The sequence below is a fragment of the Saccoglossus kowalevskii genome, chromosome 10 (genome assembly GCF_978046115.1).
Source record: "Saccoglossus kowalevskii chromosome 10, keSacKowa6.1, whole genome shotgun sequence".
Lineage (NCBI taxonomy): Eukaryota > Metazoa > Hemichordata > Enteropneusta > Harrimaniidae > Saccoglossus > Saccoglossus kowalevskii.
Genome location: NC_140650.1, coordinates 32,036,584 through 32,180,762, shown reverse-complemented (window position 1 = coordinate 32,180,762; position 144,179 = coordinate 32,036,584). Strand labels below are relative to the sequence as shown.

The 144,179-nt window shown below is 33.4% G+C and overlaps 5 protein-coding genes across 6 annotated transcripts; 3 read left to right on the top strand and 2 right to left on the bottom strand.

Annotated features, from left to right (window-relative positions):
- The first annotated feature begins 26,271 nt into the window (after positions 1-26,271).
- LOC102810127 (metabotropic glutamate receptor 3-like) lies at positions 26,272-37,548 on the top strand. Its single transcript, XM_006825671.3, has 2 exons — positions 26,272-28,329; positions 36,962-37,548. The coding sequence occupies exons 1-2, from the start codon at positions 26,272-26,274 to the stop codon at positions 37,442-37,444; spliced, it is 2,541 nt and encodes an 846-aa protein (XP_006825734.1). The 3' UTR covers positions 37,445-37,548.
- Positions 37,549-43,859: 6,311 nt separating this feature from the next.
- Positions 43,860-73,908, bottom strand: LOC102810242 (coiled-coil domain-containing protein 125-like). 2 transcript variants are annotated; one of them, XM_006825672.3, is made up of 11 exons: positions 73,254-73,908; positions 68,322-68,404; positions 66,211-66,297; positions 60,841-60,912; positions 60,053-60,138; positions 59,854-59,936; positions 59,349-59,464; positions 56,715-56,825; positions 55,534-55,729; positions 49,312-49,469; positions 43,860-48,050 (listed from the first exon to the last, which is right to left on the bottom strand). In XM_006825672.3, exons 1-11 carry the CDS (start codon positions 73,735-73,737, stop codon positions 47,943-47,945), a joined length of 1,584 nt encoding a protein of 527 aa, XP_006825735.1. In that variant the 5' UTR covers positions 73,738-73,908; the 3' UTR covers positions 43,860-47,942. The 2 variants fall into 2 exon arrangements, with proteins under 2 accessions (XP_006825735.1, XP_085360643.1); XM_085504517.1 differs by having other exon boundaries at positions 56,715-56,822.
- Positions 73,909-74,338: 430 nt separating this feature from the next.
- On the top strand, positions 74,339-76,689 carry LOC100371653 (large ribosomal subunit protein mL43-like). The gene is made up of 3 exons (XM_002742107.4): positions 74,339-74,563; positions 75,604-75,713; positions 76,215-76,689. The coding sequence occupies exons 1-3, from the start codon at positions 74,433-74,435 to the stop codon at positions 76,499-76,501; spliced, it is 528 nt and encodes a 175-aa protein (XP_002742153.2). The 5' UTR covers positions 74,339-74,432; the 3' UTR covers positions 76,502-76,689.
- A 3,129-nt stretch (positions 76,690-79,818) lies between these two features.
- On the bottom strand, positions 79,819-98,182 carry LOC100373452 (nucleolar complex protein 3 homolog). Its single transcript, XM_006825667.3, has 18 exons — positions 98,134-98,182; positions 97,966-98,013; positions 95,811-96,109; positions 95,219-95,445; positions 94,651-94,784; positions 94,007-94,168; positions 93,024-93,117; positions 92,165-92,355; positions 91,128-91,256; positions 88,552-88,680; positions 88,142-88,222; positions 87,273-87,446; positions 85,869-86,004; positions 83,403-83,584; positions 83,092-83,220; positions 82,775-82,872; positions 80,763-80,853; positions 79,819-80,110 (listed from the first exon to the last, which is right to left on the bottom strand). Exons 2-18 carry the CDS (start codon positions 97,969-97,971, stop codon positions 79,865-79,867), a joined length of 2,508 nt encoding a protein of 835 aa, XP_006825730.2. The 5' UTR covers positions 97,972-98,013; positions 98,134-98,182; the 3' UTR covers positions 79,819-79,864.
- A 78-nt stretch (positions 98,183-98,260) lies between these two features.
- Positions 98,261-140,197, top strand: LOC144344197 (uncharacterized). Its single transcript, XM_078006270.2, has 8 exons — positions 98,261-98,533; positions 112,953-113,012; positions 118,742-118,984; positions 121,582-121,722; positions 127,685-127,784; positions 130,316-130,462; positions 136,348-136,409; positions 138,901-140,197. Exons 1-8 carry the CDS (start codon positions 98,315-98,317, stop codon positions 139,429-139,431), a joined length of 1,503 nt encoding a protein of 500 aa, XP_077862396.1. The 5' UTR covers positions 98,261-98,314; the 3' UTR covers positions 139,432-140,197.
- The last annotated feature ends 3,982 nt before the right edge of the window (positions 140,198-144,179 follow it).

Sequence of the window (144,179 nt, the reverse complement as noted above, 5' to 3'; positions counted from 1 at the left end):
CAACACGTACAATGATTTAGGTTAGTGGCAGAAATTGTCACACAGCGGTTATTATAAAACAAGTTCTAAAGAACGAATCATATTTTGCAATTACTGCAACCCGATTTGAAGTGCGCCCACGGTCGAATGGACGTTGGACAGATGGATGGTACCTAAGCCATTTCCGATGTTTTAAAATCATATTATTTCAGTACGTTCGCCGTAGCCAACAACAAGGCTCCGACCAATAATATGATACTGATCTGTTTGTGTTTTTGGAAGAAATCACTACAGCTAAATTGGCGTATAAGTAAGGCACAGCATGAACAACTATGTATGTATATTACCACGAAGGCATAGGTAAACGCCACGGGTAAATAACTTGGTTCACATTCAACGAAGACAATGTATCTTCAAGTCATTAGGCCTCGCTTTTGCATGGATACTTGAGCAAACACGGGTTAATTCAAATTTCATATTTCTAAAACTCTAACATCACCATAAAGGCACGAATCAAATAAAGCGATTCAATCTCCATGTATATCAGAAAAGGGAATTGTATTTATTCATTCACACGATTTGGTATAATTCAACTCAAGCGATTATGAAACAACAAGAACTACAACAAAACATATATATATGTTAGTCACGATTGCTTGTTTTGTTTCAACTTATAACACCAAGCAAAAAAACAATATATGGCAATAAATATTTACAATAGCAAACATTAATAAAACAATATTCGAAAACCTTAAGAAAAGTGTACGTCGATATCAGAGTATTCAGACTATTCAGACCAGTGTTCGTGGTCAACGACAAGCTCAGTATAACAAGGAAGAGATTAAATAGAATATAGAGATCAATTCTAAAGGATCGAGATGCCAGTGTTACTAGATTGAATGCAAGCCTGTAATTAGAATTGTTTGCCTGTTGGCCTAGCTTAATAAAATTGAAATTAAAATTAAAATTAAAATTTTGTGATTGTTAATTCACATTTTCCCTTGTTTGCGACCTTGTCACACGTTTCCATTACGTGTTTTTATTTCACTTCCGAACCCAAAAGGCTTATCGTAATACGGCGTTAATACGAATGTATTGCTATTGTAAATTACAATAAAACGAATATTTCTTCACAGTGAAATTTAGGTTTTGGAATAAATGCCAAAGAGTATATCTGTTTTTATGGAAGCTGAATTTATAGTGACAAATTCTAAACTAATAATAAGTTGAACTGGTGATAATTTGAGCTCTTGATGCAAACGAATACCGCTGGTAGTGCGGTGTACTGGCGACAAAACAAGGGTCTGCCTGACCTCGATTATAATATGTATACAATGTTATCTAATCGTATACTAGTAGTTAACCATGGTTGTTTTCATTTGAAGAAGGGTACATTTGCTATTGTTATATTTAGTGATTGTTGTACTACCTATCACCAAATGTAATTGTTACCAGACGCCGCCACCCCTTGGTTATTAGCATTTTGGAATAGCAGACGCCCGGTGTTTGAAACATTGAGGGCGCTGTCATACATATACACCAATAGTTTATTATTTGTTTTCATATCCTGTTTAACCGTGCAAATATGCAATACAACAAAGACACCATAGGGGTCTCCAGTTTATCGAATGGTTGTAAAATTAAAACACCTGGCATAGGAATCAGCGAAATATTTATTTGAAATATTTTAAATAAATAAATTTAATTATTAATAAATTAATGTCAAAGATTTGTAAATCAATAACAATTCATTAATCAATAAATCTCTATAGTACAAACAAAGGTGTGAGTATTTGATTTGGTACGACAGGTTTTCGCTTGAACGGAATTGGTGATTATAGGTAATAACAGACTACTTTCTCTCTTCTGTTCCACTGACCAAATTAACGAAGCTGGGCCACATGTGTCACAAAATGTAATGAATGACACAACATTAAGTGAGCACAAGCGTTAATAACACGTATATAATAAGAGTTGGTAGCGTGTTCAAACGCCTATATGTAATGTCATATATAGAGAAGGTTGTTTACATTCAATAGCTAATAAAACAAAGTAACCATATTAAGGATTAAGTTACTTTGGTGAGAATGTATTTTGTAATCACTGCTTCTCAATTAAGATGTAAATTTGAGTCCAAAGGTGTTATGTATTTCCAGTTTTTATAAAGATTTCCCTTTATTAGAAATACATCAATCGTACTCAACTTATGTTTTATTTTGTATTTGACCTGTACGCCTTTTCAAAATTGAAATTAATATTATATATTGATAATTGCGAATTTCTGTTTCGGGAGAATTTATAAGCAAAGACAGTCTTGATTTTGCTGCTTGTCCATCATTCACATATAATTTGTTGTGCCTAATAAGCTGACCTAGTGAATATGTCGGTTTTACCTTCTTGGAGACACTAAATGCCGTTAATGACATCCGCCTGTTGTGTTTACGCGTTCAAATTCATAAGTTTAAGTAAGTGTGTTTGCAATGTAGTACAGGCGAATTTCCATTTAGATAAAGAGGTAAATCCTTTTATTAGTAATGAAGCATGGCATTCAATTGCCGTGACGACTTTGCTACAATTCGCCCAATTTTCAATTATTAAGTCATTTTGAATTGGAAAATTTATTCTCATAAAAATAACACCCATGTTCGTACGTCATTTTTGATCAAAATTTTCTTGTGTTGTTTTCCCGAATCTACATTCAGTCTGCTTAATTGTATACAATTTTGGATATTCTATTCCCTATGAAACACAAGAAAAAAATGGGCTCAAAAAACTCGAGAATGAGAAGAGTGTATTGTTTTGATGATAAAATGTATGAATTTGCTTACATTTGCATAATTAATGACATTGCTACATACATACACAAACACAAACTTTGTGAAATTACCCCACACCAATCTTGACATTTAACGTTCATAGAATATTGATCTACTGATTCTTATGCATTTTATTGCCATACAGTGAAGGGAAAATCCGTAGTGTTGACGATAATGCGAAGGCAGTCACCAAAAACAAACAGTTAAGTAATTAAATCAGCAACAACGTTTATTTAGTGCGGACAACAACACTTTTGATAAACGTAGATTTTACATGCATTTATATATGACCTTTAGATAGTGGCGGGAATATTACCACAATTATGAATGGTTAATTAAAGTAATTGTTGATTGGTCAAAATTAACGACCTCTGACAAATTCCAAATTGACAAGAAGCTCGGGAAGTTTAGTTGAGCATTTTCCTACACTAAGTGAGAAAATTCAAGATAATATAATTCACTATTGCTTTAACCGATTTCTCTGAAGTTTTCGCACATGTTTCCTATACATATTGACTGATGTAGGTGTCTAATATAATGGACAACATTTTTTTTAAATATAGCAAATCGCGCTTTCAATGACACAATATTTGAATGATTATTACTAAAAACGAAGACAACATTTTTTTCCAGAATTCCAGAATTGTAATTAATGTTTCTTAATTTGAAGCTTTAATTTTTTAGTGAAAATTTCAAAATATAAATGTTTTTGGAAAATGAATATTCGTAAATATTAAAATTTAGTCTTCAATGAAAAACATGGGTTTTGAACCAAGAGCATGACAACGAACTTTTCAATGGACTCAGCGCCCTCTAGACAAACAAGCAGCGAGTAGTTTGACAAAGGCTCCACTGCAGTCTCAAACCAAAGATATCAGCAAGATATTAATATGAGGGAACACTGCATTATATCTATACACAGTGAATATGGAAGCAAAGTGGCTCGTGGCTATGATAAGGTTGGGACAATGTCAGTTTTACCCAAAATTGAATTAAAAATATCAAAACTGCAAATAAACAAGCAACCAAACAAAATGTGTGTGAAAACAGCCAGGGGTTACCACATGGTATATAGCGCGTGGCACTGGTTACAATTTATAAAATACCAAGGTTCAGAAAAGATCGCGGCAAAGCTAATTACATTGCAAAATATATTTTTGATTAACATCTATCCTTCGGTTCCTTAATAGACTGTATTTTCAAAATTTCTTAGTTTATCACATTGATGATTGCCACGTACGTATTTGTATCAGTGTATTACTACGCTGTAAGCACTCTCCATCCCAGAGTTCTAAGCGCAGGCGGGCTAACACCTCTCCCACACATGACTTTTCACGCTATGATTTGCCACATATCGATACGCAGGTGTTGTTCGGTTATTCACGGTGGCCCATACCCAGTTGGCAAGGAAACTATTAAATCCTTCTCTTCCCATACACTTTTCATAACATCTGCTTTGGTTTCAATTCCACGTCAGAATTGTATTTATTCAGAATACGTTTCCGCGAACTCCGCCATATTTAAATATAGTTCGGGTTTGACCCTACCAATGACCCTTGATTTGCATAAATGCATAATCAAGCTGTGGCAGAGGTGATTTGAAGAAGCGCCGTAAGACCACTTACTATGTGGCACCAATAAGAGGGGACACTAGAATTGATTTACTAGAAAGATATTGCCACACTGTTTACCATGTTCTTCAAACCAAATAAGCAAACAATCGCACATTAAAGCGCGATGGTCGTCACGCAGCGCGTGGTCGAATTACATGTAAATAAACAATGTATTTTACACGCGTTGTATACGTCGCTATGAGTCCCATATCGAACAGGACGCGGCACGACGACCACCGCCCTTCAAATAATTTACTTGTCCAATATGTAACTGACGCTTCATTTTTCCAGACTAACTACAATTTAGAGAACACGTGATAGGTGACGAATGTCGTTCCGAGTAAGGACATACATGACACTAGACAAAGCAAATACGAATCATTAACAAAACATTTCCAGGAACACTACGATAAAGACATTCCGTTTTCGACATTGTGAAATTCTTTCGTTTTTTGGGAGAAAAAACTGACAAGATAATTAAGAAATATAATAAGAATAATTTATAACGAAATATATGCAACTGATATGCAAATGAGATAAAATAGTCTCTTCTAAAGTTGAGTTTTCTGCCTAGATATATTTTGACCAATAATAATTGGTGATTTGAATAATAATAAAACGTCCAAAGTTACATTCTTGAACAATCAAGATAATCGAGAGTCATCAAATAATCATGAAAAAATAGGCACGTGTCAATTTAATGATTCCCGGTATTTTTCCGGAAAATTCAAAACAAGACCCCCAATGGTTTAATCATTTTTTTTGGTTACATTTGCTACTTATTACTGTGGGTAATATGGTATTATGTTCGATATGTCCGACATACATGGTAAACCTCCCGGGCGTGACATACATATATCGTTTAATTAAAATGTATACTAAAAGTACAAATGTTTTTACGTATTATTAAATATTGGTTGCATATACTAAAAATGAATGAAAGTGTTATCAATTTCAGTATTGTAAATCTCAAAGTAATCAACAATGTTGGGCATTATCAGTTAAAATAATATTATTTTCATGTGGTATGGGGAAGCTTGGCTATCACAGGGGGTGAGAAATGAATTGACATTTTTAAATATATTTAAGCCACGTTGCAGAGATATAGACTCGCAACAGTGGTCAGCTGCAGTAAATGACAGCCCAAAACTTGTAACTTATAACATTTTTGGCTGCGAGAGTTATTTACTTAATTTTGATAGAGCACATTTGTTAAATGTGCTTTGTAAGTTTAGAATATCAGCTTGTACTTTAGACATTGAGACAAGCAGGAGACAAAACGTTTCTAGAAATGAACGCTACTGTAATTTTTGTCGTGATATCGTTGAAGACGAGTTTCATTTCCTGTTATGGTGTCCACTTTATTCTGACATAAGGAAAACATACTTACCAGCATTATTATACTTACCCAGATCCAATTAAATTTAATAACTTAATGAAAACAAATAACAAACATTTACAGAGAAACATAACATGTTATTTAATACAAGCATATACTACACGAGATGTGTTTTCTTTTCTTCTGTAACCTTTACTAGCACTTCTTGTATTTATTATTTTTGTAACATTTTTTGTAAATAAGACCGGAGGCCAAAGTACTGAATAAATTATCATTGTTATTATTATTATACTAACTATAAGCGTATCACAAATGAATGTGTTGTTGTTATGGCTACCATATCATAGCTAACACTTGTATTTACGTTGCTAAAATTACGCGAACAACATTAATAATATTGGATCGTTATACCATCGGTAAATAAGAATGACCTTCGTCGATAGTTGTTGCCATCGAGCATTCAGCCTGAATTGTTAATAATACCATAGAAAACGAATGTTATAAACCTAGGAAAATCAGTGTAAATTCTGCAACCGGAAACGCGTGTTAAGCCATTATTTTGTATTTGCTACTATATTGGTACCTCATTGTTTTGTTGTTGATATTGTTATTTCTTAAACGTGACACGAACTTCTCTCAGTACCATTCTGTGCGTTTCCTCGTCGGATCGTTATTACACTATCGGTGGTCCCGAATGGCTTACCATGCATCGATTCCACTTGTCCGGTGTACATGGTGTTGCATGTGTTCATTTAAACAAACATACGTCATTTCTTACCAATATAACCACATATTTTTGTGTTCTTGTTGTTTGTTTAGTAATTGTGAACTGTTTCTAATTCGTTTTTTGTTGTATTATGTTATTTGTAATATTACTATGTAAAACGTTTACACAAATCGAAACGCACAACTCACTAGAAGAGATGAGATGAATTATTCCCGGTTCACAGTTTTCTATTTTAGATGTAAATTTGAAAAGACAGCACGACTCAAAATTTCTCTAAGCTCTGAATATATCTCATATAAATAAATACTCCTGAAATTGACATTCAGATAGTATTGCAGTGTCATATAACTACCGTTACCCTTGACGTCAAAACAGATAATATTTTCTTCTTATTCTAACGTTTCTGTTTACCCATAGCTATACGCGTAGGTAATCCCATCAAATGATAGTATGAGTTGCAAATATAGTTTGTTCCATCACAGACGTGACGTGAAATAGTTATTTATCATAAAAATAACTGGGTAAATGTCGCTCACAATATTATTCTATATACATCTTAACCATTACAAGTACTTCCGTATATCGAAGACACACTGTGCACTACTAGCATAGCTGCGTAAATGTTGTCTTTGCTTGTTTGCCAAATCTATGAAGTACGATATTTTTATTCATCAAAACAAAAAATATTCGATGTCGTGTCGGCCTAATTTATAATATATGTGTTTGTATATAAGCAGTTGAATATCTTTAATAAACGTTGGAAATGTTACCTTGTTTCCTATGCAAAAATAAAGATACCAGTGTCACCCTTGTTCCTTTGTTATGTACAAAACAACTCATTGTCATACGTATGAAAAGTGATGATTGATCTGTTAGTGCAGATTGAAATATAACGGTGATTAGATGAGAGGCAATATTGTTATCAGAGCCAAATCGATGGATATTAAGTTGACAAGATTGTATTATGTGGGTCATATGGATCATGTGATATGTTAAGTGTGTCTTATTTTAGTATTGTCATAGTTATTCAACTTGGGTTTGATATCCTCTATATCATATGTCCCATTCAGCTGATGTTATTGAATTTACTGAATTATTAATTAGTGTCATATATTAGCTTACGACGAATAGAATATTTGAGAATAATACAATTGCAATTACAACTTACGCAAGATTTACAACGGTGTACTATATACTATTTATATTAATAAAGCCGCAGAAATGTACAGTCTTCATAATGATACCGTTTACGGAAATAAACATACGGTCTTACATGACATTTTGTTTATTTAATAAACTATTATTCTTTCTGTTATTAATATTATGTTCCATTCGTGAGGCAAACAGTCATTGCAGTGAAGTGTAAATATCCGGAATATGGCAAACTATATTGTTATTTGTAATTTGTACGTGGGTGCAAACATTTTTTCGAGTTAATACTGTATATAAAATACTAATGTGCAGTACTAATTTCATTAGCAATACCAAATAATATTCTTACCTGTGTGTTGTATTGCAACGTCTTCACTTCTCTCCTAGCACTATCAATTTGTCTTCCGTCAAGCACTTGCATATAGTGTATATCATATATATACAGAATTAATTATTAATAAAGTCTTGTTTACATATCGGCGACATGTTTTAAGTAACTGAATTTGGTTAATTGTATTAATAAATGATTGTCCTCTTGTTTATCCTATGAATAGTGTCTTTTGTCATATCCATGATGAATTTGTGCTCATAATTATTACATACACAATATAATAGAAGGGTCTAGTGCGCCGTTTTATATGAATATATTCTAGATGCCTTTTCACATCCATATGATGATATGAAGGTGTTAATTTACTACATTCGGCAAAACCAGACCACAAAGTGTGTTATTTGGTCATCATTATTCTCGTTTTTACCGCCTTTACTCTCAATTAATATTGCTATGAACAACTGAATTATAGATCACTGGACTTATTTCAGAATCGGGAATCATGTAGCCACTGTAAACAAATCACATCATATTTTTTTATAAGTGACAGCATGTAACATACATGCTGATTATTTTTTCCGGAGTCTATGTATCGAGTATCAAGTATGTGCAATAATTAAATAATTGTCTCAACATTTACGCTATAACTTCATGGCAGAATCCGCTTTGTAATTGGCCCATCGACCTTAATGGCGGTGTTGGTGGCTGTCAGCAGTTGTCAATTTTGTCAGCAGCGACACTTTTTCTATTTATGCGTTGTATAACTTGAACACCATTTCATTCGAATTATTACTAAGAGTCCGTTCGACATAACACGAGGACAACTCACGTACATGTCCACTTGCTCAATCTTTGTTCCCGTTATACAAGACTGAGACTAGTGGCATCCAATAAAGATGACGTAACGCTAGGAGATGCAATCCTTAACAGTTAAATACCTAGCAGATGAGAAATGGTTTCCTCATATGACAGTTGACATGGATCAAAGACGAAAACGTTATTCTAATAAAGTTTAAGAGAACCATGTATTATGTTTGAAAACAAGCACATACCCTGCGGGGAGAATTCATTAAGGCAAATATATTTGCTACCTATACACAGTGAATCATTATAATGAATGTTTACTCTTAATTATAACGAATATCCCGCAGTGTCCATGTATATGCACTGACCTAGAATCATGGCAAATATCGCATCTCAAGTGTGAGTAGTACCGGCAAAGCCTTCAAAAAATGCATCAAACGGTTCTTCAAGCTAAGCCGTCTGTGACCCAACTTCGGCTTTTGACTTCAGTATTTTTGTTCGCTACACTTTACAAAACGAACAGATGGGGAATGTTAATTAGTTATATGGGCGTATGAGAGGTTTTGTGAGACGGATAATGTCGTGGTATTCGCTGTTCAGGGTATACAGTAGTGGGTGCCACAGAATATTGATATTTCAATATTATCATTGACGCCTTGTCCAACACAGAGAAGGGTAGTTTGGCTAGTAGAGAAAAACGATTTTGAGAAGGTACGTGCAATGATTATGTTAATTCCGAAATGGCAAGTCATGTCTACTATATCCCACGAAATGCATAATGAGAACAGAGACCATGTCCCTATTTTTAAATGGAACATGCTATAAAAGTACATTCGACCTCATGATATTCACAAGATGCTGATGGCTACCCGTGAATTTACCTGTACATTTTAGTTGAGCCTTCCAATAATTAGTTGATGAATTGATTGATATATTTGTTGTGCTTTGTAATACATCTTTCCTATAACTCCCGCCCTCAAGTGACAAAGTATTTCAATGACGTTAAAGGGTGTGATATCGTTTTTATCTGTTAGTAAAAGTCCGTCAATGAAGACTAAGTTTTTCGTAGATTTTACTATATACAAACGACTACACAACACAGTGGCCGGTTTGACCGACATTGCCTTCACTCACTCGGGGCGGAGCTACGTCACAGACGTTCCACGTTGCTAAGACGTGCACCACTGTGCCATGCATTTGTATGGGCTCTGTGCGCGCTGCTGTGGACCGCCGGTCGAGCCAGTGAAAATTCGAGAAAACAACACAAACTCAACTTTGAAGTAATCCTAAACAACCGAATTTATATATCTTACACACGTAGGGATAATCTCGTTACACTGTTCATGGGAGCCTCAACAACCATCCCAAAGTACCGTTTTCTGCGAGTTTTTGACCATTGTTTTCCCCGCGATAGTTGCCAGGCGGTGAAAATGCCCGGATGTCCGCCCCCGAGGATACGTCACTTTGACGTCACTCAGCGCTCGTCAATAGAGAGCGCTATTTATAGGAAAGTGTATAGCATTTCCATTATTAAATTTGATAATTTAGTCGTACTTTATAATTGCTTTCCCACAATTAGTTAATAAATTAATTGTGCCTTCTAATTTCACTCCCATGAATCGTTGCATAATTAATGTTGCTTTGTTGCATATTGCACATTGTATAAGCATCACAGTCGTGCAGTACGTGTTAAAATTACACCAATGTATTTTACTTGCGGTATACGTCGTATGGGATTCACATCAAACACGACACTATATGATTAAAATCATGGTTTTCACCAAAACAAAATATCACCCTCCAAGTGCCATGTGTCGCTATGTAACATGATACTGTGGTCTGTACAAAACAGGTCTGTGTTTGATACGACTCATGCGCACATCAACAAATTTAAATTTTAAAATGTCAAATATGTACCATATCAATCACATGGCTACATGTATGAATATGTGGCTGCAATGGCAGCATATGTTAATACCACTGACTTAGATAAAACTAATTTCATTTTTCATTATTAAATGGTGGGAGCATGATTGCAATGTATGGAATTACTGTTTAAACTTGGATGTCCTTTATTCAAACTGTTTTATTATTCATAAGCATAAATTGCTGTCGCATGCGACTTATTTACCACTTCCGTGTCACTGAGAATGTTCTAGAACCGTACTGTGTCTGGGTGGAATATTCTATATTTTTTTAAAAAATGGTTGAATAGGTAATAGAACACTGTAGGAGGCAATAGAAGGTAATGGAACATTCTAGAAATTTGTAGTAAGTGCCAGACTCATTATGTATGCTGATGTAATGGTCTATTTATAGACAGTGTGGGTATATATAGGGGAGTTGTTCAGCACTGAGTTCAGATCGGAGATCTCGTTGAATTGTGTTGGAGTTTAAGTATCTAGTTATTGGAGGTTTGGAGTTTTACCGCGTTATTGTACTTGATGTTTGCAGAGTATAATAATACCAGTACCAGTTGAAATCTCATCTGTTGGCTCTGTGTTCGTATGTTATCATCGCCGCCAGGGAAGTCTTTATGTTACTGTTGCCATTTTGGTATTTGAACCATCACACCTGTACTATACCAATTACGGTAATATTACGTTGCGTGTGACAATTGCACATGCATATATGCATTTAAATTACATAATACAGGGGGATATTTTATTGAAATTCTAATATTAGACGACGCTTAAGCGCGTAATCATTTCATATTTGGAATTCACATTTCCTTATATGGTAGGATGAAAATACCGCAAAATTACGGCACGCTGTATAATATGGCGTTACGGGGACAGGTGTATAACAATATAAATTATTGCGAGACATACTGTACACATCAGGGCACATCGTTAAACATACTACAATATAAGTCATCGCAACCTAGGGTTACGAGTACTGTTGTCATCGTCTTATAACGCTTCATTCCATGCAAATTGTATTTAATCGAGTGTATGGTATGTTTTCACTTCATTGCGAATAAAGTGCAGTGTAATTGGTTGGATTTACTTGCCGTGACATGCATATCCGCAATATACGAGTCAGCTGCCGCGTAATATTAAATTAATCCGCACATTAAGCGTTGTTGTTCGTTGAGTGTAACTGCAGCTGTAACCATCCAACTAGGTATCGCTGTAGATTAGAGATTACTATTTTTTTAATTGATCACTCGAAATTACTTACTATAAAAAGTGAATATACATGTCAATAACTCGGTGATATTTGCTATAATTTCATGACATATGGGAGTTTACTGTTTCAATTTCCGATTAGTTCAATAATTGCTCCTCTATTACAATTAACAATTAATTTGCAGTCACATTGGTAATGTTATTAGGTGCCGGCTAATTATTTGTTATTCAGACAGTTGCCATGGTTATTACGTGGTATCGCACGTTTTATTTGGCATGTATGGTTAGAAACAAGGAAATTAGAGAAAGTTACATACACATATGTGTATGAGTTTTCTTGAGTAGCAAGCGTGTTTAGAATTCTTGGAACAAAAATTAAAAAACGTAAATATATGTCATGCAACAAATTATATGTCTCAGCTTCGTTTGATTGTTTTAGCGTCTGCCATAAACAGAAACTCTTATGGTTATTCTGGTCATTTTATGACATCATTGCCGGACTAAGTGCCGCTTTAAACGAATCTAGCCACCACTAACACCGATAGAAGCAGTATATTAGCTCACAGGCACGAAATGAACCAGACAGCGCCTGAGGACATGCAAACATGTGACAGGTGTCTTCCTATCAGTACTCAGCTATAATTTAGGAATTATGGTTGTAGGTATGACCGCAAACACGTTTGGTGACCCAGTGACTTCGACTTTAAAAACTAGCCATGTCGTGTGGATCACCTGGGTATATTGTTGTATATTGATTTTGAACCCGCTAGCGACTTCTCCTTGCATACTGGGATCTTTTAGCCTTTTAGAATCAAGTATGCGAGTCGCGTGAGAAGCAGGTTTGAAGGCGCTACGTATTTCCGGTTTTTTTCGCGAACATAAATGAACACATAGCCTAAAATGTATACAAGTCACATGGGTAACTACAAAAATGGAATGAGAGTTCAGCATTCATTTTCATCATACAATAGAAGCACGAAGAACACTTTAATTGTTATTTAATTGTTGTTTCTTTAATATTTCACAATTCACGGAATAAACCCGATATTGCACAAACTTGTTAACGTTTCTCCGTAAACTGTCGGGCAAAATACCGTAACAAGAGATGGTTTATTGCTTAAACCGAAACTAAGTGTGGCGTAGGCCCAGCTGGCAATGTTTTATGACTACCGAATATATTAGAAGAGACCTAAGATTTCATGCGGAAAAATGAGCCAGTGTCCGGATTCTCGTGTTGAGTACTGCTAATCAGGTACGCATGGACGATGTTGTCAGAAACATTGTCGACCGCGAATACAAACCGATCATATTGATATATATTTATATACTTGTGTCTATACAATTCTGTAAGCGAAGCATATTCTATAAATATAATTGGTTCTCGAATATTTGGCGCGTAATAGGAACCAAGTTGTTTTATACAAATGTTAACATTTAATTTAATAAATTTTGCGACAATATGAGAAAAATATTTCTACCTAGAATTGAATTTGGTTGGTAGCGGATTAGAGACGTAATGAGTACGATAAAAGTCATTTCATGCTCTTTAAGTATATATTTGAACTTTAGGTGAGTTTGTACTATACCCTACTTTCGTATACAATATATTTCAAGCTACTAGTACAGATTTTACTGTTACCACCGCCAATGGCACCATGGAAACAAGCAATTTTCACTATAAATCTGCATTACGTTCTAAGAAAATGTCATTTAAAGGTCACATTTAAATATCGTCAATTGTTATTGAGATGTTGACGCCCACTTGTATACCAGGCAATTTAATGCAATAAGTGATTTGTTCTTTTCTGAGGAAATAAACGTTGCACTATTTTTTGCAATGTGCGTAGATGATTGCCCTTGGGTATAATGAGGAAAATACTGTTTAGGTCTCTACTGCAAAAAATAATAATCATTTTATTTAAATGTGATGATTTCAGACAATCATTTTTGCAAAGCATTAACTTAGATGGTTTTTCTGTAAATTCTGGAAATTACAACATTTTCATTCATTATATTTGATTCATGTGTGAGACCGTTTCAATCTTGATAATTATTCTCCGCCCACTTGTCACTAACTCGTTATCTATACCCCAGATACGTTGGCGGCGCTGTTCATGTATCTTATCGGATCAGCAGGTTTTCAGCACCCGTACACAACTCTGGGCTCCCTCGATAAACTGTACCGGGGCTTATTATTATTCTTACAATTGTCCAGCTGCTACAAGTATATTACTCGCGATCGCTCCGTAATGTGTTACAACTGAGACTGGCTTTCATTTTATGATTTAAGTTGGCATGTATTACACATTGTGGCACTTTAACTGGTATGACCTATAATTGTCTCCGTACTGAACGCATCTATTAACGGGTGTCGATTAACTTTCATCGTCAGATACGGCGTAATCACATACTGCATAGGACCCCAATCATATTGGACTGTATCGTTTTATATTCGCCGAAATGTGGTAGTTCAAAAAAAAAACACGTTGATATCTTCAATGGTTTTACTTTAATCACATGGACCACAATCTTGAAGGTAAGACAACAACTGATGTCTGGTGTCATTACAGTCATTTGTGTGCCGCACCAGAAATGAAACTCATGATTTAATGTTTCTAAAAATGCCTTTCTTTCCCAGACACATATTATCAATGATGGGCCACATAGGAACTTTAATTCTTACGTCAATATTTATATATTCAGCTACGTCACATGTTTACATTGGGGATAGCAACATGTATCCAAATAACACTTTCAAGGGATTTAGTGAGATTTAAATTTACAAACAAAGGACTTAGGTGAACTATTTGGGCTGACACTTCTACGATTATCGTACGGAGCCTGGCAATATTGCTTTTTGGTAAAATCTGATAATATTTCGCCCAATGGCTTATTTAATGTTTAATGGCATTGCATTGAATTGCCGTTTGGCGACACGTCCTGCTGTGTGGCTAGATGGTAATACGAATATTCGGTCTCTGATTGTTGTTTCCCCGTTAATAGGAACGTGTATCATTGCATAACTGTATGGGTTTTGTACATGAGTTTTTTGTGGCATGCACGACGTCGGTTCAACGACCCCAATACCACTAACGCAGAACATGTAAGATTTTAGACAGCCGTATATACGACAGATCTCACAGGATATTGCCTTGATTTATGGCATGATTGGTAAAACATTTCAAAGTTTGATAAGTTGTTTGTTCACCGGACAAAAACTGTGTAAGGTTTTCAATATATTGAAAATTGGTCTGCTGTAATATAAACTGGAATGGCATTATGTTTATGTTTACCCATCTGGACAAGGTAAATACGGCTGTCGCTTCTACACTGAATATCAACACATGTGCTTAAAATAATCTCTGGGCATTAATGATGCATACCAAAAGTAAACATTGTTTTCCCGAAAGTAGTATATCAGCGAGTTGTCTTCATTTCCGTGTGACAAATTCGGATGTATTGTGATTAGCTCGAAAGCACCGTGTGCTGTGGGAAACATGAGAGCAGAAAATAACTAATACATTCCGCGATAAACCGTCCAGATGTGTTGCAGTCACTGGGACCATGCCTGTAGAAATATGCCCGCAAGATACACGTGCTAGAGACAAACATCACATGTGTCTGTCTCTGTGTCAAATTACTACTAAAACGTTAAGCAACCATTTCTAGCGGTACAATAGGTAATCTGATCACCTCATCTGAAGTATCTTCGTGACCCCTTCCCATCCTCTTCATCTTCCAACGACTATCGTTAATCGCAATCGTTAATATATGATCTGATTACAGATTTGCATCGAATGTAAATGTCACGATGATTTGTTTTATGTAATATTGTCAAATGCTGATCTAAATACGAACTAAAATGATTGATACATTCTTTGGAAGTTTATTTCTAGTTACTTTAAAGAAGGCTGTTAATTATATTGCGTACTCATACTCAATTGTATTTGTATTAAACTTATAACATATTTATCCTCCTAAATATACCGTTGTTTAAATTTGTTTTCTCTTTTCTATCATTAAGTCATGGTGGCGTATTTTTAGTTTGCAAATGTACGTGCAACAGATTAGATTAAATCAGGATTAGCGTTCCGTTTATTACATCATCTTCTTTTACATCTTATAATGTTAACTAATGGCTAACCCTGACAGGGAAAATATAATTATCCCATCACCGCGTCTGATTTTATCGAATAGCTGCAATAATCGCTAAGTTATGTTTAATGTAAATATGGATCAATTATATTATCCGAACAGTTAGATGTGATAATGATAAAACTATTTGAGTGTGTCAATTAGTGTATATCCAGCGGGCAACAACTTACCAAGTATTGGTCAGACAGATACAACCACGTAACTTAGACACAATGGAGTCAAGGTATATATAGGTCTCAATTTAAAAATATATTTCGAATATGGATCGATTTAAATGTAGAAATAACTTGTTCAATGATCTTTATTAAAAAAACTATAGTTGTGGTAGAATTAAATCGTGTGTAGATCTCTTTATGGCCATATTCATGTAAACCAGCGTTGGGCGCACAGTTGGTGTGGATAATTACTTTGCTTGCACATCGCTTGAAAATAAAAAGGTGTGAGATATTAGCTGTTAATTGAAGACCTTAGTTGACATACAACTAGGGGGCCACCGACAAGTTCAACGATCTTGTATACTAATCCGTGCAATCATATAATAATAATAATAATAATAATAATAATAATAATAATAATAATAATAATAATAATAATAATAATAATAATAATAATAATAATAATAATAATAATAATAATAATAATAATAATAATAATAATAATAATAATAATAATAATAAATATAGATTGTTTGTGGAATTTTTTTCTTTCAATATTATGTTTGTGACAATCAATATGAAGTGTTCCTCATCTTCAATCAAATTTGTAATGCATTTAGGTTTAGTATGTCTAATTAAAGATTCATATTCTAAATGTGTATGCAATTTTCTTTTTGTTTTGTCTATATTTCAAAATAAAACTGTATTCATGAATAGACTTGATTAGAAAGTGCTATTTGGTTATTGAAACTCCCATTTGATTCAATAACACTTCCTAGATTGTTTTTTTGGTGAGGTTCTTTCTAGAATTGAAATGATATTGATTTTTTGATAAACTAAAAATGACAACCTATGTTTTTTTACAATATTAATTCAGTGTATTTGATATTTTTATTCTGACTGTTCACATGCTAGTTGACACTAATACTGCTCTGTATTATTGTTAGGGTCACATGTATCTACTTTCTTATAAATATAAGCTGTAGCACGACAATTCAAAATATATGTGACGCCTGAACTACATAAAACTAAATTAAACAATCTAACGAGGAGATAAATAAATCATTTTAACTATTTGTTATAGTTCTAAACAAGTACCATGTTAACATGGCGTTACACTTTGAACTTATTGATTCATCAGTTTATCTACAATGACTATTTGCTGATCAACAGCGAAGTATTTTAAAATTCTACTCTCAATCTCTTTGAATATTTCTGACTGACGTAATCTATCTATCAATCAATCAATTGATTTGATGCCATATATTCATCTTTTGACGGAATATGAACAAAGTTTTCGTTTTTAAGTTTAGGTTAAACAAAACAAAGGATTAACCCGAGAAGATATTTTAATTTATACTGGTTGTCGTAGTAGTGCTACGTGCTTCCATTTCCACATTGCTACTTGATAGCTATAAACAAAACATTCCTGCTTACATTTAGAGTAAACAGAATCGATGAGTTACAACGACAATGGTGATAAAAAAATTATTTCGTTCTCCTCAGTTTTCTCAAGTACTGATGTTTCAGTTGTCAAAAATTCCAGTAAATATTTGCCGACCGACTTGCTTGTGTGGATTGGCTGATTACCGACACGGTGTTTTGACATTTTAGTGAATATATATAACAAACTTTGAATTGCATATGCATCCACCATTCCTGTTGCATATACATAGAAATCAATAACTTAACAGATGATATTATTTGTCACTTGATGTGTACGAGGCGGGAGGTATTATTAAGTTTACTGTTCATATTTTCAGCTCATGTCATTGTGGAATTCACCTAAGTGAACCTTATAGGCTATCACATTGCAGTGGTTATTCTCCTAAGTGGTAATTACGCTCTCGTTAGTGATGTACTGTTTATTTGTGTTAACCTAAGGCGTCACTGATGGATATGTACCATAGCTTGCGCCACAACCTTGCATATTCAATGACATCAGTCATTTTTTTTTTGCATAATGGTTCTAGTGGTTGTAAATTTAAAAAATCTATATTCCCACATTAACAGTCGGTGTACTGAGCAGGTGAAAACTTATCCAGACGTCACAACATGGGCACTCAATAATCCGTCGGCTTCGTTGAATATGCTGCACTACAAACGACTTTCTTTGTGCGTTTTTTTCTCATAATTTGTGTGTTTAATGACTAAATTGAAATGTTACGAAAGGTATGCAACGTACATCTATATATATAGCATTTTTGTGTTAAATCATTCTTATACTTCGGAACTGTCCATTTTAATTAAGTAGACGGCATTTGAATTTCATTATCCTGCGTGTTCTTTGGTTTGAATACGGGTTTTAGACTACTGTCTAGGTAAGCACAGTGTATTTACTCGGTATTTACTGATATTATTGTAATCTAGAGAATGCTATGTTACAAGCACCATATATCAAATTCGCTTGCTATACTATTAATCTAGTCCATGTGTACACTGTACAATGACAACGAGATTGTGCAAGTAGTATAGTAATATCAGCTATTACACTCACAATCGTGGATTATAATGTCCACTAATTGGCGATTTTTTGCGTCGATGTAGTCGTAATGACATTCATCGTCATGGATACAGGTTTCCGTGAGCTTCAATGTGTTATACGCGTCGATGAGAAACTAATATTGCTATAGGTTAAGCTGGTAATTATTTTTGAATCGTGTTTCAATACCAAAATTGCAGTCAATTCTTCCATCAATGACGTTTTCAGTACTTGCACCTACGCCCTTTTTGTTGACTGTGGTTATTGTGTCTCAGTCACTATATTCTGTTTACTACTGTCATATCTGTAACGTCACTACAATTTCCTCGTGATGTCAGAATGACGTCATTGTGTGGCCACAAAATTGTATAAGACGCCTAAATATTAACGTCATTGAATATTGTGTTTTACAGTTGAGTGCTTACTTTTGAAATAAATAAAAATAACAACGACTTAGTTAGTAAACCCCATCAGACAGAGAGGTTGTGTGAGGGCATAGTCAGAAACAACTCCTCTATGTCCAGTTGTGTTAGCTGCTTTAATTTAATGTACTAAACGATGTAAATATAATTTCTCAATCAACAAATCATTCTCGGATTCCCACCATATATTTTAACACTGACCACTCAGAAGCCAGAACCACAACTGTTTTACGACGTCACTGCTTGTTTTGGTAACGTGCTGTAAGCTTATCTTTAACCATGACCATAAATACTATGACACGGGCAACAATTAACAGTAAATGAAAGTGTACCTCGGGGGTAATTAGTAGTACTAATAATAATACATGTCAATATCTACAATTTTAGTAATGTTTTCGTATGAGACAATAGTTGCAATTATCATATTTCAAACATCGATATCGGCGTATTGGGGGTGTTCAATACATCTCCAACCACATGAATAACATTCTTATATGTGAACATTTATCAGCATTGACTGGTTTTCAATGCATTAACAACAAAATATTTTTATCTTCTCGTAGTCAGATTCATGTGTGTTCTTATTTTTACATATTGACAAAAGAGTCAGTTGCTGTAATGCGGGGGGCAACGTGACCATAATTTATATAATAAATATCATATCCGATGATTTGTGAATTCGTTTGTGTGTACAAATACTAAATGCACTACTTGTACACGGCATTATAACCCGACTCACAGAATGTAGCTAGATTTCACTCAAACTATTAAATCGACTGCTTGGTGGCAAACTAGTTGATAAACAAACAAGCTGTTGACAATATGAAAAATAGTTTATTATCATAATTCAAGAGATATATGACAAAGGGGGTGGCACCAGAGATAGTTAGTTGGATTTAATATGACAAATAATTTTTGCATTAATCATTGAATTTTTTGAATTATTCTTGCGCGATTCTTTCGAATTCAAAAGACCAAAATGTTGAAGAGAAATCCCAATGCGATGAACAGCGCTTTTTTCTTGATATCGTTTCACATCGGTGATAGTTAATAGTAGCACCAAGACATTTGAGAATAGCTATTTGAGCATCGCTGATTCTGCCTAAATGACTTTAAGTTTAGCGATACGTAAATACCGGACTCTCTGATTGTTGCAAGTTAAAAATGTTTTGCCCACGTGTTTAAAAATACACCAAACATGCATACGTATATCTTTAGTGTGTTCCATTATTGTGTAACACTTACCGTGGGAAAGGTGTCAAAGGTGTGTCAAAATGTCACCCCAGTTTCGTTGGGTCTTTTTTTGTTTTCAAACAAAATGTCGTCTTCTTTGCAGTAATAGTTGAGCTGTGAACAGATTTATTTTGAAAGAAAGGTTAATGAACCTTTTGTTAAAACATTGATCATTAATTCCTTCCAAAATGCCAGCAATAATATGAAAACAACATAATGTGAATTACAACAAGAACACACATATTATAATGTGTATTCAATTATTCAGTATTTCAATCTATTACATCTACCACTTCCTTTCATGAAGATTTCACAGTACGAAATCCCATTACGCTTTCTGATTACACCTGTCGGCCATGCGAAGAGTTGTCTTCTGTTTGATTCACAAACGTGAGATAGTAGAATTACCATCAAATCGAAGGTACACTTGTCTGCACTGAAATAAAGATCGCGTTAAAGATAACAACGTATAGATTATGATCACTCTAAAAACGATACATAAAGAATTTCAGTACGCCTTTCGTGTTACGGCTCTGTGCCAAACAAACGTGACTTCGAAAGGACCATCTACTTATGAATTACAATATTACTGAAACCAACTGTTCTTGAGTCTGTATTTGTGTAGGCTATGTGCATGAAATTATTGAGTTTGTGTATCGGTTACTCATTGGGCGCCTGTACCAATATGTGTAAATATCAACGGGCATGTACACAACATGCATCATCGTATGTAAGCAACTACACGCTGCTGCGTATTAATCTGTGCCACACGTGAGGCATACATATGTAATATTTATATAAAAACCTTTTATAAATTCTTCTAGTATTATTCACGTTAGCATATGCTGCCATATGCTGAAAGCTTCGAGTCTATTTTCTAAGATGATGTCGTTTTGTTTTAGTCAAACTCCGCCATGCTTGACTTGTGCTGGCCTTTAGCTGCAAGCGTCGTACATTTGTGAGCAACAGTGATTAATGGTGTTGTCCTATACGATATATTTATAACACCAACTGGTGTTTAAGCAACACGTCTAGTTTTTGGAATTCACTGTCGCTCTTGCGTATTAGCAGTTCCGGAATGTTGTAAATGTTGCGGATGGTATTATTAAGTGCTGTCTCTTTTATATCGTATAGACATATAGTTAATGCAACATATATGTTTCTCAAATCTATACGACTAATAATTCTAACAACCAGCGATTGGCGTATTAAGACACAGATAGGGGGCATCTGGCATACGTAATACGAGAGACTGCATATTAAAGTTGATTGGGGATGGCCATGTTAATTGGTTAGTACAAATCTCGGCTCAAAATAATCTGTGGATGTTGTTTCCAATTTCCGTGGTCCACTTCGGATGTATTATTGATTCAGAGCTGAATGCTGGCGTGTTTCTTTCATCATCATTATTCTTTGTTCTGTGGTGAGATATATTATACTTTTTCCGGCGCTTTTTAAAGGTGTTTCTCTAAACATAATTATTAAAAGATATAAATTTGGGTTGCATCTTCCCATCGTACACCTTGTGGCTTAAACACTACGCATGTATAATATGAACGAAAAAACACACCTTCCAAACTGTTACATTTGAACTATTGTATTTGTGTTTTTGTTTAATCAAACGGTATAATTTCAACTTTTGTGGTGGTATCTCGTACAGTATTATGGATTTGCTAATGTGTTGTTTAACGTCGTAATTTACGTTGATTGTTTGAGTAGATTATATTGGGTTTAGGTTAATACTGGTCACATCAGGTTCAGTTATAATAGGTTGGGGTCATAATTATTTAATTATCATTTGATTAGGTCGAATGTTGTTGGGAATACCAAGTGATGTTAAATTAAAATCATAGCACAAACACTAGTAAACTAGTTTGGATTTTGCTTCAGTATGAATAAGGTGTATATCATACTGTATATTATCATGCAACTTCCAGGTATCAGTAGTGTGATTTAATGTTGTTATTTTTTGATAATTAACTTAATTAGTTTATTAGTGTTCTGTGAATACGTTTTGAGATGATAATATTGTATGTCGCGTGTACGATACGTCAACAGTGTTGTGATAATATTGTACGGAAGACGTTCTAGGTCCTCGTAAACCTCAAAATGGTTGTAGTTAGTGGGTTAACTAAATCCAGGGCTGCGCACACTGTTCTTTCATGCACACATATTATTTGGGCGTGAGTCTATTAGTGTTTATACCTTTGTTTGTACATGTATATTTAATAAATTACCGTCTTAGTTTCTGCCTATATTATCGAGAAGTGTTTTTCCATCTACACATGTCCGTTTCTTTTACAGAAAAGCTGCTCTTCAAATTTGTATAAAAGCCTCATAAATTGATGTTAAGATCTCTGTGCATTTGGTATCGTGTCTTATTCCTCATTTGTTTCAGCATTGCTCCCTAGATACTTGCTTATTAATTCTTGCCTTGGTATTTGTAATTTTGGAGTAGACGATCACACGTGGAGATTAGACTTTGATTGTGCGTGTACCATTCCAGATGCCATCTGAACATTTCCATTTAGATACCGCTCGACAGATATAGTACATTACCTATTGAAGCATTGATAATACCGATAATTGGTTTAAGGTGGTTGTCTGACACTAAAATAGGTCACTGGATTCCCTTGAATTTTACGGTGTGCTTTTATTTAATGCGACTGACAAATCCCAGATGACAGGGTAGGTATGGTCACCGAACTACTTTTCGTAATTTTGAGCAATTTACCGTTACTTTGATAGAAATACGTCATATTTATATATACGTAGATAGTGGCCTCCACGAATAACTTGATATTCTGATTTGTATTGTTTATATAAAATAATGATTTAACAAAGATTTCTATAGAAATTGTTCTAAAATTGTCTTGTCTCGAGCAGTTTTCCGGGCGAGTTGTGTTCAAATTAATTCCTCGGCAATGTTGCATCAGGTGCACTTTAACTGATGTAACTCACAATATTTGCCGGCAGAAATGCTTACTAAATATACATATGTCTCCTATACAATCTATGATGTGCTTAAGGATGGTAAACTTGTGTATTCAATTTTGAACTTTGACCTGCATGGGCAAACAAATTGCAAATAATGCATAAAGTGCACCAAATTATTTATAATAGTGAAATAATATAATATGATGTACAATCAAGGGTTTATGTTCGTTGGCATTTTCCTTTCAACTATGAACCTGACAAGCCTAACCAAGCCTGATATGTGGGAAGAGAGTATTCTATTTCCCTGTTTAACGGTTGAACGCGCAAACTTCTGAATCTGGGCGGACAAGTTAACCAGTTTGCCACCATCACCTTAACTTCATAAAAACGTCTTCTATGGTAAACACTCTCGGACTAGCAGTCTGCCTGAAAATAATAAATAATCATAATGAAGAATCACATTTTTATTTCAAGATAATTAATTAATAATACATAATGTAATACCTATCATACATATCTTTCAATTTGAAATATTTGTTAATATGTCCACCTAGTCAATGACTACACGCTATTTCAAGCTTGTTAGTGTGTTCCCATTGCCAATATTATGTCAGGAAATTACCCTAGAATGTATGAAGTTATATAACCTATCCATTGAAGTGAGTTTGCGGGTAAGCCAGATATAAAAAAATACGATAACATGTAAACCAGCTGCAAAATTATCGTATATACACAATAACACACGTGCAGTACTACACTGAACACACTCTTCTCGTTATACTGGTTGTACATATCTAATTCACATGGTAATTTCACTGCATGTTCAATCCGAAAGGAAGAAGATGAATATAACCAATAGTATGTTCGGTCATATATTTAAATGTTATCGCTCAGGTTGTCAATATTATTAAGAGTGTCAATGTTATTGGTCAAAAGTACTCACATGATATTGACATTGGCCTCTGCACATTTCCTGGATTGTTGCAGACGATTACAAAATGGGTGACAACTTAAAATGCGCGTCTTCACGGGAGCTTAATTTTAGTTTTAACTGCTAAAGTATTCGTTTTACTGTACATGAATTTCACCGCACACTTACTGTCTCGTCGCTGTCTTTGTCGAGTTGATAAAACAGATAGTTTATCGATTGTCGATTGTATTTTTTGAAATTATGTCTATTGGGACGATTTTACTTATACAAATGCTACTGCTAACAAGGCACTACTCGAATAAGCCTCGCAATGCCAAAATACGGAAGCGAATTTGCGCCACCGCTCGGTGTATCTCTAAATAATGTATGGTATGGTAGTTCCATTCATTCAACCGAAGTTATTATATATCGTGAGACTGGTCAAATCTCGTGATATACTCGCCTCTTGGGGTGATTATTCCTTAATTTTACGTGTGGTAATTTAAATGTATGTAGTCGCATCATTGTACAATAGTACCAAGACAACGGTAATGTACAAGAAGATAGTTATCCTTATGTGCGAACTTGTCAGTTTCTCGCATCGTGAAATATCGTTGTGGTTTCAAATCAGCTTCCCATACTAGAATAAATTGAGAGATGACAATTCTTGATATCGGCCCCAGGCGAGGCCAATAACTAGTGACTTTTTTTGGAAACCATCCAGGGCTCAATCCCACTTTAATAGGTCGAGCTATGTCATTACAATTACATATTTTCGTACCTCACTACAGGGCAACAGTAAACACATACACATAAGGTGATTTGAGATTTGTGATAGTAATTATATAGTAATAATATATTTGTATAAGCTATGACAAATGAGAGAAGTTTCTCTTTAAACAATTCTTTTTATTCTCAACTACAGTAACTGAAGTATATATTAAAAATGTTAATATTATCTTACACTCAGCAATCAGTAATGATTCCGCTGCTATCTCTTTTATTGAGGTCTCACTCCTAATCATCGGAGCCCATTGTAATTGGCCTGAGGTATATTCATTTCATAATATATAAATGTGCGTTTCTATGAAACGAGTGTGCCGAAAGGTGCGTCTTAAGGCAATGTATAATTAGTACTCACGGGATAAACAGGGATATTGTATTGACCGCTATTGTTACGTTCTGAGTTTATTCACAGGTTATTTTATTTTTCACTGACCTTGAATCTAACGCGGTTTAAAAGGAAATCCAGATCACATTCCCCTCTATCCCTCTATATAGGGACTGTGTCTAGATCAATATATTTACACAATACTGATTTTTGGAGGTACAGCAGTATAGTTACCAAAAATTACAAAATAATTGAATAACAATGAAAGACAAAAGTGTACACAAGTTACATTTACAAATTACACGATTTACTGGCACATAAGAAAGTACTCCGAAGACTCATTATAGAGAAAGATTTGGTGTTATTGAAATTAGTTGTACGTGTAATATTCAAATCGAATTTATATCCTTCTATTACTTAAGACACGCGCGCGTTAGCTTTTAAACCGGTGTGTTGGGTTTAGTAATCCGACGAGATTCAATTTTTAAATTGTGATTTTCTAATCTAACTTACTCAGCTGTTCACGCAGTTCAATATCGTCAATGTTTTTGTGTATCAGAGCTGTTGCTTGTACGCTGATTAGAGACCTTGTGTTCGCCTTGATTCTAGGACTATTATATAGTCAGTATGGAGGTTTAATGCTGGTGACAGTGATATTTATTGACTATTCAAACTTTTCTTTCTGATCAATTTCAGAGGGTTGTAACTGGCGAAGATAACGTACCATGAACTGGATTATCACCTTGACCCGCTCGAAGGGATTTTTGGAATAATGAGAAAGTAATTATGTGCGATATTTTAGGTTGTCGACAATGCAACACGTGTACGCCCCGAGGTCTTTGTTAAATTGCGCGACATTTAGCTGACGTTTTCTTAGATAGTGTATTTTTCAATAATACGTCATTGATTTGCATATAAAATCGGTTGGGTTAGCTAGTACAACCGCTATCAGTCATTCGTAGGAAAAGTCAATGATGGCAAGCTTTATCAGAGAGTCAATGCACGTAAGCCTCGTGCATCTCTCGATATTGCTTTGTGGCGTCTTCATTGTGGTCCCAGTTCTTGGACATCACGTCCCTGTGTTAACTGACATACGCTATGAGAAAGATGGTGATATCATCATCGGTGGGTTGCTGAATTTACATATTTTTGACTCGAACAGAGAGTGTGTAAAGTTAGATTCTATTGCTGCCATACATCGTGTTGAGGCTATGGTGTATACTATTGAAGAGCTGAATGCACGAGATGATATATTGCCGCAAATTAATATCGGCTACCAAATTTATGACAGTTGCGTTTCTGAGGATGTCACCTTAGCGGCTACGTTGGAACTGCTCCGCAACATCAGTGGTTGCAACGGTGAGATTGGTCAACAGAAACTGAAGGGTATCTTGGGACCACGACGTAGTTCAGTCAGCGCTGCAGTGAGTCGAGTGTTCGGTTTGCACCATATGCCACAGATCACATATATGGCCACGAGTGATGAACTTTCGGACAAAAATGCCTTTCCATACTATTTCCGAGCCGTGCCTCCCGATCGCTTACAAGTGAGTACGATGATAGATTTGATTCGACATTTTGGTTGGACGTATATGTCCTTGATTAACACGGACGAGTCATATGGACGAAACGGAGCTAAGGAAATCAAACGACAAGCATCTATCTATGATATATGCATCGCTTCATCACAAGAAGTGTCACGTTTTTCTACTGATCAACAATTGGATCAGATAGTGGGGACCTTGATAAAGGTTTCTAAAGCCAAAGTGGTTATCATGTTTTCCGTCACATACATGGCTAACCGCGTCTTGGATGCTGTTAAACGCTCAAATGCAACACGGAAGTTTATCTGGATTGCTAGCGACGGGTGGGGGTACAATCTTGCCGCGCATGACAATGAGCACATAGCGCTTGGTGGCTTCTTTGTGGAGTTGTACAACACTAATTCATCCAATTACGAAAATTATTTTAAGACAATTTCGCCAAAGACTTCGAAAAATCCGTGGTTGTATGAGTACTGGCAAGAATATTTGAACTGTAGCGCTACTGAACAAGAACAGTGTGATGAACAGTACGTTGAGGGTTTCAGTTCCAAGATGGGAATTTCTGCTGTAATCGACGCCGTTTATACATACGGTTATGCTTTGGAAAACATGAGACAACAAGTTTGTGGATTATATGGTGGTGCGTGTGAACAGTTCTACCTGTCTGATGGACTGGATCTCCTACCGTTTCTTCAAAATACAAGTTTTAACGGAACGAGGGGGTTAGTACAATTTGATCAAAACAATGACCTGATGGGAAAGTATGTAGTTAAAAATTTACAATTCAACAATGGAAAGTATGAAAAGGTGCCGGTAGCAATTTGGGATGCATTGGCTGAAAACAAACTGACCATGCTGCAAGAGCAGGTTCATTGGTCTGTTCCAATGGAAGGCGAGAAATGGCCAAGGTCTGTCTGTAGTGAACCATGTGCACCAGGGCATATTTTCATACCACATGGTGATGCCTGCTGTTGGGATTGCTTTCAGTGTAGGAACAACGAAATCACAATACTAAACAACACAGTGTGCCATCCATGCGACAGCCTTCGTTGGCCGAACGATAATTTCACCAAATGCGATGCGATTCCTCCGACTTATATTAAATGGGAAAACGCGACTGCTGTAACTTTGCTCGTTGTAGCTACCGTAGGCCTAGCCGCCTCCTTCATCACCTTACTTGGTTACGTTCGACACCGAAACAAACCACTGATAAAAGCCTCAAGTCGGGAGCTTAGTTTCATTATGTTGGTTGGTGTAACATTCTCCTACGTCATGGTGTTCGTGTTCATTGCGAAACCAACATTGCCATCGTGTGTGGCCATGCGACTCGGACTCATGATGTGTTTTACGCTGACTTACGCTCCGATGTTAACGAAAGTTATCCGAATATACAGAATTTTCACGGCCGGTAAGAAGTCTACCAAGAGACCGGGTATGATTGGTCCAACTTCCCAGGTTGTTATAACAACCATTATAGCTGTAATTCAGGTGAGTACTTGAACTATAATATGATAATTTTAGAAACATTTGTATCATTCAGATTCTATATATGATAGTTGTCTGACAAATGATGCTTTAGATGTGTTAATTGTTTCTTGTCATGTACCAAAGCGATAGTGACCGCATGATGTGTTAATTGTTTCTTGTCATGTACCAAAGCGATAGTGACCGCATATTGTCTTTGATGTGTTCACTCTGAAGTGTTTTCCCATTATATTTAATCTTCAAAATAATATATATCATTATGTTTCCTGTGAGTAATTCCGTCACATCAACTGATAGTTTTATTAGTACGTATTTATTTAATTATACAGAACTTAGTACCATAGATCAATCCATGAATCAAGTATTATCACATTGTCCAATTATATCCCATGCTATGCTCGTATAACGGATGCTTAGAAGCTACTCTTCTTGGCTGTCATAATACTTTATGTTATATCAAGCATTAATTCGTTGATATAAAGCGTTTATTTGATATGTAAAAACTCAAATGTACCAGGTGACCAACACATTGTTCATTGTTGTAATTTGAATGTACGTCTAAAATGAATTGAGTTTAAGATGAAAGTGTAAATACAAGCTGGGAGCTGGGGGTTAAATTAAGTGTACGAACAATTACAAAATAGGGCGTTGTGAGGGCGTAGCCCAAAACGACTTCCCGATATTTCGTGGTGTACTTTTACACTTTACACGCTTTATTTTAAAGGGCGGTGGTCGTCGCGCTGCGCATGTGTGACATTTGTATTAATAAACATTGTTCTTCCTACAATACAATGAGCTCTAATGGAAATCACAAGTATGAGGTTTGACCTGGGCGCGACTTGCACTAATTACCGCCGGTGACTCCTTCGATACTTTCCAATCATCTAAAAAATACCTAATTAAAGCTTGGTAACGTCTCATTTTGTACTCGTTGATCGTCAATGTCGCCATCTTTGTTCATATGAGACCCATATATCTCTCGCGCATGCGTGGCGCGACGACTACCGCCCTTTAAGTCAAAGTACTAGGCAAGGTCAACATACCCCCTCCCCCATAAACAAAACATTGTCTAAGTTCCACCGTGTGTTGACACTGATCACTCTGAATTCTGAATTCGAGGAATTATGGAGAGTAACATCGTGTATTTTTATACTGTTAATGCAGGATATCACCTGCTAAAATGATATCGCTGATTGGCAACTCGCACTGTCAGGCACTAGGCCGATGTCAAAAGATGAATATCTTTCAATCTAAGAGTACGCATTCACTCATGTGCCTTTTGGCATTATAGTTGCAATTGCGAGTGTTTTAATGTAACAGAAAGACGGTCAGGGTTTTCTTGTCAATAAATGTAACTCGATAACATATTCACACTTATCTTCAAGAAAATGCTTTGTTTCGTTCATTCTTTAAAACACTATTTATTACTCTGGACATTAATCCGATAGAGCATGTTCAAAGCATTCCATGCTGTCTGTAAATAATAAAAGCCTAAATTGATAAATCAGAAAAGGTAAATTAATAAATTAGATATAGGACATTTCACATATTTTACAAAGAACTGGATTGCAGTGTCACTAGATTGATTTTGTTGCTGTACAAATATCTAACACATTTACAACAGGAATCACCGAGTTTGTGACGAGACTTAAAATTATGTTCAAAAATCAATAGATGTATTTTAGATAGCAATTGTCATGTAGCATTTTTAGCTGAATGTTAGATACATTCTTCACAAGAAAGTACATATGAATCATCGTGTTTTTTTAAACGGTCAATTGAAAAATTCTTCTCTGTGTACTAACATGACCCGATTGCACCTTGTTGGAAATAATTGCAAGAATAAGTCAAATAAAAAAAAAATTATACATACATCTACCTCATTTCTGTTACTGTTATTTTCCCGACGCGAAGGCACTAACGCCCATATTCGGGCTGTAATAGTTTTATTACATGCCTTTAATAACATAAAGAATACAGGGTTTATATCTTAATGTTTAAAGGTAATTCTTATTGGTAAAAAGCTACAATTTTCATAAGCAGTAACAAAGTTTTGCATGCAATCGCTTTAATCGGTAAGATTGGAGCTGCGGATGGATATGTTTACGCATCATGTTAAACGGCTCCCTTGACAATACGATAATGGCTGCAGCAGCAGTGGTTGCGGTCGATAGGATAGAGCCAACTTGATGAAATTCTTGGACCAGCAATAGAAAATGAATTACCAGACGAAGTGGACGGTTTTATAAAATCACACCAGAAGCAAAGTACCGTTAAAACCACCGAACTTGATTTCCGTCGCTGTACCGAGTGGCTAACTCAGAATACCGGAGAATTGCGGCGTCTCGTTGCTATTGGCGACTGTCCGTACGTGGCTCACTGGACCGCAAAAATCCCCGGATGTTACTATTCTAAAGTGTGTGTTTGATTGGCGGGCGGATGAAGGCATGTAATAATATATACTAAAAAATATTGAAACAATATTGGTGTAATATATCTACATAATAATGGTAAAATAATGTTAACATAAAAAATAATCACCCAATAATGATAAATTATATTAACACTAAAAAATATTGAAACAATAACAGTGAAAAAATTACACAATAATGGTAAAATTATATTAACACAATAAAATAATGAAACAATAATGGTAAAATAATTACACAATAATGGTAAAATTATATTAACACAATGAAATAATTACACAATAATGATAACATATTAACACAATAAAATAATTACAAAATAATGATAACATTATATTAACACAATAAAATAATTACAAAATAATGATAACATTATATTAACACAATAAAATAATTACAAAATAATGATAACATTATATTAACACAATAAAATAATTACACAATAATGGTAAAATTATATTAACACAATAAAATAATTGCACAATAATGATAACATTATATTAACACTATAAAATATTGAAACAATAATGATAGCATTATATTAACACAATGAAATAATTACAAAATAATGATAACATTATATTAACACAATAAAATAATGAAACAATAATGATAACATTATATTAACACTATACAATAATTACAAAATAATGATAACATTATATTAACACAATAAAATAATGAAACAATAATGGTAAAATAATTACACAATAATGGTAAAATTATATTAACACAATAAAATAATTGCATAATAATGATAACATTATATTAACACAATAAAATATTGAAACAATAATGATAACATTATATTAACACAATAAAATAATTGCATAATAATGATAACATTATATTAACACAATAGAATATTGAAACAATAATGATAACATTATATTAACACAATAAAATAATTGCATAATAATGATAACATTATATTAACACAATAAAATATTGAAACAATAATGATAACACTATATTAACACAATAAAATATTGAAACAATAGTAATATAATAACTATAAAAATAACTATAACATGAATAATTTTGGCATTAATCTCATCCCATATTTAATAAGATAGTTATAGCTACAGTCATTCTGCCTGCTAAACGCGAAAATTTCAATAATTAAGGCATGTCTTTTAGTAAAGCATCAATGTTGTAAGTATAAATGTTGTAAATATCTGGATTTATTATAATTTGTAATCAGCTATAAACGGATTCATTTAATTCGTTGATGAATATAATCCTATTTGAAATGTTTGTTTAGGTATAACGTTTTAATTAGATAAGGATCATATAATGCTAAGCCAACATCAATAATAATGTTATATACTGATTAGCGCTACTGTTGCCATAATAACGAGTTATTATAAATGGCATATTTTGACACCAATTAACAATTCATTATTTAATGACGTAACCTGTGTGACGTGTTTAACTGACGCCACGGTAACTCGACACGACTACGTGTATATAGTTTATAAATAAATAAACGCTGCTCGGACTGATAAATATGATATATAGAAGATAATATTTGGTAATCGTAGTCCTAAATAATTATTAAAAATAGCTAGACGTTTCGAGCAATGGCTCTTTATCGATAGCATAGAAGAAAGTGTTATAACGTACAGGTAGAACATAGGAACGTAAGAACGCGCATGAACTATAAGTTAGAATCACAAAAAATTCCACAATAGAACAAATAACGCGTCTTAGGTAGTGGGCTCAACAAATGAGTTGAACTGTTTGTTAATACCATGGGGTTCTTTAGTTCCAAGGCGGAATATAGTTTCCTCCTCGACACGCCTGAGCTGATTTTCGTTGCCATTGACAACACATACACCAGAAATAGACATATCTGTAATATTATGTCCACTAGAATTAAAATGAAGTGAAACCGGATAATAACGATTTTTCTGTCTAGTTTTCCGTAGATGCTCAGCAAACCGATCACCCAGTCGACGAACTGTAGAACCAATGTAAAGTTTCCCGCATTTAATACATGAAATGCAATATACAACATTCATAGTGATACAACTGGACGGATATTTGACCTCAACATCTCCCTTGGGACCAAATATACGATTAGAGTCTGTAATAAAAGGACAAGTATTACACCTAGGACGATTACACGGGACAGAACCATATTTCTCAGGGTCTCCCCTTTCACCCGTATGCACCAATAACCTCCTTAATAAATTAGTGTCACGGCGCCAGGCAGTAGTAGGCATTAGTGGAAACGTAGAACTTGTCTCCTCGCTGGTCTGTAAAATGTGAAAATGTTTGTACATAATGTTTTTAATCCTGACATTTAAAGGATGGTACGTAAGTGCCAAAATTACACGATCCTGATTGTCACGGGAAACCGTAGATCCAATACAATCCGTTCTTGACATTGACACAACCTTGGCCAATGCTTTCCCAGTGACATTACGAGGATAACCCCGTTTTCTGAAATAATTACATAAATTCCTCGCCTGGTTACGGAAATCAGTATCATCGCTGCAAATACGACGTACCCGGAGTAACTGTGAATAAGGTATGGAGTCCTTCATTCTAGTAGGATGTGATGATTCATACTGTAAATAACAATGTGAATCAGTAGGTTTTGTGTAGATAGATGTAGAAATGCGATCACCATCTACCTTAGTAGAAATATCGAGAAATGGTAGTGTTATTTCTGATATCTCATGTGTGTATTGTATGGCGGGATTAAAGTTGTTAACAAAGTCAATGAACTGTAATAACTCATCCCGACTGCTAGACATGGCACCAAAGCCATCATCAATGTACCTGACATAAAATTCAGGTTTAGTGCCTTGAAAGGACGAAAAAATTAACTCCTCTTGATATGACATGAATAAACATGCATAGCTCGGACCAAAACAACTGCCCATAGCCACACCTCGTTTCTGTATATAATGTTTACCATTAAAAGAAAAACAATTCCCGTTCAAAACTAATTCCGCTAAGCGCACCAACACAAACGTAGGAGGATCCTTAACTGCCCTTTTATTCAGAAAATGCTGTAAAGCCAACAGTCCATCAGTGTGCGGGATAGATGTATAAAGTGATTTTACATCCATAGAAAACAAAAATCTGGGTTTATCCGGTGTGAAACGAAATAACTCTAGTTTCCTAAGTGCATCATTAGTATCCTGAACATACGTAGGCTGTGACGCAACAATTGGTCTCAACATTGAATCCAAATATCGAGCTATGTGCTCAGTCGGACAATTACATGCTGAGACAATGGGTTTACCAGGATTATTTACCTTGGGAATCTTAGGTAATAGATAAAAGGATTACTCGGTTAGCTATTAAAACTTTGTACAAATTTAAAGATGTATGGTTTGGTTGATTCTTATATAGAGAAATTCAAACACAGATATTGTGTTGTTGTATGTCGGCAGTAGTTGTCTGTTTTCACTTATTATCAATTAGTATTGCTTGACCACATGCCCTCTGTGCAAACTCATTAAGTAATGAATAACATGGCTTCCTGATTAATTGACAGTGCTCGTTATACTTTTCTGTTAATGTGGAGCGGTCGTCATCTACACACACGCGCGAGAATTGAGTTCGAAACAACGCATGCAATAAACGCAAAGGCTCATCGGTAGACGCTTGTTTTAAACAGTTATGACCATATAAGGGTTTTTATTTCTCTAACGCATTCCTCAAAGCAAAGTCATTTCATAACAATATGAATACTAATATGTATGCTCCATTTCTTAAACAATATCAATATTTAGACCCTATTACGATCAGTTTCGTCATTGTAAAAGAGCGGTTGTTGCGAGTGTTATCACTTGCAAACAGCCATTGATAATAATTTGGCATGACGTCAATATTCAGCAACGAGAACAGTCAGCATATCATTGAAAGCGGGAGTTTACAACTGCAAATGTGTGGCGTTCAGATTTGTATGTATTTTGAAAGTAGTTTGTTTACGTGACAAGTTTACAGGTTTTCTATTTCATTACTAGGGTTCAGTTGATCAATTCCTGTCGACTATATAATGAATATGACAGAATCCATCGGCAATTATGAAAGAGTACAATGAATGAAAATAGCATAGTCGATTTACAGAGTAAGAATAGCGGGAAAAATAGAAAAAAATATGCCACAGAGTGAAGTAATAAACGCGGAAGATGGATGTGTATGTACTCAATCATGGGGCAACACATCTATTTTTTAGTGTGCAATGATATTTATGTTGTAAGATTTGAAATTAAACATTTTACAAAATTAACTATTTAGAGCCTGAATATTTGAAAACAATGTATATTATCATGTCTCAATAACAAGTGAAAGAGTCGTATGTAGTTTTGACAATTGCTGAAGATTTTATTATTACATTCCTGTTGTTAATAACCAGATAACGTCATTCAATAAATTTGTAGTTGTTTAAAAAAACTATAGTCTAATTGCAATTGATGTTTTTTAACAGTTCTTTGTTTTGTCCGGCTTTGATTTCCCATTCTATGATAACGGTTTTCCCAATCAAGTTAGATACACGAGTAGTACCTCTACTACCATTTACTTCTAAACTTTTTTTTGGAAAGCGAATGCTTTGCGTCGACAATTAAAAAGTTATGACGCTGATATCATCAGATTAAGGTTACAACTAAAAATGTCATCGCCAATGTTTCCATCGGCAAATTTTAATTGACAAGACCACCTTATATTTTATTCATTTTTTCAATAATTGGGATTTGTTACTTTTACCTATCATCTCATTTGGAGAATTATTATGCATATTTTAGAATCAATAAAGAAATTAACTCATTAAAAGTGAATTATTAAATATAGTTAGTCCCGCGTTCCTTCTCATCAACCATATACTGTCAATAATTAATTAGATCATTTCCTATGCAATCGTATTAAAATGCTTGCGATTTAACTAGTTATATATATATAAACGTGGATAATTGTTGTTTTTTGTACGCGATACGATCTTATTATTTTATTTGATACAAGCTGATGTATTTGTTTCTTACCATAAAAAGTTTATAATAACAATAATAAATTTAAAAAGATCAAAATACATAATGCCATACATGAATAGAAGCTTCCAACTTCCAATTTCCAACTTCTATTCACTTCGAATCTTTAAATGCAATGTATACATCGCCAATCAATCCAGTAATGCCGGAATATCGTCTAGATAGAGAAGCTAGAAAAACTGTGTGTACTAAGTTAAACAAAAAGCGAATAAATGACCAGCACAGTTAATTTAAAGAGTAACTCGGTCTAATATTGTACAATATGTTTGGTTTCTAAACACTAAGCAGTTTTCTGTTATTTATTGAGTAAATAAAGGAAACCAAAATTCAAAAATGCAAGTCTGAGAAAGAATGATTGTGTTGATAAATTATAACAATTATAATACGTCGCGAATATGATGGCTTTATGTGTGTAGAAATATATTCCACATGTGGTTTTTACGTCAGAGATACAACTTGCGTGTATCCATCTAATCACTCTAGGCCGTATTTTTGGAGGTGGTTACTGCAATGTAGTGAGGTATTTGTTTGCTCACAAGTGCTAAGGCTCTTTGCCGTCGTCGTGAGTTTAATTCCCATATTTCGTGTAGTTAACACTGGTAGAGTGTATTAACAAAATATCTGTTTTCAAGATTGTTATTATACAACATCCTCTGACGGCTTTTGTTCTATCCCATATTAATAATAATATAACGTTATCTGGATTAGTTTGTTAGTTCTCATGCTGTCTACTCTGTACATTCGTGATTGCTCTAAGGCATCCAGAGGATATGTAGAAACTTACTCTACTCATACAATGACCCGGCCTATTTTGTGAGTTCATTTCGATATATCAAAAGAATTTCTTTCCTGTAATTAGGTTTCACATTTCACATACGGATGCTTTTTAGTAAAACAGTTAGATATATTATTACACACACTATACATAAACTAATTCAATATTCAGTAAGATGTGCACGCTCTTATATCAAACTAATGGTCATGTGACTTTGGTAAGTACGGAATATATCCAATCTAGACAGTGTTCTTTCCTTAATTAGCGCAAGAGTTGAACTTAATAATATACCTGATTTAATGCAACACAACAATAACTATCTTGTCTTGAAAAAATATCTTTGTATGATCCCATATTGGAAATACCATATTCCTAAACATGAGAGACATGGTCAATAATTTCACTCTACTTTCTTGCATTTTTAGCTAATCATCAGCGGAGTGTGGGCGATCGTTTCACCGCCGAGTGCCATCCTCGAAGCTCCGGTCGACAAAGAGAAACGGGTAGACCTCAGTTGCAACATTGGAGCTTCAGAAGTCATCACTTCCGTCACCTACAATCTTCTTCTCATCATTCTTTGCTGTTGGTTTGCTTTCAAGACACGTAAAGTACCTGATAACTACAACGAGTCGCGTTTCATTACGCTTAGTGTGTACACTACACTGGTGATATGGCTAGCGTTCATCCCAACTTACATAACCATCAACAATTCATCGTTTAAAGTAGCCATCCTTTCATTTGCCACCCTCCTCAACGCTTCGGTAACTTTGATATGTTTATACGTACCTAAACTATATGCTGTACATTTTGTTAAAGAGATCGACACCACAACCATGAATGCTTATGTAGCGGGTAATCGCATAATGCCCATGGAACATCTGTCCACGGTGAATCTCTCTCGTTCGTAGCGATTTGTTTGTGTAATTGTATTCATGTTGTAAGACGAGTCTCAAAAAACCTTGTATAACTTGTAAATTTAATTAATTGATATGTTATTAATATGCGTTATTGACATCCATGTGTACTTGTATAGTTCCCTGTATATATTTACTGTAAATAGTCTCGCAAATGACTACCACTATTTCTTTAATTTAGATATTTGGCAAAGTCAGACAAGGTAGGTATTACCACTGCCAGTCAGTTGACCCCCAAAATTGGAAAATATAACAGCACCTATGGAGATTGTATGTAATATTTGTATTATTTTCAGTTTCCAACTTTTCCGGCAGAAGACCCGGGCCTGAAGATATTAGCCAGTTTAGTTTACCACGCGCGGATTCAGGGTAGGCGCGCGCAAAAAATGTTTAAATCAATTGACAAACCCAACCCACGTCAATAGGAACCCCCCCCCCCAATCTTACCGAATTTATGGATCCGTCAGTGTTAACAGTTATTGGAGTACCATTAATTTAGTTGTTATGGGACTATGTACCTGCCTGTATTCACCGTTTCATCAACCCATTCAGCAAAAAAATGATAAGAAGTTTTTATTTGTTTACGTTATCAGTTGTCAAGATCGCTGACACTCACCAGTTTTAGTGTGAAAAAACCTTATGTTGAAGTGGTGAAGCCTTAGATTACAACATTGCTTCACTTTCAGCTTCCATGGTTGTAGCTTTATTTCCGGTCAACGTCTCTGACCCGGAAGTTGATTATTTTACACCATTTTTCTTCTTCGTTGCCTGGACTGGGCATTACAGTTTACCATAATATATCTGACCTTTTTCTCATTGGTCGAATGTCTTAATATGGACTGTTCATTTGATGGAAAATGCGGCTTCAACTCAACATGTTTCAGAAGGTGGCATTTAGGTTATGCATGTGTATTACATTTGAAAATGGATGATCCACATCTATTCGTCATTTATGCCCCAGCTCCTTTAAGATAACACCACCAGTTTACACCAATGTACTGGTGGTACTGCCATTCATGGTGTTTACAACATCAGATACATTCTTTCTATCTCTCTATGCCCCCAACTGGTATGCTTTCATTACCATGCTGCAAACACAAATAAGAAGGCCCTATCCACGGTGGAAAACGTCCAAGTCAGCAAACAGCATCATGTTGACTATTAGTTTGAATAGGAACATTGCCGAAGAAGACACATTTAAAACACTGCTCTAGGGGCTGTCTCACACGCATGCTGTGGCGCCGCCGAAGGTTAGTCACACCATTGACCAACAGTAGTAAGACTACTTTGTTTAACTTTAACAAATATCTAACTTAAACAAATAATGTAAGCAATTGGAGTGACTATAATAAAGAAGGATGCTTGTTGCAGCAGTCCCTCCATAGGATATATAGTCTACTATTCCCCGAATGTTTCCAGAATTTAGCGTTTGTGTACTGTGCCATTCTAATGTTGTACATACTTGCATTCCTAAAGTAAACAATTGTACGATAATATGACATTCTTTCAGTTTTGAGTCGCCCACGCATTGTTGAATTATTATTATTAATATACAAGTTATAAGTTTGTTATTGTAGTGGAAAAGTTATAATACGTTTCTGTGGGCAATTGATTGACAATTTTCTATGTTCATAAACCAGCCAATGTGGAATTGTGATCTGTGTACAGTATGAATTGTGTAATATACGTGTTATTATGGAACATACAATCCCAAGTGTGAAAATAATTTTATTGGCATTATTGACAATGACAACGTGGCTTTGTTCATGTTTAATTCGTTGTCTTTTCTCCGTTTTTCTTATCATGTAATGTGTGAACTTTTCAACTTTCGACAGTATTTTATTGACATGAAAGGTAAAATTATACACTATTTACTTATTGTTAACACTTTGTTTTGCCCTTCATTGTATAATAAATAGGACACACTAATGTCAATCAGCAATTACAGTTTGTAATATGTTATGGTTAAGATCTATATCACGTGTTTAATATCAGGTGATCTTCACAGATGTGTCCCCGAGGAAGTCAGTAACTAGTCATTTGTGTGCAGAATTCTGCACGTTGATTTTGAATTAGATATTTATTAGAATTGGGCATTTTCACCTAGTCATTGAAAGAAAGTATTCACTACACGCTATTTGAAGCAGTTTGGGGACAGTGAAATGTCTGGGGTTATAGAAAATCCAAAGATTTGTGCTTTTTGGTAATGATTTCCCCCTATACAAATACAAAGTCACATACCTTGATTTCATTTCGTATTGTAAGTATTGTAAGATGTTATAGCATCAATGCCAGCTGACAAAACTGTCCATACCTTCACAATTAATTTAAAGATCATTATCAAAAGATTTGTTGTTGTTCTCATTAACAAAATACATTTGAGATTGTCTAAGGGATTAATTATTTAGAGTTCATTCGCCGCCAACAAATATCGGATATCGAACATAAAAAAACGAAATATTTTCTTGGTGGAGAATAACCTCTTTAACATACATACATATAAAATCATATAAAGTATTAAAACAAAATAATGCTTAAGTTCGGACGGTCGACCTCAATTGACCTTCGGCATGAAAGTTGTGACGCACTCGTAGCATGGTCGTTTATGTAACTGCAAACACGTATTAGAATTAAATAGCACCCATGGTGACAATCGAGTTATGGGTGTGTTTTATAGTTTCCAAGTTACTGAACGCGCTCGCAATGGAAAATGGGTTGGGGTCGATTTTACAATCAGTCGTCTGTGAGCGTTTTTGAATCAGTTTATCGTAAGTTGAATCTACAGGCTTGTATGTTGTCCTCCAGAAATAGTTTACAAATGAACGTATGGTTAACATAAGAATATAAATGGCATTTTGTCCATATATAAGTGTATGAATGCAAAGCACATTTTCTATATTTTATGAGAATTTTGTGACCTTTCAAAGATAATGTTGGATTTATTCAATACAGAATACGTATGTGCAGTACAGAACTGAAGCTGGTATAGTAAAATAACTGCCTGGAAAGGAGTCAATGTCGATTCGACACCTTCGTGCACGTATGGTAGCTCGGCAACCAGTTAACTTCGGGGAATCACTGTATAAATAGTCTTTATAGTAGTGTTACAATAACTAAAATTATTGTAGCACTCAGACACGGAGCTAACCGTATAATAATAATTCTGACCACGAGTTGCACGAGTTTGAAAGGTAACTACTGGCTAGATCCCATAACTCTTGTTCGCCATCACATTTGATGAATGTTCTCCTTTTCCGCGAAGGGGGGCAAGGGCTTGCCGACATCGACACACTGGCATAAATTACATGGAAGTACATAGTTTTTATGCAATACATATCTGGAATATTTGCAGATAACTATGAAACAATATTTTTTTGTACAAAAATGTGTTGAAACTAATGCAAACATTTCAAATGAAGTACGTTTATTTTTCATAATAATCGGTTAGAGTGAAAATATAGAATAATAGAGATGTAATTTATTTTGGAAGAGTAAGTTGATGTTGAATTTACAAAAGGTCCATAAAACGGTTGTCTACAAAGTGATACAACTCGCGCTGACATCGTTGCAACAGTAATAATTATTCCAAGATCCAATTCCCATTTGATCTCATATAATAGACGTCGTATGACAGATACTGAAAAATGGCAGATGGCAGGCGTTTTGTCTAACAATGTTATTCTTGACATTTAGATTATGACGAACAACGGAAATGACACGCGTATTTTATGAACTTAGGGTCGACGATGACATATCTTGGTTCGAGGTTTTTCTCATGCATGCGACAGTTATCTTACAGAAGCTGACGTGATAATCACTATCATGACGGAGTAATTTCTGACTCATTTATCGGCGAAGCATTGTAATTGAAACATACAATATTTGTCAATCGCTTTATTCATTTTGTTTTATACAAGTTAAATAGTATCCTGACTTATCATACATTGTTTCAAAATACGGATTCTGTAGTGCGACGACAACAGCGCGAACGTGGTAGAAACCGCCGCAGTGTGTTCTTTTGTTTCATTTTTTATATTCAGCCAATAAGAGGCTTTCCCGCTAATTTCTTACATGGCCAGGATCGTATCGATGTATATCAAGGGTATACTGTAAGTTCTGTGCAATTTTACATATTGTGTTATATCGCGTTGTAAGTCTCCGGATTGCCAGTGGGCTTTCTGTTAGTAAATAAAAATAAATCCTGAGTTTATTACATGTCGTTCTACTGTGGTGATTGGTGCTGATTGTGTAATAGATAATTTTGCATACTAATTTTAGCTATTTCCCATAATCGCAACGTATTGTCCCCACATATCAATTGGATTGTGAGTAGTGAGGACAACTCTTGCATCGTTTGGTTACGCTTCAATGTAAGCATATAACGTTTAAAATCGTTGCTACAAACAACCTAAATAAATCTAAACCCGGCTGCACACCACCCTCTACAACGCGTCAGGTCGTGGAGGGTGGTCTGTGTCTGGTAAATGACGCGACACAACGGACTTAATGGGTTTTCCCGTCGCGTCGTAGATTCCGAGCATGGTTGGTTTTATCTGTGGCGCTATGTTGCTTTGGGTGGCGTGCATTGCCCGTGGTGTCGTGAGACACCAACCAGAGAGTGGGATTTGACGCGTGCTACATCATACCGCCGCGTGGCGTTGCAGTTCAGCATTCTCAATTATAGAAAAACATACTGAAGAAATAAGTTTATTTTAATCAATCTGTTGAACTCAACATGCTTGCAAAATAAGAACAAATACACAAATGTCATTGTCATACACGGATCAACAAGCTGCAACTTTTGTTGACAAAAAATGTTGATTCGTGTATCATGCAATGTTGCAAGTTGACAACCTGCAAGAAATGTTCGTATCTCAAGTTGCAACATTTTGACCACAGTCTGTCACGGGGTCAACTTCGGTTGACAGCATTGATACGCCATCATTATCAATATTGCAGCTTGCTATCTGCATATTTGGTTGGTAAAACGCTTCATGTTCAAATAAATTGCATGAACACACTTACGAAACGTTGGAAATAAAAACACACAAACAAACAAACAACAACAACAACAACAACAACAACTACTACCATTACCATTACAATGAGCAGTAGGACGACAACAAGAGCAAACAAAAAAAAAGAAAAGAAAAGAGAAAAAGCATACATATCTGAGAATGAATAAAAAAATAATTTGACAATAAATGTCATGATGACTTCGAGTATTCGATCGCCGTTACCTTAGTCGAGCAATAAAAAACAACCGTGAAATGTGTTTTTTTCGATGCTGCCTATTTATAACTTTTTAATATATCGAATTTATATTAAATTCTATGTAACGAGACAATAACAATGAAATGCGTTCTTTACGATTTCCACAGACTATTCAGCGTCAATTGATGTGCTCAAAAGTGCGAACGGGTAAAGTGACGGCTACATTGTGACATACGAGTGGAACAGCACCCTTAACAGACCCCCCCCCCCCCCGCCGCCCCTATCGATATGATTAAAATTGTGGCAATTAATATAGATCATGGGCACACTATAAAAATGTGTTTCGGTAACAACAATGTCCAAACGTCATTCATATTTTGCATATACCTAAAGTAAACGAAATTGTTGATCATAAACGTTTATATAACAGCATTGGAACAAACCGTGGCCGAGTTGTAAACATGTGTGGGCGAGATAGTAAATAGTAAATTATTATCCTCATTACAAAACTCCAAAACGTGTTCCGATTTTTAATGTAAAACAATCAGTGTGAATACAAACGGTCTATGTATGATACAAATACATACTCACAAAATAAATTGTTGGCAGAAGAGGACTAAACTAAATGAGGGACAGCCTGGAAACTTTTAGTACTGTAACAATAATAATTTAATGCGTCTTCACATAAAATGTCAAACGTTCCAATTAGTCTATAGGAATATCTGCAGGGGGTGTCATCATTATATGTACATATCAGAGTTGAATTACATCATTACTGAGATATTAAGATATTCCGGTGATGTATGAATTGTACTCAAAATATGTAGTCGATGATAGTCTTGATAATTTGAATCTCTGTAATCTAATACTGCACAAATAGTCGATTATATATATACACTTCCTTACAGTAGTTGTTCAGTAATTGTGCAAGGTACCTTTGAATTTTATATAAACAATATAATGTGCACATGTTGATTACATGTCATAAAAACCATAGTGAACCGTTGTTTTGTATGGGAAAATTGTATCACAGTGCAAGTACTTGTTTTCAACAGCAACTAGGTTTATGACAGCTCTCACATTACATGTAATAATTTGAAAATGGGTATTCTAATACAGTGACCATTCACATTAGCATATTATGAACTATACATTACTGCCTGTTTTTATACATACAACACATATATACACACGATAGTTGTCAAAATATTTTTATTATTTTGATTTTTATGAAGTAAAATTTAACCAGGAAGAGCGAATTATAGAAATCACACACAATAAAAACTATTACTGAAGAACTGGTCTATAAAATAAAATTCAATAAATACATATAAATAAATAAAAGAGAAAAACAAATAATATATACAAATACTATATTGATTTAAAACATGTTGTCAGCTAAATGTACACAAAAAGAAATTTATACATAATAAGTATGTTGTATCTACAAATAATTTGATATAAAGTAATACTAAATCGATGTGCTCCACGTGGTGGTTCATTTGACAAATACACTGGTGGTGTGTCTATTGATTTGACCAGGTCAGCAAACAAGTAAATGTTTTTGGCAAAAGTAAAGCATATAATTTATTTGAGAATCACATGATCCAAATACAGATAGATTCACTTCTCAATTCAAATATAAAACCTAGATGCATAAGATGTATACAACATACCTAAAAGATAAAGATACAATATCAGTTTAACCTTTGTTGTATGATACATTATGTGTTGATGAAGCGTTAGCACTTAAAATGGAATTCAACAAAGATCCCAAGATATCATTAATTTAATGCATGCAGCTTTCAGTCGTGAATAACAGAATAATGGTGCACTGCTCTACAGGTCTGACAAATGTGGTCTTTCTAAGCAGGAAGAATTTATAATCAAATAATGCACATATATTTATTTTATCAATTAATTCCAACTCTAAGCCATATGTGATGATTGTATACACTTTTGTATATCGCATAGTAGCGGGGAGTTAAAACAATACAATGTCAGAGACTGCTTTTATGGACATCAGACCGTATAGCCAAGATAGGGGAATGTTTAATTCTGCTTTTACAGGAGAGTTAAGCATTCTGCAGTTCCATATTTGTTTTATTCATTTTCAGTATATCCGAGTGGTTATACATTAGAAGATGTGAAAAGGTTTCAATAAATAGGAAATCAAACTGTGGATCAGCACATTGCAAACGTGTAATAATCACTGTTTGGAAAGTTCTGACCACCTTGAAATCGCATTCCTTTTTGATATTTACTATCATTATGGCTAATACAGACAATCTAACATAATTAGATCCCTGCACAGTTTCATCAAACATACTAATAAATTAATTTATTAAGGTGAATACAGTATTTATATCACTCATCTGTGTACACGATATCTCGTTAATATATTGATATAGAAGACATACCCATGCGTGAATTAAATAAACATTAATTTTGTATTTCATATGCCATTCCACTCAATATTCCATATACTATATCACAATATCATGTTTCTTTCAATATTGTACAAACTATATCATGTTTCACTCAATATTGTACAAACTATATCATGTTTCACTCAATATTGTACAAACTATATCATGTTTCACTCAATATTGTTAATTTCATCTTTGTAAATGAGTCAGTTTGAAGGTGGAACAATTACTAAAGCGATGTTCGTTCATTTGCAAATCAAGTATAATAAAAAAGAAATTTCATTAGCAATTTACCAGTATGTATGAAAATAAAATGCTAAAACTATTGAAAGGATCAAATTAAGGTGACATGCACATGTTTAATGTAACTTAAAACGATTTCTTTTGTTAGTTTTAGTTTTATTAGTTAGCAATAGTCTTTTATACTTTGCAATTTCTTTAATGGTGAGCTTTTGTAAGCTTAACTTGAAAGTAATATAATGATATAAAGAATAAGGACTGCAATTGTTTTATTAGTAGTACATGCACTTAAAAATTACAGAAATGCGACCATGCATAGTGGAAATAATAGTTTAATGAATCAGTATACATGAATTCAATGCAGTATTTTCCCAAGATACAAACAGTGTGGTGGTAACAACACAGTGTGGTTTTCTTACCTCCACACTGGTCTGATACAACCATAGTGATTATCATTTCTCATTATTGTTTGCAGGCGATTGTTAGTGTTGTAATGAGTCAACCATCGACATCATCACAGCCATGTCAATTTCTGGGGATAACATTGTCATGTTTTGGTTTTATGTACCGTACTTACAAAAAGGCGCATAAAAATATATCAGTAGTATAACCATTTTGAGGCAATTATACATAAGAAATAAATGGGTAACCATATAATAGTTGGAAGTGTAGATAATATATGCTCGCATGAATTGCTATAACTATGAGTGAGTGAATACCCCAATAAGAGCAAAAAGCAAGGAAAGACTTTCTTTGCTATTTTAGCTTCCTGGAAAATTACATCATTAGTGCATTTAAGCACAATTACTTTTCCGCCAACATTTTGCCCCATTTTATTGTGTTTTTCTGTGATTTTATTGGCAATTTTTGGCCGAATGGACATAAATCTTTATTGACTACATGATTTGATCCAAATTTTGGAAATAAACATGACACAAATGATGTGGGTTTTATTTTGTAAATGAGTGATGACAAAAGTTGGCTTTGATGGTTAAATTATTAATGAAATGAGTTATTACTATGGTGTTTAATCTTAAAGCCAAATGGTATTTCATCAACCAATGGTACAAGATTACTCTGATTTAATTGTAGATAAAAAAAAACATCAAAGAAAAATCATGTTTGGAATTAAATGGATATTACAGTAGAGATGTATGGAAAATGAGCTTAGTAAATTTCCAAGAATGACAAAAATAGATAATATTTCGAACATGATTACTTTTCAAAGATTTGACAGAGTGCGAAAGAGAGATTTTAAAGTTCTTTTTGAAACTCTAGAAGGTATTAGACCTGCAGTCAATATAATATCTAGGTCACACATAATACCCAACTAAGTATGAAGCCTTAAAGTACAGTTGGCAGCATGTGTTTATCCCATAGTCAATGAGAATTATTGAACTAAAAACATTTGTTATACCCACTTTACTTACCAAAATCGAAAATTTTAGCTTTTTAATCCGATAACATAATATAACCTGCAAGTGCATGGAGTACACATAAATCGAAAAATGTTTAGTTCTTCAACTATTAGAAACAGAAGAAAATATTGAATTTGTCAGGCATTTACGAACACATACACATGCTAAGTTTAGGCACTAATCAGCTGAAATAGAAACATATCATACAAACTTAAATGAAGGAAAATCATAGTTTATGTTGCTTACAACATTAACATGTGTTTAGTTTCCCATTATAATTCAGTGCACTTGTCAGTTTTTGATACTTAGTGGAATGTTTGCCACACATGTTTTTGTATAATTGCACTTGTAAGTTTCTTTTGTGGATATTGATTTTGATATGACTTTTTTATACTTTCATTTTTAACAGCAATTTTTAAATAGCTAATGAATTCTGTAATGTATTTGTTTTGTCTGTTTCTCTCAATATCAGAACTTCAAATTACATGTTTTATGCACACATTTAGTACAGCTGAATAAAAACATTAAAAATTCTGTGAACTCAATATAGAAGATTGTTCTTCGAACAATTCTTGATGTAAAGTTGGAGAAAAATACACAAATCTTCATAAGACTTGTAAATTATATTACTTTGTTACAACATATATTAATATATATATAAGAAATATTTATATACAATCTAATAATTTAATTAAGGCAGTGTTGGATTAGCTTAAAGTGGGGATACTGGGATCAGAATGCCAAAGATACTATGTACATACATGATGGAACTGAATGTACACATTACACGACCCCTGGAGGTCACACATCCTGGTATTTTGGTGTTTAAATCATCTATTTGGATTATTTTCTTGAATTAACAATATAATCTTAATATAGACAGATTAAATTAAAAAGTTTAAGATATTTTTTTATGAACCCCCAAAACTATTGTACTTGTCTATTTGCTATAAAAATATACTAGTTCATCTGTAAATAAATAATGAAGACAAACACAATATAGTAACTAAACTCGTGTTACTAAGTACCAGGATGTATAACCTTTGACCTAGTAATTCATTTGTAAGACACACATGTGATTTTTGTACCCCGTAATAGAGTGTTCATATTGTAAATTATCACCTGACTAATGCTCAGTATAAAAGCTGTGTTATTGCCACTGTTAAGTATTCCATGTTATCTCTTCAATCCCTATATGCCTTCTTCTGTTGTTAGCCGTTCTTCAAGATCCTGAGTTCTCCTCGCTAACATTCTTGCCACCATTTTCTGATGTGCCAATGCTTCACACTTATCATTTAACTGCAATTAAGATTTTTTATTTTTATTTATGGAGAAATTTGTATATTGTATTAAATATGGTATTTATATACTTCATTATCAAAAATAGCCAAACAAAATATTTTTTTATTTTTCTAGTTAGACCTTTATAAATGTTATAATTTATAAATTTGTTATTCAAAATATCTTTTATTTGAACTTTAAGGAGATTATATAAAAATACTATTTTCCCGAGAAATGAGTTAAGTGTTTTGTTTAGCTTATATTTCTAAACCTGCTTGATATAAAGTGTTAGTAACAAAACTGTCAAGTTACTATCAGGAAATATTTTATGTTTTCCATGGATCTTTAAAGTGCACTCTAGAGTGTAATTGGTGCAGCAAAGCCATGAAATTATAGATTGGGGACAGGTGTCAACACTCTAAATAACTAGTTCAAACACTAGTGAAAACAACTATTAAATAGCATTACATAGTCTTTTCTGAAAACAAACAGTAAGAGAATAAGTCTATACATGAATAGTGAAAGAATGTCAGAGATATGGCTCCAATTACTCCATTCACTAAAACAAAATGGCCACCAGTCAGCCATTTTGAGTAAGGCTTGACAAGAAAATTACATGCATTGGGGTCCCATAAAGTCCAATGTACATACAAATCCCATCATGTTTACTGTTTGTATCAAGTTTAAACAAAATCTGTACACGACCAAGATCTAGTTCCGGTATGGCAGAAATGCTTGATTATGATAAATTTTACCTTTTGGCCATCTTGAATGGGATTGCGATGGATCTCAAGACGCATAACATATGTATAAAGTTTGAAATTAATCAGGCCAGGCATTTACAAGATACTGCAGGAGATGCACGCACAAAGGTCAAAAAGTCCCATTTCTCTCAAAAAAGAGAATTTACACCAAATACAATTGGATGCTTCTTGAGAATAAAGTTGTTAATTTATCATCAGACCAAGATCAAAATCCAGTTGATCAAAAAATAATATTGCTACATGTATAACATATTTTGAAAAAATTTCAACTTTGAATACTAGTAGTTCTTTATTCTATTGAGGGACACAAATGAATCAAGGTATTACATTCATACTTTTGTATGTGGAAGGATACAACTGTATTGACAGGGGTAAAACATTAGCAATGAATAATGAAATTGAATACAATGGAAGCACCCCATAGCGTATCTGTCTGCAATGGTAAGGCACTTGCTGTGATTATGTGTAATGTGTATTTGCCTGTAATAACACTACATGGCTAAATAATTACTTACCAACTCTGCCAATGTTATCACTATATCACCTGTATCTTCATCACATGGAATTATAAATGGTACAGTACATTTTTGCATATTTACACCATTCTCTGGATCATTAGGCATGCCATTACTATGGTCAAGATGTTGACCATTGGCCTCGACTTCTTTGACCCCTAAAATCAAATAAATTTATAAGTTATTGATATAAGCATGCCACAGGCAGCTGGTGTACACATGATCATAACTTAAATGGGATCAATTTACCAATATTTATTATATTGGAGCAGCCATCTTGAAACAAAACTAAATAAAAAGACAAAAGTTGGAGTTTTCAGATTTCAACAAATCGGGAAAAAAATCCCAAACTTTCACAGCCATTTCTTTTGAGCAACAGCTTAATGTTGCTCAAAAGAAACGGCTGTGAAAGTTTGGGATTTTTTGAATTTGGTTGAATTTGTTGTTTTTGTGTGGAAGAATCCCTTGTATATGAACACCTAATTACACACAAAACATAGAACACTTTCTGGTATTTATTGATCTGAGAGAACATTCAGACAAATACTGGTCAATATGTGGACATAACATATAATGTAATTGTAAAGTTGTAACAAGTTTGAGAAAAATCTGTTCATGGAACTGACAGAGAAGCAATATCAATATATTATCTATATTAAATAAGTGAGGTGATCTATAAAAGCACTTAAGTTACAACCCCCCCCCCCCACCCCACTGATTTACAACATATTTACTAGGTAGTCTTTATATAATTTGCATATTAGCTACCAGGTGTAAACACTTATATGTGGTTGATTATTTCACCACATTGATTTACAGAATATTTAGTCCCTGTTTAATTTCTATATTTCCAGCATTTATCATTGATCAAACTCAATAGCAGTAAAATCAATGTACCTTACAAAGATTCCCATTATACAATGTAAATTATTTCACAGCCATTAATATTTATTGTAATGAAATAGTCTCATTAGCAGTATGCCCTCTAATGAAACTCAACTGATGCACACAGATTTGTTGTGGCACAATTAGTTGTGGTACCGGTAATTTACATATTGAAAACATCTTGCATAGAGTTATGGAATTTGTAAAATGAAACAATTTTTAAACAAATTACTGTAAACTCTGTATTAGAAACCGTGGCTTCTTTTAAAATGATACAATGCAATAGAGGGGAAACGGCTTCTATTAGAGCATCTACACATATGCGAAATGATGAATTTTTGGTTCTCAATTATTCAAAAAGAATGGTTGTGACTTCTATTAGGGATGCAGCTTCTAATACAGATTTTACGGTAAGTGTAAATACGAAAGAAATCAGGGGCCACTATGTTTTTGTTTGTGCCTCAAGTGATCTAGACAGTCAAATACAATTTCATTTTTTTTTTTTTGAAGACCAAGCTTCCCAGCAGTCACAAAACTGGTTCAACTTTATCGTGGGGAATTCCATTTTGACTCAGTATTCCTACAAAATCAGTCTTATTAGTGAGCACACTGCTCATCAGATGTACATGTACTATATAAGTGCCAATTCATGTTTCTTAATAATTTATTTTCAATTTACTTCAGCAAGGAACAAATTACAAATCTCATATTGAGTGATCGTTGCTACCTAATCTCATTTACAGACTCTTAAAATAAAACATAGCGTAATAAAACCTTGTTCATTAAAAATATAGAATAAATAACAAATTTTGTCTAAAAACTAATGACGTACGATCTTTCCTTTGCATGGCAAAAGCGAGTATAAAAGTACTGACACAATGGAACACTATATCAACAAATTTTGCATGGGAAATACTGGCCAAAATTTAGGTGTGACCAACCCTGGCCAAAAATGAAACAAGAACAAATAGTACTATATGTACTATTTTATTATTTTATGTTCCTATAGAATAATAAAAATAAGAATTGTATAAAGTTCTTAAATAAACAAGCCATGCATGGCACAGTCCCTGTTAGTTATCAAATTTAAGATATATAGTTTTGTTTATAGTGCTATAGTTGGAACATAAACATGTCAGAAGTATGGATCCAGAAGCTGATGCTTGATGATGATGTTTTTTTTAACATTAAAATGATTGACATCTTCTATCTGATCATCAAACAAGTACTTGTCCATATTGAGAAATATCGCTCTTGAACAGCATTAATTGAAGGAAAATGGCCACCGGTCGGCCATTTTGAATACAACTATATATCTATAACATTATGTATAACGAATATATATAATTTGAACATAATCAGTCAAAACATGTCAGAGATATGGCTCGAGCAGCGCATTCATTAAAGCAAAATGGCCACCAGACAGCCACTTTAAATCCGATCTGAAAAATAAAATGACGTGCATCAAGGTCCCAAAATGTCTAATGTATATTCCAAGTTTGAACAAAATCCATCAATAAATGCTTGATTTTGATGATTTTTTAGCACAAAAATGGCCACCATTCGACCATCATTAATCAGAGTGTGAAACAAATTGATGTGCATATGTATAATATCACAAAGGTCAATCCATAAGTCGCCATTTTTGGATTGAGCCAGTATGGGGACTAAAAATAATAGTACAGCAACATATCTAGTAAGCAAATGTGCTCTAGAGATGTGCTCTATTAATTTCAATTTTCCTCATAGAATAATATAATATGAATTATATAAAAGTTTCTAAAAAATAATACATGTGGCTTCAGCAAATATTTATCTTTGAAAATTTAACAAAATGTAATTAAACATTGACAGCTAAGAAAATCTGATTAGACGTGTGAGACATGTCGCCACACATCAAGAATATACATCAAATATTTATATATCACACATATAATAAGGAGATGATTGGGGTTTAATACTTTATTACAATCCTACAGTGTTTTCACCGTCAGATGTGTTTTTCCCACAAAATTCCAGTTCCAGTTATTGCAAATTGTCAGTATTGATTTTATTATTACAGAGAAAATACAAAATATTTAAAAATAAAAGTAGTTTGATTGAGCTGTGGGTTTGAGGTCCTTTACATACCCAGACATTGACAACAATGATGATAGATATATCAAACTAAAATTTGCTATGTAATGTTTGAATACTTGGTTAATGTTTAAGTTATGTTTGAAATTGTGCTGTAATTTGAAGATTGTGTTCATTTGGTTTACAAAAAAAATACATATTAAAATTTACGGTAATTAAAAATTTAAGATTATCCTTTCAAACAAAAAGCTTGGCAACTAATATGTGTCTGCTATTTGAAATGAAAAACAATGTGATTCACATCAGTGTTATAAATTCCCACAAATTCCAACATCTTAAAAGTTAGTGACCCTGATGTTAAGTTGTTAGACCAAGTTGCCAGTGTTGTTAAAATCAGATAGAAAACAGGGTGCCTGGGCGACCGGTAATTTCAAACACTGATCCTCATTATTGAATTTTGTGTGTGAATTGTACATCTGTGGTTTGTTGTCTGATTTATACAAGAGCAGCTCTACCACAAGTTCAATTTAAATCTGATTCAATTCTTTTGAGATATGAGAAATTGATTAATAATTAGATAATCAATATGCATGGTTTTTATTATATTGTGATGCTTAATTTATAAAGAAATAGGTAGAATACAGAAAAAAAAATTATGCGAATTATTATGGATGTACCTGTATATCAACCAAAAAACTACTGTAAAATGAGTCTTTTTCACGAGCATGTCTTTTTTGCGAATTTAGCGAGAGAACTGATTCGCTAATTCAACATGTCGCTAATGACTTTATTATAAATTCAAAAAGGCCACTAAACAAAGAAATCAACAAAGACAAGAGAGATTCGCTAAATCAACATTTCGCTATTACGTCATTTTACTACAATTCGCGAAAATTGTATGCCGCTTTTTCAACATGTTTTACAGTATTTAGGTAATCACATTGTCTTAGAGTATTTATGTAGCAAAATTCATTCAAATATGATAAGTACTTGAGATATTGATGGGAATGCTGAAAACTGATTAATTATTATGCAAATGAGGTAAATAATATCACAGATTTTAACTTAAAACAATTATGATCTGCTCAATGTCTCAGACCATCCATGTACCAAGTTTCCTTGAAATCAGATGATCAGTACTTGAGATATCATTGAAAAAGTCAAAAAATTATGAATTGTAAACAGAATTTAAGCCATAATTGAGCAGGCCTGTCCTAGAGCATCCATGTACCAAGTACTTTGAGATATTTGCTGAAAAGCTGAAAATTGACTAATAATGCAAATTAGGTATTAATTAATATGCACAGATATGAACCTACAACTTATCAGGTTTGTCCTATGATAACTATGTACCAAGCTTCATTGAAATGTGATGATTAGATATCAGCTATGTTTTACCAGCCAAAAATTGACTAATCATTATGCAAATTAGGTAATTTTTACCCAAAACTAATCAGGTCTGAGCATTGACCCATTGTACCAAGCTTCATTGAAATCTGACCAGTGGTTCTTTAGATAATGGTGAAACAGACATACATAACATATACAGAAGGGGTAATAGCAAATACAGATGTGAACACACTATTTCAGACTTTACTTTCACTCCACTTGCTTATCACTCGTCCAAATCAAGACCAAGAAAAAGCTAATTATCACTGTCCTAATCCATAGCTCCCCTAATAGCTCACATTGTATTACTCATGAATGCCATTTTAGGCTCGCTGGTCATTTACAAACAGCATAACCTACTATTTGCTATTGCATGGTACAACTAACATACACCGAGTACATACATTGCAGCAACAGAATAATAATAACTGACCTAATAAAATGAAAACAAACACACCTAAATAACTCACATCATGCAACTATTCTAGAACAGAATTTAGAACATCATTAGCATATCATGTCTGCCAAGCTGACACAGAGTTGTCAATTCAGATGGACAGGAGCAAAACAGAATTTATTAATTTTATTAAATTTGTCAAAATAATCTACTGGCTGACACACATTTGGACTAAACCATTTTAACACAGGAGGTTTACAACAACACATGCTATAACTGATCCCCAACAACAACAATCACTGATTGTGATTTTAAAGAAATCAAATTTCTTACTAAATCCAATTTGTATGTGACGTATTGCTGTTTTTTGTTTTTATCCTTATTAAAATAAATAAATAAATAAATAAATAAATAAATAAATAAATAAATAAATAAATAAATAAATAAATAAATAAATAAATAAATAAATAAATAAATAAATCCTTGAAAATGATATAGTCCTGTTGGTATTTGGCTGAGGACAGAATTATGTCTTGTCTTGTCTTTCTAATAACTTGGTGGCAACAAGCCATGCACAACACAGACCCCATTAGTTTTCAAATTTAAGAAATATTTTGTTTATAGTAATATAGTTGGAACATAAACATGTCACAGATATGAATCCTAATATGAATGATATAAAGCTGATTATGATGATTTTTTAACATTAAAATGGTTGACATCAAGTCATCTTGTATCTGATCAAAGAAGTACTTGTCAATATTGGGAGATATTGCTCTGAAACAGCATTCATTAAAACGAAATGGCTGACAGTCAGCCATTTTGAATCTGTAAACGAACAAAATCAGGTTCTAGAATGTCAGAAATGCTTGATTTTTGAAATGATGTTTCAGCACAAAAATGGCAACCAATATATTTGTATATCTATGATATGATGTATAATGAAAATATAAAATTTGAACATAATCAGTGAAATCATGTCAGAGATATGGCTCTAGAACCGCATTCATTAAAAAAAATATGGCCACCAGTCAGCCATTTTGAATCCGATCTAAAAAACAAAATGATGTGCATCAGGGATCCATAATGTCTAAAGTACGTTTTAACGAAAATCCATCCATAAACAACTGAGATTTGGTTCCAGAATGACAGAAATGCTTGGTTTTGATGATTTTTTTAGCAGATTGTGAAACAAATTGATATGTATATGTATAATATTATGTATGATTTATGTGTGAAGTTTGAATAAAATCAGACTAGGCATGTTTAAGATATAGGTCACACACACTCACAGAGATCAATCTATAAGTCCCCATTTTTGGACAGATACTAAAGAAATTGGTCATATGAGAATAAAAAAATAAACCTGCCTGTCTACCTGTCTAACTCAAGATTTGTATATAAGAAATTTGTTTAATGTAGCCTAATAAGTGAAAATAATAGCAATGACACAAAAAAACTTAAACTTCACTTACCACCATTGCCATTTGAGAGAGGTTTCCCAATCCAATTTAATCCTTTTTTCCTACTTTTATTTTTGTGTTCTTTCTGCAGCCATTGTGCAAGCTTTGTAGTTAGGGTTTTGTTCCTTCCCAGCTGTTCTTCAAATGCCATTCTGTAGGCATCTGCTATCACTTGAGTGTCTTCCCATGATTTCTTAACCCTGTGAATCTGCAGACAAAAAAAAGTAATATTGTTACCTTCAAGAAAATAAATTATTTTTTACAATTATATTGATCAAGAAATGAAGCTAATAGAAAATAGATCAATTTGGTCTAAAATTATGATAATATGTAAATTAAAGATGTGCGAACTTAAAGCCACAATATTTTGGAAGGAAATAAAATGGGTGCTCAAACATTCAGTCGTTGCACTCTGAGTTTCATGTTTATTGGTATTTTTGAATTATGTATTTGGTAGTATGAATATTCATAGATTCATATTCATTTCCAAATTATGATTATTTATTTAGATTATGTCAATATTCTCATGTCATACATAGATTATTGCAATCTCTGTTTTAAATAATCTGTAAGTCAATTTAACTCCTTCATTTTGATCTTTTTGACAAACATCTATGAGTCCATTGTTTCCTTCAGATGCAGCATGTGATGGAGATAGATTCCTGTCACTGAACCCGAACGTTTGCATAGTGTGAAATGTTTTGCCCTGAATCCGTCCCTGAACTGAAACATTTGTATGTGTTACTAGTATGCGAAACTTCAGTGCCATTTCGAGCTGCTATCTCTCATTACCAGTAAATTATTATTACAAGTAGGGAAAAGATGTATAATGAAGGCATGATTTATGAAGACAACATTACATTGTCATAAGAAATAGATTGATGCTTCTTTTGAAGGAATTGTAAGGAAGAACAAATAAGTACACTAAATAAAAAGTATGCCCTCTAGCATGACATTTGTTGTTGTCAACTTTGGTTCCGGCTAGCGTTTTTAATTTTTATTTTTAAGATGTTCAATATATGGCTTTTACCAGAAACATGAATATTTGTCTAATGAGAATGCCACTGTTATACAGTAAACCATAAATTTTGTGTATACGTGATGAAGATGTACCGGTTGCCGTATTCTTGTTTGTTATGCTGCCCCCAACGGTAATGTGCGAAACTTAACGCGGACCAAGTTACAAAGTTTACCTCATCTTGGAGTCTGTTATTATCACGTTTCAGGTTGGCAGCAGCACGGGCACACCCACATGGCTCTGGTTTGTTACCTCTACAGTGACAAGCACCAAGAACAGACAACTGCTGAATATAATAAAAAAATATATGAAACAACACATTCAAACAGATCTTAAAGTACTTTATAGCGGGAGGGTCGTCACCTGCGCACACACAGGAATTGAGTCCCAAGCAACAATAACAACACACAATAAAAACGCAAAGACTCATGGGTAGATGCTTGTTTGTAAACAATGACACGCTATGGCAATTTGACGCATGTGCAGATGACGACTCCAGCGCTTTAACACAAATTATCAAATTTATGAGGTATCGAACAACGCAAGATGTGATGCAATGCAATGCCTCAAGAGTTACATGTACCTCGTTTGTATGATATAATCACATTACCGAGATACATCAGGTAACATCAACTGAAAAATGTCAGGTTTTACAGAGCTGCCTATCACTTCAGTCAGTTGTCATGTAAACCCATTTATTTTTCACTTGCATTGCTCCATGTGCAGCTCAATATGTTGCCTGATGAATGACATCATGTAAAATCAGCCATTATTAATGTGGACAGTACACACGTTTAATTGATTGATTGATTGATTTATAAATTGTCATGACATTGTAAGCTAATTGGAAGTCTGTTATTTACATGTAAAATGCATTTAGTATGTCCCTACACATATATGGCATCTTGTTTGAGTTAGAAAACCACATGTACTAGTATAAATAATTGACATGTTAGAAATATACGTCTGTTATTCCAGCTTTGAACATGATTTGTTTAGTTGACCTATAGTTCAATTACTCAAGTTGACAAATCAGTTGGTAATATAGCATATTTAAAACAAACTGGTCTATTAATTTTATAAACCAATGCAGAACACATGTATATGTATACACTAAATATTGTGATAATAATGTCATTGGTTTATATGATACACTGCTGCATCTAGTTATGATTAAAGAAACAGATGTTGTAAAGCATGCCTTCAAATTTCATGTAAACAAATCAATTTCACATGTGGTGAATACTGTAAGTCACCTGGGTCCTAACACATGATACGAGTCATGACTGTAGTACCTCAGGGGACTCTTGCTCCCCAACTGGTAATTAACTACAAATGTTACAATAATATTTATTTTTAACACATGAATATAATTGGCACTGGAATGATTCCAAACTCTACAAATACTATTGATTCAAGATTTACATACATGTATGCGGGACACTGCAACTACTTATAGTTTACATACATGTATGCGGGACACTGCAACTATTTATAGTTTACATACATGTATGCGGGACACTGCAACTACTTATAGTTTACATACATGTATGCGGGACACTGCAACTACTTATAGTTTACATACATGTATGCGGGACACTGCAACTACTTATAGTTTACATACATGTACGCGGGACACTGCAACTACTTATAGTTTACATACATGTATGCGGGACACTGCAACTACTTATAGTTTACATACATGTATGTGGGACACTGCAACTACTTATAGTTTACATACATGTATGTGGGACACTGCAACTACTTATAGTTTACATACATGTATGCGGGACACTGCAACTACTTATAGTTTACATACATGTATGTGGGACACTGCAACTACTTATAGTTTACATACATGTACGCGGGACACTGCAACTACTTATAGTTTACATACATGTATGCGGGACACTGCAACTACTTATAGTTTACATACATGTACGCGGGACACTGCAACTACTTATAGTTTACATACATGTATGCGGGACACTGCAACTACTTATAGTTTACATACATGTACGCGGGACACTGCAACTACTTATAGTTTACATACATGTATGCGGGACACTGCAACTACTTATAGTTTACATACATGTATGCGGGACACTGCAACTACTTATAGTTTACATACATGTACGCGGGACACTGCAACTACTTATAGTTTACATACATGTACGCGGGACACTGCAACTACTTATAGTTTACAATTCCACTGATGTGTCCAAGAAGCAAACTTTGAATTGCACATTGAACTTGAAAACACTTTGCATATTTTTATGTTCATTTCCATAACTTTTTTTATTAATTATTAAACCAATAGGCATAATTACTCATTTCCTACAGGGAAAATTATTCATAAAAGTATGGAAAACATAATGCATTGAACTTTGATTTTGAATGTTTTTATGTTTATTTCCATATCGTTTTTTTATTAATTATTAGACCAAATGGGCATAATTTCTCAATTCCTACAGGGAAAATTATTCATAAAAGTATGGAAAACATAATGCATTGAACTTTGATTTTGAATGTTTTTATGTTTATTTCCATATCGTTTTTTTATTAATTATTAGACCAAATAGGCATAATTTCCCATTACCCAAAGGTAAAATTATTCATAAAAATATGGAAAACATAATGCATGTCTATTTTGTCAAACATGACTAAAGTTTACTTTCACTTTCAAAGGATGAAATACTGATATTTGAAACCACAAACTAATCCATGTAATGCTCATGTATTGAATTTTAACAGTGAATAAAATCAGATATTTATTCATCAGAAATGCGAAAAACATTTAAATACTTACCTCAGCTACAGTATTGTTTGTGTAACTTGCATCAGATGTTGTTTTATGTCTTTCATACTGTAACCTTTCTTTGACATCCATCATTGATATCAGTTCATCTCTCTCGCGTATCACAGCTAACATAAACAATAAATAAGAAGAGATTTAGTTTAAGGTATTATCACTGACACTGGATTTCCAGTTTTAGAAGCTAGCAAATGTTCATTTCTCTAAAAATCATTATTTTCTGTATGCACATGAATATTTGGAGCAACGTGACAGTGACGTCAATATGTGAATATTGGTGCATATCAGATACAGTATTCGCTCTGCACAGCTCTAATAATACTGTACATATAACAAATATTACTATTATGGCATGTTGGATTATTAAAATATGACTTATTTTGACCATAGACACATCCATGTCATTTGCATAAAGCACATGTGCTACTAATAGAGCAAATAGGGTGAAGTTTATGAAGATAGAAAATGCTTTCTTTTATATACTACAACCTGTACTTACCCATTTTCTCCGAATGCATTTTTCGTAATTCATCTGATCTAGCTTCCAGCGTGGCCATCAATGCCGCATTCTCTCGACATACTCTATAGATAAAATAAAACAAATAGTTAATGAATTGTCAAAATAAATATCAGCATCACTACAAACACTGCAAGGCAGTACAGACACAGACATCTTCACAGAAAGATAGGTGACCTACCGATCAAATCTTTCAGCCCAGGTTTGTTCACTCAACATCATACTTCCATTTCTCAGCTCTAACTCAAACTGAAGACTATTGACATCCTGAAAACACAAACAAATAAGTAATAATTCACCCTTCCATATACACGTACGTAAAAAATTGTTAAATCTTCTATGCCTATACTAGGGTACCAATTTTTGTAATTCAGTCACGAACAAAAGAACAAAATAGAGATATGCTGTTACAAAAAACCTTTCAACAACAAATTCTACTTTTGTCACAGTTCAGAAAATACATCCATTCGGTCTAAATTAACAAATAATTTAAACATATATATATATTGCACAAAAATGATGGCATTCAAATGATTAAGTTGGTTGTTTATTACAGACAACTTTGTCGATGAATGTGAAAGACAACTATGGGGGCGCTGTTCAACCATCCAGTCAGTTGTTATTTTAATTCATTCCATTTTCATTTACCAATATTCTTGTTATATATCCTGAACAATCTCGATCATGCATTTCCAAGTCATTTAGCAACAGTCATGGAGTAACAATTTGTATTTTATTTGTAAACATTGGGACAGGGGAGTTACTCACTTTACTTTCAACTACTAAATTTGACCACCATGTCACAGATTTATTAAAAGATTTGTAGATTGTGTTCCTGTCGTGAAAACTTTGAAATTGTTAGTCAAATAAATATTAAAGAGATACCAGTGACTGAGTTGCATGTTTACCCACCACACCCTATTTTATTAATACATAATAAATCAATCACATTTATAGAAATTGACGTACCTTTTCAAGTTTCTTTTTGACCACCTCCGTAGAAATAGTTGTCTGAATCTGATTGGCTTGGGCTAGTAATGCCTGCAATGAACGGACAAAAATTATATCAAAACAGAAGATCCATCACCTTGACTCTAGCAAGCCAGACACAATGAGAGATACACAAACGAAGAGAACAATGAAAATAATTACACAGTCTTCCCCAATGGTTTATATGAGAGAATAAGACAAGATGAACAGCGCCACCTACAGGCAACAAAACATATACAAACCAGTGTTGAAAAATATGACCAGCATACCAGCAATTATATTAAAGTATATTTGAAATGTATAAAAGTGAAATTTGAATAAACCTTCCCCAAAAAAGCCACAGCGTCTATGCTTTAAAGCGATGCTATAATGTAGACAAGACAAACATGGGTGAAATTATTATTGATGTTTGCAGTGTTGATGTAGTTGTTACATCATTTTCAATATACAAGTAACATATCAATTGAACAAAGGCAACTAGACAAAAACGATGAAAATTTCTTTCACTCATCCACACCAACAACACTTCGTGACTAGATGACGCGACTTATCAGAAAGAAAGGGAGTTGGAATACCTTAAGCAAATTATTATCAAAGAATTAAAAGATTCAATTATATTTGTTTTATTCTTGCCCATATGAACACCCACACTACTGTATAAAATTGGTAAAAATTGGTATTGGTATAAATTTACCAATTTATAAAAGTGTTTAGTAATTTCTAGAACAATATTGCCAATTAACAATCACTATCAGTTATTCATTGTCATGTTAACAGTTTACAACTTTTTAGGTAAACTGTCCATGAAGTAGACAAAAATAATTTTAAAATTTTATTTCATTTTCCAACTCCCTGTGATGTATTATTAGTTGTGAAGTTTCAAGCTATGAGGGCGCTCTTCTTGTTTCACACACACTAGACAGTCTTTCACAGGACAACGTGATTAATTAAAACAGGTAAATACAAGAAGCAGAAATAATGTGATGTACATGTATGTTACATGTATTCAATTTTTAAAAACATACAGCAAAATTAGAAAGCAGTCCCTCAAACAACAATGTAACATGTATACACATAGATATTAGATTAAATTTTCTTAGAAATTGATAATTTAAGATGAAATCCAACACCGATGAGTCAAAATGCATGAAAAAAAAAATAATTATTTTATTGAGATACCATAATATAGATGTTATATGATGAGATGCAACTTACTTGTGTTGCCTTGTGACAAAAGAAAACATTAACAGTATTAGTGCATTCAAGTTTATAGAAGATATTTACTTGATATGCATCAACAGTTTATTTTACAAATGTATACACAAACCCATATAACACAAATAAATAGTAATATTTGAAGTGAAGACGTACATGCAGGGGTGTCACAATAGCCGTGTAAACCCAAATTATGGAGATTGAAATGTATTAATAATGAATAATGAATAATTAATGAATAATTATACACAACTTTCATCACATAATATTATGAATACGAGTTGCTCTTTGTTAGGGGAAAATGTTTGTCATATTTTCTCATGATGCACTGCACAAAACAAAGTCATACACATTCATATTTGAGATACTGAGAATATCTGCAACAAATGGGAGGGTGGTGTGCTCATATAGGAAATATATACTTGATGTAATGCCCAAATGGTTACTTTTCCTGGAAAATTCCCAGAAATGGATAAGCATTTCCATAATAATCATTTACCATGGTCCAATGAAAGCTATACCCACCAATAAAACATGACCTTGTCCAAAATCTGGTCCAAGCCATGATTATGTGATATTAAAGAACAGCAAAAGTGCAGTATTATCAACAGATAACAAATAACTTCCTCAGAACTGACAATTAAACTCAGCAAAGAAATGCTGACATTGACTGACAGAAGATAACAGCAGAACAGGTTTTAACAGGTTGTTGGCATTACTGTATGTAGATTAGGAACAGTATCAGAATTAAGTACAAAAGAGGCCCCTTTTTATCACCTAAAACACATCAGTTTTCATATGCTTCATAGTTTGGACACTTCACTGGGACTAATTGCCCATCATACAGTCTGTGTGACATGTGACATGATGACATAAATATTTTTTATTTTCCAAAACTGGCATAAATTTGTTTTTCATTGAGAGGCAAAGCAAAGCCAATACATTATGGCCACACATTGCCTGTGACCTCTTGTAACAAAACACAGATTAAGCTAGGATTAAAAGAGGAACACCTGTCACCAAAAAACAAATTCAAAGCATGTTTATAAATAAAACTACTGTGCAGTGATATGGAAATAATACCATATTACTGACAACAATAGAGTTGTATGTCCATAACATTTGTGTGGACTCCAATGTCCTGATATTACAATATTACTCTACAGTGACATGGAAATATTACTATATTACTGACAACAATAGAGTTGTATGTCCATAACATTTGTGTGGACTCCAATGTCCTGATATTACAATATTACTCTACAGTGATATGGAAATATTACCATATTACTGACATCAATAGAGTTGTATGCTCATAACATTTGTGTGGACTCCAATGTCCTGATATTACAATATTACTCTACAGTGACATGGAAATATTACCATATTACTGACAACAATAGAGTTGTATGCCCATAACATTTGTGTAGACTCCAATGTCTTGATATTACAATATTACTCTACAGTGACATGGAAATATTACCATATTACTGACAACAATAGAGTTGTATGCCCATAACATTTGTGTAGACTCCAATGTCCTGATATTACAATATTACTCTACAGTGACATGGAATCATTACCATATTACTGACAACAATAGAGTTGTATGCCCATAACATTTGTGTGGACTCCAATGTCCTGATATTACAATATTACTCTACAGTGACATGGAAATATTACCATATTACTGACAACAATAGAGTTGTATGCCCATAACATTTGTGTGGACTCCAATGTCCTGATATTACAATATTACTCTACAGTGACATGGAAATATTACCCTATTACTGACAACAATAGAGTTGTATGTCCATAACATTTGTGTGGACTCCAATGTCCTGATATTACAATATTACTCTACAGTGACATGGAAATATTACCATATTACTGACAACAATAGAGTTGTATGCCCATAACATTTGTGTGGACTCCAATGTCCTGATATTACAATATTACTCTACAGTGACATGGAAATATTACCATATTACTGACAACAATAGAGTTGTATGTCCATAACATTTGTGTGGACTCCAATGTCCTGATATTACAATATTACTCTACAGTGACATGGAAATATTACCATATTACTGACAACAATAGAGTTGTATGTCCATAACATTTGTGTGGACTCCAATGTCCTGATATTACAATATTACTCTACAGTGACATGGAAATATTACCATATTACTGACAACAATAGAGTTGTATGTCCATAACATTTGTGTGGACTCCAATGTCCTGATATTACAATATTACTCTACAGTGACATGGAAATATTACCATATTACTGACAACAATAGAGTTGTATGCCCATAACATTTGTGTGGACTCCAATGTCCTGATATTACAATATTACTCTACAGTGACATGGAAATATTACCATATTACTGACAACAATAGAGTTGTATGTCCATAACATTTGTGTGGACTCCAATGTCCTGATATTACAATATTACTCTACAGTGACATGGAAATATTACCATATTACTGACAACAATAGAGTTGTATGTCCATAACATTTGTGTGGATTCCAATGTCCTGATATTACAATATTACTCTACAGTGACATGGAAATATTACCATATTACTGACAACAATAGAGTTGTATGCCCATAACATTTGTGTAGACTCCAATGTCTTGATATTACAATATTACTCTACAGTGACATGGAAATATTACCATATTACTGACAACAATAGAGTTGTATGCTCATAACATTTGTGTGGACTCCAATGTCCTGATATTACAATATTACTCTACAGTGACATGGAAATATTACCATATTACTGACAACAATAGAGTTGTATGCCCATAACATTTGTGTAGACTCCAATGTCTTGATATTACAATATTACTCTACAGTGACATGGAAATATTACCATATTACTGACAACAATAGAGTTGTATGCCCATAACATTTGTGTGGACTCCAATGTCCTGATATTACAATATTACTCTACAGTGACATGGAAATATTACCATATTACTGACAACAATAGAGTTGTATGTCCATAACATTTGTGTGGACTCCAATGTCCTGATATTACAATATTACTCTACAGTGACATAGAAATATTACCATATTACTGACAACAATAGAGTTGTATGTCCTTAACATTTGTGTGGACTCCAATGTCCTGATATTACAATATTACTCTACAGTGACATGGAAATATTACCATATTACTGACAACAATAGAGTTGTATGTCCATAACATTTGTGTGGACTCCAATGTCCTGATATTACAATATTACTCTACAGTGACATGGAAATATTACCATATTACTGACAACAATAGAGTTGTATGCCCATAACATTTGTGTGGACTCCAATGTCCTGATATTACAATATTACTCTACAGTGACATGGAAATATTACCATATTACTGACAACAATAGAGTTGTATGTCCATAACATTTGTGTGGACTCCAATGTCCTGATATTACAATATTACTCTACAGTGACATGGAAATATTACCATATTACTGACAACAATAGAGTTGTATGCCCATAACATTTGTGTGGACTCCAATGTCTTGATATTACAATATTACTCTACAGTGACATGGAAATATTACCATATTACTGACAACAATAGAGTTGTATGCCCATAACATTTGTGTAGACTCCAATGTCTTGATATTACAATATTACTCTACAGTGACATGGAAATATTACCATATTACTGACAACAATAGAGTTGTATGCTCATAACATTTGTGTGGACTCCAATGTCCTGATATTACAATATTACTCTACAGTGACATGGAAATATTACCATATTACTGACAACAATAGAGTAAAATTGTATGCCCATAACATTTGTGTGGACTCCAATGTCTTGATACTACAATATTTACTCTATTAGAAGCGCGTCTTCAATAGAAATGCATGCAAACCAGAAATAACCCTTATTTTATACTGAATCATTAAAATATTATGTATTTTAACCATAGAGTATCTCTGTAGTTTATGTAAGTGCATGAGATATTAATGGAGCATATATGGTGTTTTATAAATTTACTATAAATCACAATGTACCTGAATAACTAATTCATTTAACACAAGTGAGGTAGTTTTTCAGTCTAACATTTGATCTTCACAGGAACTGAAAAATATTTATCTTTACCTGGTTTTGAAGAATTCTGATTGCGCGATATTTGCTATCTAATTGTCGTTGGCAAGCTTCAAGTTCATTTTTCAACAGCTCAACATCCTACGGAGAATATCAAGACAAAATTATTAAAGATGAAATGTTCATGTTTCCATTGTTTCAACACTTAAAATATATTCAACATTCATTTTTAATAATCCAAGAATACAGTACTATAAATGCATTAATTATTCACTGGGTTTTAATTTCGCTATTTTCACAGATAAGTAAAAATCCGCTAAATTAAATCCATGTGTGCATGTAAAATAACAATACAACTCACTGTTTTTCTGCCAAATTTGTAAAATTAAAACCCAATGAGAATGATCAAAACATCTAAGCACAGAGGTCAATCCATAAGTCCCTGTTTTCAGACTGCATCAGAATGGGGACTAATAAAGAGGTATTTCCTATTACCGGTAAGTGTCCACATACATGTACTAGAATTTCATGAAATACCAAAAGATGAGTAATCGCTAGAGTACATATTCATTACCCAGTAAAATGTATTTAGAATCACAGCTTGATCTCTAAACATCGTAAATGACACAATTCCAGGATGTGAGCAGCTTGGTTCGGATTAGCATGCTAATTGCTCTGGCCATCTTGCCCCTACTTGTAGTATTGGTTCCCCTTTAAGAAAATATGCAAATTATTATGTCTTGTCTTTGTATCTTTTTTAAACAAAATAGGTGAAAAAATGTCAAAGAAAAGGGTAAAATGGGCGCCATTTGAAATTACAAAACAAAGTGATATGCATCAATCCCACCATGAGTGTGTCAATACAGATAAAATAAGGTTCTTGGCCAGTGAGTCAAAGATTAACTGATTGACAAAATTAATTAAACAAAATAAAAAAGGAGGCGAATCGTCAAAAATAGTACTGTAGTTTATGATGCACGAGGATGTAAATCTTGCTATTTTGTGTACAACATTATTATGCTATTTCGAGGGCAAAAAAAAAAAAAAAAAAAATTCGCCTGAAATTGCAGTTTTACTGTATTGTATCTGTACATGATATTAATACAAATTTTCATCTCAGATTTGCATAATGAATGCTGAGGTCAAGGGGTCAAACATAAATACAAAAACAAAAAATATTGCAGTGTTCAGTGCTTTCAAGTTACAGAGTTAAGCGTATTACTTAAGTTTGATGATTCACACCTTCTACAAGTTACATAACAGTAAAAAATCAATTAATAAACAAATAAGATTAAAATTTAATATAATTTTGGGATAAATGGTGTGGCACCTCAGGCTGAACAGAGCAAAAAAAAGACAAGGTAAAAATTCTAATATTCTAATAATATTAAAACCAAATCTCGGGGAAATGAGCATAACCTTGCATCCTAACACATGAAAATGCGGATTGATAGACCTTCACTGAAGTTCAGTGATCACTGCCGCCATTTTGAAAAGTGAAACTTCAGATATTTGGACGCATTTGATGACCTGATACGTAAATACAAATTTTTCATTGGTCAATCGTTTAATCCTGTATTATATTCCATGCTTAAGATGCTAGATTTTTCTGTAAAATAAGATTTCTATTTATATGCAATAAAACATGCATTCACGGCAGGTGGAAATTCAGGGCAATTTGTTTGAAATATTACTAGATTCTTTTTGCAATCAGTTTTCAATTTCACCAGCCAACGCCACTTAGTAAGCAGCGATCATATATTAGTGATCGCGTATTGGGACACTGACTACACTTAAATGTGCAGTATAATGCCACCAGAAGACTAATTGTTCGATAATATTTTCACCTGGAAAATAAAATAACTTGACAGGCATTTTACTTGATATTCAATTGATATATTAATTTCCAGACAACAAAATAAAGATTTTCATTAGCATACTGGTAATTCACACACTTTTAAAAGCACTAGTTGGACAACTACAAGTTTTTATGGTATTCAGTGCATGATGGCACTTGCATGGCTTCCCCCTTTGATGATAAAGATGATTTATTATTAAATTTAAATTGTTTTTTACAAATGCCTATTTCAGGACATCATAAACCTAAAACATAAACGTATAGGTGGTCATTTCACAGGCACTTTAATGTCAAAGGTAAAACTCACATCTTGTGCTTTTATTAATTTCTTTTTTATCAAATGTTGATCAGACTTTGCAACCTTTCGACTGTCATAATGTGAATCAGCATCTAAAAGAGAAAAAAAACAGTAAAATTAACTTGGTAGTCAAAAATGGTTGCAGTCAGAGATTACGTTTTCTGATCTACATGTAGGCTGTGTTGTAGAGAGTTGATGACAGACATACATGTACTCACAATCTAAATTTCATTTCCACAAAGCTAAACAGATCCTAAACAAGAGTAAATAAAAGTCTTTCAGAGTGGGAATTGTCATGATGATCACACTGAGCCAGAATTGAAAGAACTGCATGGACATAATAAATACATTTACAGATTGTGACACTGTAAAACAGGAACTGTGATCTACCATTAGTACATTGTATTGTTCTTTTCACCTAATTCAGCTCCGGTACCCTGTATTTTAAGCAATAATACAGTGTATATGTAGCTAATTATACAAAGTGGATCTTTCTATAATTGAAACTATTGGCAATTTTCAGCTAAACTGTAGTATGTGCAAGTGTTTTTAAGAGAATTTGAGAAGCACAGAAAAAAGCGTCATGGCAACTGGTAATTGATTGATTCAATGCACATGAATCATATTTTATATTTTACTACCCTTATACAAATTATTAAAAAACAGCATTTATGCTTTAGAACAGGGTTTCCAAGTAAATACAAATGATTCTCAATTTATTGATTTTAACCTAGTAAATGTAAATGATTTCTGTCACCACCATATTAACTAAACAGCAACATTGCTAGCTAAGTTGCTGACTGGTTTGCAATGCGCATCCTGTTAAAAGACAATGTCACACTATTAGTGGAGAACTTGGACATGTTTAACATAAATAGAAGCTCACGACGCAATTGCCTTTCGATTTATTCCATTCAATTGTATAAATTGCTATATAACAAAAGGCAAAGTTAACAAAAATGAACGTATTGACACAGTCCAAAATGTCAAGAAATGCTGATGCAACTGGTGCGTGTCATAACACTCCTAAATGCACACATTTAGTCAAAAGACACACTCATGTAAAAATGGTAACCATTTCTAATTACGTAACGACCTCGTGAATCGCACTGCAATGTTTTGGTGTTTGAAACAATATGGCGGTGCCGGTAATCACTACAACACTCCTACCATATGGTTTGCTGAGATGTATTGAGTGTAAGCTTACCTTTAAAACCTAACTTAGGAAAAATTAAATTGATAAGTATGCAAATTAGCTAATTATATAATAGCAGTAATGTAAATAGTTTAGTATATTTTAGCAAAGGGCCATGCATTTGGCACACTCAACATACCATACAGGCAATGGATTTCTATTTTGAGGTTCAGTTCTCACTTAATTCTTTTTCTAGGCAGAGGCGGTCTATACTTATTACAAATATTGACCTAAGAGTCTAAGGCAGACAACAGTAAAATAGGTTGAGTTATCTAAATGACATCATTTCTTTTCCCTACCCAATTGATGCTGAGTGATGCAGTTATTTCTCATGAACATCAAAAGTAGACAGATTAGTAACCTAGGCAACTTCTACCCGCATGTTACTAGCATTGATGTAAGCAACATATGTACATAAGACAGAAATATCAGAAATCAGTTTTTATTATAGTACACAAATTTACTGCTTTTCAATTTCCTGTCTAGTGACACTTAGTGTAACTATAATCACACTGGTAGTGGGCTTTTATTTCCTCACAGCTGTTGCAAAAAAATCCAATAAAATTATTTTTTCTCCTTGTCTCCTTTACACTACACATAATTGTGCGAAATAAAAATAGAATAGAAATTTGGGTTAAATATTAATACATCTATTGATATCAATTTTCACATCAATGAAACTTCATTTGGTTTAATCTACTGTACCAATTTATGTCCATGAATATTTTGCTTTAGATACAGAGTGGACAGAGTGCATATTTATGATTACATCAGATTTTAATATCGGATGTAGCCCGGTAGTCATTAAGTAAAAATCTTCTTTGTATTACCCGGTAACTATTACTTTTGCATTTTACCGGTGTTGCTTTTTGGTGGTGGCCAAACACAAATAAAATATCTGCTAAAACATTATGTAAATAATAAAAGGTTGACCATTAGAAACTCTAGGTGGTGGATTTCGAAAAAAAAATTCTACAGGAAAAATTACAGATCGAAAAAAATAATCAAAGTTTATCATCAGTAGGCCACAATTCTGTTTATCATGTAATGTTACATTGTGACAAGTCACATTACTTAATAGCGCAAACTCAACACAAATGTATTTACATACAATTGTATATATGTGTGTGTTCCCTAGCTGTTAGCTCTCATACATTTAGGCCAGGAATAACTAGAAAATTGTCAAAGAGTCTTCTGAGAAAATTCATTGCAAGTGATAATCAGCAAAAACAAGTCATTGTCAATGAAATACTCCCAGTCATGTTTTAAGTGACTTTGTCAAACAATGAAAAGTATAGTCAGATTATGTTTAAATATTGGGATAGTATTTAGCATATTAACTACAAATGTGAATGAAACAGGTATAAAGACCATGTTTGAATGAAAATGGTCAAGGCATGCCCCAGAAACTGTTAATGACATGTCCAAATGTTGATTTTGGGACAATTAATGGCCGTCAGTTGAAGGACAACAAAATTTAATAACAAAGCGATATTTTGCCTTTGTACTAAATTTAATCTAAAGCTGTACAATCATCTCTGTAAAATGAGCAGAACACTTGTAAAAAACAAAAGGGCCACCAGTCCACCATTTTGAATCGAATTACAAACAAAAATGACGCCGTCAGTAACCCACCATGACTGATGTCAATGCCAAGTTAGAATTAAATTGGTCAAGACATGTCCGAGAAACAGTTGATGACACGTCCAAATGTTGATTTTTGGGACAAAAATGGCCACCAGTCAGACAAAGGTCAACCAAATCAAAAATAAATTGATGTACACATGTCTCTCATTAGGACTTGTTTTTGTACCAGCTTTGAAGAAAATCTGTCCAAGCGTCTCTGAGAAATGACGACAGACGCACAGACGGAACCCAAAACATAAGTCCTTGTTTCAAACTCCATTCAACGGGGATTAAAAAACTGAACTACAGCGATATATTAGACAAGATGGCATATTCACTTTATATGTACAGTAAAATCTGATAGCAGAACCATGCACTCCAGTGCATGCCCACACTCCTGTTAAGAAAAATACAGGCGGCATAATAAACTCATCATTTTTAAAATGAACAAATGTGGGAAATTTATCGTGAATGTTGTAATCAGCTCAAAAGCCCAACTGTCATCACATACTTAGACAAATTGATGTACACATCATTCAACAGCAGGATGTTAGCAGGAATTTAGCCAAATGGCGGCCATTTTCGTCAAAAACGAATAAAATCACAAAATTCAAACTTGTCATCCACCTTTTCTTGGACATGCCTTGACCAATTTCATTCAAACTTGGCATTGACCATCAAGAGGAGTTTTTTTTATTTATATGACAATATACAGTAAAAATCAAATGACAGTGTGATTAAATTTGATGATATATAAATGTATTTGCATTACAAATTGGGTATAGCCCTGAATCAGGACATTTTTATCCTAACAAAACATGCCAGACAAATGTTTTATTGATAGGTGAACAGCAAACAAGAAATAGAGAATAAGATATTAATAAAAATGTTTTCCCATAATCGTTTTTCTTTAATTTAGATGCAGAAGTGCTATCAGTCTGTGATAGAAATAGGATCCTGTCAATGACAACAAACCTTTACAAAAGCAAAACAATCTTCATTGCCTTTTTGTGTTGTAATCTCTCATTGAATTATTACTATCAGCAGGAACAATTGTATAATAATAAGGTTATGATAGAAATTACACAAGTATGCATGATTCAGGCAGTAGTGGTCTCTGTGAATCTATTAGTTTTGATTTGTATCATTTGCATTAAAAATGAAAAAAAAAAATTTCATTTTCATGTATTACATGTATTTGCACTTCAGGCTTTTGTTAACCAAGAATGCCTTGAGTAGGAATATGTTATTGGAGTAGACTATTCTGTTCATATATATTTAATTGCCTGTTTATGTATGAAGCAATGAGTTTGATGGAGAAATCAATTGAACTTTTGTCACTCCATACATCACAGCCATAAACAATGATTGATTGAAAGAGTTTGTCAAAGAGTGACAATTGTAGCTGAATTTTGTTATTTGAGCCGTTTTATTTTACTTTTAAGGATTTTCCTTCAGAAGTTTATATATGTTTTATTAAAAATCATGATTTTAGTTGTTTTTCAGTATTTACTGTCAAATGCCATTTCGAGGTATATGCAGCCAGTTTGACAGGCAAGTTTGTAGACCTATGTTTATTTTGATAAAATAAAATCACAATTGCCTACAACAAAAGTCAAATAGATTAGGACAAACCTTGTTTGGGAAAAATCAGTGGATAGACCTACATTTGTTTTAACTTTATATTTAACATTGCATTACATGTTCTTAAAAATATTGACCATTTTTTTTCTGTGATATTGTAGTCAGCATATTATTAAATGTTAATTGATATATGTATAGTTGGTCAGGATATTTTAGTGAAAAGTCTAAGATTTCTTCCTGACTTGTAAAATAAACTCATGTTCCAAGAATTGGTCATCAAAATACTGTAAAAGCATTCATTTTCCCTGCTATAAAATTTCACTATATCAATGTTTTGAGCATATTGATAGATTTTATACCCATGAAGTTGCCAGTTATATAAAGCACTCTATTGTAATACAATATGCTCACGTTGATTTAATGCTATGAACTTCAGTTGAAATTCCATAATTTTTTGGGAAATAGCAAAATTAAAAGCAAGTAAAAAATGAACATGATTACAGTAATAATATGTTGAATATATAATTTAAAATTACCTAGCTCTTCCTTCATAAGAGGGGAGATACTCCCCTTTGTGTTAATAATTTCTTGTATATCATGTTTATATAATTTTTTCTGCTGTCGAATGGATGTACCCAGTGACACTCCATCCACTGTAGGGAACTCCTCATCATCACATTCCTCTTCACATTGCACTTGCTCTGTCTCTTTGCTCTTTGAGTTAGATCTCCGCCTGGATGGACCCTTCAAACTAAACATCGAAACAGATTTCGTTGTTGGTGACCATAGTGAATCGTTCTTTAAAACTCCTGATTTCGGGGAAATTTCATGGACCGTTTCGAGTTCCCTGTCTACTTGAATGCCACCAGGTTTCAGTCCGAGCCCAAGGCCGAGATCCCCCTTTGCGTTATACGAGTCATCGGGATCTCGGACACTGTTTGTGATAACGTTACTGTTAATGTTTTCATCCTCACCATGTCCTGGTAATGGCAATGAAAATGCCCGCCGAAAAGCTCCCATTAGAAATATTATCTGACTAAAATGACAAGTCCATCAATCCTATACGTCACACAAATTCCGACACATTTACGATTAGAATATGTTACAATATAATAATGTTTCTCTGAGATATGCCGTCTGTGATCAGTACCAGCTGTGCAATCGTTTCACCAAATATCACTTGCCGCGCAACACCTACGAGTTGGCAATGTACTGCCGCGAAATTGCCACACTTAGTTCATGGATTACTGGAACATTTACTTCTCACACTGTATGTTGACGATGGTTGATTTAGACACCTTTTCTTTATCCCATCTAATGGATAACATACACTATAGATGCCCGCAACAATAAATATTATCAAAAACATTATATATAGTTGGCGGATTGATACATACTAAAAAAACATAAATTACTTCCGGGTCATATTTATTTTGAACGGTGAGGTGAATGCGAAATTCGTAATCACAATTTTTTTAGAATTTTATATATTTTTTGTATTTTTACGACACAAGCGGCTCAATTTCTGACACAAAATATCTGTATAATATACGATACAGTGTAATGTGTATTTCAGAAAATAATATTGATCAATAATATTCTAATTATCACTCGTATGCAGAGCCTACAAGTTTAGTGATGTACATATTTAGTTCCGGGCAACACATGTGGTTCTTTGGGCTTCAGAAGGTCTTTCCTTGGGATTTCTTTCGAAAATGACGTCACGTTCGATGCCCAGCGCTTTTCTGAAAAGTGTCCTACAAAACGGTATTGGTAGATATGTATGTCAGCTACAGCGAATAACATTTCTGTTTTCAAAATCGTCGGGTCTATCACGTGGAGTAAGGTTTGTTGTGACATTTGTTTTTCATAGATTTGTCACCAGTATTTTGGTTTCGGGTAGCTGTTGAATCATAGCCCCCTGAGGGCCGTTTTTGGTCGTCGGTATCTATATTCGACTTACAACACAAAATTTGAAAATAAGACGTCCAAGTAATAAAGAAAATGGTAAAACAGTTGTCAGTCGCAAGATAGAGCTACGGATCCGCAGCTAGGTTTCGGGGTAACCATTTGAAATTCTAGGGGCAGTGGAAATGTACTAAGTGCGTTATTTTTGTCTCATTTTACCACGACTTTTTTTATCTCATGAACTTCAATACAGTTGGACACTTTTTTTCTCTTCAATTAACTTTCAAAATCTTTCCCCCGATTTTAAATTCACTCCCAGTAGTAACATCTGAAAAATACCTTTTTCACGTCCATAGTTACTGAATGACATTGACAAAACAATATTTATATAGTTATTCATTAACACTAATCCCTGCTAGAGATACAATTGCTTCTTAATATTTTTTGTATGTAATGTAACATTTATATTACGTAACAGTCATTTACATGTATCCCAATCCCAATTATAACTTTGAAAATTTCATTTAAAATTAGAGCCATCTATGACGAGCTGCTATATTAATTTTAACCAAGGATTTATAAGATAAGAGTATGCAATGTTCGTTGAAAAGCATTCATGAATTGAAGAATTCTCACAAAATGTAATGTCAAAAAATTGCAAAAAAAAACTTGCATTTCTTAAAATGCATACATTTTTTGAATGCACCGATAATCTCGCTAATTTCTATTCACGCAATCAACATTCTCGAGCACCTACTGCATTCTGTGGTGCTATTGGTTAGAACTATTTCGATGAATGCACCCAAATTGCGATCACTTTGAAATGTTTGCAAATCATGAGAGTTCACTTCTCGTGAGATCGCACCATACAGGATTATGAATGTATGCACGCTATATACATTTTATGCATCTTTGTTGTAACTTATTGCCATATTTATTTGTAATTCTTTGCTTTACATTTTGTCTTGTTCTTTATAGAGACTTCATAGAAAATGACTTGGTTGACTTTGCTAGGAAGAACCCTGGAGTAGTTGTTTATGTGAAACCTGATCCAAATCATAAAAGTCCACTTGTGGTTGCCGAATATCGTAAGTGAACACTGGTGACTTTTTACTATCAATTGAAATCCACTGTATTCAAAGAGATAAAATACAAAAAATATCAGCTCCAGAACAATCTCTCATTGACTATTTCAACTTACCTGACCCAAAATAATTTCTTAAGATTTTATAAACAAAATTGTAGACCTGTAACCCATAGCAAATTTTGTCTATTTAATCCATAATTAAGAGAAATTATTGAAATATGCATACAAAATACTGACAGGAAAATATATGGCATTCAGATCTGGCAAGCGTTAATGTTTAGAGCTCCAGAATTCCCCTCTCTTAGATGTTATAGGACAAATTTTGTTTCAATTTAATTTTGGTTTCAATGAGTTGACCGACTGTCCCCAATAGCAATATTTCAACATGACACCAAATTTTTTTCAGATTAACAATTACATAACACATGGTTGGTTACTGATGTATTATATTGTATTAATAATCATGTAATCAAATCTTCCCTATTTTTTTTTCTGTGTACAGTAAATGGTAACAAAAAAGATATTGAATGCCAGTCAATGAACAGAGAGCAAGTACAGAAAGAGGTTGAGTTAGCGAGGACACAGTCAGGTTTGGATGTAGTAAGACTGAGAAAATGGATGCATACAGACAACCCTACGATACAGGGACTTTGGACTCCTTTCACTAATAAACCAACTTATTTGAATGTTGAAACTTTTCCATCAAAGAACCCTACATGGAAATATGCAGAAAGGAGACCTACACTTAAGTTAGATAACAAGATTTCTGCTGATAAGAAATTGTCATAACTGGATAGTTATGTAAATCAACCCTTTGTGACCTTGTGACTGGTAGGATACTGTCCAGTTGATGTATTGCAACTGTAAAGCATAGCATCGTCAAACCGATACTTGGTATGATTGTCAGTTGTACTCACTTTATCTATTCTTATTAGACCTGTATATTGGACACATACAAATTAAATTGTTTATACAAACTCACTGTGTAATCTATTTAAAGTGCCTATGAAATGGCTGCTATTTTCATGCCTAAAATTATCCATTGATACATAAATATTATTATTTTGTATGTTTCTAAGCATGAATTATTTTTTTAAGTGAAAAAATGTGTTTTAAACTCAATCTACGGCAACTTTATTTTTGTGTATTTTAAAACGAGGCTCCTCATTAGCTTCTTATTTGCATACAGAAATTCCCCTTGTGACGTCAGAAGGGGAAGTCGCATGGCAGCTTGCATTGGCAGTACGTGTAAATAAGGCAAATTTCTTCTGCAGTTTTCTCGTCTTTGACTAAATTTTCACTTAGGTACTTGTTCGTCGAGGAGGAATGGACCATAATGAACACATAGTATCAATTTTTGTTGCATGGGTTTGAGTTAGATGCGAAATATGTTCGTTCTGGTGTAGCTGGTCACGGTAATCGTCAGCGGCGCACTGTACACTGTCACTGGACAAAATAGAATTTGACGTCGGAATTATCTCGTTATTTAGCAGGTTACTAGGCACGTCACTACACTGTTTTATTTCATCGATCGTCTGAGTAAAATTTTCAAAATTAAAATAAAAGAGAACATATTTTGACATTCTAAACATTAGACTATAGTGATCACTATAAAATAATTTAAAAAACGACAAATCACAGTTACTAAATAAATGACAGCCGCGTGGAAATAAATTGAAATTTTGGTGAAATAGGTGAACGCGTCGGATCACGACGAGGGCAAGTGCGTTAAAAGCGGATAACAAAAATAATCGAGATCGACACACATACAGATAAATTCAGAGTGGATTTGAGTTAGCGTGATCCATGGCGTGATTGTCATAATTATAACATCATATTAAAACTTTACTTGGTGGAAACACATTGACCAAGCCCGGATTCTTATTTCAGAAATTATTACGCAGATCAAGCTGCAAGCATGGAGGTAAAAAAAGAACAAAGGTGTGAATTCGACATTCAACACCAACCACCAATTAATTCAGAAACTTTTAGCCTTCGAAAATGAAAACAATTAGCAGTGTGTAAGGGCTGTGTAATTTCCTGTTTTTCCGACGCTTCGTTTTCGTGTCACTGTCAAAGTTATGCTACCTTTTGCTACCTTTTACTTAACAGGGACTAAATGGTTTCTATAAAACGATAATCAGGATCGCAAAAAAAGTCAACTCATTTGAAACACTTGCCGGACGTCTATCTCTCTTCTGAAATCCGCCTCGGTGATCATGGGCTGGTCTGGAATCTATTTCTTTCAAAAGTGTTGCGCCAGATTTATGTTGTCGGCGTTTCTCTTTAAACCTAGTTGTTTTTTTGTCATGGACGAGGACAGTTTTTCCAAAAAAGGAATCTGAGGCTAAGTGGCTTTCGTCCACTGATGTCGCACCTTCGGATCAATTAGAAACGTGTGAATACTTACACTATGACTATACGTTTCACTGCAACTGCCCACAACACAACATCTAAAAACTCTCTCTCTCTCAAAAAAGAAAGAAAATAGACAAAAAAAAGACAAAAAACGCCGACTGAAAAATGTATATCGTTTAAAAGTATACTGAATGACCAGTGTTATTACGGCTCAGGGGTATGACTTCTTCTCACATTTTTTCATTTGGTGGCGCACTTTTGGCGAGTGGCGGAAATCCGGAAACAGTCGACTGTTTCAGAATAAGTGGGCGTGGCTACAACACGAGAAATATCCCAAATTTACTTGGATACGAGTAATCATTTTCAGCAAAAAAATCAATAACTGCCCATTTCAGTGGAACACAGATCTAAAATGGGAAACGTGAGGGCAGGCATTGCACAGGCACTTTAAGATTAGGTGTATTCATTCACAGTCAATCAGACTACCTGTACTTGTGATGTAGGTCTTTTATTGTTTCAGTACAGGATACTATAAAGGCATTGCAACAATGAAATCCTGATACTGTCTGAAACAGGAACTGTATATTGGATGTCAGTCATTTCTAAAATTAGTTCAAAGTAGGTGCAAAGCCAAGACATAATGGGAGATGTATGTAATTAATTTTTTTTGAGTCATTGACATTTTTTTCTATTTATGTTGTGATTCATTTCTCCAACAAGCTTTGATAGACTTTGTTCAAATTTGGTGTAAATGCTAGACATACTGGTGCTTTGGGTTTCAGTAGAATTTAACCAACTAGCAGCCTTTATAAAAATAACAAAATGTCAGTTTCTCTGGACTGATTTTATTCAAACACTGGCTAAACACAGTGGGTTACAGTAGTCACATAAAAGTGAAATAGCCTTTCCAACTGTGATAGCGCCATCTTTAGTTCATTTCAAGAAACATAAATGGCTTTCATTTCCTGCCACATTTCAATTTGAATATTTAAAGGATTTCGTAATATTTATTCATTTTTGACAATTTTCAAATTATGTATGAATAGATTGAAATGATTTAAAAATATTTTCCCAAGTGAGGTGAATAATCCCTAGATGAATATGGCCAAGGAGATTTTGTTAAGTGTGCAGAATAGTCTCCCATTGATTTAACCATGGTATTTGGACCATTGGATGTGGTAATGGGGGAGAATGGGACACTGCTTGAGGGGCACATGTAAAAAAAAACCTAATATATTTTCAGTATCTAAAGACAACAAAATAGACACGCTCTTATCAGTCAAACCAAGCGTTTGTTCAAACAATAAGGCAGGGGTGTGAATGGCTATATATGTACTGATAGGTTTAGTATGAAACCAGAAATAATTTGGTCGCATTTTTTTGTTTCATGTGAAACATGTAGTGAAGTCATCAAAATTTACTGAAAAACAATCAAGAAAACCGGGCATTTCATACATTAAAACATTGATTGACAAGGGATTATTATTCAATATGATGGGATTTAAATCAAAAAGTTACTGTGAATTTTTTTGTACAAAATACAAGACAGATGGCTTTCTCAGTCTTCAGGAAATCTCAGTGGCCATATGTGTTTGTCTATTTAATGATCTTTTGATTATGGTACTTACTGTGAACTGCATTATTTTCAGGACACAAATTTTGATTCCAAATGCTTACAACTGTTTTCTTGTTTAAACAATATTTTTAAATTAAATAAGAACTAAAGGCACTTGCACAATAACATGACATTTCATTATTTTTAAAACAATATTTAATTCTGTTTTTTAAAATACATTACACTTTTTGTTTTTTCCTTCTGGTTTTGATTATTTTTGATGGTTTTTTGGGCAAGACTTTTGTCTTTTTGCTTTTTATTCTCTTTACTCTTTCAATTGTTTGTTTTTTGTTCAATGTTTTCATATACGGTAGACATGCAGAGAAATCCATCTTTGCTAATTTCTCTTCTGGCACTCCAACAATGGCTTTGTCAATTTCTGCTTGTATTGTTCTTTGAAGAAATGGTCGTTCTGGTGCAGAAAACTACAAGAAATTGATAACATGGAGAAGTCAGATAATTTATGTTTATTATACAGTGTGTATTATCCCTTTGTATTAAAGCCAAAGTCATTTTTGTCACCTTACACAGAGGGGGACAAGGGTTATTTTTGTTCAACGTAATTGCAATATTTTTTTGTTCGTACAACGTAAATTGAAAAAAAAATTCTGTAATTCTGTTATCACAGGCTAGACGTACAACGTAGTCTATCAAATATTTTTTTCATACACTGTCAAAATGTGCAATTTTCCTTGGTACGTACAAGAATTTACATCCAAATAAAAAAAAGTCGTAAAGAATCTTCCAAGGAAATTACATTTTCGGAACTGTAAAACGACTAGATGACACAATTCACTGCAAAATTCAATTTTCACTGCAAACTGTAAAAACGTCTTTTTTCCTTGTAAATTGTACTACACAGTATAAAGTTTTATAACTTTTTTCATATTTTTATATTCTCTTTGGTTTGAAAACAAATTCATAGAGAAATGAATAAAAAACTTGTGGTCATCCGTTCACACTGTCTAGATTTTCATTTGTTTCCCTAATGTTCTGAGATTTCATAATGACAACAAACACTATTGTCAATGACTATTTTTAATAAACCTGATGTATAATATATGATGTATACATTACCTTTTTTCGTTGTTGTTTTACTGGTGGTTGGATAGGAGGATTAAAGGCCATTTGTAGGGGATCATAGATTTCATATAAAACTGAAGGTGATCTGTAATAATAAATAGAAACATTAATGGATTTATGACTGAGCATACAGAAGCTCTTTGTTTTGTGAAAACTGAGATGCTGTCATGATTTATTTCATTCCTTCTTCCCAAGTTTGAATTCTATGAAATTACATAATTTTGTGTTAAGTCAAAGTAGATGCTATTAATTTTTAATGACCTCCGACTGTCCCTTTAACCATTTCACGGATATGATTTGACTGTTTTTTGTTAGGTAGGTATAATTACAAAACATAATGGTATTCATATGTACATTTGTTTCAACATGTCATCAACCATTTCTCTGATGTGTCTAATTGGTACGTCCCATCTGTTTCAGAGAGACAAGACATGATGGGTATTTCTTATGATAAGATTTCAATATCTATGTAGGTTTCTCCTCTAATATTTGAATGCTGTATTCACAACCAGTCCTACATGTAGACTGGGTAAACACTATATGAATGATTTCGAGTGATACAATATAATTGAACATTATTTTAGTTATTCATGACATCCAAGGACCTGTATTTCTTTTTCAAAGACACTTATCATAGTATCACTACAGAATTTATCTGGTTACGTAACAGTACTCAAACTATCCATCTGGCATTCCACTAAAAATACAACATACAAAATGACAAACAATGTCACAGTGTATCCTGTTTTAAGCTATGCAGATTCAAGACAAAACCCTCTCAAATTTAAGTCCTTATTTAAGATTTCAAATTACATTTCCTTTCCTGAAACATTTCTTAGTTTTATAATTGGATGCATGATATTTAAGGATTAATGTTTTTAAAATGTAAATAATTATTTTCATAGTAAAACATTTCCTATGTTTTCTATGTCCCTGATACATGTGAGAATTGACAGGAGACAACATTTCCTATGTTTTCTATGTCCCTGATACATGTGAGAATTGACAGGAGACAACATTTCCTATGTTTTCTATGTCCCTGATACATGTGAGAATTGACAGGAGACAACATTTCCTATGTTTTCTATGTCCCTGATACATGTGAGAATTGACAGGAGACAACATTTCCTATGTTTTCTATGTCCCTGATACATGTGAGAATTGACAGGAGACAACATTTCCTATGTTTTCTATGTCCCTGATACATGTGAGAATTGACAGGAGACAACATTTCCTATGTTTTCTATGTCCCTGATACATGTGAGAATTGACAGGAGACAACATTTCCTATGTTTTCTATGTCCCTGATACATGTGAGAATTGACAGGAGACAACATTTCCTATGTTTTCTATGTCCCTGATACATGTGAGAATTGACAGGAGACAACATTTCCTATGTTTTCTATGTCCCTGATACATGTGAGAATTGACAGGAGACAACATTTCCTATGTTTTCTATGTCCCTGATACATGTGAGAATTGACAGGAGACAACATTTCCTATGTTTTCTATGTCCCTGATACATGTGAGAATTGACAGGAGACAACATTTCCTATGTTTTCTATGTCCCTGATACATGTGAGAATTGACAGGAGACAACATTTCCTATGTTTTCTATGTCCCTGATACATGTGAGAATTGACAGGAGACAACATTTCCTATGTTTTCTATGTCCCTGATACATGTGAGAATTGACAGGAGACAACATTTTTTGAATTCAATGTTAATTAAAGCAGGAGGGTGGTCACCTGCGCACACACGGGAATTGAGTCCCAAGCGATGATAACAACACACACTAAAAACGCAAATGCTCATGGGTAGACATTTGATTGTAACCAATGATACGCTTTGGAAAACTGACGCATTCGCAGGTGACAACACTCCCGCTTTAACATTTGAGACACCAGCCAAAAACCAGCAAATCAACATTATTCAAGGGTGTTTTAAGGATCAACACAAAATGTGAAAATGTTATATCCCAAATTACCAATCAGTCTTCAACTTACTTTCTGACAAGCTCCGTGCTGAGAGATCCGATTCCCTGTATCGGGGCTCCTTTACAAAGATGGCTACTGTATTTCTGAACATAAGGATGATAATGTCTCTGGAAAGAAAACAAAAAAGATTACTGTGAATAAACATATAAACACTTCTGCAATCACCAATTATCGGTAAACAGGTGTCTTGTTCATGTAAACAGCAAATTTAACTTGACATATATTCCATAATTCAACGTTGCAAGCGTACTAGCAGTTTTCAAAAACAAATACTTCCATTTTTGTTGGTTTTATTTCTTGGTAATAATAATAATATAAGATCTTACTTTCAGAAGATATAGCTCCCACAATGTCGTGTTGTGTGCGTTACAGTGTTCAGGTTCTTGTAGTTCGGCTAAATACACACCACTACCAGTTGAATCGTTGTCGAGTAAAACATCACATTTAGTATGCATCTACATATGGGATTGGAAGTAACAGGATTACGTATTAGACAAATCAAGAGTTCTAAACAGTGAAATTAAACGACAAAAACATCTTCGAAAGAAGGTACTTCTTACATTACATTAAAAACTTGATACGTGGTATGAAGACAATTTTTGCCTCAATTCATTCCCCAAATGCTCTTAAACATTACCTGTAAAAATGACCTAACAGCGGCCAATAAACCCAGTGCAGCATTGGGAAAGACGTGTAACGCTAAAACACACAATCTCTTGGTAAATGCAAGAACTCGCTGAAGAGTGACTTGTTTTCTTCGCTTGTTAATCATGACATCAAGACATTTTAGTGCAATGGGGACGTCCTTTGTTGTCATGCCTGAAATAATGAAATAAATGATAAGATTATTGGTTGTACTACCATCACAGGAAGAAATGCACCCTCAATCTACTGAATCTACTGAATAAATCACTGTGAGAATCTAGTTGATTAGAGTACCACTCTGATGTACACAATTGAACTGGTAAAGATAAACAATTCTGAATCTAAAATATCATTACCGGTATTCTTGATGCGAAAATATTTTAACTTGTGATGCAGCGCCCTCTATTAAATATTTGTGAAATCTACTGCCCTCTACGATAACATTATAAGTTACCAATTATATTGCCTTACACATGTGACCATTGTAGAATTATGAGTAACTACTCGAACAATATAACCACAACCCACAAAATACTATACCAGCCTATAAAATACTTGTATCATAGCCCACAACAATAAAGAACTCTTCAAGGAAAAGTGTTGATGAGAGGAAGAATAATCCACTATTATTTCCCTAATTATTACTGTGATATTCGTTTGTATTATTGATTCAATATTATTCAATCGTGTTTCAGTTCTTTCTTATATTGTTATTGTGTTTATTCAATTCAACCGTCTTTATTACATGTTTAACTCAAAGAGAACTAGCACAAATAATGATAGCAGGTGCCATTTCAAATGCTATTCTCTTATTAGCCAATCATAGGTTATAGCACTATGAACCAATCTGCACCAAGCCCGCTAAAATTTGGTACGGTGGCTGATCCTACCGAGCCTATAAAAGGCCTGAATACTTGTTTTAGCGCGCGAGTACATGTAACCTTTTCCAGTGACGTTTATTTGTTTCCTGTTCCTTTGATCGACCGTCCCTTGTTTTATGCGCCTTGAACTTTACGCTCGTTAGGGTTGAGATAAGTATGAAACCCTATTCTCAATTCCCCCCACAAAAAGACTGTATCCCATTTGACAAAACTACCCATTGGCAAGCTATTGAATCCTACCGCCTACAAAAGACTGTCCAATCCCATAAGACTACCCCACTCCATAAACAAGCTGTTTGCAATGCATATTCCTTGTTGTGTACTTAATCTTGAAGACCATAATCATATAGAGCTCTGTAAGTAGTTTTTGTGTGTAGAGTATAATAGCTAAGTGAAAACCTGTATTTCATGGTATTTTTCACTATGAATGATATCACATTTATAGCAAGAAAACAAACGTCAACAGCATAGCACACATTATTAGTCCCCGTTCGGATGCAGTCCGAAAACGGGGACTTATGTTTTGACCTCTGTGTGTCCGTGCGTGCGTGCGTGCGTGCGTCCGGACCTGTATCTTAGAAATGCCTGGACCAATCACAATCAAACTTCACACATACATCATACATGATATCATACATATGCACATCATTTTGTTTTACAATCTGATTCAAGATGGCCGAATGACGGCCATTTTTGTACTAAAAAATCATAAAAATCAAGCATTTCTCGGCTGTTTACAGATGGATTTTGTTCAAACTTGGTGTATACATTAGACATTATGGGACCTTGATGCAAATAATTTTGTTTTTCAGATTAGATTCAAAATGGCCGATTGGCGGCCATTTTGTTTTAATGAATGTAGTTCTCGTGCCATATGTCTGACTTGCTTTCACTGATTATGTTCAAATTTTAAATATTCATTATACATCATGTCATAGATAGACAGATATATTGGTTTGACGATCCTATTCAAAATGGCCAAATGGTGGCCATTTTTGTGCTAAAAAAATTATCAAATATCAAGCATTTCTGGCATTTTGGCGGCCATTTTGTTTTAATGATTGGGCTTCGAGAGCCATATCTTTTAAATGCTTTGACTGATTATATTCAAATTTTATATATTCGTTATACATCATGTTATATATATACATGTATTCAAAATGGCTGATTTTGAATGCTGTTCCAGAGCAATATCTCTCAATATGGACAAGTACTTGTTTGACGATCAGATACAAATTTCAATCATTTTAATGTTAAAAAATCATATTCCTGACATGGTTATATTCCAGCTATATTACTATAAACAAAACTATATATCTTAAATTTGATAACTAACGGGGACTGTGCCATGCATGGCTTGTTGTATAAAGGTTTTGATTCATAATCATTGCAACCCACAAATTGACCAAAGCACATACCTTATTTGTGTTTAATCTCAAAACTATACACATTTAAGAATTTAGCTCCTAGTCCTGTGCACAGTGAAGATTTTTAAAAAGACTGTCCCATCTCAACAACACTACCCGCTCATTAAAAGACTACCACATTCATACTCAAACCATGGGAGCAATACTTACCTAGATGGAGTTCAAAAAGCATCTTATATAGATGAGAATAAAACTTTAATGGATCAATGTTTAAAACCTGGCCTTGTCCAGAGAGAATATGGAATGCTGTTAAAATACAATGCAGCGACTCTCTTCTACTTAGGTCCTAAAATTGACAAAAATGACTGATTAATTAAAGAGTACATTATACACTGCATGTGTCATCATCTTAATACATGAATTAAACAACCTTAAATAAACAAGTCACATGACAAAGTTCCCGTTGTTTGATAGTAAACAACACTGAAATGGGTCAGCCATTTTGAATCAGTTTGAAAGAAATGCATGTTGGGAAGTTTGACTGTAATTAGTCAAATCATGTTCAAACATTTCTGTCATTCAGATATTTTAAATTGGATCTGAAAAACAATGTGGTTCTATTATGGTTATATTAAATTGTTAAAACAAATACATGTGCATACGTGTGACATGATGTATATATAAAATTTGAATCTGCCAATACACCACTGAGATCCAGTTTCAGGATGGAAAAAATGCTTGATTTTTTGAATTTTTAATAGCAAAATGGCTGCCATTCGACTATCTTGAATCAGATTGTGCATGATGCAGATATAAAGTCAGAACGTGATTGTTCAAAGCATGTCATAGTTGTAGCTCTGGAACTGTACGTGTTAAAACAAAATAGCTGCCAATCTGTAATACAATATTATGTGCATCAAAGTCTAATTGAGAAAAGCTTGATATGTTCAAATGTTGACTGTTGGTATTTTGGGAACAAAAATGGCTGCTAATTAGTCAAGGTCAATGAAACAAAACTTTGAACAAAATTGGTCCAAGCATGATGTATGTTGTGCAGACAGATGAATTGTTTCTCAAGCAGATGGAAGCCAACTCTTTTCATCAGTGCAATCGTATAATCCAAAGTGGTTTTGAAGTGTTTGAAGTAATATATAACGATTAACATGATTGGATGGGTTTGCTCTGATGGGCCAATCAGTGAAGAGCTTTTATTTTTTATTTCACCAATGGTGCAATTTTATTGTTTCAATTGTTAGCTGCGTTGGATCGTTGTTTACAAGTTTCATGCAGCGATAATGGTGAAAAATGTTACAAAAGACGAGTCAGCTGTGCAAGACATCGATAAAGACATAAGGAACAAATTTCGTTGGGCATGGCTTGACAAGGAAGTCACTTTGACCGTGCGAATCTAGAAGAAAGATGAAGTGGTAACTGAAAAATTGAGTGACTTCATCGACAAGTGCGAGGTCCCGGGAAAGGCACAGTGTCTGTATTGTAACGAATTGATCAACTAAGAATCTCGGACCCCGGCTACTTTACTTTCAGCTGAAAATTAAAATTTTCATTCTCATCCCTGCATAAGGAAACTAATAAAAAAACATGTATATTCCTTACCCCAGACTGGATGAGTTCATGCAAGACTTTAACTAAATCATCAAAGAACTCAACATTAATGAGATGTGCAAACTTTGCCAATCCTTCTAAGACTGATGGTAAAAGAGATGATGTCTCGGCTCTCTTCAAAATTCGAAAGTAAATAGCAAATACCATCTTGATAATTTCAGTTTGCTGTCAAATAAACATTGAAAAAAATGTCAATTCATGAAATAACTGACAATTGACAAATGAAATAGAGTTTTTGTTTTGTTTAACGTTCAAACTTAGTAACTCCAAATGTTAATTAACAGTTAATTGAATTTTGAGTTATGTGTAACATAAAACGTTAAATAAAACATAAAAAATATAAAAATACATATTGCCCGTAACTCAAAGTTCAGTTAACTGTTATTTAAAGTTTGAGTTACCAAATGTGGACATTAAAACAACAGTAACAATTTATGCTGCCCGTAACTCGAAGTTTGGTTAATTGAACACGAGTTACAATTTGGGTGTAATTTCGCAAAAGTGGCATGGTTTCTAGAATATGGGCGTGGTCATTTTTGTAACTCAATGTTTTCGTAACTCGATGCTCGTACTCAAACAATTTAGCATCTCTAAAAATAAAATGATTAAAGTTTCAAATTGACATGCACAATGACCAGAATTTAAACCTATTTTTTTGGCCTTAATGATATGGAGATAAGAATTGGACAACATTTTTAAGAAAATAAATCAATGTTTTTACAGGAAAATGAATATGTTTTTGCTGGCTCATTATCAGAAAGATTCATACACAGAGAAAAGAATAAATTGTCACCGAATATTGTTCATTTGAGTGATCCTGTGACATATATATAAAATGTAAAAAGAAATAAAATACTCACCAGGTACTGTTTTCTTTTCTTGTTTTCTGAGGCAGCAGTTTCTAATAATTCCTTCTCTAGTTTATCAGCTCTCTTAGATCTCTAGAGATACACATTATAAAATGGTTACTCTCAAATCCTTAGTGTAACTCTGATAAGGCCTATCAGCTACATCATTTGAGTATGCATCAAATTTCCATTAGCTTTCAAACACAAAACCATTAAACTGTCTGGAAAATGCATGACTACAAACCAATCTGTGCATATTGAGTTCTGTAATTAGGCTTTATTTTTGCTGATATCAATTTGACAATTAGCTCCAGACATGAAATATGTTTCCAACCACAATGATGCTATTATATATAACAGATTTTAGCACCCTCTAAACATGTACCTCATAACAATATATTAATATAACACAGTGAATTTACCCGTCTTTCCTGTCGTGACATCTTCTTTATCTTTTCTTTCTTTGCCATTAGTTTACTCTTTTTATCCTCACCTGCATCCACGTTGAGATCAACATCTTTGATTTTCAGGGAAAGAAATGTATCAAGCACCTACGATAAAAAGAAATCAACATGATATCAACATCACATTTTGTGCATGTGGTCAGACTTCACTCTCTGCTGGTTTTAAAATGGCACAATTTTTCTTGTTGATGTTTTAGTTCAACATATTGAAATTTGTCTGTATTTTTTTTACAATTTCTTTATTAATTTTGGTCCAAATGGAAAACAAAGAAAAATTATTATGGTTCATTTTGGTGCTAATATGACTGTAACTATAGCAACGATTCAAATTCATATGCAATATTGTGCATGGTAACCTAGACAAGTACTATCAGCTGTACAAATAGATTGAATTCTATACACTGCAAAAGTACAAATCTTCTTGTGTGGAAATATTCTAGAAAGAGAGTAAGCGACTTATGCAACAAAGGTTGTAATGGGCATGTCAGGTTAACAGTATGTACTCGTTTTCACTGAGTGGTGAGCAGGTGACCATGGGAGTCAAACCCACAATGCTGAGCAGCTGTCCATGGGAGTCAAACCCACAATGCTGAGTAGGTGATCATAGGAGTCAAACCCACAATGCTGAGCAGGTGACCATGGGAGTCAAACCCACAATGCTGAGCAGGTGACCATGGGAGTCAAACCCACAATGCTGAGCAGGTGACCATGGGAGTCAAACCCACAATGCTGAGCAGGTGATCATGCAAGTCAAACCCACAATGCTGAGCAGGTCATCATGCAAGTCAAACCCACAATGCTGAGCAGGTGATCATGGGAGTCAAACCCACAATGCTGAGCAGGTGACCATGGGAGTCAAACCCACAATGCTGAGCAGGTGACCATGGAAGTCAAACCCACAAATCTGAGCAGGTGACCATGGGAGTCAAACCCACAATGCTGAGCAGGTGACCATGAGAGTCAAACCCACAATGCTAAGCAGGTGATCATGGGAGTCAAACCCACTATGCTAAGCAGGTGACCATGGGAGTCAAACCCACAATGCTGAGCAGGTGACCATGGGAGTCAAACCCACAATGCTGAGCAGGTGACCATGGGAGTCAAACCCACAATGCTGAGCAGGTGACCATGGGAGTCAAACCCACAATGCTGAGCAGGTGACCATGGGAGTCAAACCCACAATGCTGAGCAGGTGACCATGGGAGTCAAACCCACAATGCTGAGCAGGTGACCATGGGAGTCAAACCCACAATGCTGAGCAGGTGACCATGGGAGTCAAACCCACAATGCTGAGCAGGTGACCATGAGAGTCAAACCCACAATGCTGAGCAGGTGACCATGGGAGTCAAACCCACAATGCTGAGCAGGTGACCATGGGAGTCAAACCCACAATGCTGAGCAGGTGACCATGGGAGTCAAACCCACAATGCTGAGCAGGTGACCATGGGAGTCAAACCCACAATGCTGAGCAGGTGACCATGGGAGTCAAACCCACAATGCTGAGCAGGTAGGTGACCATGCAAGTCAAACACACAATGCTGAGCAGGTGATCATGGGAGTCAAACCCACAATGCTGAGCAGGTGACTATGGGAGTCAAACCCACAATGCTGAGCAGGTGACCATAGGAGTCAAACCCACAATGGTGAGCAGGTGACCATGGGAGTCAAACCCACAATGCTGAGCAGGTGACCATGGGAGTCAAACCCACAATGCTGAGCAGGTGACCATGGGAGTCAAACCCACAATGCTGAGCAGGTGACCATGGGAGTCAAACCTACAATGCTGAGCAGGTGACCATGCAAGTCAAACCCACAATGCTGAGCAGGTGATCATGGGAGTCAAATCCACAATGCTGAGCAGGTGACCATGGGAGTCAAACCCACAATGCTGAGCAGGTGACCATGGGAGTCAAACCCACAATGCTGAGCAGGTGACCATGGGAGTCAAACCCACAATGCTGAGCAGGTGACCATGGGAGTCAAACCCACAATGCTGAGCAGGTGACCATGGGAGTCAAACCCACAATGCTGAGCAGGTAGGTGACCATGCAAGTCAAACACACAATGCTGAGCAGGTGATCATGGGAGTCAAACACACAATGCTGAGCAGGTGATCATGGGAGTCAAACCCACAATGCTGAGCAGGTGACTATGGGAGTCAAACCCACAATGCTGAGCAGGTGACCATAGGAGTCAAACCCACAATGGTGAGCAGGTGACCATGGGAGTCAAACCCACAATGCTGAGCAGGTGACCATGGGAGTCAAACCCACAATGCTGAGCAGGTGACCATGGGAGTCAAACCCACAATGCTGAGCAGGTGACCATGGGAGTCAAACCTACAATGCTGAGCAGGTGACCATGCAAGTCAAACCCACAATGCTGAGCAGGTGATCATGGGAGTTAAATCCACAATGCTGAGCAGGTGACCATGGGAGTCAAACCCACAATGCTGAGCAGGTGACCATGGGAGTCAAACCCACAATGCTGAGCAGTCTCATTAACAATAACAGTGTCAGTGATTTATCAATTACCTTAGACTTTACGTTACAATTCTTTGCTTTGACAATTCGTGTGATTACCTTCACTGCATCCAATGATGCCTCACCTAAGGGGTCCTCTTTGAACAACTGTCTTACCGAAGAACAACACAAGTCTGAAACCTTAAGAGCAATTAAAGGAAATTATTTACCGGTATTTATCAGCATTTACGACATAAAAGTGCCACAGCTATCATACCAGATTTCTAATAGAGCAAATACTTGTAAGCAATAAAATGCACTTTTCCAAAATTTCATTCAAATCAGGATTATCATTTCATGTTTATTTACTTTGGATTTTCTGTCTGATGAAAAATGCATTTTTTGTCATTGAATTCGAGCTATTCCAAGTGGATATCATAAGTGAGCAAAATTAAAATTTTCTGACTTTCCAGTGCTCTCAATATATTTATTATAATTAACCAATCATATCGCTGTATTGTTCATTGATACTTGTTTAGATATAGATAACAAGCTTCTACGAAATATGCAGGACTGAGTCTGACTTCATAGGGAGAATACTGCCCTCACAGGCAACATAACCAATAAACATCCAAAGTTGTTAAGTAAACATGTTAAAGTCTTGTTATTAGTGAGTACTTTACTAGATAATACAGAAATAATTAAAGCTGCAAAGTCTCATATATTGAAAGCACATAAGAAGTAATGTGATATACATATACACCGGTACACTTATGGTTATGATAATCACTAGTACATTTGTATTATGTCAGTTGATAAAAATTCCCATGCAAGGAGATTCCATTTTGATTGAGTTTTCAGCACATGAGGACTTAAGGTACCAAATCACAGTGAGGATTGATTTTTTGATGGATGATAAGAAGATGACAATATCACAACAAAATTTGATGCCAACCATTTTCCTGATTTTGTCTCTGTGTGATAACAAATGGAACTTATAAACTGAAAATTACAGCTAAATGTTGACATTTATAGATCCAACTGAAAACCCATATTTTTAAAAAAAAATAAATGAATACAGTTAAAAGTAATAAAATGAATTTCTTTACCAGCTGGTTTTTATCAAGTGTATATGGCACAATAACAGATATTATATTGCTACGATAGTTGAAATGAGTCAGCGTCATCATCAAAGTACACATACATCTGGCTGCAACCTCTTTTAAGCCTTGGAGAGCTTTCGGTGGTAGAGACTCATTGCCCTGACCTTTCTTTTTAGATCTTTCTCTTTTCTTATAGCCTATAAAATAACATACATTCTCCTTTCTAAGTTTTTGAATACAGATATCAGTAAATGTCAAGAAGTACTGATGACATGTTAGTGTAATTCTTGTAAAATTTGTCAGTGACAAATTAAAGGACATGTTTTGCAAATTTCTTGGTTTTTTTTGTTGTTTTTTGAGAACTGCAAAAGTCAAATTTGTTCACCTTTCACGAAATAAACTCGCATCATTTTTTCAAAATATATTTTTTTAAATATTTTGATTAAGACCTGTATTTAATGGGAACCTAGAACTATTTGGTAAAAATTTTCAGATAAGTTATATTAGAAGGAATAGAAATCAACAAAATGTTGCCATAAATGTTGACAAGAAAAATTATGGTATTCAAATCCTGAAACTGATGAATATTATTTTGACAATGTGTGTAGACAGTAGTGATGTTTTTGATCCCCAAATGTGTTACTTTGTTGAACAGCTTTGGAGTGATATTTTGCTAATCCAAAAAAAAGTTTACTATCACAAAAACCTTACAAATCATTTACATATGCCACAACAATTACAAATACACATCACTATTTGGTTTTTTGTTTCATGATTTGTTTGTCTGAATAAAAGATTCATGAATATTTATCAGGAGATAATGATGTACTGGTGACTGAAATCAATCTTATTATTGGTAACTTACCTCTTAAAGCTCTTTCTAGTTTCTCCAAATACAGTCTGTAGTTTTTCAATAAATTCTGCTCAAAATCTCGAACTCGTTTCACATCTTTACTGACCTATGTTATGTAAACACAAAGCAATGTAAGTGATAAAAAAAATGTTTGGGATAGTTCCATACCTTTCACCAAGCATTTATAGGATAAGAGTATGCAACCTTAATATCTGATGAAAATCCATTTCAATGCAAGTTGTATGTGCAAGTGGTATCACAATGCAATTGCTTCTTACAGAGAGGTTTAATTATCGAAACAAAAATGAGATGTATCATAAGCTTATTCAAAGTGACAAAAATATGTAATACATGCTCTGTAAACATTCATAGATGAACACTGATCATCTCTTTTACAGTATCAGAGATTGTTATTAGAATTTCTAGAACTTCTAGAATTCCTAATACAATTCAATATACAATTTTGCATTACTTAAAATTGGATCACACTAGTTGCAAACGCCTATAAATCCTTTTATTAATATGATAATGATAGTATTATCAACATTTGGTACCAAAATAAACAACACTCTGGCTTACATGCATTTTTGTTAGAGAAAAATCACCAAATTAGATGATGAGAATCATTTTATTAAATGTATCTTCTGGACCATTGTAAACAGGTTGAAAGTTAGGGCAGTGCGGTAGTTTATGAGAATTAAATTTAAGAAAAGTAAACTTGTCTAGTTCAACCACACACATCAGGGATCATATTATGCAGTCTATCAGGTTGATATGTTGAGTACACGGGTGAATCCAGAGTTTTATTTTAACCAGTTGATTTCTTGTAACAACCAAATGGACAAAAATTAAAAGCAATTCAAAAATATGTTCATACATTAGGCAGTTTGTGCAAACCCACTGAATTTCCAGGATCTGTACCAGGTATGTGATTTAACACTTTTGTGTCGAATTTAATTTCTTTTTTTTTTTGTTGAGTTGAGACATCGCGTTACCTGTTTGTTTTGTTCTGTTTCAGATAATTCTCTAATTCTATAGCTTGGTACAATGTCTTGGAACACTTCTACAAGTGACACCATTACTAATTTTCTAACCGTCACCACCACATCAGGGTCGCTCTCATCCAACAAAATTCTCAAATCTTTCAGTTGCTTCGTCTGAATGAAAAAAAATATTATATACAATGTATATGCAAACCAGAAATAATGCAGTAAAATGATAATCATATTCTAGTACCTGAACATTGCTAAATATATTATAGAGATTGAAAACAGGTGAGATAGGTCATATTTAAAACTCTATCATAATAACTCAATTATAGCTTTTCTACTCATCGTTTTTTTCAAAATATGTTCTTGAAATAACTATTAAATAACATTCTAATATATATTGAATGATTTCCTTAAATGTACTTAATATATCTTTTTTTGGCTTTGTTTCTCTTACTTACTTAATGAATTGTACCATAGGTCCAGTACTGACTCAAACCAATGCCATACTGGTAGAGTACATTATGGACCCAGGAGCTGCCATGCAAACAAATGGCATAATGGGGTTGCTATGCAAACAAATGGCATAATGGGGTTGCTATGCAAACAAATGGCATAATGGGGTTGCTATGCAGCTCCAAAGTACATACTGAATTTTCAGGATCCTCTACAATCATACTTGCTAACGATGCAATTTGTTGCTTCCTCTCAAGAATCTTCTGTTGACGTCTCGCAAATAATTCTACTGTGCTGACGGGTGTTAATGGTTCAACCGTCTCCACAACTGTGCAAAATATAAAACATTAACTATTATACAGTGTAGGTCTTATGTGAAATTAATATAGGCTGTTTAATCTTTACTGCTAGAAATTGTTAGTCCATGATTCGAATGAAGTTTGAAATCAGGTACTATTAATTTGGGTTCCATCAAGTCTGTCTATGCATGTGTGTGTGTGCATCCAGAGCCTTTTCTAAAGCATGCTTTGACTGATCACATTCAAACTAAACACAAAGATAATGTATGATGACTTGCATATGCATGTGGATTCAGAGTTTCCCTCTGTGCGTTGCTTTTTCAACCAAGATCAAAAAATAACACAAAGGTCATAAAAAGAACCCGGGATCAGAAGATAACCTGGTGTGGACTGAAAACCATAGATAAAGCAAAAGAAAACAGCAGATATTACAATTGCTCACATGATAGTGAATGATACTTACCTTTTTCTTCATTGTTATTTCCCTCAACTTCAACCTCCTCATGTTGTATGTCCCTTTCACCCCACTGCAGTTCAATACCTTTCTTGTGTTTGATTGGTAAAAGAGCTTTAAACTTCTTTGATGAGTCATTGGTAAAACTTGTCCGTGGAATTTGTTCAAATTCTTCTTCCACATCCGAGTCATCTTGAAACTTTCTCTTTTGAGATCTGCGACTTGCAGGAGACTCGCTGCTTCAAACAAATGAATAGCAAGTGACCTCCATCAAAATTTTGCTTCAAAGCATTGGAATTGAAAACTGACTTGTTAAGTCATTTGCGTAAGTTCCTAATATTCATTAAATTTTCATTATAAAAACATTACTACCCTAAATTATTTTGAGGATTTTTCACTCGCCTTTTTCCATTTTCCAACCCAAAAGCAATTTTCAAGATTATGAATCAAAAGACAGTATGCATAATTAGTGCTGAAAAGACAGGCAGTTAGTCAAGTGGTACAAAATGTCCTCCTTCACCACAAATGTCATACGAAGATAGAAAAATATTCAGATGCACATTCTAAAAACATGTTTGAATTAGAAAAACTATACCATTACCTTGTATCAATGTTTGAGAGAAAACTTAAATCAGTATCAACACTTTCAAAGAATTCCAAATCTTCATCCTCTAACAAATGGTCTCCTTTTACATCATCTTCATCACTGTTGCCATAGAAACCTATATCATTCCTTGCATATTTATCATATTTTTGTTTCTTTCCTGATGGAGTTGATGGCGACTTTGGTAGAGTGGATCCATCACACTTTACTTTGCCTTTCTTCTGTTTATTTACTTTTGTTTGTTTGATGTTATTTCGTTTAACAGCACTAAGCTTACCACCTCCAGATTTTCCTTTCTACAAGATGCAATAGAATAAACAAGTCAGTGAGTCAATCACTTTCAATGTTCTATGTTAGTTGAAAATTTTGTGAAATATCTTGAAATTTCAGTGATCTAGCTTGAGTAAAGGTCTTCTTGCAGCCCCACATTAGTGCTGTGTTGTATGTACTATGGAAAAGCACTGTCCATATTGCATCTAATTTTACAAAATATATTCTTCTTTCTCAAAATCCAAGCTTTCAGAAAACGTATACATTGTTTAGAGATACATGTATATATTACAAATATAAAGAACATTTGAATTCCTCATGTAATGGAAAATGCAGTATTTTTTTATCTTCACTATCTGCTATTAAAAACTGCAAAAATATATATTTTATTTTCAAGAAACTGACCCTAATACATTGAATTTCATGAAGGCTTAAATGTGTTTTTTTATGGAAATATATAAAATATTGATAAAACACACCTAGAAGACCCATGCACTCAATTCAAGGGCTCTCATTCATTTTAAAGGTTATTTGGTTATGCCCATTAAGAAGTCCTTGCAGATCTCATTGGCTATTTACTGCCATATACTCGATAGAAGTGGGTGGTGTGCATCCGTCTCAAGCACTGTGATTGGTCAAGTTGTTTTCAACCATTATTTAAATTCATAAAACATTTCTAAATAATTTACATTGTACATAAATATAATGTATGCCTTCATGTAATTCAATGTAAAGATTAATACAATGTCTTTTCCAATATTTATGGTTTATAAATGTGAAAACTGTGCTATTGACACCACAGATGAATACACGCCCCTAAAAGGTATGACCCATTGTGTGTGCATGCAGCGGCAAGTGCATTATGAAGTGGCTGTCAATCAATCAACATACACATATCACCAGAATCTGATTGGCTTTGAGACACATCGAAGAAAAGCACACAAATTATTATAGCCAATGAAACATTTGATAAAACTTGTTATAAACTAATTATAAAAATATGAAAACTATTTTTCTGAAAGCACTGTATAAAAACTATATTGTTTTAATTAATTATGTTTATATTATTGCATCTTGTGCTATATTAAAGCATGGTGGTCGTTGCGAGATTTGTGTTGGTAAACATTGATTTTCCCACAATCCAATGTGCTCTTCAAATAGGAAATCACAAGTATGAGGTTTGATCTGATTGCGAATTGCACTGAATACCATCGATGACTCTTTCGATACCATCCAATCACCTTAAAAGACCTAATTAAAGCTTGGATATGTTTCAGTTTGTACTCGTTGATCTGCGCAGCAGTCAAAGTTACCATCTTTGTTTATATGAGACCCATATATCTCGCGAATGGGTGGCGCGACGACTACCGCGCTTCAATCATGAAAACTAGATTATTATATAAACAAACTGAATTGAGAATTGCGGAAATCATGAATGCCAATGGCTCTCATTTATCACAGTATTACAACTGTGCATTCAGAGCATGTCACATACATTACATGAATATGTACTAGTATTTCTCCATGCAATGAACACTCCAGACCACCGTCCCTGGTGTTGAGGGACGGTGTCCAGGCGAACTATCCAATGCGTAAAAGTTCGATGTAAACCAAATGAAGTTCCGGTCTCTTCCTAGCCCTGCGTACAGTGCTGTGTGTACGTACACACAGCACTGTACGCAGGGCTAGTCTCTTCCTTGACCGTATCTATTTTGTTCTCGATAGGAAAATAAAAGCGATATTCTGATCATTCTGACAGATGAACGTCCACTATCTATTGATCATGAGGCAATCAAGTACCAGTAATAAGACTTTAGAATCGTACTAAAATATTCCATATCAGCTGTTTATTAAAGACAAGATACACATGTGTTGTACTCACCGCCATGCTTGGTATCGTGGAGGTATCGTGACACTAGAGGGCGCTAGTCTGTCGGAGAGTCGATATAGTAAGTTGCATAAGTACAGGTATAACTGAATTTATGATATGCATTTAAATTTTAAAATAGCATTACTGCTGCGGCTAAAATCGTACTCAGGGTATACTCACATATAAAACTAGTGCAAACTAATATCTGCGAATCTATTTAAAACCTGCCTCCCCTATGGAGAATCGCTTAGTCCGGTGGCTCATTTGTTTGTACAGTTTATACTCTCACCTCCAATGTTTATTGAGCTGTCGTTGATGGAGTCTTTTCAAGGACTTTTCGTCTGTCCAAAATTTTCAAATCATGAAAAATCATACTACATTTTGGCGTCTTTTCTGTCATATATCGTCGGTTCTATGCCTTGTTTCATCAACTGTGGGTCGGATCTATGACAATGACCTTGCTGTATATTATGGGAGTAAAGAACCGTCCCTCAGTCTCCTGGAAGAGAAAGCGTTCGGCTTCGGCGGAACGTCAAATGAAGCAGGGCTAGTTGACTTCGCCGTGTCTTGCCCACTGCCGGTAATTTCTTTTTTATTAAATATGTATTATATCAGTATGTTAACATTTTATATGTTATTCTCGAGATTGTTTTCCGATGTTTTACATATTTCTCTTTATTTTACTTTCACTGATGTGTGTGTATTATAACATTCTGTCTTGTCGTTTATAGCACCCAGGCGACGCTAGATATTCATCGTTTGTCGTCTCACTTGATTCACTACGATTATCTTTGTTATCTGTTACCCATATTTTGTTTGTACCTTTTATGATTATGTGTGAATATACATAACGGTGTTCAAAATCGTTTGTGACGGGTTCCTTGTGCTCAGGCTGGTGTGATATATTTAAGCCGTCTGTCACTCACTTGTGTTTGTATATAGGTTTAAATTTAAATGGAAAGAACAAAAGAAACGTAACGTAGTCTGCTTCCGTAACATTATAAATTCAGTGTTTTATTGGAGGTTGTTGTGCTTCTGCGTTTGGATAAAAAATACTATAAAATAATTAGCATTTGGCTCATTTTGACATTAAATTCAGCTGGTTATACAGAAAATAATTACCGTGACCTTGTTGTGTATTGCTCAATAATGAGCGTATTATAATGCTAAAACATCTTCAGTTGAAATCGAGAAGAATGACTTCGTCAATGATTTAGTTCAAATGCAAACTGAAAAGGTCGTTCTGCCCACCATCAAACATTACATCACCAATTTCCTTCTGGAGCAAGGTTATCATATGTGCTGAATGTTTATCTCATATCCAAGATATAGGCGGTGTCAAGGATTTGTAGTGTTTAAGGTCCTTCATTACATTATTACGCCATATTTTCACCACCACTGTTTGTTTTTTTATGTAGAGATCTTTCACATCACACAAGACAAGCCCTCTAGCAGAAGGTGTTCAATATGTATTTGGGAAATCTTGAGCTTTGCCCCCATAATGGTCACTGTTTCACAGTATCTTACTTTCTCATCACCAATTTGCCTGGGAAACATTTCGTTATATTGTTATTTGACGTGTTCACATGGATTTAATTTAGTGGATTTTAAAGAGTGAAATTAAAACCCAGTGACAAATTTATAAAAGTGACTATCAGTATGTATCAAAATTTAAAATTATGTGCAAGTCTGATAGGTGCGTAATACAAATTATGACCCACATTATTCAATATTTTTGATAATTTGTCAGAGATCCAAAGAAAAATGCTACTGATTACCTATTGCTGAGTAATGAACCCTCCCATGTTAATGTATACAGACAATGTAAATCTTGACTGCAAAATTCACTTCACAGAATTACCATTCAAACCGGAAACCAGTTGTCAGTATTAAAAAAACAGAATACTAATCATAAACAAGAAAATGGACAGTGCAGACAGATTTGACATCAACAATTTAATGAACTGCCAATAGTAATTATCTTTCTACGGACAATTCTTTAAAATCAACTATCAGCAATTTGATTTTAAAGGCTGTGAAAAGATTGATTGCTCAGTTAAACCAGTTTATTTATTACAGTGTAGTCTTGAGGGCTTACACACTCAATAAATTAAGTCAAGAAAAAACAATAAAATTAATCACATCTTTTTAATGAAAGTTACATTTAAAATTTTGAAAATAGTCCACAAAGCAAGTGTTAATATTTTATCATGGGGTGAACTGTGAAACACTTTTTTTTTAGTTTGGCTGTTTTGTATAAAGTTTTTTTTCACTGATTTTTGATGAGTTGAGCATAAATTGATGAGGTGAAAATAAAGTGCTTTACACTATGCTGTTAGAGATAATCAGTAGTATGTTATTGGGCAAGAGCACAATAAATCTTCTTCTCTGATTAAGGCAGCAATAAAAATGATTTGCACATACAAGGAAACAAGCGTCTAAAACCTTCATCAACCAATGGCTACAAACCCTTAAATTAAACAATCTCTGGAGAAATAATACCAAAGTAAATAATTTCCACATAATTGAAGATTTATATATTCAAAAATGGCTGAAACAGTTAAATTAAAACAATAGTCAAAACAAAGTTGAGAATTTCAAATCAACAGTTGCCCATAGATACAACATGTTACAACAAAACACAATTAAACATACTTGACAACTACTTGATAAAGCATAATGCAGTGTTCCAAGACAGAATTGTATAGAGAGCATTTCTTCACAGTTCAAAAAGTTAAACCAAGATTGTATTTTTGTTTGTTTGGTGAGTGCTATATGGATACTCATTCAATATATCTATTGAAATTTAAAAACAAGTATATTATAGCTGTAGATTTTAATATCCATATTGTGTACCATATTTGCTTAATCAGTATTGCATGCACATAATAAGTTTTAATGATTCAGTATAAAATGAATGTGATTTTTGCATATGGGTTTCTATTGGAGATGTGCTTGTAATAGGGTAAATACAGTACTATTTCTAGTCAGTGTTCTGTCAAAATAATTATATATATATATATATCAAAACACTATGTCTTCTGTACAATTACTGTAATATCATCGATATGAGGTGTAGTGAATACATACTAGTACAGTTTTATGTCCAATTACCTCTCTTTTATATGTACCTTTAACCGAGCCAAAATTATCTGTGTGGCATCATACATATAACCATTGAGCTTGTTTCTGCTTGTTCTATGCTCAGACTAGTATTACTAGTCTGAGTTCTATGATAGTTATAGTTTATTTGCTCATTAGATAGTTTGTTTGCATATTAGATATTGACCACTTCATTTATCTTAATTAATCATATAACAAGATTAATAGGGTTTAATCTTCTGTTGGTTAATTTCATGAATATCAGTATATGTTTAAAGACTTTATCATCAACCCTTTTGATCCATAATCTGAAACTATTAAATAAAACAAATATATATCATTACACAATGAAACAGGAAAGTTTATTTTGAAAAAAGGTTATGCTAATTTAAACCACAGTACCCACACTAAAATAACAATATACTGCTTGTATGTGTTCCATGTATTCATGAAAACTACCAGCTGTAATTATAATGTTTATGTTAATAAATAATAATAGTGTAAAAATTGCTATATGGAATAGGAATTTTTAATTTCATGTTATCAATTTACTTTTAAAAACAAAGTAAAAATAGCTATCATAAAATATAAAATTACTGCAAAATGAAATATTCCTCTGTAAAGTAAACATGATTTGCCATGTTGCTCACAAAAGTAACTGTTGTATAACTGATAAATTTCCTCTAAAACATTGTTGGTCATTAAAAAGACTATGATGAAAATAGAAATCCATGTTGAACTCAACTGTAACATCACTAACATGCAAAAACTTCTCATCACATAAATGTTAAAATTAATAAATTTGGTCACAACATGTGTGTTTAAAAAATGAATGATTTACGGTAAAAAAAAAAAGTTGCTACACTCAATGACCTGAAAAATAAGCGATCATAAGTAAAAACCACCTATTTTACCTCCATGTAAAAACAAAATCTTTTAGCCAAGTTTGACTTTGTTTAAACAAGCAATGGAAACATAAAATATGGTAACGCTATCGCGATTTCAAGCATGATTTTTTATTAACGCATATCGGCGCGCAATAAAAAAAAAATATCTCACCTTAACTGTCTGTTTTCAAAGAACCTATACAAGCTTTAAAATCTTTTAGGAATCGTTCGCGGGAAAAATATATTTTGCTTTGAACATAGAGTTCTTTTCTGCACACAAGACAATTAATTTCTTTTTTTATCTGTGAATTTAGAAAACATGAACAAATTGCAAAAAAAACTAAGACTCATGCCCTTAAACAGTAGCCCAAGGTGTACACACTAACAATTCTCGACCCTGGGCTACCATTTGACAGTTTGAACAGATTGTTTGTTTCTTAAATTGTCTCATAACTTTCGGATGTCCTACATAAATTAAACAATGACATTTATAGTACAGTCTGGGTGTAACTTCCAAGCTGGCTATTTATTCACTGGCTTTCTGTAAAATAATTTTTAAAGCAAGTAACATTGTCATCAATGATTTCAACTTATTCTTTGTAGTATGTTACTAATATGAGACATATTTATGTACATTATTCTGTGAATTTAGATATATGGCAGTTTGTATGCAAGCCAAGCTATCTTTAAGCAGGCTTAAAGCCAACTAAATATTTAGTTAAATGCTACTCAAATCGTACTGTAGTTATTTGTGTTCACACTTTTTGCATAGCAGAAAATACCAACAAAACCGGATAATTCTAATTCTTGCTCTGTTAGACTTCCAACAAATAATTTCAAGCTCAATAGTGGTAGTATAGGTATTTTCCATTGAAATATGTCATGGATTTCAGACTTAGCATTCCTGTTATCAGTAATCAATTCATTGTTTTTTATAAGTTCTTTTGAATGACCCTTAAAAATCTCAATGTTTGAACAGGTTTTAGATTGTCATCATTTCCATCTCAATTGAATCAGTGTACTAGTACTACTAGTACCTGAACAATCTCATTTGTTGTCACTAATAATAAAATATGCATTCTGGGCCTTTGCTAACCCTGTACCAGTCACTGTTGGCGAATTACTTTTAGATTTTGGATACCATATTATGTCACCTTGCCCTATCATGGCTACAAGATTGATAATAAGTCATGAATCATTCTGAGAAAATAGTTATCAATATAATTTTAAGATAAACAAACCATTGAGAATTTCACAGAAATGATTAATAAATGACAAAAGGAATGTCTGCATTTATATGTTCCTTTTTGAGCAAGTGCATATACCAGTTCTACACTGTCTAATGACTTGGACTGGCAGACAATTCAACATGTTTGAGTCTAATGTCTATATAAAATATATATATCGCAGTCTCAAATTATAGTACATTGTGGAATAGTTGTTGGATTTCAGATTGTGAGAGCAGACATGCTATGATTGGCAGAGTTGCGTTTGATTCGTTCATCATAATACGTTAAAATTTGGAATTCCAATATGGTCTATGGCTGCCAGTCAACCATCTTGGATTGTGTTGTGACACAAATAAACTGTTGATAGAACACAATCTTCTCTAAACCAAGTTTAAACCTAATTGGGCAGTGTGAATTTGAGATATAAGCAGATATGTGCAAAAAAAAAATTGTGATTTTGTGAAATAATATACTCCTCTGTACCAAATTTGAATGAGTTTAGTAATTGAAGTCGCTTGTTTTTGAGCAAAAATGAACAAAAATAAGTAGTTTTGACAAACAAAATGGTCACCATGTTGGTCAATTTCAAAAAAAATCTGGAAAATAATTGATGTGCCTCATTATGCCAATGGTGTTACTCATATTCTAAGTTGAAACAGAATCAGCTGGCACAACTTGGAGATAATGTTCTACACATATTAAATGTAGGATTTTAGGCTATTTTCGGGTCAATTATGGTTTGCCATTTAGTATCTGAACAAAACAACAAATGTATGTATGTTTACCATCTTGTATCAATCATGTACCAAGTTTGAGAAAAACCAGTCTATGAACTTCTGAGATAATTTTGACGAACTGACGGAAGAAACCCGATCCATAGCTTCAGATTGTTCCAGTTTGGAGCTAAAAATATTATTTCATCGCCTATACAAAAAGGTAAAAAAAAAAACTATTGTTAATTAATTATGTGTTTCATCCTAAATTTGAATGTACTACATGAGTCTGAAAAATATTAGCTTTCTTTATTTAAACAAGCGAATAATTAATTGGTGAAGAAAACTGTAGTAGTGCTCACATTAGAGAACTCAGTACATACCAATTGGCACAAGCCAAAATGTGTGTGTGAACACGTGGGACCGATTCGATAGTGCTTTAAAAAAACTCGAACTTGGCCCCAATAGAGAGATGTGATCGAAACTCTTCATGTACCAAAAGTGGCTGTCTGAAAGCTTTGAACGAGGAATAATCATGTCATCTGCGGTGAACTTAAAAAAACATTCTGGTATTGACTCCTGAAGTTTTCTATGACAGCTGTGTTATTCTATGTTGGTATGACAGCAAAGCTACATGTACATCGACATGAAAAAAATAGTTGTTCTTTGAATTCTTTTTTGTTTTTTTCTTTGTAAGATGATTAATAATAAATACCTTAACAGCAAATTCCATCCCATCTGACATGTGTGCAGAACAGCTAGATGAATGAGGGCATGATTTTGATATAAGCCCAGTGGGTTCTAAGTGGGTCCCAAAGTTAGTCCTGAGTAGCTTGTACCTAACTGCTATAATCCCTTTGCAAGGCTGAAAGATATTCAATACATGTTGGGATGTGGTAATGTGAATATGTGTATATGTGCAATTCTGCTAATATATTAGCAGAAGACTGGACATTCATTGCCAATATTAATTGGTATAGTGATTACAAAAGTATAAAATTCTGTTTCTATAACAGACAAAATAAACATTTGTGTGTGTAACCTATATTTTTAGTTTGAGTGGCTTAATTTGAATGACAAATATGATTTATGTCAATATAGAATGAAACATGTATCTCTATGATCTGCTAATTGATTTTAATGATCTTTCATATTTAACTTTAACTGTTATAAACATGTCCTGATTATAAACAAATACAAAATTAAAACTGGAATACAATTGTATACATCATAATTTCCCAACTTCATTTGCAACAGTCACTATGATTTGCACAAATTTGCATAAATTATATATGACTATTCATCCTTGTTGAATTAATTCAAGAATATAAGAAAATAATATTTGGACTATGTGTTGTGTGTTTATTCTAAAGAGAAGTCTGGTACATCCCATCTAACTTAATTAATCATGTGCACGGTTTAATCCTTGGATACTAATTACCTAATTTGCATAATGATTAGTTAATTTTCGGTTTTTCCACTGATATCTCAAGTACTAATCATCACATTTCAATGAAACTTGGTACATAGATGTCATATGACACTGCACAGACCTAATAGTTTTTATGGTAATATCAGTACATATTAATTACCTAATTTGCATAATTAATTAATTTTCAGCATTTGATATAAGTACTAATCATCACATTTCAATGAAACTTGGTACATAGATGTCATATGACACTGCACAGACCTAATAGTTTTTATGGTAATATCAGTACATATTAATTACCTAATTTGCATAATTAATTAATTTTCAGCATTTGATATAAGTACTAATCATCACATTTCAATGAAACTTGGTACATAGATGTCATATGACACTGCACAGACCTGATAGTTTTTATGGTAATATCAGTACATATTAATTACCTAATTTGCATAATTAATTAATTTTCAGCATTTGATATAAGTAGTGAGCATTACATTTCAATGAAACTTGGTACTTACATACTCAAGGACTATGCAGAGATTGATTGTTTCCGATAAATGTTTGTGCATATTAATCACCTAATTTGCATAATTAGTTAATTTTCAGCTTTTCCACGGGTATCTCAAGTACTAATCATCGCATTTCAATGAAACTTGGTACATAGATCCTTTAGGACTATGCAGAGACCTGATTAGTTTTAGGGTAAATAATTGTGCATACTAATTAACTAATTTGCATAATTAATTTTCATCTTTTCTACTGATATCTAAAGTACTAATCATCACATTTCAATGAATCTAGAATTACGCAGACCCAATTAGTTCCCGGTAAATATTTGTGCATATTAATCACCTAATTTGCATAATTAACCAACTTTCACACTGATATCTCAGGTACTAAACATCACATATCAATGAATGTACATGGATGCTGTAGGACAATAGACAGACCTGGATAATTGTGGGTTAAAATCTGTACATATCAATTACCTAATTTGCATAATTAACCAATTTAAGCTTTCACACTGATATCTAAAGTACTAATTATTCCATTTCAATGAAACTTAGTACAAAGATGCTCTAGGACAATGTACAAACCTAATTAGTTTGGGGTAAAAATCTGTTCATATTAATTCCCTAATAAGCATAATAATTCATAATTTTTGGGTTCTAATCACATTTCAATTAAACTTGGGAACATAGATTTTCTGTTACATTGCGCAGACCTCATTAGTTTTACACTCAAATCTGTTCATATTAATTTTCTGATTTGCATAATTAGTTTTCAGCTAAGTAATTTCGAATTATATTTAATGTGTCTCCAATACTCTCAGCACATGGAAGTTCTTTCTAAGCTTTCTTTGATTTTATTTGGAATAATTAATCATTGAATTATACTTTTTATATATTACACAAAGCATCACCTATTAGTTTTGTTGTTTTCTACTTGTCAGATCGTGTTATGTAAGAGCTTATTAGATGCAGCACATGTTATAGTAATACATATATTTTTTAATTATTTATGTTTTATCATTCATATCCATTAAAAATGAATGGACCCATAATGTCATTATAAGTGACCAATGCTTTCACAGTGATTTTTAAATACAAATCTTTCAATAGCCTGAAATTATGGTCCAATACTCCTTTTCTATAATTTGCACACTTAAGCAACGATTCACTTCCATGACAAAAATGGGTGACGCAAAGTCTGTTCAAATCAGCTATAATGTTTTTAATCTGTAGTCATCCATCAATGAAAGTTTTTGAGACATTTTGCTGTATTTTAGATGACAAATGACTACATAATCAAACATACGAACGGTACCTTATATGAATGAGATTGAATCAGATTTTGTTCTTGTAGCTCTATTCAAAATGTTGAAATTATTATAAATCTTTCACATAGTAAGTTCTTAATTGCCATTCAAATACTTTTTGGTTATATGAATTAAATTATTATACTGTTATAAATGTAAAAAAGTGTTTATTTTAAAATTTATTTTCGCTTGAAGGGATGGTTCAGTGAAAATACAATCCAGCAAATATACCTTCTTTCTATATGTTACAAAAAAAATACAAAACACTCAAAAAGTCGAAATTCAGCAAAAATTAATTGCAGCTATAAAACTAAGTATTTTAAAGAAATAAACCGGTGGTTTGATAAATAGTTTTTTTTTGTGTCATTTCATATTCATATTTTTGTCATTCTTGGAAGTTAAAATGGAACTCAAAGGTAACAGCATGAAACTACCAAATGAAAGAGCTGCAGAAGAATGCAGTTTACAGCTTTCTATATCACTTCATAAATATAAAATATTAAATTTTTTATAAACATTGCCCTCTATTTGGATTTTCCTGCAAGGAGTTATGGGTAAAATATGACATCACATCATCTGTTGTAAAAACACTTTTTCGTTTCAATTTTGCAGTCAACTGGTCATAATATAAACCCGATAAGTTACTCCCATCGATAATTGAAAATAAATACGAAGAATATGGTAGAAAAAATGAATGTTTTCTGTTCTGTTGCCATGACAACTATTTTATATGTATGGTTGGAATTGGAAGTCTTACTTTATAAGCTAAACATGAAATCTTTTCCTTAATTTTCCACAATAGATGCTATGTTGAATCTACCCATAATCCTTTGCTGAAGAATCAAGATGTGACATCAAATGTTAAAAAAACCAACAAATCTATGTTACCTGTAACTCAAAGTTTGGTTAACTGTTAATTAAAGTACGAGTTACTAAATTTGGACAGTCAAAAACAAAAATGTATATTGTCGGTAACTCAAAGTTTTGTTAATTGAACATCAACTTACAATTTGGGCATGGTTACTCAAAAGTGGGGGTGTGATAATATTTCAAAAAGATACCAACAGAAGAGTAATATTTATGTCCTTTATCAATAACTGTTGACAAATGTAACTGCAACCATGCTTATACATGCCTTATTAGCAAAAATTAGAATAAGAGTCAGAAGCATAGTTCATTAAAAAAAAACTATTTCTTTTTGATAAAAAGATTATCACCTGATATCACTTATTTATGGAGCTGGTAGATACTTGTGTCATCATTTGCTGTATTATTCACTATTCGTGGATAATACTAGGCCATAACATCTTATCAACCAGCTCTATGAACAACTTCACAAATGATAACCTCGTATGATCATGCAAATAGAATGCATTCCTACTTTATACCTCATAATTGACCAATGGTAGTGTGTATCTTAACATGGTATGTTTAGGTAAAGTACAGAATATACAGTTAATAGGTGCAGCTTACAGGCAGAGTGTGAAACTTGATGCTATGGGAACTGGAAGCAGGATATTGCATTAAACCTTCTAAACATGCCTGACACTTAGAATTAAAACTTAATTAGTAACAAGCTAATAGCTACTATATCAAAGCAATTTCATAATAATAAGGGTGTGAAAACTAAACACACATACCGACATATGAAAGGAAAAAATGATTCACAAAAGAAGAAATAATAAATTTTCAAAATGTACTTTCTCACTGTAATGTGAACACTATAAAATGAATGTACGGCTTATTATAATAAATCTTGCAGTGAAAACAATTGAATTCAGCCGTCTATTAAACCCCATATGGTCATGTTACAAATGTCTACCTTATTTGATAAACGTGTATCTTTTTACATCTCATTCAAACACACATGCAGATATTGAATTACATCACTATTAAAATTCTAACAATCACGCAACCATGAATCTCATAAAATTCTATTTGTCATTTTGGGCTAAACTAAATTTTGGCTACAAGTGGGAAAATTTACAATGAGATTGCATCGTTTACCATACTGTATTCTCAGAATAACTTGGGTGCAGAGAATATCTGATTTGTATGGACTCTTTTTGCATTTTTCTCTTGATATATTTCTTAAAAGAAGACAGTTTTAGTTTCAAAATGTCCATCTAAAGCTATAATCAACCCAATTATAGATGTCAGACTTCTGACTAATTAAACCAATAAAAAAAAATCTCTGGATCTGGACAGTCACTAGTGGCATTCACGTTATAGATCTCGGTTTGTGTCGAGACTCTGGACTGAGTCAGCACATGCCGAAACGTGTGTGTGTGTGAACTGTTGGGACCGAGTTGACACGTGCCTTAAAAAACTTGGTCTCAGTCCTGATAGATGCTTAGGCCAAAACTCTGCATGTGCCAAGATTTGCCACCTGAACGCTCGACACAGACCGAAATCACGCCTCGGTGATGAATTTAAGAGAACATAGACTGATTCATACAAGTATGACATGATGATGGACGAAAGTGCAGCTATATATGGTCAGATGATGTAGTAATTAATGAAATGAATGCAAACCATCATCAGCGACGCATATTTATGTACTGCTGCAACTGTTTTTTTCTTGCAATGCTACATCAACGAGAAAAATAATTGTTTTCCGAAACTTGTTTGCCGTTCATGTGCACAATGACTCGTAATAAATACCATAACCGCAAATAGATATCATATTTCAATATAGCAATTATTATTATCATCTTATGCATATCGTTTTCCACGTTTTGGTCAAATAAAAGGGCGAGATTTCGGCACAAGCTGAGTGGGTCACGTGAACGCAACTAATGTAATCCCTCTGCAAAAACAAAGGATTACAAATTTCAGTACAAACATTGCAGTTTACACATGTTGCGGCAATCTGTGAATCTCCATGTATGACAGGCCAATGCTGGTATCTATGGCAACATTCAATAATTTTGCGTGTATCGGTAATACTGATCAGTAAAACAGTTTAATATATGGACCATTTTGCTTCACAGAATATTCATCTTCATTGTGCTCTGTTTATCCCAGATGATTCATGGCAACATGCACCCTGAGGCTGTATGCATGTATTTTTGGATTTCAATTTCCTGCACACAGTGTTTAATGCCTAATAGACTATACATATATGGATGATTATAGTTATGTCTGTGTGGTTCAACAGTCAAATATAGTGTCAACTTTTAAAACACATTTGGAATTATGAATGTAATGCATATTTGGAGTATATTTTAATACAATCATTAATGTCATATTATTTAAATGCAAATTAGGTCATAACATTATACAAATTAGCCTCCATGCATATGAATTTACCTGGGGAAACACTGTTTAGTTGTAACTATGTTGGATTCATGATAAATGTGTTGATTCTAAAACTTAAACTCAATATTGTTTTACTAGGAAATTAATTTCAGTACAAATTTAACTCTGACGACAATCTCTTCATATTATCATAACACTATTTCAAATCTGCAAATCTGTTATTGATTTATATACAGACTGATTCAATTTATTTCTAATTTTTTCAATGCACTCAGACTGATATGTCATTGAAAAGTTGCCTGAAGGTTATGAATTGCATGATACATTATTGATTAGGAATAATAAAATTTATACTAATTCAGTGAACTCTATCTATAATAATTAAATAGTTTCTGTAATGTCAGCAACATCTTGTAGTGTTCCAGTCTCTTTGTATGTAGTATGTGACTTAATACAACAGAGTGTCTTCATTTATACAAGAGTTGTCAGTAATTTGTTGACTGAAATTGTTATTTGTTTTATCTATGACCTTTATCGTATACATGTAGCTTTACTATCAGGTAACATGAAGCACATATACCCCGTACATTATACATGACGTACATGTACTTATGCATTGTAATATGACTATAATGTCTTCCTTTACGTTGCCCATACTATTTTCCAAAGTGTAGGTCAGATTACTGATTATGCTACAAATGCCATAGTATTAGCTACATTGTACATTAAATATGTTCATTGTATCTTAACCTCTATCTGTTAATCATAACTTCAGGGCTGTTCACCTTTGCCTCTTCATTGTTTGAAATGTAAATTGTATTTTTCACCTCATTCTTTATGTATTTATTTTTATGTAAATACATATCATGTTGGTTCATCTGAAATCAATTCAAATTGTCAACTGTTTAAAATAATGAAATTTTTGATGATATAAATCTAATCTAAATGTTATAAAGCATAAAATCAGATACAAGTGTTGGCCATGAATTTTAGTGTTCAGAATATCTAATTTCAAACCCTGATATTCTTTATGTGTGTTGCAGTTTTGTATAAATCACTAACAATTTGTCTATCATACAAATCATTTGAACAGAAAAACCAGATATAATGTTGTATCAATGACAAGCTTAATAGTTCCTATATAGTGTTTATTCCTTTGATGTTTGGTAGATCACAAATAATGTATTTAACTTTGTCAATCTGTATAGGCATACTAAAATTTTTGCCTGCCAGAAAAATTCATGAAAAATAAATGACTAGATATTATGAAACTTAAAAACATACTCAAAAATATACTGCATAATAAACCATGACTCAAACCACTTTCAAGTGTACTATTTTTATTTATTTTTTGTCTTGAAAAGAAGTCTGAAAACGAAGGCTTATAAATTTCAATTCTGTGCTTCTGCACCTGTATCTTGGACATGCCTGGGCTGATCACAATCAAGGTACATACATCACACATTGTATTAGTTTCATGGCTCAGTTCAAGGTGGCTGAATAGCAGCTTATTTGGTACAAATAATTCATCAAAATCAAGGAATTCTGTCAGTTGGAAATGAGATTTGTCATGCATGGATATTATGGGATATTGATGCACGTCACTTCGTTTTGCAGATTTGATTCAAAATGGTCAAATTTCACACATGCATTATATATCATGTCACACATATGCACATGCAATTTCTTACGATCCATTTAAGTTGGCCCAATGGTGTCTATTTTATAGCTGAAATATCATAAACATTCAAGCATTTCCTCCATTCCTAAACCAGATTTTGTTCATGTGTATAAACAAATTTTGTTCAAACTTGGTACATACATATATACTTTGGTGCATTATCATTTTTCTATTTAGATCACTTTAAAAATGGCCGACTGGTGCCCATTTTGTTTTGGCGAATGCAGTTCAAGAACCATCTCTGACATATACTTTATTTAACATATGGGACATATGTAATACAGATGAACACTGAAAATAGATGAGGACTGTGTTATATCACGATTGATATTTTTTTTTTTTTTTTTTTTTTTATTTTGTACATGTACCTGTAAGTACAATGTACATGTATAATTAATTCCTGATTTTAATTATCTGAATTTTGCAGATAAGTAGATGATAAACTCAATTACTCAATTCAGATAAGGCCAAGGTCCCAACTCCCAATTGTGTATGTGTGAAACTGAACAACCAGAGAAAGCTACCAGCAAATGTTATGAAGTCTTATACTATAATAATATTAGGCTAAATTGGATTTTTAAACACAAGCTATTAATATCTCTCACATTATTATCAATTTACATTGTATGTACATGCCAGATAGCCATACACATCTATTATTATGTATTAAATCCTTTTCACCAATTTCATACCTGTGAACATTTCAATATATGAAATAAGATTGGTGCAGTAAGTTTATGATGATTATTCTATTTTTTCCCTTACTAGATAGTTGCTATAAAAAATCTCCCCTGGCTCTCAAGTAGCTGCTGGATATGTGATACATTTACTTTTATGTATAGTGACACAATTAACTATTTTTTATTTTATTACAGGAACCAGCAGCACCCCCTGCTATGTGGCTATTATTCTGTACAACTAATGAGGCCAGAGAGGTAAATACGTTCATAATAATTTTAGAATTTAAATATTATCTTTTATGTTAATTGTTATTGTGACTATATGTGTGCTATATTTCTCATCAAATTCAAATTTCTATGCACACTATTTCTTTGTGCACATATGGTGTCTATACACTGATCACATAATAAAGAAAATGCAAATCTTTTTAACATTTTAATATTGATTAAAATCTGTGTGAGTAATTGTCATTACAAACTGTCACAGTGACATGCAGATAATTTTTACCTTCAGTGTCAGATATGCTGTACAATGTTTTTTCTAACATTCATAGAAAGATTGTCTCATCTTAGTATACACATCAATTGAAATACTAGGTGACTAGCTTAGTTCAGGAGAAGGAGGTCTGTTCCTTTGGGAGATTATTCAACCTTGAATTATCATCGTCCTTCCCTGTAATTGTAATTTCAAAAGAACTTAATTTGTATAAATTAACACAGATTTTATATCAACCAACATGATAAGATAAGATAAGATAAGATAACAGCTTTATTACAACCGTGTAGAAAATTTTACATTTCTAATTTGGTGTTTAAAATGTAATAAAGTTAATAATGAATAACTAAAAAAAGTAAGTAGGTGAAAGTTGAGTAAATAAAAAGTTAAATAAGTGTGACTGAGTGTATTCTTTTGTTTGTTCATTTACTGTTACTCAAGTACACATAGAGGGCTATAATAGTATTTTTATCTTTTGATTGTAAAATATGTTTAAATTGTTTTTCTTTATCCAAATTCAGGAAATTTGCATTTACACTGTTGATAGTGTGAAACATTGCGTCTCTTTGTTTTGTGTACAATTTACAATGTATTAAATGATGTTCCTCATTTTCAACTTTGTTACAATGGGAGCATAACCTGTCTTCCACTGGTGTTTTTGGTTTTGTATAACGACCTTTTTCGATGGCAAGTTTATGGCAACTTAATCTAAATTGAGCTATTGTTTTGACATGTTGTGGGTTGTTCATCACTTTTATGTATTCTTCTTGTTCCAAGGAGTCTTTGAATGTCCTGTATGTGCGTAATTTGGCACTTTCCCTTTTGTTGTCTATATTCCATTTGTTAATGTAATATTGTCTAATTGAATTATTTAGTTTTTGTTTTGTGAAATCTGTGACATTGTTTTTGTTGTAAAGTTTCAAGTTTCGTTCTAAGGTAGTCAACCATGCTCCTGTGTAAGTATTGTTTTCCATGTCTTTTATAGCATAAAAAGCTAAATTGTCATTGTCTATCGCTTTGAGGAGTTTGTAATAGTTAATTGCTGAGCAGTATATTCTGCTTATCAGTGGCTCTCTTCCCAGTTCCATTCTGCATCCAATTTTGCTCGCTCTGTTGCCAATGTTAAGAATTTGACGACAAAAGCGTAGATGATATTTTTCTGTTGCTGTTTTGTCCCAATTAGTCTGATTTTGGAAAATGCCCCATATCTCACCTGCATATGTTAATATGGGTAGTTGTGTCACATTCAGGAGTTTTTCCTTTATCCTTATACTGTTCATGTTTGTTGGATATATGTGTGACTGGATCCTTGCAGCTTTGTAGGTCTTGTCTGCCAGTCTGTCTGCAGTAGAGGTTATTGATCCATTGGCCTTAAATGTTACTCCAAGATATGTGTATAATCCTGTAGTTTTTATTTCTTCATTGCCACATGTAAATCGCCTTGTATCTGGTTTGCATCCCGAATTCCTGAATATAATCACTTGCGTTTTGTTTGTGTTTACTTGTAGCCCCCAGTCTGAAGTGTATTTATGGAGAAAGTCTATTGCAGTTTGTAATCCTTCATATGATTTTGATAGTAGTGCAATGTCATCAGCATACAATAGGCTATTGATAGTTTTATTATCCAGTTCTGGTGCATTTGTTTCAATTTCTGTGAGTCCTGTGATAAAGTCATTTATAAAGATGTTGAACAGGGTTGGACTCAGAGGGCAACCTTGCTTAACTCCATTTTTAGTTTTAAATTGTTCTGTTATTACATCACCTAATTTGACTACTAAATCCATATTAGTGTACATGTTCTTAATTATGTTGTATACTTTTCCGTTGATGTTGTTACGTAGTAGTTTATAGTACAATGCTTTCCTCCAAATTGTGTCAAAACACTTTTTGAGGTCCACAAAACAACAGTACATTTTTTTCTTTTTTTTCTTGTTGTTTCTTTATAATTGTGTGGAGAGTCAGAATGTGATCAACTGTTCGTTTTTTTCGTCGGAATCCTGCTTGGTTCGGATGAATAATCTTATTATTTTCTGTATGATTTGTGATTCTGTTGTTTATGATTATACTAAATACTTTAGCTATGACATTACCAACTGATATGCCGCGATAGTTGTTTGTGTCCATCTTGTCTCCTTTCTTGTGTATTGGAGTAATAACACTAGTGCTCCATATTTCTGGGTAAATTCCTGTTTCTAGCACACGATTGTACATATGTTTCAATGCTTGTTTAATTTGTATGTTGCTGTATTTTAACATCTCTCCTGGAATACCGTCTGGTCCACTTGCTTTGTTATTTTTTAGTGCTCCTGTTGCCTGCACAACTTCTGTTAATGATATTGGTTTATTTAGCATATGGTTGTCTTCTGTTTTATTCTCTAACTGTTCTAGTTGTGTTTTCATTTGTTTTATTCTATCTAATGTGGCAGAGTTATTGTTTCCAATTCGTTGAAAGTGTTCAGTCCACACTGAGTGTGGGATTTCTTTCAGTTCGTAATTTACTTTGGTTTTCGTGATTGAGTTTATTTTCTTCCAGAATTCTTGTGCATGTTCATTTTCATTTGCTGATTCAATGAGAGATAATATTTTTTGTTTCTTGTCTTTTTGCATGCTTTTTACATACTTCCTGAAGTCTTTTTTCTTAGTGTAGTAAAGCATTCTGAGAGTCCCATCTGAAGGGTTTTTTTGTAATATATTTGCAAGAGTTTGTAGTTCTTTTTTCTTCATGTTACATTGCCTGTCTGTGTACTTAACTTTCCTACGCATGGTCTTCTTCTTTGTTTTTAATTTTATGGAGCATTTGTTTGCTATTTTGTGTATCATCTCTTGGAATTGTATTGCCATATCATGACTTGTGTTGTTATTATTGTTTACTATGAATGTGGACACAATATCTTCACTCTCCTTTGTCTTCATATATAGCTTGTACATGCCTTTATTCATTGCATTCCATTGATAGCATTGATGTACTGGTTTAAGGACTTCATTCATATCAGTGAATTGCTTGTATTTTGGTATTTTCAAGATAGTTTTGATAGGACAGTGGTCACTTGCCTGTTGTAGTTGTTCAACTTTAAAATGAAGGATATTCTGTAGTAGTGTTTCACTTGTGATTGCATAGTCCACTGTGCTGGCACCATGATAACCGTAGCATGTCAGTTGACCTGACCAATCTCCTGAAGTCCGCCCATTTAATATCCGTAGACGATTTTCTTTACATAGTTGTGTTAGTTCCTCTCCAAATTCATTCTTCCATGTATCCGTGTTTCTCCTTTTTTTGACTATTTTATCATATGTATATGTATCTGGTAATGGCATGTTTATGTGAAGGTTGTCCTGTTCATCTTGAATTGTATCTTCAAGGTCTTTTGTTCTAGCATTAAAGTCTCCTTGTATAATGACATGTCCAATGAGGCTATACTGTTGGATTTCTTTGTTGATTTCGTCATATGGATCGCAGTCATTGTCATTGTAGAAAGTGGAATTTTTTGGTGGAATATATATAGTACCTATGTAGATGTCCATTTCAAGGTTGAAGAAGTCTTTCGACATTTGACACCAAATAGAGAAGTTGCTAGACTTTGACATGATCTTGACTCCACTTTTGATACTATTTCTGATGAAAATACTGATTCCTCCTGATGACCTCCATGCTTTTTTATTTTTTGTCCTAATGTTGTGATAAGTATAATATCCCTTAGGTTGTGGTATTAGTTCTTTACTTTCAGTATTCAGCCATGTTTCTGTCATTCCATATATGTGATAATCTTTAATGTGTGGTTCTATATCTAGTGAACCTTCTGTTTTAATGTCTATAGTTCCTTCTCTTGGTTTGTAGTTATATCTTAGACCAGCAGTGTTCCAATGACCAATTGTAATGTAATTTGGTGTCATAGTATCATTGTACTTTTTATTTCTTTTTTGTTGTACTGTCATTAACAGGTTATTTCAAATTGTGTTTCAATGCTATGCCCTTTGTTGTATCGATCATATCCTCTGGGAGTATTTCTTTCTAAGGGCAGTACATATCTTCTTTGTCTTCTTGTATCACTGTACTCATTTGTGGTGTCTAGAGGATCACTTTTTTGTTGGTGAGTATGATTGGAGTGACTATATTCTCTGGATGCAGGAAATTCTCTTGGTTCTCTTGGTTGATTTCTTCTCGGTCTTCTTTCCAGTGGGTAAGACTTGTTGATTTTTGTATTTATGTTAGAAATGAAGCAATGAGTTCCTGTATCAATGTTAAGATGTATTCCGTCTCTTCCTAACATGTTGGGTGTTATGTTATGTTATCCATTACAATGAATGCTGTATCATGATGACGTTCCACTATACAATTAATGCCGACTGTCCACACATTTGAATTATCATGTATTTTTGAATGTAAATTTTGGTGATGTTAAGGCAGTTTCACTCTGTCAACTTCAATCAGAATTAAATATGCCACTGCATATAAAAATACAATTTTCAACTCTACGGATTATTTTGATTCCCATTCAAGAATGAACATGAAATTTTGCTTGTTTTGTTGAACAATATATTCAATAAAAATGGTATCAAAATTAAGTGACATGTCAACTTTAATTGAAATGTACAATCTTGTAGGAGTCAAACCGAACAAGTTTAAGATTTGATGTATTAAAAATTATTGAAGCTGAGTTATAATGAATTCATATTCGTGAAAAATGAATCTTTCTAAATTAGTCAATAATAGTATTTTAATTAAATATGCATTGCCTACAATATTTTGAATTGAAGGCATTAAGGGTTTCAAACTCTTTCGATAAAGTAATTTTGTGCATTTTAAACTGATATACCAAAAGGAATGCTTTTGTGTTCATAACTAGACTGGTATTGACTGAATTATCTTTATCACTAAGATGTAGATACACTGCTGGCTGAAGCAGTTAACAGGAAGCATATAATATTTAAGGTAGAAGCCTTACCATGTATTTTAGTGAATGGCAATAATTTTGTTAGTTTGAGAATGCTCTATCTTAAATTTTTATTTTTCTAAATCTAGGTTTTGAACAGTAATAAAAACTATTTTGCTTTAACATACATGTGTATATGAAACTGATCTAAAAAATAGTCATTTTCGAATAATTGGACCAATTTGCTCAAAATACAGTATCTCAACAGAATGCTGTTTCATTTTACTTAAATACATAGCTTCATGATTGTATATAAACTAGCATAATGTACATTGTCTTGTGATTTATGACCATTTATTTTGTCAAAAATTGGGGAAGTAAATTTACTTTGAACAAATCATTTCCTGTTTTACCAGGAATTAGTATTGTTTCCAAAAGAATTTTTTTTATAAAAAACGTGTCTTTATATATGCTAGTTGCAAGCCGAAAAAAGTGGCAACCCACTGACTGTAACAAGCCTAATGACCTCTAAATATCATGTATGTTGTTAAAATGCTACATCTCATGTAACATTCTGTTTTAAATCATGACAAGATTATATTGTAATTCTTTTGCAGTTTTCAAAGATAAGCAGTAATCATTTAAATTTTGAATGTCATCGCCTGGAGAAACATAATCTGTTCACAAGTGATGATACGTACTGTCTGCACGTGAAGGCAAACTATAATTCATCAACTCCCGGAGAACACTCGTTGTACTATCGATTGCAACAGAGCCAGTTTTATACTTTTTTTGTACTTCAGTGTCCAGTAAAGCAACCTAATAAAACTTTTGGTGTCAAACATAAAGACATGTGTAAGGTAAGTTAAGAATACATCCAGAATAAACCTATGTTGTTGGCATGCAGATCCCCATGCATACATGTATATGTCAAATCCAAACACCAGTGAGCACTAGTAAGCAACATACAGCTTTTTGCATTTTTTTTTAATATTGAATAGTATCTTTGATGAGCCGATATGCAAACATATGGGATTAGCTATAGTCTTTAATAGTCCCTACTCGAGTGTACATGTAGCAACTAATGTGTCATCTGACTGGCTTCTTTTCTCACAGTAATGATTAAAAACATTGGCAAGAATGTTGGTTCTTATTCATTTCATTGAATGTTCAAATAAAAGAAAGTGAAATGAAGAAAGTTAATTGCATGGATCATGTTGGAGTCTTATTGGATGAGCACACCCACATACAGTTTTAATCAGCTTGGATAATGTGGACAACTGTCTCTTGACATGGCAGAGCATAATATCTGCTGTAAGCTTTTAATAACTATTCCGGATATTAGTTTTCTTAATCAATTGAAGCACTTTATTCCATCAAAGGATCATAAATGTAAATTCTCTCTAGAGATGTCAATGTGTGAAAGTATCATGTTAAGACAAATGTTGATTAGTGCTCTAATTTCTATTGCCATGTTCTCTTCGAGTTCTGGCATGTATACTCGTGTATTTTTAACATTTGTACATATTTTTATTCTCTTGTGTGCCTGTGTGTTTGTCTGTGTTAGAAAAATCTCAAAAACTTGAGTGGATTTTGACCAAATGTAGTACACAAGTATCTTGGAGTAGGTAATATGCAGACATGATTAGTTTTGAGACCATGTCCATGCATATTAAGTAGCTAATTTGCATATTATTTTCTCATTTCAGCCATTATAAACAAAGTCTAAAAATCTTCTGAGTGAATTATGATTAAATTTAATACATATTAGGTACATTGTGGTAATGTGCAGACATGATTAGTTTAGGGCCATGTCTATGCATATTAAGTAGCTAATTTGCATATTATTTTCTCATTTCAGCCATTATAAACAAAGTCTAAAAATCTTCTGAGTGAATTATGATCAAATTTAGTACATATTAGGTACATTGTGGTAATGTGCAGACATGATTAGTTTAGGGCCATGTCTATGCATATTAAGTAGCTAATTTTTTTATATATTATCTTCTTTCAGCCTGTTTCAGTGGATTTTGATCACATTTACTACATAATGGGGTATATGCAGACATGATTAGTTTTGGGGCCATGTCCATACATATCAAGTAGCTTATTGGCATATTAATTATCTCGTATAAGGCATGTTTGCAAAATTTTAAAAAACTTTAAAACAAATTTTAATCACATTTGGTAGCTAGGCACTTTGGGATAATGTTCAGATATGATTAGTTTTAGATTCATGTTTGTGCATACTAAGTAGCTAATTTGCATATTAAAGATCTCTTAGTACATGGGTACTTTGGGGTAATGCGCAGACATGATTAGTTTTAGGGCCATGTCTGTGTATATTAAGTAATTTGCATATTACTGTAAAATACTTTATTTTAGCTGGAATTAATTTTCGCTAAAAAGACTTTTTTGGTGTTTTGTATGGATTTTAATTTCACTGATACTTGTAGGGCAGCAGCTCAAATTTTGCTACTTCAAGTTTATGCATAAATTAACACCCAGGCTAGTTGTCTGTACGATTGTTGTAACACTGTTCAACTAAAAACAATGCCCCGACGGCGTTTTGAAGATAAACACATTGTCAATCATTTGTGAAAATTTCAAAACAAAAGGTCGAAGCGTCTAAGAGCTATTTTTTTTTAAAGTTCTGGAATGTGCACTAAAAAGAAGCTGAGATAATTGCTAATTTGCATAACAATTCACTCAGTAAGAAGTTTGCTAATGCTCATAATTAAAATGGCTGTTACAGTTTCAAATTTAAGTGTATTATCGTTTTGTGAAAAGTTAAATACAGTGCACAATATGGAGATCCCGTCATTTCTTTTTTTCACCATGTTATTTTTTATTATTTATGTACAGCCTTGCTAAATCTTGCTTAGCATTCAAAAGAGATAATTTTGCACCTGTTATCTATATTTTAAAATTGTTTTTTGAGTATGTTCCACTATTCACAATTCTACAAAATTTCAACAGTCTTTAGCCAAGACTTTTTGAATAATAAAAAGCAAAAAAAAAAAAAATTTCACTCCCAAGTGCCCACGAACCTGCATCTCTACCTTAAAGCAAAATCAAAAAAACTTCAGTGCGGCTTTAGATAAAATTTGCTATATATTTGTACTGAACATCTGCTGCCTGATGATCTTAACTTCTAATGCCATTGTTCTTTCACTGCATGACTGTTGGGAATATTCATTTTCTAGATATGTTTTGAAAAAAACTGTCAAATAATATGCATAAAATGACAATTTAGAAGCGTTTTCCATAGATCATTTTGTCATTAAAATCCCACTAAAAATGTAGTTAATTTTTGTAATACATGTACTTCAAGACATGAACTTATAAGACACTACATACATGTATCATTGTTCATGCTATGTTATCATCAAATATTGAATATTGAAAATAGCCCACATACTAACTAAATAATGTTGTTTGTATTGTCTTTCTACAGTGGTGGCTTTCCTTACTTAATCCAAAACACAGTCACTTAAGTAGCGATGAGTCATCTATGCCAGATATTTACAGAGCAATTATGGCATTATGGGCTTTCTTAGTGGTATTATGGCTGGGAAATTGTTTTTTATATTGCGAGGTAGGTGACAATTTGATTTCAATTACTGATAGTTTACAGGTGGTTTCTTTGTAAAATCTACTGATGTAAGCTCACTTGTCATGTGTATGATGCTTTCTCAAGTGAAATAAGTGTTACAATTGCTAAAATCTTTATTAAAATGATAATCACATTTGACTTCACAGTATTTAGTGTAGCTTCTACATGGGATTAAAGGGTAGAATGTATTTTTGAAAAGTGATAATCTTGAATTGCATTACGGTAACTGAAGCTTAATTTGTTCTATAAATACATATTAACATGAAATGAGTTGAAATAAATTCAAGTCATATATGCCATTACTAACTTAAGGGGGTGTCCGCATAAACAATTTTGAAGATAAACAATTCTACGAGGAAAATAATCGCAATGAAAAAACAATTATTTCACCCCTTCCCCTTAGTTTGTAATCAATATATTATTGCACAGCAAAGACAATAGAATTTAATTCTGTCTTTTTTGTTGAAATAACATAGCATTTGTTCTCAAACCTTATTTATTCACCATTATTACACAACAACATTATTACACAATGCATATATAATATATATATATATATATATATATATATATATATATATATATATATATATATATGTTCTTAAACATCAAACATTTGATTTAATTTCTTCTGATAAATTTTATGTTGTTGTTGCATCAGAAAAAGTGAATGAATTCCCAACTTCTCAGAGCTAATAGTGAATAATGTTTATAGTTTCAACTCATAGATTTATTACATGCAAACCACAAGATATATTTGAATACAAAAAGTTTATTTGACATGCCAATGTCATAATAATAGACAAATAATGAATTTTTGACCATGTTCTCAGTAGGAAAAATTATGCGTGCATTGCATTGTTTTTTGAAAAGGAGCATGTATATAGTGACTGATGAATAATTATAAAACTCAAAAAATTAGTGTTCATACTTAATAATAACACCTGGACATACTTACAGTTTGTAAGTATTTTATTAATACATGTATACCAAAAACTGTGGATACATTTCAGCTGTTATGTCTTTTGTGTACTTTGACACAATTGCCATAAATGGTGACAGCTGTAAATGAGGTAAGCATACTATGGACATACATGTATAGCTAAATGTAACCCCAAGAGATCATTTGTCTGTGAAAATTTGGTATTTTTTCCCTGATTTGTAAGAATCTGAAAAAACTTGTTTTTCAACTTGTTTCTTTATTTAGATCCAATATAGTAAATATTCGTTAATTAGTGGCATTTATGTTATTATTACTGACCATGTGACCATCTTCCTATTATAACATGACAATTTAATGCGCTATCCTGGCATCAACCAGGCCCGATCGAAAACAAGCACCTGCAAACATTAATCAAGGTTCCCAGTAGGTTAACCTTCCTGTTGAGTCTGTGGCATGTCCATGTAGAATTTGTACTCAGATCTACTGATCATGAGTCTGATGCTACATGTACCTTTACAACCACTATGCTATCATCATGTCTTACATTTGTTCATTTGACAATCCAATTCATAGTGGTCAAATGCTGGCTATTTTAATGTTAAAAATCCATCAAATTCAAACATTTCTGAATCTGTATCTCAGCCATGCATAGACAAAATTTGGTATGTGCATGAACAAATTTTGGTATGTACATTTAACGTTATGTTTTGCTTGTCAGATCAGATTCAAAATGTGAATGCAGTTGTGGAGCCATATTCCTGACCATTCATGTAGAACTTTGTGTATGTGATGCAATTACTTGTTTACCAATCTTGTAATGTAAATACTAATAAAATAAAAAGATTGGCTAATTTCTCATATATTTCATTTTACTATGCATGTAGGTGACAATAGCTGTTAAAACTAGTTTTTGAGTTTTATAAACTTAATTCATAAAACCTCCCCATACTTAGTGTAAATTTTAAGACATTTTTCACTACTACTAAATGTAATTACATAAGCAGGGGAACAGTGCAAGTGTAACACAATTAATATGTCTTGTCCTGATACTGATAGTCAACAGGGTGGCTATCATAGAGCAAGGTGGAAACGCACAAGTGTTCATGTTTTCACTGAGCTGGCTGTAGTTGCATTCTATACAGAGTAAGGTGTTCAATGACTTGGCTCTCCCTGAACTAGATAATTATAATGATGGTACTACTTGAACAGGACTATGAACGATTGGCCAAGTGGCAATTGGTGTGTCTCCAATCCAATAAATTTTCCAACCCTGACAATCATGAACATTTACTTGGGGTTTGGGGGTGTAAAATTTCCACGACAGATGACCGTGGTTCTTAAAAATTCATCAAGATCACTCATTTCTGCCATTCTGGAACTGGATCTCAGTCATACATAGACATATTTCATTCAAACTTTGTGTGCACATTGAACATAATGAGTCCTTAATGCACATCATATTTTTTTACCACATTTGATTCAAAATGTCTGACTGATGGCCATTTTGTGTTAATTGATCTTGTTTTTGGAGCTATATTTCTAACATGGTTGGACATGCACAGGCATCTGTTTCAGAGTCTGATGCAAGATTGTTGATTGTCATTTTCATGCTACAAATGAATTATAAATATTTGTAGAATAAAGGAACGAATCTGACAAATAAACTGGCTCCACTTTGTGTGTGTAAATAATTATTTGGCACTAATGTTGATAGTCACTAGAAAGTGGACAGGATTTGTCATTGACAATTGCTTTATTTTTTAGTCAATGCGAGCCTTGGTTTTACAAATACTAGAGATCCAGGGATTTTGGGGATGTGAGAATTATCAAATTTATTCAAAACAAAGCCTTGGTTTTAGAAATACTGGATATCCAGGGATTCTGTACCTAGCCATAATACTGTGAAATACTTCAGTATTGCAGGCGATTGTTTTACACAGAATGGATTAAATTACATGTGAATATAAAATGATAATCTGTTTTTGTTAGCAATGCAGAGGCATTGCTAAAATGAAAGTCTAAGTCTTTTAGGGGTGTGGCAACTCTAAATCATCCAAGAGTCGTACTTTTGCTATTAGCGGCAACAATGTGACAAAAAAAAGTCTTACAGTGCAATATATACCATGAAGATTATTCCAATTTGCAGCACAACAGTTATATGCAGTTTCACTTCTCAATTGCTGATGAAAAATTATGAAAGACAAAGAACAAATTTGAAAAGAAGTTGTATCAGAAGGATACTGTAAATGTTTTATTCAACTGCAGACAAGAAGGCCAATAAAAATGAGATGAACCCTCACCTCAGAAAATACACTCCTCTGCCTTAGATCAAAGAACATCACAAATAATGCATGCTGGGATTCAATCACAGTAGTCAAGGCAGTCCATCAAGGTTGACTGGGGACAAGGGTCTGTTGGATAATAGATTTTCTGGTGAGGACTGTGAATAACTTAATGACGCCCAACTCATACTGTGGGAGGTTTATCTTGCAAATGCGCTATACTATCAGTAACTTATCATCTCTGAGGTCAATTCTATGTTTACAGTGCCAGTTTTGTTTAAATTTGGTATAAAAGCAAGACATAGTGGTTTACATATGCACATTAACATAAAATGTCAATGTGTCCTCAACTGTCCCTGAAACATTAAACATCACTCATTGTAGATTGCTGATATGAGTTTGTTTCATGTTCTAATTCAAAATGGCTGACTGACAACCCTTTTTGTTTTTTCAATTTTATTTACCCATTACTGTGACAGACCATAGACCCTCCAGTAGAAGGTCTATGGACAGACCTAATATTTTGTTTTAATTTCAATCAAAGGCAAAATAAGGTTTTAATGCATGCCAAATTTTTTTGTTTTTTTTGTTTTTGTTTTTGTTTAGATGATATTTTCTTGATATCCTTTTTACGTGTCCTCAAATGTCTATTGAGCCAAATACAATATGGAGACTACAATGTATGTCTTTTAATCTTATGAATAATTTTGCTGAATATTTTCATTTGGCTGTCATGCATTCCTAGTTGTGTCATCCACAGTCAGCTTTGTATAGAATCATGTTAGGAGTGATAGGTGAATAAGATGCAGGTATGACAGATGTCATACTCATGAAGTGGATGTAGTCTAATTTTGTAATTAGAGTGCAGACATGTTTGTTCCCTTGTGAAATCATTTGTCTGATTGTGTGCTTGTTTCTTGCCTGGAGTCATGTATGCTCTTTAGCAAATCAGCTAGACTCTGTCTTTATCTGTATATATACCCTAAACATGAATTAAGATGACATGCACTACCAGTGATATCTACATGTATGCCCCCCAGACACAATCTAGATTTGTGATGTGGACGCAAAATAGCAGAATACATTATTCCTATATATTGCGCACTCTAGTCACAGCAAAAATGAGTAAAAATGACGTATATGCGGGAAGGCAATGCCCATAAATCAACAATTTTGGAGGGGTGTTGTCTTTCGTCATCTAGAATATAGTAAAATCTCTCAAAAACACAATCTTCATTGATTTACGACTACATATCAAAATGATAGTGATGCTTTGAATGGCTTTCACCTCGTTCATTTATGTCATAGAAGTAATTCGTCACTGGTGCAGGAAAGGTGTCTTATTGGTTTCCGGATTAAAAATAAAAAAATATGTTCAACAATGGTGTCATGCAGTACAAATAGAAGTAATCTGATAAATAAATTCACTTTGTGGTGATAAAACAGGGAACTTTGGTATGTCAATAAAGTGCACTGCAGGGGCTATGCCAATCTTGTGATCACTTGTTTTCAGCATTGTATCAAAACAAAATTTTCCTCAAATAGAATGAAATCACACGACAGGCAGGTGCAGGTGTTGATCATTTTAAATTAATTATAAGTAATTTAAATATTATATATCATGTTCTTGTTGTAACTTAATTATAATCTGTTTCAATTGATTGACACTAATTATGCTCCAATAGAGCTTGTGTATTTGAATGTCTGATAATAAAATAAGGTTTTAGAATTGATCAATGATTATTTTATGCAGCAAGATTTTTGCTTTGTCTTAATTGTGGATTGCAAATACATTTACATGAATTCTACTTGTTTAATAAATGTTTGAAATCAATTTGTACAATGGAGCTAATTTACCTGGCTAAATGAAATGTAATTTATTTGTTATCAACGATTTGTTTATATGTACATATCAATTAAGGTGATAAAACTAGATACATTTTGGACAGGCATTTTAATTGGCTGTAGTATGTCAGTATGCTTAAAATATAGAATTCATAAAAAACATTTAAGTATAAAGGCATCACTGATGATAACTGTGTGGTGACACCAATTTTATTTTCTATTTGAATTTTCTATGCCTGTCATATAGCCTTTTAACAAAGTCTTAAATTTGAAAAAAAATGTGTTATTGTTCTCACACCACTTATAGTAATATTTACAACATGGAAATTTAATTTGATTCAAATGTTGATAAGAGTACTATGCCGGTTGGCTGATATTTCAATATTAAAGTGAAATGGTCTGCAAAGTATTTGACTGCATAATAGAATTACTGTATTTACCCTATAAGTAAGGCATACACTTTATTTGTAAATGTGTCTATGGTCTGAAAGTCATATTTTAATGATGCAGTATAAATAAACGCAATACACAATGTAAATAAATGTAATACACAAATACAATATCTTGTAAATTTAATAATATGAACAAGACTAAAAATTCTTAGTCTATACCAAATAAATTTTGTTTGGCTTGAATTTCCTCCAGCTTCTTGCATGCATGCATGCATGCATGCATGTGATCAACTGTCTGATTGATTTTTCTATTAAACATGGAGAGTGTACTGAAGCATGATGCAGGAAATTATTGGCTGTCTGAATTACCAACCGAGGCCTAACATGATACACACTGTTATTTGATAAATGCTATTACTTAACACACAATTTTTCTGCATATATGTACTAACCATAAACATATTTTTTCTCACATTTATCAGTTCTCAAATCCATTGCACAAGCTGTTATTTATTGCTCCAAGTTTCAAGATACTGCTTGTTATTTTGATCTTTCTGTGGTGGCAAGAGATAGAAACTAAAGGTAAGGCAATTGTGATATATGTAAAAAAAAATTATAGTTAAATTTACTTTTTGCATTTATCAACATTTCATCATAGATTGAAGTTCTGATAAGATTGTACTCGTCCATTTCTTTCTTAAAAGCATTTTGTCATTAACAGTCACTTGCTTGTCTTTTCTGTTGAAACATGTACATCATTAACATTGCCGCAATTGTATCCCTAGGATGGTGAATTTTTACCCTTTCACACTCTGCTTTCATGCTATGAATGACAAGTCTCTATGAGAGCTCAACCTCTATTAGTATTATTGTTGATTTCACTGTGCTGTCCTAATATTACCATCAAACAATAGAGATGTAAGAATGCATATGCTGCTTTCATGGCAATTTGTCTATGTTATGTAGTGTGATATGCTATTACAGTAAAAACAGAGATGTACTGCATAGATTAATTACTAGGACAGCAATGCACTCACTAAACTTAGGTATGCAACCTTGAAAAAAAAATGTGCAAATTAGTGGCACATATTTTTTTCATGCATATTACATGCTTTGCACATTAGGGGTAAAAAAATTACCTTCAATAAACACGTATTAGGAGTATTAAATGCCAGACTGAAAAAAATGTTATAGGTTTTATCTTCATAAGTTGTGCCAAGAAACACACACGGGTGTTAAATTAGCTTCTATCATGAGTGCTCCACTAAGTGCAAAATATTTAGTTTTCAATACTTACAACCAAAATACTGTCATCTGATATGCTTAGATCATTTTCCAACCAAATTCTGAGGGATTATACAAAAACTGAGTTTGATAATCCATCTCCGCAATGTATGTATGAATTAGCATACTTTCAAAATCATGATTAATTGAATTTTCACATGATATCATTATTAACACAGTTCTTCCATGTATTTCTATTTATTTATTGAGTTGATTGAAAACATGTCAAGATTATTATATACAGACATTAGTTGATATCATAATTCTCCTTTGCTCATACTAAATGAAAGAAAACATATAAAATAGACTAGAACAGAACATGGTCTGGTTTTACTGATACTCGCTACAAAGATATGTATGTTGTAGTCGGACACATATGCGCATACAAAAGTAATTGTGATCCAATTCAAAAATTCTGACTTACAGTTACTTTGTTTTGACAAAATTTTATTAGATTTTAGCACAATGTTGTAGAACACTTTATAAATATTTTTGTGTGTCATTATAAGGGTTGTGATAATTGTGTCATCTATGATGTCACATCATATATAAAATAGACTGGAACAGAGGGATTGTATATTGCATTCATTTGTATCTACTCATAACTGTATAAACAATATTGAGTTTCTGCACAATTAAATTTAGATATGCCTCGAAAACAAATCATAAAACAAAAAACAGTATATTCTGAGATAAAGCCATTTTTTTGTTAAACTAAACTTTATATGACTATAAATCCTTAATCGTAAAAGTCTATAAAAACTGATACATCTAGGGACATACTACAGATTTCATTTGACTGTCCATCCACACCACCTGTATCTCAAATTTGCCTGGACCAATCACATTCAAACTTCGCACATACATTGTTTTATGATCCGATTCAATATGGCCAAACAGTGGCTATTTTTATGTTAAAATTTCATTAAAATTTAGCATTACTGCCAATTACAAAACCAGATTTTGGTTGTGTATGGATGAATTTTGTTCAAACTTGGTTCATACTGGTACTTTGAATGTTGTGAAACCTTGATGCAAATCATTTCATTTTTCTGAACGAATTCATTTTGTTTTAATAAATGCTCTTCCAGAGCCATACATATATATCTGACATGTCTTGACGGATCACATTCAATCTTTCATACTTTTGTTTGACGATGCGATTCAAGTTGATCGAATGGTGGCCATATTAATGTTAAAAATGCATCAAGTTTAGCATTTCTGCCATTACAGACCTATCTCTTGATTATGCTTAGGGTCATGCATGGACAGTATACACTGAATATAATTGGAATATTCTTTTCAAGTTCTGATTAAAAATAACAGTTTTGTTATTGCATAAACAGGGACTGTGCCATGTCATTATTTCTTTACTTTTACCTGTAATCCATGCAGTCAAAAAACATGGTGAAGGTTCAAAAGATTTCATGAAAATCTCTAAAATTTAATTATCACACTTATTTTTCGGTGGGCTAGAAGTATGAAAGTTTTATGTTCAATTCCAAAGTATTTGCATGTATATGCACATACATAGTTCTCCCAAACAAGTATTATACCCTACCTGATTGGAATTCTCTACTGAATGTTATTGAATGTTATCTCTACTGAGTATTATTTTAGTTATAAATATTCACAATCTGGTTCAATTGTTTTGCATTTCATCAGGCTTTTCTGAATGCATCCAGAACATTGATTAAATGAGCTGTCACAGAGACATTGATGTTTGTCATCTGTTCCCATGTGAATACATCTTCCTTTTTTAAGTAATCTGTTGTCTGTACATGTGCTTTTCTTTTGTGTTGCTAACAAATCACTCATCTATCTCTTAGGGCAAGAATCACATGCCATTATGATACTCAGAGAAATAGTTCAAAGCATTGAAGATGCCCTTTTATTTTTAAGCATGATGATTGCTTCAGAAGGATGGTGTGTATTACGGCCAGATATCAGAAGGTTTAGGTGGATTTTTGTATTTGGTAAGCATTGAATATTTTTGTTATATTTTGTTATTATAGCTGTTTTATGTTTTTTTGTTTAATTTTCAGCAAAAGTAACTGAATATAAATGTGATAGGACATACAAGTTACATGTTTGCACATAAACTGCATCTAGACATCTGAACAAAAATTTACTTACAGATAATTGCATGTTGTATGTATTAGAAATATATGCCATTTGACTTGACATGTTACCATGTGTTTACCTATTTGGTCAATTTGGCAAAATTGTGAACTAATAACCAAAAACATAATTAATTATGCATTTTATAAGTTGCATAATTTTTGGCTGACATGGATATACAGTCAGATTATTTGCATCAGGCCTGCATGAGTGTTGAGACAACTGCTGGAAGTGTGTACATGGTTAGGTGATTAACTGTACAGTCAGAACACTTGATGTAATGTCATGTATGTGACTGATGTGTGTCGCATCAAATTTATTTGATTGTGTTTTTGAATTGAATTGAAAACTAAATATCTTAAAACATATTTGGTGGATGATTTACGGTTGGTTTTTATCTCCCACTAAATATGCTAATTTTACCAAGAGAGGTCTTATATCAGGCATTAGAAGACTTGCTCACGCTTGGTTATTATCTCCCACCAAATATGCTAATTATACCAAGAGAGGTCTTATATCTGGCATTAGAAGACTTGCTTACGCTTGGTTATTATCTCCCACCAAATATGCTAATTTTACCAAGAGAGGTCTTATATCAGGCATTAGAAGACTTGCTCACGCTGGGTTATTATCTCCCACCAAATATGCTAATTTTACCAAGAGAGGTCTTATATCTGGCATTAGAAGACCTGCTTACGCTGGGTTATTATCTCCCACCAAATATGCTAATTTTACCAAGAGAGGTCTTATATCTGGCATTAGAAGACTTGCTCACGCTTGGTTATTATCTCCCACCAAATATGCTAATTATACCAAGAGAGGTCTTATATCTGGCATTAGAAGACTTGCTTACGCTTGGTTATTATCTCCCACCAAATATGCTAATTTTACCAAGAGAGGTCTTATATCAGGCATTAGAAGACTTGCTCACGCTTGGTTATTATCTCCAACCAAATATGCTAATTTTACCAAGAGAGGTCTTATGTCTGGCATTAGAAGACTTGCTTACGCTTGGTTATTATCTCCCACCAAATATGCTAATTTTACCAAGAGAGGTCTTACATGTATATCTGGCATTAGAAGACCTGCTTACGCTTGGTTATTATTTTCTATCAAATATGCGAATTATACCAAGAGAGATCTTATATCTGGCATTAGAAGACTTGCTTACACTCGGTTATTATCTCCCACCAAATATGCTAATTTTACCAAGAGAGGTCTTATATCAGGCATTAGAAGTCCTGCTTACTCTTGGTTATTATCTCCCGCCAAATATGCTAATTTTACCAAGAGACGTCTTATATCTGGCATTAGAAGACCTGCTTACTCTTGGTTATTATCTCCAACCAAATATGCTAATTTTACCAAGAGAGGTCTTATATCTGGCATTAGAAGACCTGCTTACGCTTGGTTATTATTTTCTATCAAATATGCGAATTATACCAAGAGAGGTCTTATATCTGGCATTAGAAGACCTGCTTACGCTTGGTTATTATTTTCTATCAAATATGCGAATTATACCAAGAGAGGTCTTGTATCTGGCATTAGAAGACTTGCTTACGCTTGGTTATTATTTTCTATCAAATATGCTAATTTTACCAAGAGAGGTCTTATATCTGGCATGAGAAGACTTGCTTACGCTTGGTTATTATCTCCCACCAAATATGCTAATTTTACCAAGAGACGTCTTATATCTGGCATTAGAAGACCTGCTTACGCTTGGTTATTATTTTCTATCAAATATGCGAATTATACCAAGAGAGGTCTTATATCTGGCATTAGAAGTCCTGCTTACTCTTGGTTATTATCTCCCACCAAATATGCTAATTTTACCAAGAGACGTCTTATATCTGGCATTAGAAGACTTGCTTACACTTGGTTATTATCTCCCACCAAATATGCTAATTTTACCAAGAGAGGTCTTATATCTGGCATGAGAAGACTTGCTTACGCTTGGTTATTATCTCCCACCAAATATGCTAATTTTACCAAGAGACGTCTTATATCTGGCATTAGAAGACCTGCTTACGCTTGGTTATTATTTTCTATCAAATATGCGAATTATACCAAGAGAGGTCTTATATCTGGCATTAGAAGTCCTGCTTACTCTTGGTTATTATCTCCCACCAAATATGCTAATTTTACCAAGAGAGGTCTTATATCTGGCATTAGAAGTCCTGCTTACTCTTGGTTATTATCTCCAACCAAATATGCTAATTTTACCAAGAGAGGTCTTGTATCTAGCATTAGAAGACCCGCTTACGCTTGGTTATAATTTTCTATCAAATATGCTAATTTTTCCAAGAGAGATCTTATATCTGGCATGAACATCCTTCACAGGGCGTTTTCTTGCAAAAGCCAGTTTATTAAGTTTCAGTTTCTGGTCAAAGGTATTTTATTACCAGATATAAATCAAGTTGCTAAATTCAGGATAACCATATTATAATAAATATTAATTCATCTTTTTACAATCAAATGTTATACTCATTATTGACCATGAAAATACCCAAAAAATTGTTTGTATTTGTTGAATCAAAAAATGATGTTGTGATGCCACGAAGATGCTATGAACTTTGTTTGTCCTGCGTTTATTTACGCTTTCACGCATAAGTAACCGAAAATGGTATATTAACATGCTTGTAAAACTGAATTGTGGAGTTATAACTTTTGATGAAAGTATTTCATCATACTATACAGAACTTAATTATTTGCTGGCCTTTATTTTAGCTTATTGCTGAGTGAGCTAAATTGAAACCTTGTTAATGTTTAAATATTACATATAACAATAGAATCTATTGTTTTCTTCATAAACTCATAAATATGAAACCTTATGAACATCCCTACAATACCAAATTCTTCTCCTTCTGCAGTTGCTACAAATTTTGCTTAGTGACACACATTGTATGAGTGAAAATAAAAAAAAAGTTATTTGATATATACCCCCGGTATGTATAATTAGCCTGTTACACTAAAGAACTAATCATTACATTTCAATGGAACTTTGTACATAGGGCTCTAGGATTATGCACAGACCTAATTAATTTTGACTGAAAATCTGTGAATATTAATTTTCTAATTTGCATAATAATTCATAATTTGTTCGGCTTCTCCATCAATGACATTGTGCAGACTTGTTAGTGTTACATTCAAATCTGTGCATATGAATTACCTGATTTGCATAATAATTAGTTTTCAGCTTTTCCATCATCTTTTTTTTAGAAATAATCATCACATTATAATGAAACTTGGTGCATATGTACCCTGAAACAATACACCTAATTAGTTTGGGATTGGAATCTATTCATGATAATTGCTTAATTTGCATAATAATAATTTCCCATTTTTTCCAAAAACCAATTATTACATGTATATAAATGCCTGGCAACAATGCATTAGTTTTGGATTGAAATTTAAGCATACTAAATGCTGAATTTGCACAATGTGCATAATCATCACATTTCAGTGAAATTTGGTTCATAGATGCATATTGATTATCTATTAAATTATTAGTAGCCAATATCTCAAAAAACAGATTTAAATTGAACTTGTGACAGAAGTGCTGTAGAATAAATTAAACAGAAAACCACAGATGTAAAATCAAATGTATGAGTATTATAACCTTCAATAATGTGAATCACTTTGTTTTTATTTCATTTTTAATACGTCTCCAATACTTTCAGCACACAAGAGTTCTTTCTAAGCTTTCTTTGATTTAATAATTTTAACAGTGAGTTGATATTTATGGGATTCTTCTTTTTTAGCCTGTCAAAAACAGGGAATAGTAGATTTCCACTGCCCCCTTGTCAGAGGTATCTCTCTCCATTAATTATAATGGTAGGGTGAACAATGTATTACATGTATATGTAGATTACTGTATGCCTCTTGATGACCCCAGCTGGTATTAATATCGATTTCAACACCTCTCTGTCTTGATTCTTTGTTCCTATTGGCTCTCTATTGCACATGACCTGTCACTATACTGATTTACTGTATCTGTAATATAAGCGCATAGAAAGCAACAATTGATGTAAGTCACATGGGTGAACGGATGGCCGTTCACACCATTAGTATTGTTCTCATCTATGATTGGCCATCAATTAAAAAAAATCTGTTTTTACGTAATTTTTTTTTTAAATAACAACTATACAACTATGCACAGTCTTCGTTTTGAACTACTTCATTTATTAAGATATTTTTGATGCCACTGTAGCACTTCGTAGCTAAAAGATCACATTTTATCTGAAATATTTATTATATACTGGGTCATTAAAATATGACTTATTTTGACTACACCCACATGCACTACTAGTAGAGCAAATAGAGTATATAATTTTACCCTTTATTTTCTTTCTCAGTTGATTTCTCTTCTCACTGACAAAAATTGGAAACATCTGATTTTGTCCATCATTTTACTCCTACAGTGGAAGACTCCTATTGATTGTCTCATTTTGCTTGTGAAGGTGTATACACCATGTGACTTAGAGTATGTGCTTAGCCTCTCACTTCTTCAGCCACCTAAGTATAATCACCCATTTACTTTAATGATATGAGTAGGGAAACTCATTGAATCCTATTAGTAACTCATCATGGTGCAATTACTAAATATTACATTCACCATATCACCTCATTTCCACAAATGATCATCCAAATCTCAAGGTTGTGTGTTTCCTTCAATAAACCTGTGTAGTGACTTGAGATAGTCATCATATGGGACAACCATATCTGGACTGTTTAAAGCTGTAGGTACGAGTAAAATCTTGTGTTCTTTTTTAAAGCGACAATATATGGTACTTTTCTTTTTATATTTTATTTTTAAAAATCATTTCCTGTGTCATTAGTGTATTGTTGTACATTAACCTTTTCACCACCAGACTTTCCCTTTCTTATATTCCTTATTTTGGAGCAAAAAAAATTACCTATTTTTGTCCCAAAAGTAAAGTGCAGACTATAAACTGGACTATTTTGTGAATTTATGATACAAAGAGGGAAATGGTGGAGAAAAGGTTAAATCACTTGCAAGTGAAAAAAAATGGCAGCATAGTTGCCTTTAGATCTCTAGAGGGCGCCATATATTAAAATCCAGTTTTATCAAGCAAACCACAAGGATTATGATACAAGGTGACAACTTACCAGGGGCCTTGGTCGAAATGTCAAATACGTTGCCATCTGTGCTCATCTGTGCTCATCTGTTCTCAGATTGTGTGCATCATGCGTCATAATTTTCTGCCATCCCCATAACATGACCAATTTCAACAGTTAGTTATTTCCATCTGGGTATCATCCAGTTATCCAGATAGTTATTGTTAGGAAGGATTCCTAATATCTAACATATCAATCAAACATATATTGCAAAAATCAAAAGGATTTGATTTTGAACTTTAATTTCTCCCTTTTAATAGTTCATTGCATAGTTCTTTTAGAGATGAATATGGCATACCCTTACAGCCATCAATTGACCAAACGTGTGTGAAAATACCCCAAAAATAGTTTTGTATTTGTCAAACTCCATGTGATGTTTAGATGCCACTACAGCGCTATGACCTTCGTTTGTCATGTTTTATGTCTGATTGGAAATTGGTCTATTGGATTGTTCGTTAAATTTGTAGGTCAATTCAGTCAATTTGTGGTGACAAGGCTGAATTTAGTACATCATTTTGTTTGACAAAGCACAAGGGTATTCAATATTGATGAATTGCTTTTACTGTCATTGATAATGATTTATAAATTTTTTTCTATGCAGTTGTATTTCTGATATTCACTGGGTCGGTACTTTGTGTTGTATGGGTACACAGTTATTTCCTGGTAAGTTATTTTTTTAAATCTAATATTTGTGAATTTGGTGCAGTTGCTAATGTTATTCACTTTTGTTTTTAAAACAAGAATCCGAATGCCATCAAAATTAACTTTACAACATGAGACAACTGGAATTTACATTACTTTACTTTTTTTCAAAGAAATAAATGATGAACTTTTCAGTTGTTTCTGATAATGAAATCTTGCCTGAAATATCTAATTATCACCCCTATAATTACAATCTTAGTAGTTTTATTTCATTCATTTTTGACTCCCGTGTGCGAAGCACAAAAGGGAGTCTTTGCAGTTACCCTGTCTGTATGTCTGTATGTATGTCTGTATGTATGTATGTATGTATGTCACTTTTTTTGTTCCACCGTTATCTCAAGAACCACTAATCAAATTTTGGTGAAACTAGGTACATAGATGCTCTGGGATAATGCGCAGAGTTGATTAGGTTTTGGTAAAAATCTATGAATATTAATTACCTAATTTGCATGATAATTAGCTGATTTTTAGCTTTTCCAAGACTGTTCCACTGATATCTGAAGAACCACTCATTGGATTTTGATGAAACTTGGCACATGGATGCTCTGAACTAGTGCGCAGATTTGATTAGATTTGAGTAAAAATCTATGACTATTAATTATCTAATTTGAATGATAATTAACTGATTTCAAGCTGTTCCATGACTGTTCCACTGATATTTGAAGAACCACTCATTGGATTTCAATGAAACTTGGCACATGGATGCTCTGAACTAATGCGCAGATTTGATTAGTTTTGAGTAATTACCTAATTTACATTAATCAATTTTCGGCTTTTCCACTGATATCTAATCTAATCATAGTACTAATCATAACATTTCAATAAAACTTGGTACATAGATGTCATATGACACTGCAAGACCTGGTAGTGTTTAGGGTAATATCAGTACATATTAATTACCTAATTTGCATAATTAATTAATTTTCAGCTTTTGATATATCGAGTAGTAATGATCACATTTCAATAAAACTTGGTACATAGTTACTTGAGGACTGTGCAGAGACCTAATTAGTTTTTGGGTAAATATTTGTGCATATTAATCACCTTATTAGCATAATTAGTTAATTTTCAGCTTTTCACCTGATATCTCAAGTACTAATCATCACATTTCAATAAGACTTGCGACATTTTCTAGGACTATGCAGAGACCTGATTAATTTTGGGATAAATAATTGTGCCTATTACCTAATTTGCATAATTAGTTAATTTTTTGCTGTTCTATGTCTGTTGCACTGATGTCTACAAACCACTCATTGGATTTTAATGAAACTTTTAAAGAGTACCCATCACATTTCAATGAACCTAGGACTATACACAATATTAGTTTTTGGTAAATATGTATGCTTCTTAATCACTTAATTAACATAATTAATTAATACTGATATCACAAGTATTGATCATCACATTTGAATAAAACTTGGTACATAAATGCTCTAGGACAATAGACAGCCTGATTAATTTTGGGTTTATAAAATCTGTTCATATTAACTCTCTAATTAGCATAATAATAATAATAATAATTCTAATCACATTTCAATGAAACTTGGTACATTGTGCAGACCTTATTAGTTTTACACTTAAATCTGTTCATATCAGTTACCCGATTTACAGAATTAGTTTTCAGGTATTTCATCAATATCTCAAGTACAAGTAATTTTGAATTAATTTTTAATGTGTCTTCAATACTCTCAGCACACGGGAGTTCTTTCTAAGCTTTCTTTGATTGATTCTGTATTGAATGCACTTGACACACTAAAACAACAAATTTAAGTAATGAAACAAAATAATATGTTTATCTCAACACAGATAATTGTCAGAAAGCTTATACATTGAATCACTTTATTTTAAATGTATTACATTTTCATCAAAATCAAATATCAAGAAATTATATCTCACCCTTTTACCTGGATAAACGAATTGAATGCCTGTGATATATAGCCGAGGTTAATAGTAGTCCACTTGTCTAGTGCAGCTTTTTAACATGCTCTTGTAGACATTAATCAATAATCATTTTATGACTATGGCATACTAAATCACTACAACAGTAATTAAGTATTCCACCACCATTTATAACAAACTCACGATTACTTGCATCCTATAAAACATCTAGTGAATGAGTAACACAGGTGTGTTGAAAGGTTTTAAATCAAGTATGACTGACTTCACAGCTCCTTGGGCATGAACTGTTTATCTGCATATTGGACATCAGTTGTGTTTATTTTACCAGTTATAAAACAAACTCAAGTGAACTCCATTGGGACTGAAGTGTTGATTTATTCATTCACTCTAAATGTGTAATATCTTTGAATCATAAAGCATCTCCATGTATACTGACGCACTTCTTTAAATATTTATGCAATATTTTGTTATACTAGATATTCTGATCTGGCTAGCTTACATCATTGATAATTCATTATGGGATAGTCATCTTGTTTTTTTTATAACCCTGTAGGCTTTTGCAGTTTGTAGTGTCGTGTTTATCATGTACCGGAGTTTAAAGTGGTGCTCCTACAACATTGAACACTTGCGGAGACAGTTATTGGAAGCTCAGAGTTTTGTCAACAGAATGGAACTCAAATATTTAGGACAAATAACTGTACAGGATCAGTTAAAGCAAAAACTTGGCATGTATGTCAAGCTAAGACTTGTATGTACAACTTATGCCATGTTGTATGCTGTAATAGTGACTTTAGCAACATTTCTTAGTGAATACACTTGGATCAAGGCTTTAACATTTGAAATTCCAGAACTTGCTGTGTATTTTGCTATTGGATTTATCTTTCGATTGCATAATTTTTCACAGTATGAGAATATTCGTGTTACTGCTCCAAAGGAGTCATCTGTGGTGTTTATTCTTCCACAAGGGGAGAACACACCTGGAATGAGGCGTCGAGTGATGCTGGGACACCCATTGAATGTAACAACTGAGACATTTGAAATTACAGCAGAAGATCTAAAGCCTACTACAAGATCTTTTCTATAGATTTATCCATTCAGTTAATAAGTAGAGAAGATGCTTCGTCTATTTATACTCTGGTTCTACCCAAATCTTGTAATGCTTCCATATTGTGCCACTTGAAACTAGGGAGTGTCCAATTCAATAATAGAATTGTAGTAAATAAGATGTCCGGTAGTGAAGATGCTCAAGAAATGATGACTATACATGACGTGAATCTGAAAGCAAGACATTGATCAATAATAAGGCACTCGTTATTCACAAATATATACTTACAGTATTTTTAGTAAATCTAATAACAGGGTAACTACTGTAGCTTTATTAATCTCAGTTTCCTTTATGAATCTGTGTCTTCATTGTAGGGCAAGTAGCCATGCATGAATATCTCACTCTGTCATACTCTCTGTTCAGTTCTAATTATGCGTTCTATGATCTATCATTCAAAATAGTCGTATGTATGCGAAAATCTTAAGTACATTATCATATCGTCTTTAGAGGGTGAGTATGGAAATAAGAAGTGACTACCCTGACAGTTGTTTGCAATGGGAACAATTGTTGTTTTCAATGACCTATCCTATTAATCGTTAAAATGTTTAAATTTATTGTCTATTTTATTTTGTTAAATGCCCACCTTTGGCTTTGGATAATCGTCACACATGTATTTTTACCATGGCTAGTATTTTTCTCAAGACTCAAGTGATTCATCGTTATCGTATTGGTAACAATGTAGATTCCTATTGTTATGTTTATAACAATGTAGATTCCTATTGTTATGTTTATAACAATGTAGATTCCTATTGTTATGTTTATAACAATGTAGATTCCTATTGTTATGTTTATAACAATGTAGATTCCTATTGTTATGTTTATAACAATGTAGATTCCTATTGTTATGTTTATAACAATGTAGATTCCTATTGTTATGTTTATAACAATGTAGATTCCTATTGTTATGTTTATAACAATGTAGATTCCTATTGTTATGTTTATAACAATGTAGATTCCTATTGTTATGTTTATAACAATGTAGATTCCTATTGTTATGTTTATAACAATGTAGATTTCTATTGTTATATTTATAAGTTTTTTATCACTATCCGAAAGAGTAAAAGATTTTTTCTTTGTTTTTTGCGATTTCATGACTGGACATTTGTTTCATTATAAAGCATTTTATATAATTGTGTTGATCGCAGATAAAACTAAGTTTGGTGCTTCTAAATTAACTTCAAATTTCAAAACATCTGAGTTGAGATACAAATATTTATTTTTGTATAATGAAATATTTTAAAAGATGTTTCACTATTTATGGTGTGGAATATTTATACAAACTGTACAAAAGATTTTATTGCATCACCTCTTGTGACTGTCTGCATGTTTCATTTTATGTACGTACACTTTTTCCTGATTTTCTCATAATAGATGTATTTTCCTATGGTTTAAAACAAATTCCAAATCTACTTAAAATAATATTCTAACTTTTACACTCAAACACTGATGCTTTCTGTGTCATTTTTTAGCTTTTATCTGTAGAAGTATACTCTCCCATATTTGTGACAGTATCTTATACTAAACTGCGATGTACATTTCCGCTCTACATGGTGTTGTAATTACGATGATTTCTAAAAAGTTACTTCCTCATTCCCTTGCTCATAATATCATTTATGAGCATTTTTCATGCCTATTGTAGCGGTAAATTATTCAGCGTTGTTTTTTGTTTTAAGTATTTGTATATACAGTGTTGGCACTTAGTAATAATATTATATCAGTTATGTTAAAAATTGAGGAAGCTCATGTTATCCCATGTGATATGTAAAGGGCATGTGATACATGTCTGTGAAAACTGGAAATCCTTGTAAATTCCACATCAGTTTAAAGCACAAAATATATAGATTGTGAAATATTAATAATGATGATGAGAAGGAGTAAGAGGAAATTTCCCTATTTCTGTTTTTGCATTGAATGAAGCTACCAGCAGTTCATACCACCATAATATGATACTGACAGCATTATGAATTCCCAGGTAGAATATTCAAATTATATGTACGGGGTCAAGTTAAGAACATGTTAACATAATGGCAAATTTTCCTTGCTGTTTACAATGGTGTATTGCTTGAGGCACCTTGCTTGATGGGCGGTTTTAAGAGATTAAATCTGATACAAGTCTCAAAGAATACTGACATATTGTAATTTATATGCAGTAATGTATTTGTTGGACATCTTTACAGTCATTATTTATCATAGTAGCTCTTTTTATAATTTAGTAATTTGTGTTCAATGATGATCTATTTTAGAAGTAGAATTCTGAATGGAGATGATAGATGCTTGTTTATATACTGAGGACCACAGTTTTAGCTTGAGATGAATGTATGTGAATTTTAGGTGTATGTGAGTATCAAGAAAAAAGATTATTGTTATCATAGTTGATACAAATAGTAGGTAAAATCTTCTGGGAAGATCCCCAGAAGAAAACTATTTGGTATGCAAGTCTTGTACTGTGTTTGATATCACTGGAACAAACACAATTCTGTATCATGGTACTAGGTCAAACAAAAAATAACATACTTTTAAAATGTTAAAACACAATACACAGAATGACAGACATAACTCTACTTGTATGTATTGTTGCTCATTATTATTATCATCTTTACTGCGTTAACACAATCTCTTTGGTAAAACAAGAAACTGTTCATATTGTCAAACATGAAATTTGTGGAAGTTTGGGTTCATCTCTGAAATATTCAGATGTTCAATATTCCAAATACTGAGAATTTCTTACATGTTTAAAATCATCCCGACATGGTTCAGACTTGTTAGCAATAATACCGTGCAATCTTTCAGTCAGTGTACCAAATCATAATATATATGAATATTTATTAAGAAGTTATTTGATTAATGTGTTGCATATGATTAAAGTACATTGCCTTGATCAATTTTATGTTGTAATCCTTCATCCATTCGTTTCCCCCAGAGTACAATATGATTATTGGCAAACAATATTTATCTTGATCAGTTTATGTGCATATCAAATGACACTTGTCTACCCATGTACGTATAATTCTTTAATGTGTACACTTTGTTTTTTTGTAACTATTGTACAGTATTTATATGAATGAATTATTGAATATATTAAAAAAAAATCTATTGTGACAATTTTCTCAAACATCTTTAGTGAGTTGAAGCATTTCAAATGTGAGGATTGTCGTAAACAGAATCTCTGATGAGTGTTTTAAATTGTGTATGTGTTTCAGCTGACTGCCGGATTATCTAAAAAGCAATGTAAACACCTACTAAAAAGGTACAAGGTGACAACTAATATACTAGTACCTATCAAATTTTATAACTGTTGAAGATTTATATATGGAAAGTATTAATAGTACATCTAGGGAGGTAGGCACTATTAATCTAGTCCATCCTTGTTGCCCTTCTAAAACAATTAATTTGTACTGGAGGGGAGTGCAAGCAGTATTAACCAGTTATGAGACAAAGTACTTGAATAATTTCCATTAATTTTTGTTGAGGGCGCTCTTTCATGTATCTGGTTTGAGTTTGCCTGAGGTATTAACATGAGCTTGATGCCCACTTTAGTGACATAATGGATCAAATGTGGTATGAGGAAATGTGACAGAATGGATCAAATGTGGTATGAAGAAATGTGATAGTGGATCAAATGTGGTATGAGGAAATGTGACATAGTGGATCAAATGTGGTATGAGGAAATGTGACATAGTGGATCAAATGTGGTATGAGGAAATGTGACAGAGTGGATCAAATGTGGTATGAGGAAATGTGACAGTGAATCAAATGTGGTATGAGGAAATGTGATAGTGGATCGAATGTGGTATGAGCAAATGTGACATAGTGGATCAAATGTGGTATGAGCAAATGTGACAGTGGATCAAATGTAGTATGAGGAAATGTGATAGTGGATCGAATGTGGTATGAGGAAATGTGACATAGTGGATCAAATGTGGTATGAGGAAATGTGACAGTGGATCAAATGTAGTATGAGAAAATGTGACAGAATGGATCAAATGTGGTATGAGCAAATGTGACATGGTGGATCAAATGTGGTATGAGGAAATGTGACATATAGTGGATCAAATGTGGTATGAGGAAATGTGATAGTGGATCGAATGTGGTATGAGCAAATGTGACATAGTGGATCAAGCATGGTATGAGCAAATGTGACATAGTGGATCAAATGTAGTATGAGAAAATGTGACAGAATGGATCAAATGTGGTATGAGCAAATGTGACAGTGGATCAAATGTAGTATGAGGAAATGTGACAGAATGGAACAAATGTGGTGTGAGGAAATGTGACAGAGTGGATCAAATGTGGTATGAGGAAATGTGATAGTGGATCAAATGTGGTATGAGCAAATATGACATAGTGGATCAAATGTGGTATGAGGAAATTCGAACAATGGATCAAATGTGGTAGAAAATATGACAGTGGATCGACTGTGGTATGGGGAAATGTGACATAATGAGCCAAATGTGGTATGGGGAAAATGTGACATAATGAGCCAAATGTGGTATGGGGAAATTGTGACATAATGAGCCAAATGTGGTATGGAGAAAATGTGACATAATGAGCTAAATGTGGTATGGGGGAAATGTGACATAATGAGCCAAATGTGGTATGGGGAAAATGTGACATAATGAGCCAAATGTGGTATGGGGAAAATGTGACATAATGAGCCAAATGTGGTATGGGGAAAATGTGACATAGTGAGCCAAATTTGGTATGGGGGAAATGTGACATAATGAGCC

Coding starts and splice junctions, on each gene's coding strand:
- LOC102810242 (XM_006825672.3), bottom strand. CDS start 73,737: ATGGGAGCTTTTCGGCGGGCATTTTCATTGCCATTACCAGGACATGGT. Junction 59,465..59,853: donor AATGCATTCGGAGAAAATGG/GTAAGTACAGGT, acceptor TGTTTATGTTAG/CTGTGATACGCGAGAGAGAT. Junction 55,730..56,714: donor ATAACAGACTCCAAGATGAG/GTAAACTTTGTA, acceptor TTTTGTCTGCAG/ATTCACAGGGTTAAGAAATC.
- LOC100373452 (XM_006825667.3), bottom strand. Junction 94,169..94,650: donor TAGAGGATCCTGAAAATTCA/GTATGTACTTTG, acceptor TTTTTCATTCAG/ACGAAGCAACTGAAAGATTT. Junction 83,585..85,868: donor GCTTTTTGAACTCCATCTAG/GTAAGTATTGCT, acceptor TCATTATTTCAG/GCATGACAACAAAGGACGTC.
- LOC144344197 (XM_078006270.2), top strand. CDS start 98,315: ATGAAAAATCATACTACATTTTGGCGTCTTTTCTGTCATATATCGTCG. Junction 98,534..112,952: donor CCGTGTCTTGCCCACTGCCG/GTAATTTCTTTT, acceptor ATTTTATTACAG/GAACCAGCAGCACCCCCTGC. Junction 113,013..118,741: donor CAACTAATGAGGCCAGAGAG/GTAAATACGTTC, acceptor ATTCTTTTGCAG/TTTTCAAAGATAAGCAGTAA.
- LOC100371653 (XM_002742107.4), top strand. CDS start 74,433: ATGACGTCACGTTCGATGCCCAGCGCTTTTCTGAAAAGTGTCCTACAA. Junction 74,564..75,603: donor GGTCTATCACGTGGAGTAAG/GTTTGTTGTGAC, acceptor TGTTCTTTATAG/AGACTTCATAGAAAATGACT. Junction 75,714..76,214: donor ACTTGTGGTTGCCGAATATC/GTAAGTGAACAC, acceptor TTCTGTGTACAG/TAAATGGTAACAAAAAAGAT.
- LOC102810127 (XM_006825671.3), top strand. CDS start 26,272: ATGGCAAGCTTTATCAGAGAGTCAATGCACGTAAGCCTCGTGCATCTC. Junction 28,330..36,961: donor CCATTATAGCTGTAATTCAG/GTGAGTACTTGA, acceptor TTGCATTTTTAG/CTAATCATCAGCGGAGTGTG.